Source organism: Manis pentadactyla, chromosome 7 (assembly GCF_030020395.1).
Source record: "Manis pentadactyla isolate mManPen7 chromosome 7, mManPen7.hap1, whole genome shotgun sequence".
In the NCBI taxonomy this organism is placed as follows: Eukaryota; Metazoa; Chordata; class Mammalia; order Pholidota; family Manidae; genus Manis; species Manis pentadactyla.
The window spans coordinates 126353494-126495310 of record NC_080025.1 but is presented as its reverse complement, the minus strand read 5'-3'; the positions used below and the strand labels follow the sequence as shown (position 1 = coordinate 126495310).

The window sequence follows — 141817 nt, the reverse complement described above, 5'->3', positions numbered from 1 at the left end:
TGGTGGGGTCCTTGGGGCATGTGGAAACGCAGTATGTGGGAGTTATGGAGAGACTTTTCCCAGACATTGGTCTAGGACACCCTCACTCTCAGCATCACCACGAGGACAGAGGGGGCCCAGCTAAGGCAGCTGCTTGCGTGTTGCTCTCAGGAGAGGCCCAGCTGGGTAGTTGGGATGGCTCCTTTTCCCACTGACCTGTCCATCCCTCTTAACACTGTGCCATTCATGATCTGTCCACAGGTTAGCACTGGTGTCTCCCCTCGACCTCCTCCCCCCATGGGTATTCTGTGACTCCCATCCCCGCAAGCCCACCTGGCATGGGATTTTGGGGGAGGATAGAACCTATTTGCCTCAGGCTCCGTTTGCGTTTTCATTTGCCCTGGGCCAGTTGTCCTGTAGGCTGCAGGCCTGGCACTAACTCTCCTGGCTGCAGGCTGTGTGCATGCCAGGAAGGAGCATCAGAACCTGGGGCTGGGGTGGAGTGGGGATGCTGGCAAGCCAAGAACATCCTACCCTGTCCCCTGCCAGTCCCTTCCCTCTCCTGTAAGCACTTCTGCTTGGCTGGCAGTTCCCCTAGACACCAAGATACCCAGCCACTCCTGAGGAGTGTCTCCTCTTGCCTCTCCAGAGCTGTGGTGTGGTCCGGGTGAGGGATGTATATAATGCCTAGAAAAAGCTAAGTGGCCCAGACTCCAGCATTTCTTTTCTGGCCTCTAAGTGAGCCACAGAGGCCTTTTTCCTGTACAGAAGAAGGGCTGCCAAGGGGCGGGAGCAGTTAAGATTCTTTATTTCTTTGGTGGTCTTTGATATGGGGGAGACAGTATCCCTTTGGTGTATTTTTCACTGGAGTCTCCCAGGAAAACTCCCTAGGGAAATTCCTAGGCGTTTCTCTAGGCCTTGAGGCAGGTTAAAAACCCCACCCCTCCCACCCACCCTGTAGCTTTTCCTTCCAACACTGGGGTGCCTGCTGCTTTGCTTAGTCCAGTAGGGAGTGTTCTGAAATGTGGAACATTTGCTTTGGGGTATGTCTGTCAAGGATCCTGTGATTTTAGGCAGATTGAGTCCATGGACTGTGGCCCTACACCTTGCCATACCCATGCAGACCTGCACTTACCTTCTGGAATTTGCTGTGATCGTGGCCCACCCTAGTGCTGGCAGCTGCCAAGCTTTGGCTGGGGCCCCAGTGTCCTCATCCTAACCACAAGGCCTGTTCCTCCTCTTTCCCATCCCAGGCCATTTCTGTTGGTTTCTCCAGTCCAACTGGGCAAACATTTCCAAGTGCTTGTGCTGTCAGAACATGTCCCAGGCTCAGCCCCCTGGGGTCTCTCCATGCTCTTATGAACCCTGTGTGACTCAGCAGCCCCAGCACTGGGTGGTGCAGCTCTCCTGTGAGTGTGCTGTCCATGCCATGTTGTACTACTAAGTTGTTCTTAGGTTCATTGCATGCTTACTTACTGTCTGCCCCCGATCAAGATTGAGAAGTTTTTGAGGGCAGGCACTGTATCTGCTGTGTGTGGCCAGCTTCTATGTCCCTTGATGAACTCTGAGCCCTAAAGGCAATGGACATTTGGGGCCAACAGTGTTGGTGGCACCCCAAGTTTAGAGACCTCCTGCTGCCTCTGGCTGTAGTAGCTCTCTGGGCAAGACTTGGCAAGATGCAGTGGGAGGCATGAGAGTGCTTCAGCCCTGATCAGGCAGCAGGATTCAGGGCTCCAGTCTCTATCCCTTTCCCTACCTCAGTGCTGCCTCCCCTGCCATGGCAGGCCCTGCCCCCCCGCACCCACCTAACAGTAATACTCACTTTTCTCTCTTCACAGCGACTTCCTGATTCTCCCAGGATTCATAGACTTCATAGCTGATGAGGTGGTGAGTACCTTTTCTGCTGACCTGGGGGAGTGGGGCTGTGTATGTGGTGGAAGAGGCTGGTTTATTGCTCAAGGGCAGAGTGTGGGAGAGACTTTTCCTGGGAATGTGGCCTTTCTTGCTGCCAGAGAAGTTGGCACATGGAATGGGTTATGCTTAGTGGGGCAGAGACAGCTGTGGGGATTCTGGGGCTTCCTGAGTGGTGGGTCAGGCACAGTCTCTGACAGAGCCTAGGTGAGGCTCAAAAAGGCCCTGGGAGGAGATGGGTGTGGGTGTGGCTGACTTATTACCATAGATCAGTAAGATTGTATTTTGTCTGAAATGCTGAGCAAGGGCATGATAGAAGCCAGTAAAATTATGGAGACTTTAAAGGAGGTGAACAGACTTGTTTAAGGATCCACAATGTATAAGAACTGGCAACAGAATTTGAAGGAGTTAGATTTTATACAAATAGTTTCTTTTCTGTTGCTGTTACCACTGATACTTATTCAGATCTGATTCTCATGAAAGATCAAAGGGGCTAGGTGTGCCTGGATCACTTACATGTTGGCAAAGCTCACGTCCACCCTGGGTAGCCAGTGCTGACTCAGATTTTTAGGAGCAAATCTGTCAGCAACCAGGAAGCTTTCTTGGCCCAGCTGTTGAGTTTAACAAAGTTAACCAAGCACCCTAGCTTTGTGCTGGACCCTGGGCAGGGTTCCAGGAAGAGAGGGATGGGAAAGACCACTCCTGGCCATCAAAGATCTCCCTGTCCTGTGACCTCTGTCAGGAAGGCTGTGGCTCTTCTCCTGTAGTATGATGTGAGAGGAGAAGGGGGAGTTCAGGGGCCTGTGATTCTCCAACAGTCATACACCAAAGTCTGTGTCTGAGTGTTTTGGGGGTTAGGATTCATGCTGTTGGCCTGAATCTCAGAGGTGTCTGTGATCTGGCCCTCCCTACCATTCCCCACCACTTGCAATCCTGACCTCTCCCTTGAACTCAAACCCTTACTACCTGTTTGTTTGGATGTCTAATAGACCCATTCCTATAACTTCTCCCTCCCAGTTACCAGCATCTCCTGCCTGGATCTGTCTCTAGCCTCCTTGGTGGTCTCCCTGCCTCAAGCCTTGTTACCTATTATTCATTCTCCACATCAGAGCCTGACCTCTTCAAAACACAAATCAGATCATGTCTGTCCTCTGCCTAAGACCCTCCAGTAGCTTCTCAGCTCATAATCGAATCTAAGCTCTTCTCCAGGGTCTTCAAGGCCACACATCCTACCGCACCCCTCACCTCTTTCTCCTTGCCCCCTGTGTCTCTCCCTTTCCTGTACTCCACTAGCCTTTCACTTTATTAAATACATCTCAGGAAGGCTTGGAATCAGGGTAGGTTTCACAGATAGTTCCCTCTGCCTGGAATGACAGTCCCTTATACTTTGACTTGATTGGCTCCCACTTGTCACCTCCCAGGAAGGCTTTTTCTGATTTCTACGTCCTTATTCGAATGGGCACTTGGCCTTATTTTTCTTTGGAGCCTTTATCCTGACTGAAATTATCCTATGCTTGTGTTTGTCATCTTTCTTTCCAAGTAGAATGTCACCTCCTGGATAGATAGGAGGGATCTCATCTGCTCTGTCACTGCCCTATCTCCAGGCCTGTCCTGGTGCTGGGTACATGGAGGAGCTCAGTAAATGTTTGTTGAGTGAATGATAAAACTCTTCACATAGACTGTGCCTCCATCCTCAGGACCTGACTTCAGCCCTGACTCGGAAGATCACACTGAAGACACCACTGATCTCCTCCCCCATGGACACTGTGACAGAGGCTGACATGGCCATTGCCATGGCTGTGAGTTGGGCACCTGGGTGGGGACCCAGGGCTGAGGGAACTGCATGGGGTAGGCTGGGTATCCGGAGGAAGTGGAATCAGAGGTGAGGTTTGCAGAGTGAGAAGACTTGGGCCCCTGGCTCTGACCACGCTTACCTTCCACCCCAGCTCATGGGCGGTATTGGTTTCATTCACCACAACTGCACCCCAGAATTCCAGGCCAACGAAGTGCGGAAGGTCAAGGCAAGTACCAGGTCCATCCCCAGAAAGAAGATAACACCTGGCAGCCCCCACCTCACGGTCCTTCTCCCTCCCTTGCCAACCCTTCAGGCTGACTGTTGTGGGGTCCTGTCTGCCCTTCTCCACAATGGGGGCCCAGTGCCCAGCCTTCATTTTCTCTCTGGTCCCCCACCCTGTTGAGAGCCCTGGCTCTTCTGTGGAATGGCCAGGCTGTACACCACCTCCAGCTTTTTTCCAGTCTTTTCCTTTCCCGGTCTCTGCCCACAGAAATTTGAACAGGGATTCATCACAGACCCTGTGGTGCTGAGCCCCTCACACACTGTAGGTGATGTGCTGGAGGCCAAGATTCGGCATGGCTTCTCTGGCATCCCCATCACTGAGACGGGCACCATGGGCAGCAAGCTGGTGGGCATCGTCACCTCCCGAGACATCGACTTCCTTGCTGAGAAGGACCACACCACCCTCCTCAGTGAGGTATGTGCAGGGCAGGGAAAGTGTGGCTGGGGCCGAGAGAGGACCCCACACCCTGGGGCCTCAGGCTGGTGCCTGTGACCAGGGACCAGAGGGAGGTCTGGCTCCCTTCTCTCTCACCTGCCAACCTGCAGGCAAATGTTCCTGGCCCCACAGGTGATGACACCACGGAATGAGCTGGTGGTGGCTCCAGCAGGTGTGACATTGAAAGAGGCAAATGAGATCCTGCAGCGCAGCAAGAAAGGTACCAGGGAGTCGGCAGAAACTCAGACCCTCCCAGCCTGGCTTCCCATACCCCAAGACCCCCTGTTACTTCCCAGCCTTACAGGTTGTCCCAGCAACCAGATTGGGCTTGGGGGAGATTTGAATAACAACCCCAGGCTGCAGAGTGATTCCTACAATCCTTTTCCTGGCTTAGGAAAACCCGTCCCATACTCAGCATCTTCACAGTACGTTTCCAAAAAAAACTAGTCCTCTGAAATGCTCATCACAAAAAAGGGCTGTGGGTCTTAAAAGTCTGAAAAATGCTTTCTATATCTTACCATCTTGCAATAAAAAATTATACTTTTAGTTTATTAAAGGCTCTGAGAAGTCATACAATTAAATTTATTTGACATTGGGGCTGTTGACATAATATTCACTAAGTTCCTATAAGAGATACTGAGAAATGCTTCCCTGGCCCATACTGGATGGTTCTCTGGGGGTGATATCGGGCAGGGCACATATTCCTCTCTGCAGGGAAGCTTCACATTTGTGCCCTAGCTAGGAGTTTTCGGCCACTGTAGCCTGTGGCCCAGCAGTGAAAGGCTGTGCTTGGGGGCTGCCCGCTGCAGCTTGGTCAGGCCACAGGGCTGGAAGAGCTCCAGGAACCTGCTTGGCTGTGAGGTTTCTTAGCTTCTCGTTCCTTAGGAAGAGGCCCAGGTCCCTAGTTGCACTTCCTGGGTGGGTGCTGTCGCCTAGTGGCTGACTTGGGTAGTTCAGCGGAGTCTCTGTCCTAGACCATTTTCACCCTCACTGTTGCCCTCCAACCCCACCCTATTCCCCAGAGATCAGCTCCTTCCTCTCACTCACCTCTGCATTCCTCGGTCAGGGAAGCTGCCCATTGTCAATGATTGTGATGAGTTAGTGGCCATCATTGCCCGCACCGACCTGAAGAAGAACCGGGACTACCCTTTGGCCTCCAAGGATTCCCACAAACAGCTGCTGTGTGGCGCAGCCGTGGGCACCCGCGAGGATGACAAATACCGCCTTGACCTGCTCACCCAGGCGGGCGCCGATGTCATAGTGCTGGTACAGGCACCGCCCGGGAGTGGGGGTGGGTCAGTAAAGGTCTGTGGAGACCCAGGTTTGCCTCTAAGCCTCAGAATTAGGAGGGTCACTGGTACTCTGACAGCTCAGAACAAATTGCGGGCCCCTCTGGGGGCTCTCCGCACTCACAAGTTGACCCTAAATAGTTACAGCTCCCATTTGTTGAGAACCTCCCACTTGCCAGGCCCAGCATTAAGACCTTTATGTTAATGAACTCATCCAATCCCCGCAACAGCCCCCTGACTTACCGTTACTGTGCCCTCTTGTTGGAGGAAGAAACTGAGGCTGAAGAGGTTAAGTAATTTAATTTGGTTAGTGAGTTGGTAAGAACAGGTACTGCCCCAGGAAACATTTCCTTGCTGTGAGGACCAGTCCATGCAGTGGGTCTGACAGTGTTTTGCTTTGAGACTGTACATCAGTGTTGCTTAACCCATGACAGGCCTCTTTGAGAATCGGCTGAGAGCTGGCAACTGTCTTCCTAGAAAAAAGAAAGGCATTCTCATTACATTTTTCATACAATTTTAGGAGTTTGTCCATTCAAGATCCCCCTCCCCTAGTGAGGATCCTTAGCCAGCAAAGCCTAAAATAAACTTCCCTGTCCCCCTTCTCACAGGACTCATCACAAGGGAACTCTGTGTATCAGATTGCCATGGTACACTATGTCAAGCAGAAGTACCCCCACCTCCAGGTGATTGGGGGCAATGGTGAGTGCACGGTCCCCTCTCACCCCATGGCCCTTGCCCCTTCTCTGGGTAACTTTTCTGTCCTTTGGCATCCCCAGGTGATGGTGCCACTCCTGCATGGGGGGCAGGGGACTGAATAAATGGGCTTTGGTCACTCTGGGTGGGGGGCTGGAATGGGGTCGCAGGGATCCCCAGGACAGGGCGGGGCCATCCCACCCTCACACTGTCTTCCCCACCCCTCACAGTGGTGACGGCAGCCCAGGCCAAGAACCTGATTGATGCTGGCGTGGATGGGCTGCGTGTGGGCATGGGCTGTGGCTCCATCTGTATCACCCAAGAAGGTAGGAATCAATAGGAGAATGAGTTACTGGCAGTTAGCAGAGCCCTAGCCCTCCACAGGCCCCAGGGCCTCACACTCAGTCAGCAGATGCATGTTGAGGGCTTGCTCGGCCAGGCCCCTTCCTAGGATGGCGGGTTCAGGTGTGACCCGGGCTCAGACTCTGCCTGCCTGGTCCACTGCCGCGGGGATGCAGGTGTAAGAAATGAGCTGACTGTCGGTGTGTGCCAGCCTGTTCTCTGATTCTGATCAGAGAGACTCTATCCGAGGCCCCAGGCCGGTGTGAGTACTCTTCTGAAGTGCCTGTTGGAAGCCAGCTCACGGTTTGGATTAGCTTTGTGACAAGGCAGATACTTAGGTCAAGGGGACAGCATGTCCCTGAATGTATAAGGATATGCACCCTTACTGCCATGTGATGGTGGTCAGGGAGAGGGGTTCCACTCAGTCACAAAGCCCTTTTCTTGGGTGGGTTCCTGAACACGAGGTGAGGGATAGTGACATCCTGCTGTGTGTCCCTGCGTGGTTGAGGGGAGCTCCCTGGAAACTAGTGTCTGTCTTGTGGGTCCTGGCTTGGCCTGAGGGGATGTATCTGGCCTTGCTAGTGAGGGACATTTACCTGAACATTGAGCGACCCGTTTGGTCTTCTCTGCTCAGAACATCTACCCCTTTTGGTCTTCAGAGTCTCTGCTTTTGCGTTTCTGCCCCTCACCTTAACTGACCACTGTGGTGGAACACAGGCCTTTGCTCAGTCACCTAATATATTGATTGAGCCCTTACTGTGTGTGAGGCACTGTGCTACACCTTGGGATGCAACAGGGACGAAACATACCAAAGGTACCTCTGGAGAAGGTCTCTTCCCTACTTTATCCAGCCTTGCTTGCATCTCTGGATAAGTGCTGGTTTCTGAGAATTCCCACTTAAAACCTAACACTTAAGCACCTTGGACAATTAAACTTAAAGAAATGCAAACCAGTATCCCAAAGGAGCATCTTATCCTAGTCACAGGCTTTGCAAATAAAAGCCTCGAAGGGGAACTTATGTACAGAGAGGTGAGGCTGGGGACCACCAGGCCTGTGTGCACCTGTCTGGGGGTTCTTAGACTCTGAAGCCGCTACTGCTGCCCCCATCAGGATCTCCCTTGGTGCTATTATGGGTGGGGTGGTCCAGATCCCTGGTGTGACATTCACCCTAGTGTTACTTGCTGCCACCTGCCTAGTGCCTCAGGAGTGGCACGCAGCCCTGTCCCTTTTCCAGAGTGGAGGGAGGGCACAAGGAAAAAGGGGCCTGTACCTGGCCCCTGTGATGCTGTTGACACTTCTGTCCTGTGTGCCCTCCTGCAGTGATGGCCTGTGGTCGGCCCCAGGGCACTGCCGTGTACAAGGTGGCCGAGTACGCCCGGCGCTTTGGGGTGCCGGTCATAGCGGATGGCGGCATCCAGACTGTGGGGCATGTGGTCAAAGCCCTGGCCCTTGGAGCCTCTACAGGTGAGGGGGCTGCCGGGGATTGGGCAGGCCAGTCGGGTGCTGGGAGCCAGTCAGGGGCTGGAGCTGTTGAGCTAGAGGCACTGACCCCCTTGACCACCACAGTGATGATGGGCTCCCTGCTTGCTGCCACCACGGAGGCCCCCGGCGAGTACTTCTTCTCAGACGGAGTGAGGCTCAAGAAGTACCGGGGCATGGGCTCGTTGGATGCCATGGAGAAGAGCAGCAGCAGCCAGAAACGATACTTCAGGTGCCCTGACCTGAACCTCGGCCCCAGGCAGATGAGCCCTCAGCCCTTCAGTCTCCATGCATGCCTTTGATTCCCAACGTGGCCTCCACCTGATAGTTCTGGAAACCGAGGCACAGGGCACATGTAGTATAGTTGAGTCAGTACCTGGGCCACCCAACTCAGAATCCATACTTTTCTCGCACGGCTGCCATGGGTCCTGGGTGGTATCCCCTCTTCTGGTGCACTTGAGAGGCGGGGTTGTTTGCGGGCTTCTCGGCTCAGCCTCCTTGCCCTCCGTGCAGTGAGGGGGATAAGGTGAAGATTGCGCAGGGCGTCTCGGGCTCCATCCAGGACAAAGGCTCCATCCAGAAGTTCGTGCCCTACCTCATAGCAGGTATCCAGCACGGCTGCCAGGATATCGGTGCCCGTAGCCTGTCGGTCCTGCGGTGAGTGCCCTGACAAGGGTGCAGCAGGTGGGGCACCAGGGAGGCTTCTGGCTCCTCCCTACTTCCCTTCTCTCACTCATTTCTCTGCTCTTGGTGCCCCTGACCTGCTCCACTTACCTGCCTGCAGGTCCATGATGTACTCAGGAGAGCTCAAGTTTGAGAAGCGGACCATGTCGGCTCAGATCGAGGGCGGTGTCCACGGCCTGCACTCGTAAGTGTGGTGGCCTCCTTGCCCCAGCTGGCTGGCACTGGGTCAGGCAGGTGGGGCTGTGGTTCAGAGGTGGAGCTGAGATTTCAGGGACCCCATGGACTGTCTGCACCAGGAATGGATGCTGCTGCCAGATGACCTTGTCACCCTCTCCTACAGGGCTCAGGCCACCCTTGAACCCTGTCCTTTAGCCGCCATGCAGGCAGCCCCTCCCCTCCCCTCGGGCATCCCCCCGAGCAGGGCACGGGAGAGGGCACTAGCCCCTCCTGGGCTCCTAGGCCCTGCTTGCCCAGAAGCTTGGTGGCTGGTGGCAGGGGCTGGTGTGCTGGGCTCTTGCTGGTGGCAGCACCAGGCAGGCAGGTGGAGTCTGGGGCATGAGCCCTCTGGTAAGGAGAAGGACAGAGAGACAGATTCCAAGGCTGGCGCTGGGGCAACCGTGGGTGGGGGCAGTGCTAGTTGGCAGCGGTAGTTGCAGGCATGTGGCCCCGCCCTGGTCGAGAGGGCCTGTCTCCCCAGGTACAGGCGGGTGTCTAACCTGTGTCTCTTTCTGCCCCATCCTCCCGTAGCTATACCTTTCTGCCGTGTAAGTAACCGCGCTGCCCGGGCCAAGCGTAGAGTAGAGCAGGGGCCGTCTGGGTGGGAGCTGGGGTGGGGGGCCCTGGTTGGGGGTGGTGCTGGGTGTAATCATGGGACATGGACCCTAGGGCTAGCTCTGTGGTGGGAGCAGCCAGCAGTGGCTCTTCCTCCAGTGGAGACATTCCCTCTGGGGTGCAGAGATGTTCCTGACCACAGGCCTGAGGCTACCTATGTTGGATTGGACCCGGTGACCAGAAGGGGCCTCCTGGGTCACTGTGTGTGCACGGGTCGGGTGGAGACATGGGCTGCAGAGGCTCATCTCTGTGGGGATGGGTTGTACTTTCCTGAGCTGTGTCTCCCCACCGGGCACTGAGGACAGGCCACTCAGCTGTGGCTGAGGCCAGAGTAGCGTGGCTGTCCCTTGGCCTGCCGAGGTTCTTCAGAGGCCTTGGCCTGGGGAGGACGGAGGCTCAGGGCCTGCTCTTTCTCTCCATGTGCCCCCCATGGCTGAGAAGCAGGGACTTCTGCAGCTCACCACTTCTCCTGCATTGGGGGGCACCCCTGTGGCCCAGGGCCTGTGCAGGGGAATCTGGGAAGGGAGCAGAGCCTACACACCCACTCTTGGTTCCCTTCTTGCCTTGTGCCCACAGTTACGAGAAGCGGCTGTACTGAGGATGGTGGTGGAGGCCGAGGAGGTGGAGCGGGTGCACCTCAAGGTTCCCCTTTGGGCACAGCCTCCCTCCGTAACTGAGCAGTCCACAGATTTGCACTACGGATTCCCCGGCAACTTTCCAGGGAGAGAGGAGGGGAGGCCCCAAGGACTGCACCCCTCCCTGGGCATCTCCTGCAGAGTCAGGACCACTCCCGGGGCTGGCCTGCCTTGGGAGCCCTGCCCCTGTTCCCCCTTCTTCAGTCCCCTTGAGCCCAGCCAGCCTAGGCTCTCAGGCCTTGCGCCTGCCTCAGGTCTTTCTCGCTGCAGCCTGCTCCAGCCCGGCTCCCCCAACCCTGGGGCAGGTGGCGTCCTCTGCTTCTCCTGTAGGGCACCTCCCTCCCTCCCCCTTACCCCAGAAATGGTGCTCTCCTGGCCCTGCCTCTGGCCGCTTCCCAGGCTGCTGCCCCCTTAAGCCACGTGGCACCTCTGGGTTCCAGACCTAGGCCAGAGGGAGGTCTCTGCCCCCTTCCCCTGGCCCTAGGCTCCCGGGCTCTGCTCCTCAGGCCACTCCCCTGTCCTTGTCCCTGGGGAGGAGGCTGCCCATCATTCCTGACTCACCACCACCCTAGGTGTGCCATCCCCACCCTCTCCTCTCTGCTGCAGTCAAAGGCTTTAACTTTGCACACTTTGGGGTCACAGTTGCATCATTGTATATTAAATAATCTGAATAAATCAAGAGGTCTCAACTCCTCTGCCATCCTGTCTGTGTCCATGAGGCAGCTGGCCCCTGTCCTGGTGGTGAGCTGGAGCCCAGAGCCCCATTAGAGCTGGGCTTGTGGTGGGGGATGCCAGGCCTGGCCTCCCCAGGAAGGTGATGAGGATGTTGCAGTACTTGAGAGGGTGCTGGTGCAGTGGGCCATGTGGCGGCAGCTCTCCTAGGCCTGCGCCCACACCAGCATGCCCACCTGCTGCCTACTGGCTAGGAGCTCGTGCAGGCAAGCAGTATGGTGAGGGGGTCATCGTGACTGAAGAAGACTAGCATCAGGGTCCTCACTGGTGGCTGCCTGAAAGTGCTACCATTGGCTCAAAATGCCCGGGCACAGATGGAAGCAGAGCATGCATGGCAGCGGTCCTGACTACCAGGCCTAGGACCTGTGGACTCATCAGCCGAAACGCGCCAGTGGGTACCAGGCAGAGGGGCTAGCTAGCTAGTTCATGCGCAGCTCAGGACCTGTCTCCAGCTTCCAACCCCTCCTGGTGGGGACAGTGCTTACTCATGAGCTGCTGACTGTCCCTAGAGATGGGGGTTCTGGGACACTCACACTGCCCCTCTGCCTCGTTATACTTGGTCAGGGGGTGCTGAGCTGCCCACTGAGGTACAGACACCACTTGGGGGGTGGAAGCAAGGACGATGGCCAGGGAGTGCTACGGTGGCAGCAATGAGCAAAGGGTGCAGAAGGCCCAAGTTCATGGCTAGTGAAGGGCTGGAAACGTTCACATGACTGCCAGGGAGGGGCTGCCTTGGCCCCCTCTTGGCATGCCATGTCAGTACCTGTCCTTTCCCAGGCCCTTCCTGAAAGAGCCACTTGCTCTGGGGTCAGCCTTTCACTGTGGCTTTTTCTAGTTTTGTGCCATCTTCAGGGACAAGAAGGAAAGCACTGGATGGCAGGACTGTCGGGTAGGTTCAGAGCTGTTACAACAGCTGCTCTAGAAGTTGTTGCAAAGTGACTGGGTCATTGAGAATCCCTGGAGGCCTGTGTCCTGGGGACTGTGGCCTCAGTGAACACCTCAGAGTTGGGTGGGAGAAGGATGCTGGATACCAGGTGAAAGAGGAGAGGGGATGGACCAAAGCGAGGCCGTGTTCCATGGCTTGTCTTGCCCTTTGGTTTTCAGAAACCATACAGGAGGCAGCTTGACCAGTAACTGAGATGGAAAGATCTATGGGTATTGAGAGTAGTGCCAAGTCACCCTGCATCAGGGTGTGTGGTTCAAAGGGGGAATTTTCTTTTTCGAACTAGACCTCATTGATCAGAGCTGACCAATAGACTGGGTTGCCTTGTAACACTGACCTTCCCATCATCTGAGGTATGTCAGCATCAGTTTGGCCCTTCTAAAGGAAGTTTGAGCACAGTCGTCCTCAAATTTTGGTGTATATCAGAATGACCTGGAGAGCAAAACACAAGCCCAGGCCCACTGCTGTAGGAGAGGGTTCTGGGCCTCTGAACTCTGCCCCAGGGATTCTACCTACCTAATTTGAGAATCAGTTTTGGAGGAAATCCATGCATCTAATTACATGATTTCTGAGACCCTTTCCAAAGCACGTGCCCTAAGAAAAGAGTTTGAGAGGATACAGCACCTGTCTCCTGGCCTGACTGGGGGGATTATGTGAGAGACCATATGGAAGGTTATGGGTGCTCAGTAAATCAATCTTAGCCTGTCCCATTTCCCCTTTTCTGCCCCAGAAGAATAAAGGCTGAAGATACCACATGCCAGACTGGACCCAGACAACATGCTCACTCTGGGTTGGAAATCTGGCCATAGTGGGGGAGGTCCGGGCCAGACAAAGGACAGATGCTCTGGGTAGGAAGGCCACATCAGGTGGACATTCAGAGACAATGCAGAGCCACATCTGGGACAGATGCAGATCACAGACCCCATGGTCGGGAAGAACGTGTCCACCTGGAGTCCTGCCTGTGTTGCCCAGGCACCCCCTCACCATCCCTGGCACACAACGCCATGCAGTCCAGGCTGCCGAAGATGTGGCCCTGAACGTGCCAGGCCACACTGCTATGGCACCTAAGGTTCTGGCTTGTGAGCAGCAGCAACTGCGCAAAGGTGGAGTCACCCAGGGAGAGGACGTGCACCAGCAGCGGTGGCAAGCCCCACATGGCCACAGCAATGCCAGCACCTGGGCAGCCTGCCCCAAGCCTTCCATGTGAGCATGGGAAGTCGCTCGGCGAGCCCTCTGTGGCCAGCTTGTCAAAGCCACAGGGCAGGTACTGCTGCAAGTACTTGGTCTGGGCAGCCAGCCTCGTCACCAGCAGTGGGCAGGGGCCCAGCGGACCCCAGGAGGCACAGCTTGGAGTACAGGTGGATGGAGCCAGAGAGTCCGGTCACTGTCACATAGACAGGTAGCAGCAGGGCTGTGGCCAGAGTGCCCCGGAGGACAGATGGAGAAGAGTGGGTGGCCCTGACTTTGGCCCTGAGTTTCCCCCCACACGCATCCACAGGCCAGGAACAGGGGCTCTCAGATGGTGTAACTGGGTAGCTCAGGAGGGGCCAGACTAGAGCTCTGAGGGCTCTGAGCTTCTGTGGTTCTAATGCCAATCAGGAAGTAGGCAGCCAGCCGAGAGTGGAGGAGTCAGCACCCCAGCTGTGTGCCACTAAGCGGCCCTCAATTCCTCCCTCCACCCACTCTGCTTATATCCGGGAGTAGGGGCTGGAGAGGAAGGGGGCAGCCATGTGGAAGAGGCAGGTCCTCCCTCCTCCCATATGCTGAGCTTTTTGTCCCTTCAGGAGCCTTCCTGCCTTATAAGGTCCAGACCCCAACCCCAGCCTCTCTGACCCCCAACACTGACTTTATACACAGCCCCACCCCCCTTATTAAAGGGGCTCGGGCCAGTTCTATCCACCTCACCCCATCCCACTCCCAGCAGCCCTGCTGCCTCCATCTGAGAGTTTGGAGGCAGAGCAACTGTTCAGAGGGTACTCCAGGGTCAAAACATGTAGCCCCCTGCAACCTCTCCCAGGCCTCAGTCCCACCACCCTGCTCTGTGGCCACACCTATGGTTGTCAGGACAGGGCCCTGCACCTGCAGGGCGCAGGAATCCCCTCCACTAGCCACTCCTTTACTTTCCTTCCAGCTCAGCTCAGGAGGGAAGATGGGCAGGAGCAGGGACCTAGGAGACCTTGGTGCCCAGCCTCCTGCTCCACCCACTTTAAGCCCATTGGTGACAACGCCTCTGGACTGAGAGCCAAGGTATATGGCTCCCAAGTCAGCTTTGTGCCCCCAGCCCAGCTAGAGTTGGGGAAGGAGACGTGCGGGTAGCAGGGTGCAGTATTAGCCTGGAACAGGTAGAGACCAGCCTGTCCCTCTCAGTGTGCCTCAGTGTCTCTATTTGTGATCCTAACCAGAGAAAGAGGAATACCCCCCACCCCCCACCCCCTCTACCCCAGGCATCCTAACAGCTTCCTTTCTTTTGACCCAGGACATCAGCTTCTCCACTTCACCTTCAGGACTGGCTGAGCTCAGGGTGGCCAAACGCAGGCAGGGGCCGCCTCAGGCGGCAGTCGGACCCAGGAGACCTGTGTCCCTGAGTAGAGCGGCCTTCGGCTCCCCCCGCTGCACCCCTGCGGTGGTGACAAAGGGTTCATCTGACAAGCTGTCAAGGTGGGTGGGCGGGTTCTCCCAGCGAACACATAGGGAAGTCGGGACTAGGCAGAGCGGCTGAGAAGGGGAGCCAGGAGAGGACGCTGCTAAGGACCTCGCTGTGACGCCCGCGTCACTTTCCCGCCCTCAGCTTTACCTTCTTCCTCCCCACCGCTCCCTCCCTGTGGAAAGTGGGCTAGTGGGGGACAAAATGTGTTTGCACTTGGGACTCTGAGCTTCAGGAAATCAGTGAAAGGGAGGGACTCTCTTCCTTGCGACCCCATGCTACCAGCAATCCTTCCCCTCTGTCCTCGGTCCTTCTATGTGGGGGAGGACAGTGCACCCCTCCTCAGGGTCCACGGTGCTTCCAACTCCTTCCCATGCCTCTGGTCTCCTGGAAAACCTTGTGTTTCCTAGTGACAAAAAGGAGGAAGGATCTTTCATGGTGGAGATGCTGGGGGGAGGAGAGGGGAGCGCCAGGGAATGCGGGGCTCCCTCGTCTGGGCGCTTTAGCTGCAGTGTGGCACTGAGTCCAGCAGACGGCGCCAGGACTCATCAACCTGGGGGACTCCAGGGAACTCTGAGTGGGGCAGTTTCCTAGGCAACAGACAGCCTTTCTGAAAGCCCGGCCCTTGGCAACCATTTCCAGGTTGCCCATGTCCACAGTAAAATTTAGCTTCTGGAGGACAGGAGGGTAATAGGGGTAAGGAGAGAGGCTGGCTGGGGGTGGAAAGAGTCTAAAAGACCTGCTTCAGGCTGCCGTTTATTAGTAAGCCCCAGTCATGGTAGATGCATCTTAACCCACCCTATGCGGTCGTAGGGCATATCCCTTTATTATGAATGGGGAAAATGAGGCTCAGAGAGACAGAGTGACCTTCTGAGTCACCAGCGAGGAAGCCGGGCTTGCCTGGATGTCCTCCTGTTCATTCCACTGGGTGGGTGTAAAGTGTCTGAGCCCCTAAGGGGATCTGGTTTGAGGAGGCCGGGGGCAAGCCTGTCGGGAGACCAGGAGCAGCAGTGTGGATGATGAGAGCCGAAGACGAACCCACCACTTGCAGCCCAGCATTCCTTGCCCTACCTGGGTGTGATACCCCTCTCTTCGGGGCTCCCCTGACCTTACGGTGGGGCTTCCCTGTTAGAGGACCGCAGAACTGGAGGGGAGAGGATTTAGGAATTCTGCAGGTTGTGTGAACCAAGGACGGGTGAGCCCTCCAAGAAGGACACAGAGCTGGAGCCCAGGACTGTTCTGGAAGAAGAAGCAGGAAAGGATTCCATTTCAGCCATTGTGTCGAGGAGAAACAGGCTGCAACTGGGTCAAGGGACGGAGATTTGGAAGATTCAAATTCAGTTCAAAGACCTAATCTACTCCCTCCTTCCCTCGTGATCTCCTCTCCCTGCTGCCTCCACCAGGGTACGAATAGGATCTCATGCTGAATATAACCAACATCCAGCTTCTGACTCCCTCTGTTCGTCTGGGTTCTCTAGAGAAACAGAGCCAAAGCCAACAGATATTTATGGTTACTGAGAACCAGGAGAGCAGGTCAATTTCAGCCTAAGCCCAAAAGCAGGAGAAGACAGGCAGAGAGGGCAAATTCTCTCCTACTCAGCATTTTTGTTCTATTCAGGCATTCAGTAGATTGTATGAGGCCCACTCACATTGGGGAGTGTAATCTGCTTTACTCAATCTACCAATTCAAATGTTAGTTTCAACCAGAACACCCTCACAGACATGTCCACAGTAATGTTTGATCAAACATCTGGGTACCCCATGGCCCGGTCCAGTTGACACATAAAATTAACCATCCCACACCCCTGGTCCTCAGACCTGGTCTACCTCCTCTCAAAAAAGAGCAATCCCATTCTTCTAGTTGTTTAGATTTAAAAAAAAAAACTAAAACACCTTGGAGCCACCCTTGACTACTCCTTCTCCCACACTCCATGTTTTAATCCATCAGCAAGTTCTGCTGCTTTCATAATACATGCTCAGTCTGACCACTTCCTCCAGTCTCTTCCATGGCCGCAGGACTAGGCCACCACTATCTCTTGTCTCTGGAGTTCCTGTTTTCCCAGCACCCATTGTTGTCTCCTTCCAGGATCTTCTCAACACAGCAGCCAGGGAGGTTCTTTCGAAATGTAAGCCAGAGCATCATTCCTCTGCTCAAAACCCTCCAGTAGCTTCCCCGGGAACAAGGCAAAATCCATAGTCTTTACTGTGGTCTACAAGGTTCTTCATGATCTGGCCCCACTATGTCAGATCTTATTTTCTATACCTTTACCCTCACCTGTTCTATTCTGGCCACACTGGCCTCCTTGCTGTTCTCAAATGCTCCCTCCAGGTCAGTTTTCTCCACTTCGCCCAGATATCATGTGGCTCGTGCCTGCACTTTTCTAAGGCCTCTGCTCTAGCAGCTTCTTGTTAAACAGACCTTCCCTGACCTGATACAAAACAGCAAACCACTCCCTGCCCATCCCTTTTCCTGCTTTGTTGTTACCATAACACAGCACAAACATACTCTCTGTTTATATGTATATAGTCTGTTTTCCCTCACATGTCTTCATCATGGAAAACAGTGTCACTCATAAATACTTGTTGAATGAATGAAAATATGTAAAACACATATTGCTGAGGATGCAAAGATAGGCAGGACACATGTTCCCTGGTGGAACTTGGCACCCGGTGGGGAATATGTACTCTATGTTAAAGCTGTAGGCAGTAGAGTGTATACATAACCATAACACACAGACCAGCTGCACCTGGAAGGTTTACTCTATGCTGGGCACTGTATTTTCATGCATGATGTTTAATATAGCTCTGTGAAGTGGAAACTGCCATCCTCATTTCCAGAAGAGAGGCAATGCGATTTGCCTAAGGCTGCCCAGCTACTCATCCACTGAGCTGAGATTGTGACCCTATTGCTCTCTAGTCCCAAAGTCCCTACTCTTTCCACTCTCCCAGGGGAGCCCAGGAGAACCCAGGGGTGGAGAGGGAAAAAGAAGAGAGGAAGGGAGTGCTTCATACCTAGCAGGAGAGCGATGGAGCAGGACAGCTGGCAGGGGGCCCTGGGTGACAGGGCACCTCGCCAGCCCCTACCAGCCTCCTCCCTCCACTGTGTGGCCCCTGCAGCCCCAGGGCTGACTGGGCTCTGCTCTGGTACCAGCCCTCTTTGCCACACCCCCACACTTGCCCGGGGCCTGGCTACACAGGGATCCCTTTCTGGCCCAGTGAGGCATATAACCCCAAGCTGACAGGCATCCGGATGCCAGGGCAGCTGTGGCTGGCCAAGGGTGAGGTCATGGGCTGAGCACTCAGTGCTCTGGCCCTACTCCCTCTCGTCGCAGGCTCACTCCTTGCCTGTGCAGCTACACAAACCCCCGCTCCAACCTCCCTCCCGCACCGCAGCGTCGCCCCAGCAGGCCCTGGCCACCTGTGGCCTAGTGTATTAGTTCACTGCTGCTGGGTAACAAATTACCACAAATGGAGCTGCTTAAAACAACACAGGTTTGTATTCTTACTTTTCTGGAGGTCAGGAGCCTAAACTAGATCCTCCAGGCTGTGCTCCATCTAAAGGCTCTAGAGGAGAATCCTTTATCTTGCCTTTTCCGTCCCATAGGCTGCCTGAATTCTTTGGCTTGTGGCCCTTCCTTCTACCTTCCAAGCCAGCAGTGCAGCACCTTCCATCTCCCCGTCTTTCTGACCTCTGCTTCCCTTTTTGGGTCTGCTCTGCCTCTAACCCTCCTGCCCTGCTCTTATAAGGGCTCTGTGATTGCATCAGGGCCCGCACGATATTCCGCAATAATTCCCACCTCAAAACCTTAACATAGTCACATCTACAATGTCCCTTTTGCCCTGTAAGGTCATACTCGCAGGTTCTAGAGATTAGGACATGGACATTTTTGGAGAGCCATTACCCAGCTTCCCTCACCGAACTAGGATGCTCATCTCCTCCACAGCTAGAGGGGGTATTCACATTTATCATGAGCCTCATTCCACTCCATGCTAAACACCACCGGCGTTTTCTCACACCATCCCTATGAGGCAGGCATGGATGCCCACCATATACATGAAGAGCCTGGCCTACTCCAGAGCAGTGGGCTTGCCACGATCCCAAGGCTGCCATTTAAGAGTGGAAACGAGCCCCTCCCTCCTGGGGATGCCCACAAGACCCATCTTTGCTTTGGCTTCCGGTCCCTTGGGTTTGCCTCTTGGTCTGGCCTGCAAGCTGCCCAAGGCTAGGGTTGTGTCTTAGCCTGGGGCCTGGCATGGGGTATGGAGGAGCGGGTATTGGGCAATGTCAAGATAGAAGGAGAGATAGGATTTGTGAGCTGAGGCTCATGGATGGGCTCAGAAGGCCTATGACTTCGTGTGTGGGCACCGTGTGTCTGTTACTCTGGGCAGAGGGAGCAGAACCTCCCCCAGATTCTCAGAAGGGGCTCAACTCAGCCTTTAAGGATCAAGAAACCTTGCTCTAGGGTCTGTCCCGCCCCCTTCCCCGAACCAGCCTGTCACCAAGGTTCACTCTGTGCCAGGAGCCAAGCCCCCGGGGAGGCTGTGGGGATGCTGGGCCCAAGGCTGCTCCGTGAGCACACTGAACAGTGTGGGTCTAGCGGTTTCAGCTCCGGGCCCTTCTCCCCTGCATTCCTCCAGTGATTCAATCGGTATGTTTGAGCTTCACAATATGCCATCCTCTGTTCTTCCTCCCATGTCACCTGACCCCCTGACACTGGCTGTGAGGGTGTGGGCGGGGGCTGCCTGCCCACTTTCCTGCCCTGGGAAGAGTCTGGTCCCTCAGGGAATATCGCAGCCATGCCCAGGGGGCCAAGACGAGGGGCTCTCCTCCCCTCAGCCTGTCGGAGCGCCTTTGGGTTCCCTCAGCACCACCCGCGCCCTGCCTGCCTGACTCTCCCAGGGGTCCCCGCCCTCCAAGCTCTTCCTGTCCTGGCCCTCACAGACATGACTTCACCTTCCTCCTTCCTATCAGCAGTGGCGCAGCGCTGAGAGAAGGGGCAGAACATTCTTCACAGCTCTGCCCAGAACAAGACTGGGACACAGGTCTCCTGGTTCCCAAGTAAGGCTGGTTCAGACGCATTGTTGGGATTTCAGAATTGGGGATATCATTCAACGAATGGCTTACTTCACCTTGTAAAACATGAGGTGTGTTTTAAGAATCTGCTCCAATAGCAGGAGGCAGTGGTATTTCCAGTTTACCCCTTTCACCCATGCCCTTCCTCCTGGGAAGGATACCCTTTTCCGGCCTCTCCTAAAGGCCCCCTGATCAGGGGCTGCACCATGGCGGGAGTAGAGCAGAGTGCAGAAACCTGTGGAATACGAGCTGCTTGTGCGCACAGCCTGTGCTCTCAGTACCCCACGTCCCACTCTGTGTCCAGGGGAGAGGGCAGGGAGGGATGGGGGAGAGAGGAAGTCCTTGAGAGCATCCAGAAGGGCCCCTCTCCTCTTTCCCCGTGGCCCCAGCCAGGGAGGGTGTCCCTCCTTCAGTCCCGGCCCAGCCCAGGCTTTCAGTTAGGTGTCCTCAGTGGCAACTGTCATTTACATATCAAAGGCGTCAGGGCTGAGGAAACAGGGAGGAGGCGGGGATAAGGACCGGAGAACGCCGTGAGGTTCCTCCCAGACCTTGGCTCAGGCGAGGGAAGCCTGCAGAGGTGAGCTGCGGGAGCTGGGCCTGTGTGAAGGCTGCTGGCTGTCCTCTGGTGGTACAGGGAGCCACACCCTGGCCAGGCCTCACATGGGTGCTCTGCTGTCCTCCCTTAGCCCCGCAGGCCCTCAGCTGCTCCTTTCTGTCTTCCAAGTACCCAAGGGATGGGGACATTACCAGGGAGGCGGAGGGTCACAGGCAGAAGTGGCTCAAGGCAGGGGGTCTCCACTCCCCTGCTGCGGGAAACAGCTGAGTTCTCTGTGCACTTGTGGGAAGCCTTCAGGCTGCCAAAAGCCAAAGCCCAGCTGAGATTTGCTCTAAACACCCCCTGGTGTGGGAGGAGGGGCTTGGAGCAGAGTCCCCAGCGCCCCTTAATCCTGTGCCTGGGTGGTCCATGGGTCTGTGACAGTGTGGGAGGGGCAGAGCAGGGGACCTCTGCTCTAAGCAGGGTATGTTTTTTTTCACGGGGACATGAGAACCAGGACGCTTTTCCCTGGGGCCTACTTTGCCCTATAAAGCTTAAACAGATCATCCTCGCAGATGGCATCACAGCTCTTACCAGCTACAACCTCTTTCCCTCTACCTTCTGGCTGGGGCACATCTCGTAGCTTGGCTCCTGATACAAAGCTTCCTCTCCTAGTCACTTTCATCTTACTTGTCCCCACCCGCCTCCTACCCCTATCTCCCACCAGTTTCTTCTGTTCACTGCCCCCAAATTTCTCCACTTCCTCCTTCCCCCCATCAGTTTTGTTTGTTGCTCCTGGAAGTATAACACCTTAGTAATGTAGTAGCAAACACTTTCATAGTATTTCTATGTGCCATTTCTATGTGTTCAAAGCACTTTGTATATATTAACTCACTTAGTGGTCACAGTAACTCTATGCAGGAAGGGCTATTGTTATTCCTGTTCCACAAACGGGGAAGCTGATACACTGGAAAACAATAAGGTTGAGTTAAATCTAAGGACTGCAGAAACAAAGTGATAGAGACCCACAAATAGACATTTGGGAACAGCTGTCCATGTCAAAAGATTAAAACACTCTTCTTCTTTATTTTAATTACAAAGTAATGTGTGGACAGACCTCCTGACCTTTGCCCTATCCACCCTAATCCCCAAAAGCTAAGATACAAAGATGGGTTTCTGTATAGCAAAGGACGCCATCAGTAGAACAAAAAGGCATCCTACAATATGGGAGAATATATTAATAAATGATATATCTAATAAGGGGTTGACATCCAAAATACATAAGGAGCTCATGTGCCTCAACAACCAAAAAGTAAATAATCTGATTAAAAAATGGGCAGAGGATCTGAACAGACACTTCTCCAAAGAAGAAATTGAGATGGCCAACAGGCACATGAAAAGATGCTCCACATCGCTAATCATCAGAGAAATGCAAATAAAAACCACAATAAGATACCACCTCACACCAGTTAGGCTGGCCAACATCCAAAAGACAAAAAACAACAAATGCTGGTGAGAATGTGGGGAAAGGGGAACCCTCCTACACTGCTAGTGGGAATGTAAATTAGTTCAACCATTGTCGAAAGCAGTATGGAGGTTCCTCAAAAAACTAAAAATAGAAATACCATTTGACCCAGAAATTCCACTTCTAGGAATTTACCCTGAGAATGCAAGATCCCAGATTCAAAAAGACAGATGCACCCCTATGTTTGTTGCAGCACTATTTACAATAGCGAAGACATGGAAGCAACCTAAGTGTCCATCAGTAGATGAATGGGTAAAGAAGATGTAGTACATATGCACAATGGAATATTATTCAGCCATAAGAAGAAAACAAATCCTGCTATTTGCAACAACACAGATGGAGTTAGAGGGTATTATGCTCAGAGAAATAAGCCAGGCGGAGAAAGACAAGTGCCAAATGATTTCACTCATTTGTGGAGTATAACGATGAAGCAAAACTGAAGGAAACAAAACAGCAGCAGACTCCAAGGGACTAGTGGTTACCAAAGGGAAGGGGTTGGGGAGGAAAGGTGGGGAGGGAGGGAGAAGGGGATTAAGGGGCTAATATTATGATTAACACACATAATATAGGGGGGGTCAGAGGGAAGGCAGTATAGCACAGAGAAGACAAGTAGTGACTCCATAGCATCTTACTATGCTGATGGACCGTGACTGTAATGGGGTATGTGGTGGGAACTTGATAAAGGGGGGAATCTAGTAACCACAATGTAGCTCATGTGATTGTATATTAATGACACCATAATAATAATAATAATAAAAAGATACAAAGAGGAAACGCAGGACTCACTGGAGGGACCCTCTGCCAGCCTGCCCCAACTCCCCATCCCTAGCAGAAGGAGGGGAGAGGGATGGGGACCAGAGCAGGCAGAGCTCCTTGGCCCCCATCTCTAGTCCTCAAGGCTCCTTCCCTCACCACTCTGCCTCTCCTTCACCCCCATTTTTCTTCCCTGTTGGAGAGAACAGCCCATCACCTGTGGGCACTGGCCTTCTGGGTGCTGGGAAGGTGTTCTCACCTCTTGGGAGGGGAAAGCCCACAGAGCTTTTGTTTAGTGATTTCATCATGTAAGTGTATCCCTAAGCAATGCTGAGAAGCAAGAATCACCCAAACTGTGAAAGGCAGGGACAATCTTGTACTAGAAGAAGACTTCTGCAAGGAGAGAAGCCCATCAGTCTTGGTGTGGCTTTGACTTCTATGAGAATTTACAAGAACCTTTCCTGGGAATGCCAGGGAACAAAGTGATGAGGGAGTCCTAGGAAGCAGCTCACCGCCGTGAGGACCTTGGGCCTTAGGCATCTGGATGGGATATGGTCAGAGGCAGTGGGCTGTTTTCTGCTTTCTGCTTTTGAGCTCAGTCCTATCTCCTCTGAGGAGCAGGTCAAAGTGTTCACTTCCTGAGCAGGCAGGGGCATGGAGGGGAGAACAGTAGCCTCATTGCACTTGGTCAAGACAAGGCAGGTATAAATAAGAATTGGGGCAGACTCACCCAGGTAATTCCGACCTGAGGTTCCAAAGATGATATACTGGCATCAAGGATCTTGGTGAGGACAGCTGTCAAGGGTTGCCTGAGTTAGTCAGTCACCTGGCTTCTGTTTCCTTGGCTTTCTTTTTGGTTTTGGTAGAGCACCTTTCTCTCCTAGTTATTCCAGAAACATTTTGAAATCTTGTATGTCTTAAAATGTATATGTTCTTTTTACTTGATTGATAGCTTGAATGGGTATAAATACTAGGTTGAAAGTAAATTTTCTTCAACGTTTTGCATGCATTGCTTTTAACTTCTAGTGCTGCTGTTGAGAAATCCAAAGTCTTTCTGATATCTAATCCTTTATACATTATTTTTTTCTTCTTTCTATAAGTTTCTAGACTCTTTTTTTTAATTTGCCTTGATGTGGGTTTCTTTTCTTTTTATTTATTTTATTAAGGTATCATTGATATAGGTTTCTTTTCTTTTTTAAAGCATTTTTTATTGAAATATAGTTGATAAACAATATTATATTAATTTCATTGTGTGAGTTTATTTCATCCACATTTCTGGGTCTTAGTGGACCAACCCTTATGATCTGGCAACTCATGTCCTGATGTGGAAAATTTCCTTAAGTTAGTTTATTGATGATTTCCTCCCTTCCCTTTTCCTCTGTTTTCTCATTTGTTTGTTTGGATTTGTTTTTGGTTTTTCTCTTTGGAACTAATATTATTCTGATGTTGAACTCTTGGAATTGTCCTCTGATGTTCTTATCTTTTCTCTCCCGTATATTTGCTTTACTTACTAGGGTGATGTAGTCAACTTCATTGTCCTCTCTTTCTATTGAGATTTTTGTTTCTGCTGCCATGATTTTATTTTTTCAAGACATAGTGGTTGCTGTTACTTTCGTCTACGTGTTCCTTTGTATAGTAGTATCTTGTTCTTGTTTTGTGGATGCAGTGTCATCTCTTACTTTTCTAAAGATACTACCATTGCTCTTTTCATCACTTTCTTCTCTGCATAACCTGTTTCCTCTACATTACTTTTTCTGATTGTTTGTTCAGTCTCTCTCTTTTCTGCATTAGGACGTTTCCTGGATGTCTGATAATCCTTGGCTGTGATTAAGGCTGTGGGAGGTGGGAGGGAGGTGGGAACTTTGAACTCACAAGTTGGGTTTGCCATTGTAGGGGAATCTAGCTGGGTTGTTTTGTGGGAACCCCCATGTCAGTATCTTTAAGTCTTTCCTCTCGGGCTGGTGAAGTATCACAGAGTAGAGTCTTCCAGTTTCCTGCTTAGAGGACAAAGGTCCTGCTCCCAGAACTTTGGGAGCCCAATAGTGGGAGAAGGCTCAGGGTCCCTGCACGCAGCATTCCATACAACATGGTCACTTAATTCCCTTGTTTTCAGAATTTTCAGTATGGTATCTCTGTTCACAGCTGTGCTCAAAGCTGTGCTCAAAGCTTCTGCAATCCAGATATCCTCATCTTACCTTCCTCAGAGGAAAATCTCCTAGACTTTGGCTGCAATGGGGGAGGGCTTTTGTCCAGTGGCTTGAAGTTAGGGAAGAGATTTAAGGATGTAACTGCTTTTCATCCTCTTTTTTATTTTAACAACCTCTTCCACAGTTCCAGGGGTACCTTGGATTGCCAATTGCAATGCCTCCTGAGAACTTTGCAGTGTAAATCAAACTGGCTCTCAATTTTCCTCACTGCCAGTTGAGATGCCTTTTTCCACAGGGCTGTTAAGTCAGTAACAGCATGGCTGCCTGCCACCCTGCTTCAAAAATTCTGTAGCTGTTGTCTCTTTTCCCATTCTCTCCATCCTTCTAGGTTTATCTCTTGATTTAAAATTATCTTTATTGAAGTCTTAGTGGGGTTTTGGGAAGGAGTAAAATTAGATGTATTCATCCAATCACATCTTAACCCAGAACTCTTACGTCCCTTTTCAATATATTTTATAAAACACAATTCCTGGGAATAACCCTAGTTGGCCATGGAGGATTACTATTTTAATGTACTGGGGTATGTTTATTTCTGTCTTTCCATTTAGAAGTCTTTAAGTGAACATGATTAGCAGGAAATGAGCCTTTCTATGAGGAGGATTCAAGGAAAATGTCTCTAGCAGGATAACTTTTAACAAATACATGAGAAAAAGCCAGAGGGTAGATCCTAGTATTCAGCCTCCAGGCAGACCCTAAACGACTGGGGTTGGGGGGGAGTTCCATGCTAGAGGAGAGACCCTATAGTGATCCCAGAGGGTGCATCCAGGGAATGCCCTTTGCATTGTTTTGTTTGGGGACCCAGAATAAATCTCTGACTTCATCATTGACATTCCCTGGAGTGGGGCTCAGTTGGTGGCCTGATGTTCGTTCTATGAATCTGGAGAATTCTGTGATAAGAAAATAAATACCGGATGTCTTTCTGAAATGTAACCCATTGCCCATATGGGTCCCAGAATTATTCATTCATTTGTTATTATTCACTCATCTAACATTCACTGACCACCTGCCATGGCAAAGTGCTAGGGTAGCTCTCTTTAGTTGCCCTAGGCAACTCTTTAAGCACCCACCCCAACCTTACAGCACAGCATGGGAGGCGCAGATGGAAAGGTGGTCAGGTTCACATCCAAGGCCATAACATTAATTTTTACTAATTTTTGTAATTTTTATTTCAACATGGCTTGTGATAAGGAATAAATGAGGAGACTCCTGCGGTGCTTGGCATTCAGTCAGATGTCTGGACTTTGAGGGAAAGCTTTATGTGGTGCAGGGAGCATCTTCTATTTTATGTTCTCCTGATACTTTTAAATGCAATCTTTTTGGAGGAACATTTGAAGGGATATAGAAACTCAAGATAACATAAATGAGTCAGTCCTACTTAAATCAGTCACTGCAACAGCATAAGTGCATGAAGTAGCCACCGGGACCACCCTGCCCTTTAGTCATCTTCAACGCCAGGTGTCAGGCTTGGCCTGGACTCTCTCACTTCACTGGTCCCCTCTTGCCCCTTACTGGAAGCAAATTGTAATCCACCTCTCACAAGCTTAGCTCACCATTCTTCCTGGCAGACATTTCTGAAACTCTTAGCATTTTTGAGAAATCCGTTTGAGGAAAAAGAAATGTTACACGAAGATTGACATTTGGCAGGTCACCTGTGAAGTGCAGGCATTCCCATGTGGCAGTACTACTGTTGAAAGCCACCAGGTGGTGGAGAGGGCATCGCAGAGACTGGATTCACAAGAGCTGTGTAATTTGGTGAAAATCTGGCACTTTTCTGAGCCTTAGTTTACCTATCTGTGAAATGGGGACACTCACAGGGTTGTGGTGAGGCGGAAAGAAGAGGTGTAAAGTGCCTGTTACACTTTCATGAATGTGGTGGTTCTTCTTGCCCGGGGTGCCGCCCTGGGACACGCTGCCGTGTGTATGCATGTATGTGTGCGTGTGTGCATTCGCGTGAGCGCGCGGGGATCTGGCCCGCGGGTGGTTCCCGGGGAAGGCGCGCGTGTGGCTGCGCGCGGTGGGCCGCCCTGGGAATGTGTGGCTGCCGGCGCCAGGCTGAGAGCTGGGAGCCCCCGCCCGCCGCGGCTGGTCGGCAGCGCGGGGTGCACGGGCGCGCGTGGGGGAGGCAGGCACAGAGGCGGCGGCGGGCGCTGCGGCCCGGGCGGGGGGCGGCGGCCGGTGCAGAAGGAGGGGGCGAGGGCGGGGCGGGAGCGAGGGCGGGCGGAGCGCGGCAGCCGTGGAGCCCCGGCGCGGGCGGCTCTGCTGGGGAGCGAGGCTCGCAGCCAGGAGGAGGCGCCGCTGGGAGGAAGCGTGTGCCCCGAGCCGGGCCGGGCCGCCCGCCTGGGGACAGCGCTGCGGGCCGTTGTCGGGCCGGGCCAGACCCCGGGCAGCGTGTGGGCGAAGCCGCGGTCGCTGGGACCAGCCGAGGGGGCGTCGGCGCGACCGAGAGAACCGGAGAGACTCCGCGGAGCGTCGCGGGGCTGGCAGCCTGGGCCGCCGCGCCCGCCCCTTCCCGGGGGTCTTGGCAGAGGAGACCCGCCTGCGGGAGGGAGCGAGAGGAGCAGGTCGGCGGGTCTGGGCAGGGGGAGAGAGAGCGTGTGTGTTTGCGTGTGTGTCTGCCAGGGGTGGGTGGGTGTGTAAGGATGTGTGGCGGGGTGACGGTGTGCAATGTGTGCGTACGGAGTGTATGAAGGTGTGTGTAGGGGTGTGTGCGACTGTATACACTGTATGTCTGCGAGGGGTGTGTGTGTGTGTGTGAGAGAGAGAGAGAGAGAGAGAGAGAGAGACAGAGGAGGCTGGGCGCTCACAGAGCTTGGGTCTGAACCCATGTAGGAAGGAGAGGGCACCGCAGAACCAAGTGTGTGTGCGCGCGCAGGGGTGTGTGAAGGGTGAGTGTGTCACGGGTGCTAGATGTGTCTTGTGTGATGTAAGGGGGCTGGGTACACGTGTGTCCCTGGCTCACCCTCCCGTGCCCCCACCAGATGTGTGTGCACAGAGGGGGAAGTTCTGGAGAGGAGTCTACTGCCGCAGCCCCTGGCCCAGCTTGTCTGGCCATCTTCCCTGGGAAGCCAGAGATGGCCAAGCTGCCCCGCCCCCAAATACATCTAGGGTTAAGGGGAAGGGAGCAGGCCAGGCTCCAGGACCCAGGGAGAAGGCTGAAAGGCCAGTCCGGGGCCCCTGCTTTCTCCAGCCAGAGTCAGGCTGCCTTCTCCATCTCGGCCACATCACTCAGCCCTGTGCTCTGCGCCTCCCAGGGCCCTGCGCTCCCAGGGTCTGAGTAGTGAGAGGGCCAACATCTTAGGACTGAGAGTGGGAACAGGTTGAGACTCATCCATGAGGATTCGCTTGTTCATGGTTGTATTACTAGAAGGGTGCTTGGCACATAGTAGGCTTCCATACATATCTGAGGGTGGAAGGGAGGTTAGAAAGAAGAGAGGAACAGAAGGGGTCTGAGTCTGGGAGTCTAAGCCCACTCCCTCTGCTAGTAGTCAAGAATGAGGGCAGCTGGCCACAGTCAGACCCCAGTCCCCCAATTGAGCAGGGAGGGAGGCAGGGGTTTAGAGAGAGGGAGCCTTAGCTGGAAGAGAAGGAAACTGCAGGGGAGAGATTTGTCCTGGGGCCTGAATGGAGGAAGGAGCTGGCAGCTCTCCTTGGGCAGAACCCTTTGCATCCTGCCCCACCACCTGTTTCTTTGGGATTAGAAGCCTCTCTCTGGAGCATCTGATGCCAGACAGCCAGGGCTCACAGGGCCTCTCCTCTCTCCAGGACCTTCGTGCTCAAAAGGTGCTGAAGAACTGAGCCCCCTGCCCACTGAGGCCATCTGAGCCCAGGTGGGGCCATGGCAGGGCATGGCTGTCTGGGGCTGGGGCTGTTCTGTGGGGTCCTGCTTGCTGTTCCTGTGGGCCCCCAGCCTGCCTCCTCCATCCCACGTGTCTCTCTCACTACTTTGACACCACCACCTCAGAGTGAGGCCTCTATGCTGTCTCTCAACCTGGGACTTAACTTCAAATTCCACCTTCGGGGACCTGCTGCTGCCTGGGGGAGCCCTGTCACAGAGACCCAGCCACTGTCTCCTGGGCCCAGCCAGGAGCCGGAGGAAGAGGTGGCTGGTGGGCTGAGGAGTGACCCTCTTTGGGAACTGCTGATGGGCTCCCTCGGGAACTACCCCCCAGAGTGGGGCTCTGCTGAGGGCAGCTCTACTCCTTGGACCTCCTCCCTGCCTCTAGAGTCCACATCCCCCCTCTCTGGGCCCACTGATGGGCCCACTGCTCCCTATCAGCCCAGGATGGGCACTGTGACCTGGGACACTGCTCTGACGACTACAGCACCTCCATCTAGTGCTCCCAGGCCCCACCAGAGCGAGCTGGAGCTGAGATTTGACGTGGCGCTGAGAGCAGGCGTGGCCCCCACACTGGGGCACCGAACACTGCCCCTGCTGCCCAGCCTAAGGGCCAGCCTGGCAGAGATTGCTGGGCGCCTGGGCCCCTTTGGTGAGTGCCTGCCCATCCTGATGAGAGCCCCTGCTGGGCAGCCTGGCAGGTAAGAGGAAGTTTAAACCCAGGCTCCTTTTGCAGGGTTCTTTGGCACCACTCTGTCCCCAGTCCGGAACTTCTCAGGCCTCAGTCCCCCAAGCCCAACTACATCCCCAAGCTCGGACTCTGGAGTTATGGATTCTCTAGGTGAGTTCATTGCAACACATATTTATGAAATACCTTTACATGCCAGGTGCTGTGCTAGGGGCCAAACCAGCACCTCCCTTTCTTCCTGACTCGAAGGGAGGCCTGCATTGCTTCTCCCAGGCCTTGGGACACGGGCCAGTGCTCCCATGGGGAAATGCCCTCTTTGCCATTCTGAGTCTAGTTTGGTCCTTGTAGCTTAATGGCAAGCTCTGGGGAAGGATAGGCTTTTCTCCAAAGCCCCAGAGGCCAAGGCCAGCTGGCAGCATGGCACTCCAACTCCATGTGCTCCCTTTGTAGGGTTATTTGGCACCACCCTCTCCCCACCTCCAAACCCCTTGGAGAAAAAGCTCCCAAGCCCACACCTGTTGGATCCAGCTGCTTCCCCAAGCTCTGTCTCAGTTGTAACAGCATTAATAGGTAAGTGTCCAGTCATTTGAACTTGACATTTATTTAGCTCTTACTATATGCTAGCCACTCACTGGTGTTCTGGGACCATTTTACTTCATTGTCATTATAATCATAATTGCCATTCTCTTCATCATCACCATGGAGGTACATGTTCATGGTATGAGAACAAGTGTTTCTGGGGACAGTCCCACAAAGTTGAGTAATGTTCCTCTGGGAGTTTTGCACTCACAGTGGAGTAGGTTGTAGACAACAGTATCAGGGGCAGACAGACTCAGGAACTCCTTCATGATTTCCATAGCCTCACCTCAGCTCCGCTCTCTGCTCTAGTCTGCCTGGTCTGTCTCCCCACCTGTCACCTCAACCCTGGGGCTCTCCCCTTTACCACCTGATCTGACATGACATGCTGTCAGATATGGGCAGAGCAGGGCCCCTCATTGAGATGTTGAAGAGGACACCTTGAACAGACAGATGCCATCCTTGTTCAAGAGAGCCTTTCAGAACATGCACATAGACAGCGGTGCCTGGCTGGTGGTGCAGAGGAAAGACCAAGGGCTCTGGAATCATGGAACTTGACTTTGAATCCCATTTCACTTACTAACTGGCTGGGTGCTCTTGGGCAGGTTTCTTAATCTCTCTGTGCCTAAATTTTCTCGTATACCTAGAGTTTAATAGTAACACCTATTTTGTTTTGAAGCTTCCAGATAATGTAAGCTCCCAGCTTGAGGCTGGACACAAAGGAGAAGCTCACTAAAAAGTAGCTGTTAGCTTTGCTTCTCCTCTCCCTACATCCCAAATACACTTCCAGACCCTACCTCTCAGACACTACAACCCTCACACCAAGATGTGATGGACAACACATAACCCACAGGGCAGAGGGCACACTGCTCAGGGATACGTTCTGGTAGGTAAGGCCAAGGGGGCCATGGAGAGGGACCTCCAGGCCCAGCTTTGCTCTGCAAAGGGTTTACTGTGGCTATGAATCCTCTTAGCCACCCCACACTAGGAACCAGCTCAGCAGTGGAAGCCACTGCTCTCCCAGCTTCTTCCAGCTCCAGATTTAACACAGGATCTGACTCTCCTCACTGCATTCTTGGGCATGTGGGTGAGAAGGCTGCTGCCCCCTCCTGGTCCAGCCCCGTGTATAGCAGTGGCAGGATCTGCTGTGGTGTAGGGGCCGGGCTCTGTGGCCTCAGGGGAAGGATGCTGGTTGGCAGTCTGTCAACCTTGGTGACAGCGCTGGCCAGGCAGGTTTAATGAGTCTGGACAGTATCAGAGGCAGCCCTACTCACCACCCCTCCCTGCTCCCCCTCCTCCTGATGGCTACAGGAACCCAGCCTCTTCCTGGCTATTCCTTCTGGATAAACCCAGGATGGCTACACACCTCTTGGAGAGAGGGCCAAGGGGCCTTGCTTGAGCCAGCAGCATGTGTAGAGAGTGATGTCAAGCAGTTAGGGGACAAAGGGAGCCTCTCTGTGTCTTCCCTACTTTCTTTCTAACCTTGGTGCAGTTGGCCTTGACCCTAGGGCTTCTATTCCCTTTTCTTAGGTCCCCTTCACCTCTGGACAGAGCTTTTTTTCAGCCAGTACATGCTGGAAGAAGTTGTGTGGGTCATTAACACATTGAAAGACTTTCACACCCACTGTCCTCAGCCCCTGGGCACTCCCCTCTACCCTGGTGGCATCTGATTGGATGGCACCTGTGCCATTTCCAGAGGTTAAATATTTCGATCATCACCCTTACAATGAGTATCAATCCTTTGTGATTCTGGACATGGGGGTGGGAAGACGGAGAGGGCCAGGCCACTGAACAGACTGCAGCTTCTGGCATCCAGAGTAGAAAGTGCCCAGCCCTTTGATCTGGGCAGCTGGTGGATAATCAGGCCTGACTTTTCCATAAATCAAGCCAGCCCCTCTCCCCTACTCCTCCCCACCCAGTTCTGACCTCACTGATTACACTGATATCCTGTCTTATCCCTCAGCCCTAAGGTCAAGAGGGGTCACAAGGCCAAAGTGGGACCACCTCGTAAGGGAGGCCTGCTCAGGAGAGGGACTCCAGGAAGTCACTATCTTCTAGGCCCTTCTGGGTGCAACTGAGAGCTCCTTCTGGGGAAGCCTCGAAAGGGGAGACAGGAAATGATGTCATGTGAACCCTTCAAAGGCAGAAGCTGGGTCTTTGCCTGTCCCCAACCACACATGGCCCAGCACTGGGCACACTGGGCACGCCCTGTCCCCTGCAACCATGCTCCTAGTTCAGAACTTCCTCCTCTGACACCTGAACTGTGCCTGTACTTGCCTATTTTCTGGTTTTTATTCCTCTTCTGGCTTCTTAGGAATGTTGAAATTTGCTCTTCTTTGCGGTAGTGTTTTGGGACGGAGGTGAGAGACGGGGTTTCCTGAGGCCCTAGGTGAGAAGTAGAGCGGGATAGAGGGTGAGGTGGTACAGACCTCAGAGAGCTGCACTTGGCTGTAAAGGAGCAAGGAGGAGGGCCTAAGGCGCCACAGGCCGTGGGGCTTCTAGGCAGAGTCTCTCTGCCTCTCCGCAGAGCCCACCCAAGCCAAGGAAGGGTCAAGCAAGCTCATCCACTTGGAGGAAGTGGGCTGGGAAAGGGCATCTGAGAGGACCAACAAATGGGTGGGGGGGTGGATAATATTTAACATATCGAAATGCTAATGTCAGACTGATGTCCACCCCTGATCATACGAATGGTTCCTCATTTAGCTCATGGCTGTGTCCATTAAGGGTTCCGGGATGGTCAGTCCATCCAAACGGTGTTCTTTAAACAGGGTTCACAAAGTGAGACAATGTGTTTATGTTTATTTATCTGACTAATTGTTGCCTTTCTAAGCAAGTTTAGGATGTGCTAAGAGAGGACAGCCTTTTGTTAGTTAAATCAAGAACTAGCTTGAGGTCAGAAATAGTCACTCACACAAACACAAACGAATGATCGATGGGTGATAAACATTAGCGGATAATGATGATGCCAACAACAATCATATGTTGAATGCTTGTTCTACACAGGCATTCTAAAGAGCTCTGGACACATTGTTCTTCATTGTTATGAGTATCCTCATAACAACCCTATATAGTAGGTACTCTTCTCCATTTCAGACTTGAGGAATGTCATGGAATCGGGGCCAGGGCACATGCTGCCCTTTACAGTAGGCAGTGATCTGTGTACATTTAAATTTTGGGCTGCTCCCTCTTTGCCCTCCCCAGTTGTCTGATTCTGTCTTCCCCTACTTTCTCTCCAGAGCTGCTTTCTGCCCCTACACTCTTTTTCCTTGTTATCAGGACTGCTCTGTTTTGCATGTTCTTGGCATGAACTGGTACTTGCCTGATGTTGGGGTGCTCATGGGGTCTTGCTATGTTATCCAGGTGAGGCATGGCTAGGACAGGATGGGGCAGTTGGGAGTCTGGTTGTCAGGAGACCCTCCCCTCCTCATTCTATTCCTGCCTCCTTTGCACCTCCCATCCCCATCCTTCACCAACATCTTTCTTCCTCGCCTCCAGCTGCAGTTCTGCTGAGCCTGCTCGGTGGGGTAGGGAGAGGTTCAGCCTGAAGCATCTACTCTTGTTGCCCAGTCATGGGGAGAATCCTTGGTCTAAGTCTTCCTAACTCCTCTCTTGCTCCAGGAGGGTAGAATTAGGAATTGAACTCCTCACCCTCTCTTACTTGGCTTTCCTTTCCCCAGGGAATGTGGAAAGGATGTCAGAGCACAGGATGGGGCTGGGGGCCTGAGTTAGCAAACCCCAGAGCACCTGAGGAGCTCACTCACTAAGACGGTGTTTTATCTCACTATGATCTCCCCAGTTGTTCCTTTCTGGGAGTTCAAGGGTAGCCTCAAGACCCAGGGGAGTCCATCTCAACGTCACCTTCTATAAAATGGGGTGAGAACCAAAGGAGCGCCTATATTAGTGCCTTTGACCAATGGCTTTGTGGTTGAGTCAGGAATGGGGAGCACAGCCATGGGTAGGCTGCAGGTTGGGGGTGTAGTGGGCAAGAGGCCAGTGAATAGGAAAGGTTGTGTTCTCCTCAGAGTGCTGGGGAAAGAGTATCTTACTTCCCTGCTGCTGCTGCTGCTGCTGCTGTGTGTGTGTGTGTGTGTATGTGTGTGTGTGTGTAGGGGCTTTTCCTGAAGAGACAGGGAGTTGGGGGAAGCAGTTGAAAAAGGGCAAGGGAAGCTTCTCCCAGCACCAAAGTGGAAGTTGGGGATCAGGAGTACAGAATGAGAGATAAGCAAACTAGTATTATGAAGAGGCTCTAGAATTGTGGAAAGGAGCTCTGATTCCAGATCTGGTGCTCAGATCTGGATTCTAGCGGAAGCTCTGCCAATTTGTGACCTTGGACAAGTCACTTTAGCTCTCTGCAAAGCCTCAGTATCTTCTTCTGGCAAATAAGAGGATCCATTTATTCTACTAGTATCTGCCGTGTGCCAACTCTCTACCAGGCACCATTTTAGGCTTGGGGATTCAGATGGGAGCAAAGCAAACAGATACCCTTGTTTTTATGAGGCTTCCTCTCTGGTGGGAGGATTGAACTAGAGGGGACTTGTACAGTTCCTTCCAGTTGTAAAATTCTGTGATGTCATAAGAAAAACCCTTTTCAGTGGAATCACACAGTTATGAAGGGAAATGAACAAAGCAGGGAGCTGGGGGTGGGATGGGATGGGTGATGGGATGAAAGCAAAACTACTGTGTAAGGAGTTTAATGGGGGAGGGGAAAGTGAGGGACTGAGGGGTTGGGTGAGCCCATATTTAAGACAGGTGTTTCCTGGACGCTAAGGACACTGGCATACAGGCTACCGGCTGTGGTGGGTGGGGGTGAGTAGAGAGGTTGCACAATTGCCTCTAACAAATGTTCTTTGCCCACAGACCACCCCAGCATTCCCACCTCTGTTTCAGATGACCCCTCTCCTGCCAGTATTGGGAACCCTTCGGTGCAACCAGAGTGTGGGCCAGGGTCCTGCAGCATCGGAGAGTTGCCTGAACGTGAGGGGCAGCCTCCTGTGGCCCCACTGCCCCTCTTCTTCCTGACCCTAGAGGCCGACTGGGCAGAGGCCAGGGCTCGCTGGGGGCTGGCCTGGGAGGCCCATGTGTACGGGGTAGGCACGCTCTTCGGTCTGGTGGCCCTGCTGGCGCTGTTGGCTCTGGCCCTCTTGCCCTGGCGCTGCCCACCCGGTGCCTCCTGCCTGGCGCTGCTGGACCTGCTCCTGTTCTCTGCAGGGACCACGCGGGCCTTCCCTCTCTTCTACGACGCCTATGGGCACCGCGACCGGCTGCCCGTGCTAGCCTGGCTGCTGCTTCAGGACCTTCCGCTGCCCTGCCTGGCCGCTGGCCTGGGACTGGCCTGCCTGCTGCTGGCCCGGCCGCGCCCGCAGCGGTGTCCCGCCGGGCTGGCCGCGCTGCTGCTCCTGGGGCTGGGGCTGGCTGCCGCCGCCGCCCTCGGGAGCGCGGCCCACCGCCCGCTGCGGCCCCTGAGGCTCGCTTCCCGCGGGCTGCACGCCTTCCTCGCCGCCCTCCTGTCCGGTCTCCTGCTGGCGCTCTCCTGCTGGGGGGGTCAGCGGCGGCGGGCTGGAGTGCCCCTGGGAGGGTCCGGCTTCAAGGGCGCCACTCCTCTCCCCCAGGCGCGCAGCCCCTTTGCCCCGAGGGAGTCTTGGCGGCGCGCGGCGCGCACTGCACCCGTGGCGGGCACCTTTGGGCTGCTGAGCGGAGCCCTGCAGGGCTATGAGGTGCTACACGCCCTGGGCTATGGCGGCCAGCCCGGCCTAGAAGGGCCCTGGCCCTGGTGGGCCTTCCAGCTAGGCCTGCGCCTGGGAGAGGTGGGCGTCGCGCTCCCCTTGGCACTGCTGGGCCTTTACCCGGCGCTCTGCAGCCCCCGTGTCCCGCCGCGCTGCTGGGCCAAGCTCTTCCGCTTGTCCCCGGGCCACGCGGCTCCACTGCTGCCCGGCGGCTGGGCCCCCGGGCCCTCGGACAAGGAGCCCCTGGGTGGTGCCATCGCGCGTGGCGATGCGGAGTTACTGCAGCTGTGTGCCCTGGCAGGGCCAGGCCCCGATCTCCTACTCCAGGGAGGCGGCTGCCGGGGCTTCGAAGGCGCGGCGGCCAACACGGCCCCTTCCCCGGCCTCCTCCCCCTGCAGCGATTATACCGTGGACTTCCGCCCGCCCTCCCCAATCAACCTAAGGCGCAGCATAGAGGAAGCCCTCTGCAGCGAGGCCCTGCTCGCGCCCGGCCTCTTCCAGGGCCCCGCGTTCGGGGAAGCCCTGCCTGGGCTCAGCCTCTACGGCACATCCCCTCTGAGGGCGGAGACGGGGTCCCGGCCCAATGGGAGGTCTGAGGAGGCCCCTGGCTTCCCCGCACCCCCAGAACTCCCCCCTCCCGGGGTCTGGCCCGCGGGCAGCAGCGCCTCGTCCAGCTCGCTCTGTGGACTCTCCCGGGACAGCTCGTCCATGCTGCTGTGCTCCAGCCCGGAGAGGCCCCCACGTTGTCCTCTGGTCTGCGTCCTTAGTCCCCCCGGGCCCTCAGGAAGCAGCCCGAGCCTCCCGGCCTCAAGCTCCTACCAGGCCCTGTCCCCACCCTCCCGCGACTCCCCAGAGCCTGCCCCTGAGCTGCAGGCCGAAGAGGCCTCGCTACAGGAGCAATTCCTGGACGCCTGCCGACAGATCGACGAGCTGAGCGTGGGCAGCGACACCATAGACCTGTGACTGAGGCAGCACCCTCGCTGCCCTGCCCATATGCCCCCTTCTGGCGCCTGATCTGCCTGAGACCTACACACTGTAACCCTTCCCCAATCCTGCCTGGCTCAGATACCTCTCCCTGCTTCCTTCCCCATCCAGGGGTCCCTGGGTGGGTGGGTCAGTAGCCAGGCTCTGTTGATTGGGGATTAGTGCCATCTTCTTTGGAGCCCTGGGCACTGATGCCCTCAGCTGCAGTTCTAGGCTGACAAGGGTCCCACTTTCCTTGGCATTCACCAGCAATAAAGCTCCAAGGTGCTCCACTCCTGACCGCCACTCCCCACTCTGGTGCTGAGTAAGAGGGACTGTCCTCAGAAGACCTTGGGATCAGCCTCAGTCCCCATACCTCTGCCATGCCCAGGAATCCCATCCCTGCGTGAGTGAGACTCCCTGTTCTCCGCATAATCCTTCTCCATAGAGAGGTCCATGGCCCGTCTAGGAGACCCTCTAGCAGTTAGGTGGGAAGTGAACACTTTGAGATTTAATTTATCAATAAAATATTTTCAGAGGAGAAGGGTCTGCCTTCTTGGAAAAGCTCAGGAGGCAATGGAGCAGTGGTTCTGTCAGAAATGGTGGAGAAGCAGCCTGTGGGTGGCGTGGGTCCATCCCAAATGCCAGTGACCTTCACTCCTGACTGTAAGAAGTCTTGTCCTGTGCTTGGGATGAGTGAGGGTCCTCAGAGCGACCCCTTGAACACCCTTCTGACTCTCTGGGAGGTGGCTTTTTGGAGATGGACCCAGACCCTGAAAGATGAGGCAGACACTCTACAGTCATTGGTGGAAATGTCTGCATTCCTAGAAGTCTGACTTCAGGTTCTGGGGGACAGATGGCTAGGGCCTGGTTAGTGCTAAAGTCTTTCATGGAACACATGTCAAGGGCTTAATCACCTTGAGCAGGATCCCTAGCAATCTCCCTGCCACATTCCCAGAGGAATTCACAGAGGCCTTTCTGATGCACAGAGGAAACTGCCACCTACCAACAGGGTCTCTTCAAGGTTGAATTCACCACCCCCTTTCCCTTGGGGAACACTCATCTCCCAGAGGTGCAGATCCTTCCTGAAGAAAGCCTGTCCTCCCCAACCCCAGCCCCATCACCTACTGAAGCAGAACTCACAGTGCACATCCATGAATACACCCAGCCAGCAGGCACTCTGTAATCCCTGCCTTGTCCAGAGCATTTGGCTCTGAGTTCTGTAGTGTGCATTTGTCATTTGGCTAAAACGTGCTAAGTTCAGAGTGGTGCTAAAACTGGTCATAGATGAAGTTTGAAAATGAGAATCTGGCAGTGTTTTGGCAGATGTGCTGCACATCCCAGGGAGACTGACGGGGGCATGCATACTAGGCTTGAAGAGGAAAAACAGTAATAGAAGTAGTTCTCCTTCCAACTCTGCCTATCAGTTCTTCGGATGTGAGAAGGGAGGTGAGGAAGCCGACTGGGAAGCAAGCGGGGAGGCAGCGAGAGGGTGGGGTCCTCACCAGACCATGTCCAACACACTAGTGAAGAATTAAAGCACTGCTCTCCCTGCACACTACAATCTGTCCTGGATGAGAGGACTGTCCAGGGCCTGAGACCTTAGAAAGAGGAGGGGGGTCAGTGACATTTGGAGGAGAGTGAGGGTCCTAGTAGCAAAGAGAAGCGGAGGAGGTTGGGTCAGGCACAGCTGAGAGATGGGACTGGAGTGGTTCTGACTGTCTCCTCCATCACCTGGCTCAGCCTGGCTCACAGATTCTTACTGCATCGTCACCCTGGGCTGAGGCCCAGAGAACTGCCAGTCTCCTAATTACAGGCATTTCTCACTGGTGTCCTAGTGCCTGTAGCGGGCCCAGCATTGGAGCTGCTCTGTGTCATGGAGGGAGTGGTTGCCTCTCAGAGAAATCACTCCCTGTCCTCCCTATTCCCTTCCATATGCCTCTGCTCACTCTCAACTCCTCTCTGCCATCTCTTCCTCACCCTAATCCTTGCCAGCTGCGCTCAGTCAGTCATTCACTCTCCCCACCAAGGGGTTCATGTTCACATCTCCTGACAAAGCAGTCCAGGCCCCACATAGCCCCAGTCAGTCTCTGTGTGTGTCTCTCCCTCTCCCTCCCTCCTACCCTCCCTTCAGCTCTCTCTCTCTCTCTCTCTCTCTCACACACACACACACACACATGCACACACACACACAAACACTTTGTCTGGAAGCTTTGAATGGGGTGGGTGAGATGGGGAGCGTGGCAGGGGAATACAGCTTGGTGTTGACCAGCTCCAACACTTTGATTTTCCTTCGCAAGAATTACCTCAGCCTTTAGACTTCATAAGGAGGCCAGGACTTTGGTGAGATAAACTTTCCCTTTTGTCTCATGCCTCAGCCCTTACCCAGAGCAGGTCTCCCAGAGAAGCCCAGGTAGATCCTAATACACCTTTCAGTTCCAATTCTTCCTACTGTATGGAACTGAGGGACAAACTCACCATCATTCATTCAGTCTCCTTAATGAATGAATTTTACTGAATGCTTACAATGCACTAAGTGCTAGAGGTGGGTGAATGAGGTGGACACCAGCCTTGAACTTACGAAGTTCAAGGTCTTCTGGGGAAAGAAGACATTAAAGAGCTAATCATATAAATAATTACAGTAAGTGCAAATAGCTAATTACAGCTGTGAAAAGTGCTAAGAACAAGAAGTATGTGCTATTACAAGAAGGTCTGACTTGCAGGGTGGAGTGGAGCCAGAGGAATGAGGCTTGGGAGAGGCTGGCTGAGCACAGCCTGGATCACTCTTACTTCCTTTCTGGGCTCCTGCACAGTGATGGATGAGGGAGAGACCAGCAGTTTATTTCCCCTGGAAGCCACGTTGCTGGTGTGGTGCAGGGTATGATTCCTGCTATTTAATAAAGAACCCTGCATGTGTTCTGGGTAGATGGATGAGCAAATAATCCTGATGGAAGAACCACGTGGCCTCCCTAATGTGAATGGATAGGAGGGGGTAGGTTTGAGGCCAGGGCTGGGAGACGGAGTTGGGGAGCCAAGTCTGAAACTTGGGAAGTGTAGAAAGAGCCCGCTGCATTGTTACCCTCCTCTAGGGGCACAGAACTCCACACTGTGGATGGTTGCTGCCCCCTGATGGGCACTAGAACACAGTTTCGTTTTGTCCTTTGAAGAAGATTTGGGTCCAAAGTACTTAAAACTTATTGTAGGGGGTGTCCCAAAGGATGGTGGAACAGCCTTCTTAGGCTTCTTTGTCCTGTGCACACTGCAGCCAGGAATGGCAGGACCGCCCCACAGCTAGGGCTCTGTATCTTGCAGTTCAGTCTTTAGTGATGGAATTTCAATTTCGAAGGCTGTGAGAGGGCAGGAGAGGAAGAGGAAAAAGAGGGAGGAATGTGGAATTCCAAGCCAACTTTATTAGAATGACCCATCCCATTTCCTTTTCGCTTTGTCTCTCTTTATCCTGGATAGGATTAACCCCATAGCCTTAAAAATATGTTTTGTATTTCAGCACTTCCTTTCCTGAGTTATGTGTTTAAAAATAACTGTGACATATTCTTTTAAGCATATATTTCTTGGAGCCAGGGCTTCATAAATTTGATTAAGTGTTTTCTCCTGCACCCGCATTACAATCTACTAGTCATCCATCCAAAATGTATAGAAAATGGGGTTTGAGGAGAAAGGGAAACTTACTTTTCACTGTACCTTTTGTCCTTTTTGAATTTTCTACCTGCCATGGCAGGTTATACCATTTAAAAGTAATTATTAAAAAATGTGTTAGGAAACCTTCATAAGATTGTATATCAATGATACCTTAATAAAAAAATTAATTTAAAAATGTGTTAGGCACTTTTTTCAGATGGATATTCTGCAGGGTGCTTCAGTCTTTCACAAAGGTCAGTTCCTGAGCCCACTGGGGTGGCAAATACTCTCTGTGTCTCAGGATCCAGGAGCACCCAGATCTCCTCCTGGCCAGTGAGATCAGCTTTGGGTCTGTCTGATAAGTTGACCTTAGGGAAGACCTTTTCCTGTCTCTGGGAGGATCTGGGTACTAAGTCTGTGTGTATAAGCTTGATGTTACATTTGCTTTGGGTGTGTCTTTACGTGATATTTCATGTGCGTGCTGTGATACATTTGTAAGTTTTTTATCAGTTTCTGTCTACCCCCTCTAGACTATATTCTCCAGGAATCCTGGTGCCCTGTCTTTATTTAGCTCACCAATTTTATCCCTAGTGTCTGGCACCTAGTAGGAATGGATAAATATTTATTGAAAGAATAATTGTGTGTGATCTGTCCCTGTGCGTTCTTTAGCAGCTATATTGCGAATAGGCACAGTTAAGAGTTATCTGCTTTAGTGGGACACATGTCTCATAATCTCTGAGAATATAAGAATTGTTCGAATGATGTGTGTGATGTGCTTGTGTTTCTGCGCCTTGTGGCTGCATTTTTGTCCGCCTATTCTGGGAGTCTGTGCTGGCACTAAAGAAAATGCTTATTAAACATACATTATATGTCAGATCCCGAGTTAGGCCCCGAGCAAAAAAGACTTCTCCTGCCTGCCCTGGTAAATTTGGGAGCGATCTCCCGGAGGTGAGATTATAAGAAAGGGTAACCGGCGATACCTGATTCCCCTACAGTGTGGCCAGAGCCGGGCTTTTGAACTACGAGGTGGAACTCCGCACAAGAAGCTCCGCCCTTGGGCGGTACCATTTTTTTTCATTCCGGAATGTCTTTTCTTCTTAGCAGCACATTGTACTTCGGACCCTTTTGAGTGGCGAGCACTTCCGGAATCTCCCGGGAACTTTGCGTGGTGCGATTTCTAAACCAGCTCTGTGGCTCGCGTGCGGCCACCGGGGTTGCTTGCAACTTCACGCATTTCGGTTTCCCGGCCTCATGGCCGGACTGACCCTGTTTGTGGGCCGCCTCCCGCCCTCGGCCCGCAGTGAGCGGCTGGAGGAGCTGTTCAGTCAGGTGGGGCCGGTGAAGCAGTGCTTCGTGGTGACTGAGAAAGGTAGGGTGCGGTGCGGAGGAGGATTGGGCTGGGGCTCTTGGGAGGGGGTTGGGGGTGAGGACGCCCTCTTAAAATTGAGCGATCTATATAATTCTTTACCCGCCCCTAAGAGAAGGGACTGGGAGTTGAATTTCTTTTCCACACTGACTCTGCTCTAGGTGAGTCCATAGAGGTCCATTTCTTTTTTGGTTGATATGTCTCTTAAGAAACTTTTTTTTTTTTTTAAAATAATTATTTTTTATTGAAGGGTAGTTGACGCACAGTATTACATTACATTAGTTTCAAGTGTACAACACAGTGGTAGAACATTTATATACATAATTCTAGGTTCCAGCTATCACCCTACCAAGCTGTTACAATATATTGACTATATTCCTTATGCTATACATTACATCCCGGTTACTTATTTATTTTACCATTGGAAGTCTGTCCTTTTTTTTTTTTTTTTGTGAGGGCATCTCTCATATTTATTGATCAAATGGTTGTTCACGACAATAAAATTCTGTATAGGGGAGTCAATGCTCAATGCACAATCATTAATCCACCCCAAGCCTAATTTTCGTCAGTCTCCAATCTTCTGAGGCATAACAAACAAGTTCTTACATGGAGAACAAATTCTTACGTAATGAATAAGTTACATAGTGAACCGTACAAGGGCAGTCATCACAGAAACTTTCGGTTTTGCTCATGCATTATGAACTATAAACAGTCAGTTCAAATATGAATACTCATTTGGTTTTTATACTTGATTTATATGTGGATACCACATTTCTCTCTTTATTATTATCATTTTTAATAAAATGCTGAAGTGGTAGGTAGATACAAGATAAAGGTAGAAAACATAGTTTAGTGTTGTAAGAGAGCAAATGTAGATGATCAGGTGTGTGCCTGTAGACTATGTGTTAATCCAAGCTAGACCAGGGCAATAAAACATCCACGTATGCAGAAGATTTCTCTCAGAACGGGGGGGTGAGGTTCTAAGCCTCACCTCTGTTGATCCCCAATTTCTCACCTGATGGCCCCCCTGCGACTGTGCCTGTCTTAGGTTGTTCCTCCCTTGAGGAATCTTACCCGTCTCTGGCTAACCAGTCATCTTCCGGGGCCATACAGGGAAATGTGAAGTTGGTAAGTGAGAGGGAGGCCTTATTGTTTGAAAAGGTTAGCTTTTTAATTCTTTGCATATTTATGCCCTGTGGCTTCTATGCCCAGCATTTGTCTTGAGGTATCTTTACCACTTGGAAGAATTATGATACTCGGTAAATTTGATATGAGGCACGAATTCTATTTAAGGGTTGTAATTAGGAAGGAAGAAGAAAAGCTATAGAAGTAGCAGGCGGAAGAAAACATGGGAAGATTGATTATTTCTTTGACATATCTTCTTGTAGAGTAACTTCAGCATGTATAGGTTTTAAGCTACTACTTAAATTGCGCACACACATTAACATAATAGGAGTATAGTTACATAACCAAAGCATATCTGTAATTACCAGCCATCTGCAGTGAAACCAAGAAAACCAGTTAGGCACCTTAGGCATTTGTGAAAACTTATCTATGATATGGTGGATATTGTCCAACTGAACTTGAACAGTCTGAGAGAAATCAGACAAATTAAAACAACCCATTCCTGGGGACTGTTCACATGCCATATGTTCTTTTAACAATAAATACTTTGTAGTTGTAAGACTTTGGAGCGCTACAATTTGCACTTCTCCAAATTCTTGGTTGAGTTCCAACAGTATAGATCCAGTCCAATTTTGTTGTTTTACTGTATGCACAGGCCAGCTTAGATATCTCCTTCCTCATTCCCATGGCAGGTCCAGGAACTGGTGGGATGAGTGCATCTACAGCTGTAGCAGTGCGTGGATCTTTGTTGGGGTTTTTTAATGATCATCTTCTGGCATGAGTCTTCCAGAGGGTGCAGATGTTGGAAGTTCTTTTTCATATCGTATCTTAGTTCATTTTCGGGGTAGCCCAATTAGGCTTTGATCCTCTGTATAAACACAAACAGACCCTTTGCCTACACTTTTATATGCCCTTTATACCCTTGTGTAGAACTCGTTGGAGGTTACCACACAGGAACTGCCCTTTTTTTTTTTTGCTTTGTTTTTGGTATCACTAATCTACACTTACGTGATGAATATTATGTTTACTAGGCTCTCCCCTATACCAGGTCTCCCCTATAAACCCCTTTACAGTCACTGTCCATCAGCATAGCAAAATGTTGTAGAATCACTACTTGTCTTCTCTGTGTTGTATAGCCCTCCCTTTTCTCCTACCCCCCCATGCATGTTAATCTTAATGCCCCCCTACTTCTCCCCCCCTTATCCCTCCCTACCCACCCATCCTCCCCAGTCCCTTTCCCTTTGGTACCTGTTAGTCCATTCTTGAGTTCTGTGATTCTGCTGCTGTTTTGTTCCTTCAGTTTTTCCTTTGTTCTTATATTCCACAGATAAGTGAAATCATTTGGTATTTCTCTTTCTCCGCTTGGCTTGTTTCACTGAGCATAATACCCTCCAGCTCCATCCATGTTGCTGCAAATGATTGGATTTGCCCTTTTCTTATGGCTGAGTAGTATTCCATTGTGTATATGTACCACATCTTCTTTATCCATTCATCTATTGATGGACATTTAGGTTGCTTCCAATTCTTGGCTATTGTAAATAGTGCTGCAATAAACATAGGGGTGCATCTGTCTTTCTCAAACTTGATTGCTGCATTCTTAGGGTAAATTCCTAGGAGTGGAATTCCTGGGTCAAATGGTAAGTCTGTTTTGAGCATTTTGATGTACCTCCATACTGCTTTCCACAATGGTTGAACTAACTTACATTCCCACCAGCAGTGTAGGAGGGTTCCCCTTTCTCCACAGCCTCGCCAACATTTGTTGTTGTTTGTCTTTTGGATGGCAGCCATCCTTACTGGTGTGAGGTGATACCTCATTGTAGTTTTAATTTGCATTTCTCTGATAATTAGCGATGTGGAGCATCTTTTCATGTGTCTGTTGGCCATCTGTATTTCTTTTTTGGAGAACTGTCTGTTCAGTTCCTCTGCCCATTTTTTAATTGGGTTATTTGTTTTTTGTTTGTTGAGGCGTGTGAGCTCTTTATATATTCTGGACGTCAAGCCTTTATCGGATGTGTCATTTTCAAATATATTCTCCCATACTGTAGGGATCCTTCTTGTTCTATTGATGGTGTCTTTTGCTGTACAGAAGCTTTTCAGCTTAATATAGTCCCACTTACTCATTTTTGCTGTTGTTTTCCTTGCCCGGGGAGATATGTTCAAGAAGAGGTCACTCATGTTTATGTCTAAGAGGTTTGTGCCTATGTTTTCTTCCAAGAGTTTAATGGTTTCATGGCTTACATTCAGGTCTTTGATCCATTTTGAGTTTACTTTTGTATATGGCGTTAGACAATGGTCCAGTTTCATTCCATAGAGGTCCATTTCTGAGGGTCCAAGGGTTACCTTAACGTTATATAGCGCTTTCCGTTTGTTATGCGCCCTCCCGTATAAGATCTTATTTGGTAACAATGAAAATAGCAAACTTTTAATGAAACATCAGTAAAACTTACTGAGAGTCAACTGATTGCCAGGTAGAGTGCGGAGTTGCACACGTATTATCTCATTTAGTTTTCTCAGCAATGCTGTTGGGTGGAGAATCTTAACCCCATTTTATAGACAGGGAATCGGGGGCTTAGGGAAATTGTAACTTTAGCTAAAGTTGGTACAGCCAGTAAGTAGTGGACCCAGAATTTGATCACCAGACCCGGAGCTCTTAACCAATATGTTATTCACTCAGTTACTTATTCAGTAAATATTTGTTGAATGCCTGCTATGTGCCAGGCATTGTTGTAGGTCCTGGGGATACATCAGTGCACAAAACCAAACCAAAAACCTTGCTCTTTTGTCTTCAAGATGGCAAAGGTGGCCAGTAAACAAATAATCAAAATATATAGTATAGTGGTGGTGAAATGCTAAGGAGAAAAATAAATCAGGGAAGAAAGATAGGGAGCCGGGTGAGGGAGGGTATAGAGGGGTGAAGAGCGGCAGTTACAGGATAGCTGGGGAAGGAAGGCCTGACTGAGGTGAGAGAGTGAACATGGGTCTCTCAGGGGGAGGAGCAGACTAGGCAGCGGAAAAAGCAAGTTCAAGGATGCTGATGAGGCCTGTGCTTGGCATATTGGGGGAGTAGCAAAGAGAGTAGGGTGACTGGAGTGAAGTGAGTTCAGGGAAGAGAATTCAGAGATGAGCTCTAGGGTACCTAATCATATAGGACCTTATAGGCCATTGCAAGGACTTTGGCTTTTACCCTGAGATAGGAAACTACTAGTTTTGAGCAGGGAGCAGTAAGTATGATCAGGCTTACATTCTGTAAGATTCTGTCAGTCTGCCATGTTGAGAATAGGACAGAAGCAGGGAGACCAGTTAGTAGGCTGGTCTAAGTGTTGGACCAGGATGGTAGCAGTGGAATTGATAAAATGTGACTGGAATATGGATATTTTTGAAGGCAGAGTTGAGAGGATTTGTTGATGGATCATATGTGAGGTATGAGAAAAAGAGGGGTCAGGAGTCAAGTTTGACTCCAGGGGTTTTTGGCTTGAGCCACTGGGGATAGTCACTGACTTGTGGATCTGCTATGTGATTCACATTCTCTTTTGTGCCCATCACATCACTATGAGAGAGGGTCAGTGTGTATTAAAATAAGGAAGTACTGTAAGGGTTTCAATTGTAGAAACAGTCCTTTCTCTTACCTAGTTTTCAAGGGACACTTGAGAGAGACACCTGATGTTACCCAGAACATACATTTAATGTCCTTCTAAGTCATTAGGCTGTCTCTGTAGGTGGCTGCCTGTGCCTTTCAGCAGAACAACTGGTGCAAGCTGTCATTGGTCGACTCCTCTTTCCCCCCATGGTATCTGAGTATGTGAATAGGCAGCCTAGCAGTGTGCTAATAATCACTCCATTCTTAGCTTCTATTTTGTAAGTCACAGAGGTGAGAGTTAGGATTGTTGACATGTCTCTGATTGCTACATAAGCCATGGAACCTGCCTGGTTCTTTGTCATTTTAAGTATAGCTGTGGGTGAATGAGAGAATGAGAGTGTTATGTAGTGGTGCATATCATAGTCCATCAGTAGGTCTTGAGTGGGTTGTGACTAGGTTTTTTTTTAATGAAATAGAATAGAAATAGAAAATGGTAAAGAATAAAACATTTGTAAAACTTTTTTTCTGTTTTTTAATAAAGAATATATATGTGTACTGGGTTCCACTATAAGTTATATCCATTACTGTGGGTTGTTAAAACAATTTGAGAAACATGAAATGCTATACAGTTGTGTTCCAGTGAACAAGCCATTGAGTGGGAATTCTCCTTTGGGTCCTCAGAATACAGTCTGTGTGTAACTTTACCTCGTACCTTGTGTATGTGGTCTAAATCTTTTTAAAAAGCTCTTATTCCCTTAAAAAAAATCCAACAATTACTCCCCTGTTCTGTCTGTATAACCAAAATGTATTGGGAAGAGTGTTGCACTTAGTGGGATGAGAGGGAGAGGGTACAGGATGAGGTCTTACTCAGTTCTGTTGACTTGGGCATGCCACTTAACTTGTTTAAAATGGGGATAATTGCATAGGGTTGTGAAGATTCAAGGAACTGTGTGAGTACTTTGTGCAAATGATGTGTGGTATTTATTGAGCATACATGCTTTTATCTCAACACTGAACTCCTTCACATTTCACCGGCGTTGGTTTTGGTTGTACTGATCAGGAAGGGCCTCGATTTTTCCTGTACTAATTTGTTGAAAGGTGAATAGGCAGGCTTTTGTGAGGCATTCAAAGAAACCGATCTCCAGATCAGAGTATGCTTTCCTGGTGCCTGGTGTCAACTTTACGCAGTTTATGTGGATTGGTGTCCTGTTTGAGGGCTTGAACCCTGACGCAGGTTCAAGTGTAGTTGAAAAAGAATCAGAGTGCATGAGCTGTGTTTCTTCTTTGGATAGTAAACAGGCTACTTGGTCTTTTTCCTTTTTTCTTTTTGATGCAGTAAATTACTTAAACTTTTACTACACAAAAATGTTAAATTTTAAAAAGCATACCAAAAGGGGCAAAGATGTTGCAGTTTTTATTTGTAACCATTTGTCTGCTTGGTACTAATATTTTCTATGGTCATTACATTGGTGGAGCCCCATGGAAAAAGCATGGGGCTGGTAATGAGGAATTGATTCAGCTTCTAACACCCTGGGCATTAACCAGTTCATCACTTTCCTCCATCTCAAATTATTAATTTGGAAAGAAGATGATAATATTCGCTTTACTTACCTTAGGTGTTCTGAAGATAAAGTAAGATAAGAGATTTACAGCTGCTTGGGAAAGGTTTGATTTGATATTGATCACTCAGGCTTGGTAATAATGATAATAGTATCTGGAGGCTCCCAAAGCAGTGTTTAGTGTTTGTGGCTCTTTTGTCAGGGTGTCAGGCACTCGTTGCTGAGCTGCTATGAGGAGGATCCGCATTACTATAATTTTTGAAGCTACCAAACTTATCTTTCCTACCTTCTGTTTGATTTTGAGTTCTTTGGGGGTGTAAAAGATATCATGGATCCTCCATATACCCGAGATTATCAGGAAAGAAAGAAAAAGAGGAGCTAACAGTAAAGGCAGAAATTAGAAGAGGAAGCCTAACAATTTCTGATCAAAGTGGGGAAGGGGACACTGATGCCAACCTTGTTTCTGTCCTTCCTGAGAATTTTGGATTTAGGACGATAACTGTTAACAGGATTTCTTGGCAACATATCTGCTAGTTTTGGGCTCTGAGGATTTACTGGTTTAGGGCTCCTGGCTTACTGTTCTCTCCCCCTGCCCTCTACTGTTTAGGGAGTAAGGCCTGTCGAGGCTTTGGCTATGTCACGTTCTCTATGCTGGAAGATGCCCAGAGGGCCCTCAAGGAGATTACCGCCTTTGAAGGCTGCAAGATTAACGTGACTGTTGCCAAGAAAAAACTGAGGAACAAGTCCAAGGAAAAGGGGGGAAATGGTGAGTTTCTAGTAACTGAAGAGAGTTTCCCCTCCAGGGTAAGGAGAATGAGTAGTGGCGGGGTAGCGTCGAACTTTAAAGCTTCCTGAATTTCTTTTGGATTTCTAAAATTATCTGATATATCTTGATACTCATTTTAGTCTTTTGTTTATTTCTAAGTCTGGAAAATTTGGTGCTGGTGTTGGCATACCTCACCCTGTGGTAAATGCCGTCAATTGTAGTAGTTTCTTTCCTGTAATATTCTGGGCGTAGAGGTAGGGTTTTGGAGCACAGACTTATTCTATTGCCTCTTAATTTTTAGAAAATTCAGAACCCCCAAAGAAGGAGCTGAAGCCTAAAAAAGGCAAAGTGGCAGATAAGAAAGCCCGGTTAATTATACGGAACCTGAGCTTTAAGGTAAGTGACAGAGAAAACTAACACTGCTAGTTGGTGCTCTTTCGTGGAACTCCTCACTAGAATGTTGTTATTGGATGTAATTCCTGCTGGGAATGAACCTTAGCCTTGTTGAGTTTGGAAAATGGGCCCATATTAACAAGAACATAGTAAAGAAAGTAAGTGTGAAGATGCCTTCCTTTTGGGGAAACTACTACAGGGAAAGGGAGTGGTGGAACAGCTCTCTGATATCTGTCCTTTTTGTTTCTTAGATACAAAACAAGATGTCTTCTATTCAGAAATGTTTGGTGTCCTAGTCTCAAAAGATTAAGAAGGAGTAAAAATGTTGAAGCTCTTTCTAATGAATTAATTCAATATTTGATGTTTCATGTTTATTTATTATGATAATACCTCTTTTTCTTTCTTTACTCTTGGCTTCAGTGTTCAGAAGATGATTTGAAGACAACATTTGCTCAATATGGAGCTGTCCTGGAAGTAAACATACCTCGGAAGCCAGGTACTAGCAAACCTTCATTTGGTGTGAATAAGATTAAGATTATTTACCATAATTATCTTTTCCATATCACTCTTGAACTAAGCACCATTTGAAATGTAAATACAAGGTTAATGTCATACTCTTTGTGAGCCTCAGATGATATGTTATATATAAAGTATCAGGCACTGTGCTTGACAGGTAAGAAAAATAATAGTGCTTATTCCCTTGATGGTATTTTTAGATCAGAACTAGTTTTAGAAGGCAAGTTACAGTTTGAGGAAATGCACTGCTCTCTCCAAGCCTGAGTCAGAGTATACTCAGCAGGAGGACACAAGCTATTACTATGGGCACGGTACTGGCTGGCTGGTAGGACTTGGACTATCTTGTCAGCCCAGGTTGCTGTAATGAGTGTCTGTTGGCTTCCCTTCTGCTGCCTCTAACTTCTTTGTGCATTTGCACACAGATGGAAAGATGCGTGGTTTTGCTTTTGTTCAGTTCAAAAACCTCCTAGAAGCAGGAAAAGCTCTCAAAAACACGAACATGAAAGAGATAAAAGGTAAGTTTTCTATACCCATATCCCTGACCCAGTTACTTCTGCTGTTTGGGCAAATTAGCACAGTAACCTACTTTCTACATTTTCAAAGGGTGTTTGCATTGTTGAAGGTCTTACTGCTAACACAGAAACTGCTTGGTGACATATTCCTAGTATTTGATCTTAGGGTTAAACGTGCAAGATCCTATGCCATTATCCTCTTTATTTGATGATAAGTGTCCTTTTAAATCCCTAATGAGAAAATGTCCTTGAAGCAGTCACTGGTGGTTGCAGGTTGCCATTGGGGTGTGCAGTTTGCAGCTTCTTCTCTATTGGTTATGATCACTGGCACCCATGGGCTGTTAAACCGACTGAAGCTACTCTGGGTATTGATATACCAGGCATTAAAGAAGTGATGGGCTTAGAGACTGCCTGACTTCTCAGTGCAAGTTATTACAGTAAACTGTTGGTCTAACTGGAAACACCATTCTAATTCTTTTTTTTTTTAAACCTATCTTATCCCAGATGTGGTGGCTGCATAGAAAGGCAAAATTTCTGTTCATTGATAAAAGCGTTAAAGGCTAAAAAGAGTAGGCAGCTACTAGGAACCTTATTTTAGGACCAACTTTCTCTGAATCGACACTTTGTCTCTTGGTTGGTTTACTGCCTTTGATGAAAAGGAAGTCATTTACAGGAGATGATGAGAAGAGGAAGGCCTTTCTGATGCTCCTTTTCTGTCTGATAGGGCGGACAGTGGCTGTGGATTGGGCCGTGGCAAAGGATAAATATAAAAATACACAGTCTGCCTCTGTGCCAGGTAAGCTGTGGTGGTGTTGGGTAGGAGGGGTTGTATGTTCTGCGGTACGTACAGGAACAGCTCCACCTATGGCAAAAGTGTAAGGGAACCTGCTTGTCAGTGAGACTTGTCAGGCTGGAGATACCTTAAGCATTAGATTAACCAAAAGAGTGAGACTGGGGAGTAAGGGAGACTGAATTCCTGCTGGCTCAGAAGTGAGCCCAGAGCTATTCATCAATTCATATCCTACCTTCTGGTGATCTGGCCCCAAAACATTGGATCCTTTTGAGTCTAAGCCCACTCCGGGTGTGGATGTGAGTGGGGAGGGGGCCTGAGTTCATTGTTCTCTACTTGCTGTCCTTTCCTAGCTTTTCATAATAGGGAATGATGGGATAGTAAGAATAGGGAAACTTACAACTTGAGTTTTATTTAGAAAATAAAACTGGCTTATTAGCCATTAGGAGTTGAGACAACAGAACTCACTGGGATTGAAGTTCACGGCTGAGCCCTAGAGCGAGACTGGCTGGCTGGCTGTGGTACGTGATGGCAGGTTGTTCGCAGGGCTCAGTTGCCACTCCTCTCGTTCTGAGTGAGATCAGCCTTCTGATGAGCAGGATGCCTCTAAGGGAGGCTTGGTGGCGAGGGGTTTTGTTGCTGTTGGTTTTGTTTCCCCCCCCTCATACTTTCTCTTACTCTGTGAACTAAGAAAAATATGTGAGAAAAATACAGTAAGAAAAAATATATCAGATACTTATTTGTATATCTCATATATTTTTCTAGTCCAAAGAAACTAGGAACTTCGAGTATTAGTTACTCTTGTTAACATAACCTTGCTTTGAATACTAAATGAATTCCTAACTTTCTTTACATCCCTTATAGGTGAGGAGAAGAAGCCTAAAGCCAAATATCAGTTAAGTAAAGAGAGTGGCAGGGAAGAAGAGGTTAAGGAGGAGGAGGAGGAGGATGTAGGAGCAGAGGAGAAAGGTGATGAAGAGGAGGAGGAGGAGAATAAAGAGCCAGAGGTGACCAAGCCTGTGTGCCTTCAGAAGAGGTGAGCCGCTCAGCTTATTCTGAGACAACAGGGCAAGATTCACCATTGTCTCTAAGAGGCAAAAGTATGTCTTTCCCTGCCCCCATCATTGTGGGACTGACTCGTGTAGTGAAGTCGGATGGGCCCCTCTGTCAGCCCAGATCTTCAGTCCGAACTCTGCCATTGCAGAGCAGCCGAGAGGGCAGCAACAGCAGAAAGCAGTGAAGAGGACACTTCTGACGGGGACAGTGACCTGGAGGAGAGAGAGAGCACTGACAGTGGAGAGGAACTGGCTCGGCATGACACCAACGCTGCAGGACAGGAGATTGAAGGTTTGCCTGGGATCATTGCAGACACCCTTACATTTAAAATAAGTTACTGAGAAATGTGCATATTTCAGCTCAGGCCTCTTTTTAATAGGATCCTAAGGTCTTCTGTCAAATGTATGTTTAAATGCTGAAAATGAACACTATATTCCTTGTCAAGATTTTTGTTTTTGTTGTGTTTTTTAATGCGTTTGGAATGATATTTGAAAGACAAGATTCTTTCTTAGGGAATTTAAAACCTATCTTCTGTCTTGATTATCCACGTTGAATGAATAAATGTATAAATAGTGTATGAATAAATGTATTGCACCCTATACAAGGTGGATTTTAACTCTTTTGGGTTGAGATGGGGATAAAGGACCTCTTGAGACATTCGTAGAACTGTAACCAAACCCTATTGCTACCTTGTTTATTGAGGGCGGCAGGTCATCACAAAATGAGGAATGGCCAATAACTGTTCTTTAGTTTGGATGGAGGTTTTTATTCACTTATTAGGTCACTCCTTCCTGTTTCCTTTGCTATAAGTGTGGCATGTTAGTTTGACCATAAAAAACCCTAAGGAATAAGCTTTTTCCATGAGGAGAGAATGGTGCACACCTTAGAATCAAAGAAACTTTTAGGCTCAAGGGACTATAATATGTATTCTACAACCAGATTCAGCTCTCTTATTATTATTTCATTTGAGAAAATTATCGAACTAATACATGATAATGAGAGGAATAAAAAATGCAGTGCAGAGTAAAAGCTTTTCACCAGTCCCCCAAAGAGTCTCCCAAAGTAACCATTGTTGTTTCTTTTGTTACCAACCAGAAATTTTCTATGAATGCATAAGCATGTATCTCTATTCTTAAAAACAGGGAGTCTGCCTTATACCCAGATCCTTAGCCTTAGGGCCCTTCTCCAGAGACAACCAATGTTATATGTTTCTTGTGTATCTGAAGATATTTAATACTTTTATAAGCAAAAACATGCGTATAAATATACACCCCCCCAATATATATGTTTGAATATGTGAATGTGGTTTTTTTTTCTCCTCAAATGTTCTACATGCTTTATATTTCCAAAATGTTTACACTGACACACAATATATGGGAATGTCTTTTTTTCCCCACACCCTTACCACATTGGATTTCATATATATATATATATATATATATTTTTTGCCAGTCTGTTGGAATGAAAAATAGTACCTTCTTGTGTTATGTTTTTCCTTACTTATGAGTAAGTTTGAGCATCTTTTTATGTATTTAATTGTATGTCCTTTGTTCATCTTTAATTGGACTTTTTTCTTACTGGTTTATGCAAGAATTTATGTATTTAAGATGTTAGCCCTTTGTCATATGGCTTGCAATAGGCTTTTTCACTTTGTAATTTTTCTTTTTACTTCAGATGTACAAGTCTCAAAGAAAAAGAAGAGGAAATTACCCTCTGATGTGAATGAAGGGAAAACTGTTTTTATCAGGTACATCTTTTTATCTCGAGAACTGCTGCTTGTGTTGCCTTCATAAGTTCTTCATTTCACTTCACTTCACTTCTTTACTCTCCTAGGCCAGAAAGTTAGAAGCCTCTAAGACTGTTAGCACATCTGGACCTAGGAACATAGCAAACAATGAGAAATGTAGAAAAATAAAATGATACACAGAAGATAAATAGCAGGGCTCTTCTTATATTGTCCTCATCTAGATTTTATTCTTTGTAATTGGGGTGGCATCACTTGGAAGGAATTAGTTCTTCAGCTGTGGGAAACCTCTTGCTTTTAACCTTTGTTTAGGGGCTTTGCCAGGAAGGGGTAATGTCCCTTGTCCCAAATGATTTCTTTCTTCATGCCTAACTTATCTTCTAAAGTAGTGGCCAGAAAAAAGTAAGGCATCCCATCTGTTTCCAGGAAAACAGAGGGAGGGAGTCAGGTGGAGATAGGTCTTATTTCATGTAGCCATTTTGTGTTTTAGTCCTACCAACTGCAGTAGATGAACATTTTACAAATATCAGTGTATCTTTAGTACACCTTAAGCATACCTTCTCATCTTAAGTACCAATGGCTAGGGCCGTTCAGGTCTTATTTTAATGCTGTGTGTTTTATCCCCTTGTATAATCTTTTAAGATTATTTTTATTATATAAGTAATTTATGTTTATTGTAGGAAATTTAGGAAATAAATGAGCAAAATGACACAAATTTAACCTTAATCACTACTCAGAGAATACCCACACACACTCCCACATCCTATATTTTACAAAGATGAGTTTAGCCTTTATGTGCAGTGTTGTAGCCCATTTTCTTCCTTAATAGCATGCCTCGCCATAATTTTTTTAATGTGGTGTTTGGAATTGCTATATAAAAATTTTGTATTCATAGAAGATTCTGTCTAATAGGAAGGAAAAAACATCACACTTAGAAATCTGTGATTTCAATACTAAGGATACACATATCCTTATGTATATGTATATACATATACATAAGGATGTATAAGTACACTCCTTATACATCTTTTAATAAACTTAGGAAAGTAAGGGGATGAAAGAGAACTATGTACATGATGAGGCAAATTGGAAGAAATATGAAGCTAGGTTATGTCTTATTGCAGGAAATTGTTTTTATCTCGATTACTCTGTAAGACAGAATTATTTATGGGGTTGTTAATTGAGTATAAGAGAGGTAAACTTGTAGATATTTATTTTGGATTTTTTTTTAAACCCTGGAAGAATGTGCATAGCAGGGAAAATTAGGATTTTTTACACTGTGTTGAAATCTAGAATAACAAAATCTCCTTCTAATATTTTTATTCCCATCGAGAGACAGAAGTACTTTCCTTCTTTTATACTTAGCTAGTAAACTTTACCATGCTTGCTTTTGCATAATGTAAAATTGTAACTGAAACCTGGGTTTTATTGAAGTGCAGAGGAGAAAATAGGTAATAACACACACTTGTCTTTTAATAGCCTGTTGTGGGTCTTCTGGTTGTAGTAAGAGAGACCAGTTTTGGCCAGTTGAAGTGAACAGGCAGGTTTGTTGGATGAACATTGGGGTGGCTCACAGAATCAGCTGTCATAGAGCAAACCTGAAGAAGGGGATGAAAACCTGGGCAGTCTGGGACCCCAGCTCTGCAGGAGGCTGTGGGTCTTTTCTCTGAGGCAAAATCACTTTTTCCCCTCCTTCTTAAGGTATAACATATATTCTGGAAAGTGCATAAATCTAAGTGTACAGCTCAGTGAAGTTTTTCATGTATATATGAAAGGATGTATAAGAACACTCCTTATACATCTTACATATATATCCATGTAACACCACCCAGACCAAGATATAGAATATCTTCAACTTTCAGCTCCCCAGAAATTGCCCTTGGGGAGGGCATTACCGTTTTTATTATATAAGTAATTTATGTTTAAATTAACAGAAGAGAATCTACACCTACAACATCTTGTCTTTGTGTATGTCTGTTCAGGTTTTAAATGGGAGAGAGAATCTGATTGACATAGGAAAGTCAGTCAGTTATGGCCAATGGGCAGAGTGATACATCAGAGGCTTGCCCACTGGGGGTCTTCCCTGTGTATTACTGCTATTCCTGAACAAGGAGGAATGGTCATGAGCAAGGGAACCACTCCAGGAGTGCCTTAGTCACCTCATACCAGAACACAGGATCTCACTTTTGTAGTTGACCTTTCTTGTGACCTGATTGTCTTTTATAGAAACCTGTCTTTTGACTCGGAGGAAGAAGAACTTGGGGAGCTCCTCCAGCAGTTTGGAGACCTTAAATATGTCCGCATTGTCTTGCATCCAGACACAGAACATTCTAAAGGTATTTGCTTGTCAGCTGTCAGGCGCAGAGAGGGTTGAGACCACTGCCATGGGCGCTGACTAGGTTACATGAGAACATGACATGTGCTGTTCTGAGGGATCACAGCCCTTGCAGCCCAGGTTTCTGTGGTCCACAGAAGCACCAAGGACATTCTGAGGTTGTTTTTCATGATGTCAAACTCAGCATCTTTAATGGTGCTGCCAGCCGTAATTTTGTCTAAGCCTTTTAAACCCTTGCTTATTTACATTAGGTTAATGAATTCCATTTGTTGTTCTCTTTTGAATTTCAGATGTGATAGCATCTCATGGGTATTAATCATGCCACATTGCTTGAAATTACTGGGATATTTTTCAGTTGCTTTTGTTAGGGATGGAAGTGCTCAGGGAAACTGATGGAGTGGCAGCCGTCAGAAGGAAAACTGCATGGAGCAGGGGTGCTGCCTTAGGTAGTTCCTTTCCTAAAGTCATTACTTTTGAGCCTCAGGAGCTCCACTCCCTATGTTAGCATACTGTTGTTAGGTAAGCATCGTTTCAATCCATTCTACTCTTCGTTTCATCAACTGCAGGTGTTCTTCTAAAGCAGTGAGTTCTTAGTCATTCTGATTCTTGATTCCTTTAACATCTAGCAAAAGCTCTCTCTCCAGAAAAATGCTGCTTCTGAGGGTTTGTGGGCTCTCTGGAGCTGCCCATGGATTAAGAACCTCCATCCTACACCTTACTTTCGAAATGCATGAGACCTGAGCATTTTTGGTTTTTACTCAGCTAAAAAAGATGTAAATAAGGTAATATGATGGAAAGGAAACTGAACTGCTTCCTGGAGATTAGTGATCTAATCCTTGCTAAGCCATAGACCAGCTGGGTGGTTTTGGTAAATCATTTAATTATGGTGGGCTTCAGTTTCTTATCTGTAAAATGAGAGGGTTCAACTAGAGTAATCACTTAAGGTGCCTTCAGCTCTGATATATTTCATATACTTGGATCATCTCCATTTCCAGTATGCTTTTCTAAAAATGAGCAGCTAGAATTGCATAAATGTTCCCAGTACTGTGGTATAGCACTCTACTCTGATGCTATCTGTTGTCCCTTTTTGGATGAGGTGTAGTATATGGGGTTGGTATTTTCAGAACGTTGTCAATAATCGGCTTGGTCAGTCTCTTTCTTTGTTCTATTAAAATCTTAGCTGAGAGTTGATGATTTTAATAAGCATAGTTTTCATTGTTTTTTTAATGCATTGTCTTTCTGTGCTCACATTAAATTTTTATGACACTTTCTCTGCCTACTCACACAGCCTTGGCCACCTCCTACAGTTTTATCCCCGTCAGCATGCCATTTCACTGCATGGAAGAGCTAAATATTATTATTTGCAGATTTTAGGGAAGTGTTAAGACTGAACCCAATACTGACCCTGGAAATTCCAGTGATAAAATTCTCACCTATTCAGAAATAAGTACCCTTTTTCTTCATATTGGACAAATAGGCCAATCTGCCTATTGGACACATTTTTTCTCATATTTCCTTCTTTCTTACTTGTTTCTTCCTACTGATATCTATTAATGCCAGACACTGTGGTAGGTTCTAGCAATATAGAAACAGCCAAGAAACATGGCCCCTACTGCCAAGGCATTCATTTTGTTTGGGAAAATGCCACCTGACCATTGCTGTCACAGACATGTGGGTGGGGGACCAGCGGGGTGGTGCACTTGACTCTGCCCGGCATAGGCAGGGAAGACCTCACTAGATGGGGCCCCATGGGTTGGCCTGCCACATGTGTCTTCTTGTGTGCTGCCATTCATTCTTACAGGGGACAAAAGATCAATTAGTGCCCCAGTAACTCTATGAAATAACATTGTTTTCATTTATGAGAGAACTTCTTAAGGTTCAAAAAGTACAACAAAATATTATGAAACTTGCATTTCTATTTTGGAGTCTACTATAAGGTGACCTTTTTTCTTTGCTAATAGAAGCTGCTTTTTATCAATAGCAGAACTTAGGATGGCTTGATTGGCCCTGCACCTAATCAGTGAAAGGTGTACCTGTGGAAATTCTGGAGTCTGAGTTGTGAATTAGGTTCATGGCTTTCTGGTTCACTGCTATATTCAGGTGGTAGAGGCCAGGGACTTTTATTCCAAGAGGCAGCTCTGCTCTTGTCTCCCAAGTGACTGTGATGACAGTGAGATCTATAATTAATTTCAGGGTTAAGTGGTTCCCACCTCATTTTTTAGTCCTCTGATAGTCAAGCAGTAAGTGATCCTGAATGAAGTGGTAGGCTGGAATTTCTCTGCCATTTCTTGTAGATATTTCTTTTTTTTTTTTTTTTTTTAGATAATTATTTTTTATTGAAGGGTAGTTGACACACAGTATTACATTACATTAGTTTCAGGTGTACAACACAGTGATTCAACATTTATATACATGATAATTCTAGGTACCAGCTATCACCATACCAAGTTGTTACAATATTTTGACTATATTCCTTATGCTATACATTACATCCCGGTTACTTATTTATTTTACAATTGGAAGTGTGTACTTTTTTTTGGTTGTTGTTGTTAGGGCATCTCTCATATTTATTGATCAAATGGTTGTTAACAACAATAAAATTCTGTATAGGGGAGTCAATGCTCAATGCACAATCATTAATCCACCCCAAGCCTAATTTTCGTCAGTCTCCAATCTTCTGAAGCATAACAAACAAGTTCTTACATGGAGAACAAATTCTTACATAGTGAATAAGTTACATGGTGAACAGTACAAGGGCAGTCATCACAGAAACTTTTGGTTTTGCTCATGCATTATGAACTATAAACAGTCAGTTCAAATATGAATACTCATTTGATTTTTATACTTGATTTATATGTGGATACCACATTTCTCTCTTTATTATTTTTAATAAAATGCTGAAGTGGTAGGTAGATACAACATAAAGGTAGAAAACATAGTTTAGTGTTGTAAGAGAGCAAATGTAGATGATCAGGTGTGTGCCTGTAGACTATGTGTTAATCCAAGCTAGACAAGGGCAATAAAACATCCACATATGCAGAAGATTTCTCTCAGAACAGGGAGGGTGAGGTTCTAAGCCTCACCTCTGTTGATCCCCAATTTCTCACCTGATGACCCCCCTGCGACTGTGCCTGTCTTAGGTTGTTCCTCCCTTGAGGAATCTTACCCGTCTCTGGCTAACCAGTCATCTTCCGGGGCCATACAGGGAAATGTTAAGTTGGTAAGTGAGAGAGAAGCCTTATTGTTTGAAATGGTTAGCTTTTTATTTCTTTGCATATTTATGCCCTGTGGCTTCTATGCCCAGCATTTGTCTTGAGGTATCTTTACCACTTGGAGGAGTTATGATACTCGGTAAATTTGATATGAGGCACGAATTCTATTTAAGAATTCGTTGTAATTAGGAAGGAAAAAGAAAAGCTATAGAAGTAGCAGGCGGGAGAAAACATGGGAAGATTGATTATTTCTTTGACATATCTTCTTGTAGAGTAACTTCAGCATGTATAGATTTTAAGCTACTACTTAAATTGCGCACACACATTAACATAATAGGAGTATAGTTACATAACCAAAGCATATCTGTAATTACCAGCCATCTCCAGTGAAACCAAGAAAACCAGTTAGGCACCCCAGGCATTTGTGAAAACTTATCAATGATATGATGGTTATTATCTAACTGAATTTGAATAGTTTGAGAAAAATCAGACAAATTAAAACAACCCATTCCTGCTTGTAGATATTTCTTAGGAGAAAAATGGGGAAATTATAATTCTAAGAAGCCTTGGAAAAGATGAAGGAAGTAATAATAAAATCTCATTGCAGACAGGTGAGCTATCTTACCCATCTTTGAATCTTCAGTGCCGGTCTCATACGCCTGACAAAAGGATGCTACTACTCCTTGCCCTTTGTGTCTGGCTGCCACCATTGGTAATGTCTGGGGCTTCTAGCTGGGCATGGGAGGTTGGGATCTCACTTGATTTTGTCTCTCTGTGCAGGTTGTGCATTTGCTCAGTTCATGACTCAAGAAGCAGCTCAGAAATGCCTTGAAGCTGCTTCTCCAGAGACTGAGGTAAGGAAGACATTTCCTTTACCCTGTAACTAAGGTGATAGTTGCTCCCAGGGGCAACATCTGATGTTTACACAGGACTTTATTACTATTATTGTTCATGTAATAATAAAGCTAACAGTTACTGAGCACTGAGTGTGTTTTAGGCACTGAGCTTTACATGTATTACCTTATTTAATCCTTACACCAACTCTATGGGGCCATATCAGGTAAATGCAATTATTACCCCTATTTAATAGGTGAAGAAACAAGTATAATTATCTAATTTTTACTGATCACTGTCTGTATGTCAGCTTCTATGCTAGGCTGATGACATGAAAGACTGGGCTAAGAAGGGATTAAGGCCATCTCTGAAGTGCAGTAAGTGAGAGAGGAAGTGTGTGGGTGATGGAGAATTTCTCTGTGTATTCTATAACCAAGTATAAATTGTTTTCTTGAGGGAAGTTATCTTATATTGCCATTTTCTCTTAAATTCTCTTAAGTAGAGTTAACACTACCATTTAATTAGCTCTCTTTAGAATAATAAAAATTGCCTGTTTACAGATCATTTTCCTCATTTGGGCCTACTTTGGGACTAATCAACTCCCATAAAATAAATTATTTATTGCTGGCAGCTCTAAGCACACAGCTGGCCTTCTGCACATATACTAAAAACTGTTAGGCTAGTGATATACTTGCAGCCAGCTGGGCTAAAACATTTTTGGGGGTTGGGTTCCATAGCATTACTGGGCTTTTCTGTTTTCCCTTGCCCTGGTGTTCTTACTTTCTACTCACTGTGTATTTTGAGAGAGGGTTGCAATCTGTTACAGGGTAGTGGGCTTAAACTGGATGGCCGGCAGCTTAAGGTTGACTTGGCAGTGACACGTGATGAGGCTGCAAAGCTCCGGACAAAGAAGGTGAAGAAGCCAACTGGAACCCGGAACCTCTATCTGGCCCGAGAAGGCTGTGAGTAGTGGAAAGGAGACATGAGGCAGGCTGCTGAGCAACTGGCCCTGTGCCTTGACAGTGACCCAGCAATAGTATGTTTGGGTGCATGTTTAAAATTAAAAACCCAAATGTCCTCTTTAACAGTATTATATTATTATTTTCCCTTGAGCAGATGTGGCTTACTGTTAGGAATCTGTCACCCAATTCATGGATTAGCCAGTCCTATTCTTTGTTCTGCCTGCTTGCCTTTAGACCTTTTCATCAGAGGATTAGCAGGGCAAAGAGGGAGGAAAAACTCAAATTATCCTTGCTTCTTGTCATCATTTCTGATAGGTTTTCTAAAGGAGTTGAAAATTATGGCTAAAATTAGTCTTTTGGATTATTCATGGGTTTAAAATGTGCACTCAGTATTTTTCCCTTAATGGTAGAAAGGTAACCAGACATTAGCTTTAATTAGTTTTAAAAAGGAATTCCTTCCTTTAGGTCCTACAGTATTGTCGTCCCACCTCTGTATGACTACAGAGCCAGGGCTTGTAATGTAAGGTCATCAGCCTCTGACACTAGGCCTCTATGGCAGTGCAGCTGCTTTCTAGGGAGGCTGCTTGGACTGCTCAGTACTGGCCCCCAAGTACATGAGGAGCAGTGAAATTCCAAGAGCAGGTAACAGGTGGTGCATTTTTGCATTCAAATGACTAAAAAATACTTATTTTCAGAACTTCTCTAGGCCTTTTCATTTGTCTTTGGGCATAGACACGAAGATTTTGAGGGGAAGGAGGGAGAAGAGGAACAAAATCACAAAATGTTCAGAATTTGGTCCTTGAGAGTAGTTCAGAGCTGAGAACTTAGCCCTGTAGCCTATTTCTGGACCTACCCAAATACCCAAATGTCCTGGCCAGTACAGTCCTCTGGGCCCTGTACAAAGAGATTGCATCATTCAAATCGCATTCCTTATTGCTGAGAGAAAATTCCCTTGCTGATGTCTTGGCCCTTTGCCCTCTTTTTGCAGTGATTCGGGCTGGGACGAAGGCTGCAGAGGGTGTGAGCCCTGCTGATATGACCAAAAGAGAACGGGTGAGTAGATTAAGTGCCTTCAAGTTCTGCATGACTTATTATAGATGAATAAATAATGATTATTGAATGCTAGAGGTGCTCATCAAAGTCAGGTATCAGTCACAGAGCCTAATCTACACTCTTGTTAGAGAAAAAAGAAGCACACGAGTGTCACAGCAAATTGCCCAACCTTGTACATAATATTCTATCAGTGTTACCTACCGTTATAAGAACCAGGTCTTATTCTCTATTTTCCTAATGCTCAGCAGTACATGTTTGCTGAATAGTACACTTCTAGGTCATGGAGTAGACACTTAACAGGCTAGGGCTTTGTGTAATTGGTGTCAGTATAAATGCTGAATAGCATAAGAAAGGAAGATCAGCTGAAGTTAGCAGAGAAGGAGATAGATGTGGGTCTTGGAAGGAAGAGTTAAGATGTTCATTTTTGGTGGCGAAGGCTTTATCTCCAGATGATAAAATCACTTTAGGAAAACTCCATATTATGGGAGTTACCACTCATATTGGGTTCCTTTGCTGCTCAGTAATGTTAATTTCCAGTAACTATTACTTTTGCCCACATGGCTTACTTTCAAAAAGTTAAGCCAGCCTAGAGTAAAGATGTATAACCATTAACAGAATTAGCTATGGAATCTGAAAGTGCCGAAGATGATAGACAGATGAGAATATAATGACAAGAGGCAGTGTGTCTTTTCTGTGAACAGTTTCTAGACTAATGTTCTTAGCTTTTTGTGGTAGTGAGCATCTGGAAATCTTGGTATGGGAGGACATTGTATGCCCTTTTCTGATCACAGTATAATAATCACACATTTAATTTTTCCTTAGAACAAATTTTCTAGCAAAAAGCTCAGTAGGATTATCTGCATATAATTCACAGTAGACACAACTTTTCCTCAGAAAAAAATAGACTGTTGAACTTAGGCATGATAGCCTCCTCAACTATCTCTTTAGTATTCATTTCCAGAGTGTGTGTTTTGTTATTTGTTAGTGCCTTTACCAAACAAGGGGCAGCAGAAATGAGACTTGATAAAAGAAAAAATTTAATTTGAAACTTTTTTCAACTAACAATTAAAAAAAACAAATCAGAAGAATGTCATCCTTTTACTTTAGAGACAGGTTGCCCTGGAACCCATGTTTTGTGCAGCACAGTTGAGGCCAATGCCCTGGAAGCAGAAGTCATTTCTGTGGTCATGGACATTCCTTTGCCTCAAGGTGGCAGTGTTGAGACGAAACATTCTATCAAGTGTTCTTTGAATAATTACATTTTCTCATTTTCTTTTGGAAAAACGAGGTAATTAGTTGAGTTGGTGGGTAGATAAGAAGTGGGCATAGAAGTTAACTACAGTATTTTGTTGTTGTTGTTGTTCTGGGCCAGGTTTTGAGCTCAGAATTTTATGAATATTACCTCATTTCAGCCTCTCAGTGAATTTGGCCATTTAGTGCCCAGAGATTGGTATGATATTTTGATACAGAGTTCTACTTTGTAGGTGAAAAATTGAGACTTGAAAAATTTCATATAACTACTCCAGTTACAGATGGATTTTTAATTCAGTCTGACTCCAGAGCCCTTAATCTCATTGCCTACCTACCATCTTGCCTCCTTGATCCCTTCTTTCCTTGCGCTGAGCACTGTAAGGCTGCAGGGGGTGATTTCTCTCCTTCTTCCTACACCTGTGGTTATTGGATGGCAGTCATGGTTCTTTCCTTTTGGAGAATTATGAGCGTGCATTTTTAAAGGGTGGGTGATATTGTTAACAATTCGTTGTCCTTTCAGTTTGAGCTACTGAAGCATCAGAAACTCAAGGACCAGAATATCTTTGTCTCCCGGACCAGGCTCTGCCTGCACAATCTCCCAAAGGCCGTGGATGACCAACAGCTCAGAAAGCTGCTGCTGGATGCCACTAAAGGGGAGAAGGGCGTGCGCATCAGGGAGGTGAGAGTTGGTCTTGCCTCTTCAGAATGTCGGTACCCATCCTGCGCCAGATCCAGCATTTGTTTCAGGCCATGGTGCTAGTAGATGGACGGATTTTTCTTTTGGTCACATTGTCTGCAGACAAGGCTGAGTTGGCAGTTTTCATGTGGGTCTTTTTTTTTCTTCTAAGAACTGCCCTTCACATCTGACCAAATGTCAGCAGAATGTGAGAAAGTCTCTGCCCTCATGAATTAACTGAGCAAGTACTTACTGAATGCCTGCTGTGTGTGTAGCATTATACCAGGTGCCGTAATTTTAGTTTTCTTGTAGAGAAAATAATCTGTCTGCTTTGCTGTATGAAAGAGCTATTTTACTACCATTTAGGCTCCTACCCTAGAGTAAGAGTCCTCAGTGCCCCATGGTGAGCACAGGGAACCACAGGGGTCTCCAACAGCTGTATTAGACAAACACTGGCTTCACACCAAGACTTAGTCAGACACTGGGTGAGTACAGAAACCTGTACTCCTCTACCCCTACAGCACCCTTTGTCAAGAGTACTAATACTCTGTTCTGTAATTGTCTGCCAGTCTTCCCAACCAGGCTGAGCTCTTTCAGAGCAGGTGTTATCTCATTGTTCCTGATCCTTGTGTAGTACCTGGCACATAGTGATCTCTCAGTCAGTTTTTATTGACTAAGTAACAGCCAATACTATAAATCTGTCTTGCTCCAACTCACCACCATAAACTGGTTTCCTAACCCCAGAAAGCCTCTTCAACATGTATGGTATTGGAGATTACATGAGAGAATGGGAACATGTCAGCACATATCTAACACCACGCTAAGTAAAACTGTTCCAAGTGTTGCTGACATAGGGGTCAGTTGTGTAATTTCTCATATCAACATTCACAGTATTTAGTAAATGTCTGCACACTTAGAACTTCCTTATTTAGTGAGATTTATGCATGTTTTATGTTTTACAATATTTGCATTATATGGAATTTTCTCTTTAATTCTTTCATATGTGTGAGTATAGTTTCTCAGCAAGACAGTAAGCTTGAGGACAGGAACTTCATTGGATGCTTTTCTTGATTTCGCTACAGCCCATGGCACAGTTTTAGACACAGAGCAGATACTGGATTTATACCAAGTGCAGCCTCCAAGTGTCCCCAACGCCTAGACTTCTCCATTACCTGAGAAGTGCAGCTTCCAGGAGTAAGAGCAAGTGATCAGCATTCCCAAAATATCCTACCATACCTTGGTGCTCCAGGACGCCTGTTATATCCAACTGAAGGATGTAGGGAATAGGCGTGCCAGAGAAGATCTGAGCTCTGAGAAAGACAGTTGCAGTGTCTTTCTTTATTTCTAGCACTTCCTCCTCAGGGACTGCTTACACAGCGACAGTGCCATCTACCCCTCACCTTCCATGCGTTTGTTGACAGTTAGCTGTTAGGATTTTTCCCTAGGAAGTTGGTTTTATTTACATGCTTATTTATAAGTCTGTGTTGATCTATAAACTTGTAGAAAGCTAGAAAATACTGTTTACTTTGTTCTGTGCTCTCAGGTGTATTCTAATAAGACAGACATTCATAAGTGTTACTCCAGTATAACTCCTGGGAGAGTGATATAGGTGAAAATTCTCTTCCAGTAACTTGATTCTTATTGAACCTGTTAAGCCTCTTCATCCTGTAACTAGTAATTCTCTTTCTCATTCTACTCATAGTGTAGAGTGATGCGAGACCTTAAAGGAGTTCATGGGAAAGTTAAGGGCCAGTCCCTGGGCTATGCCTTTGCTGAGTTCCAGGAGCACGAGCATGCCCTGACAGCCCTACGCCACATCAACAACAGTCCAGAAATCTTTGGGCCCCAGAAGGTGAGCCTAACCCTGTGGAGATATCTGTTCCTCTGAGGGTCATTTGCCGAAATCCATTCCTTGCCTTCATGTCCAGTGTCCTTTGACATTTGTGTGGTGGAAAGTGTAGCAAGTCAGTGGAAGGAATGAGCAGTGATTCAGGTGATAAGGTGATTAGAAGGAACTCTGATCTTGCAGAACTAGCCCCTTACCTTTAAGTAGAGTAAGTGAGCAGCAACCTTTGGCTTGTGAAATAGGGCAGTAGTGGGGGACAGCTCAGCTCATTGCACTCAGAGATTAAGAAACCTAATGAATGGCATTCTTTCTCCTCCTGACACAGAGACCAATAGTGGAGTTCTCATTGGAAGATCGAAGGAAACTTAAAATAAAGGAACTGAGGATCCAGCGCAGCCTGGTACAGAGCTGAAATGTTTTTTCTGTTTTTGTTTTCTTTTTAATTGTGGTAAAATGCACATAACATAAAATTTAGTATCTTTAAGTGTACATTCAGTTAGAACAGCTTTTTACAGGCCATATTTAATCTCCTCTTTTGTTCAGTTTGTGGTTCTGCTCTCTTGAAGTAGGTCTCTACCACGTTAGGTTCTTTGTTACCCTTTACCCTTAGTTCCCTAGATCTCTCCAGGCCATCTTCTCCCTGCTGGCTGTCCTGTGATAACTCCACAGAAAGGAAAGGAAGGAGAGACAAGAATTGGGCTGATGTTACTCCCAGTCAGCAGGGTTGATGATGGTACATGTCAAAATTAATGGCTGGGGTTAAAGTTTTACATTGCCTGTAGATTTCAACTCTGTCTTCCACAATGCCTTTTTCTTAGATGGCTCCAGCAGGGTGATGCCTGATCACTTTAGTACTGTTTTTAAGTAGTATGGTACTGAGGAAAGGACAGGGACATTGGGAACAGGAATACTCATGTTCAGACTCAGGCTCTGCCTCTTTCTGAGTTCCTTGGTAAATTACTACTGCTCTCAGCTTCAGTTTAATGTGTAAAATGGGATTAACAGCACCTGTGTCACATGATTGGTGAGGATTAAATGAGGTAAATGCTGTTGGTCTTGTATCCTGCATGGTCAGCACACAGATAGGACTCATCCTGGACAGCGTCCTGTCCCAGGACTGGAGGTCCAGATTATTCTTGTTCCTGTAACTCTTATAGCTCTCATTGTATCATACGTTAACTTGCATCCTAAATAAATACCGAACATTTGTGGTCTTTGTGTTGAGCATGATCAACAGTTTCAGGGGTTTGTACAGTGGCCCTGTGGTAGGTAATCTGAGACCCTGTTATGGTTCAACATGGCTTTGTTATCCTAGATACGAAATTATTTACTTCCTTAAGCCATTGCTTTGGAGGTGATACTGAAGCTAAGTGCTTAAAAAAAATTCAAATGGCTTTATTTGTTGCCTTTACTGTCTGTGCTGTTCTTTCTGTGTAAAAGTGTCCCCGTTCCCCTGACTCAGATTACTTCTATGCAGGATCCCATATTCAGAGCAGATGTACTTCCTCAAGTAGCATTTTCTCACCTCTTTCAAGAGACAAGACCTCATTACTTACACATTCATGAACTCCTTAAATTCTTCTTTAGTTTTTTATTTTGCTGTATTTGTGTAAGCATCTCTTAATCTCCACTAGGCTGTGAGTCCTGAAAAGTACACACTTTCTCCTTGCCATCCATACCTTTACCATGTAGGAACAGAGATTGGCAGATAATAGGGAGATAACAGGTCTTTGTTGTGTTGATGCACCTACTAGATTTTTAAGGTGAAGAGGACAAAATAGCACTTACTATTACCATATTAATTTCATGTGAGTCTTCTTTTTCTTCCTCCACTTTAGTGCAACATAAATCTGTAACATACTTTATCCCTCCCTTCTCATAACATCTCTTCTCTGTTTTCACTGGACTTATTATTTTATTAATGCTCTTCCTCACTTTATTTAGATTTGAGTTTCTGACCTGAGTCATCTTCTCTGAAGAAATGCATTTAGCATTTCTTGCAGAGCAGTTCACTAGTGACAAATTTGTTTAATTTTTGTTTGAGGAAGTCTTTATTTCTCCCTCACCTTTGAAGGATAATTGCACTGGGTTGGTGATTTTTTTCTCCAAAAACTTTAAGTATTTCACTCTATTCTTGCTTATGTGGTTTCTGAAGAGAAATCCAGTGTCATCTTATATTTGTTCCTCTCTAGGTAAGGTAATTTTTTTCCTCCTCTGGCTTCTTTCAAGATTTTCTCTTTATCTTTGATTTTCTGCAGTTTGATATGATATGCCTGCCAGTGGATTTTTTTGGTATTTAGCTGAGCTTCCTGGATTTGTGGCTTAGTGTTTGTCATTAAGTTTGGAAAATTCTCAGCCTATATTACTTCAGATATTTTTCCTTTCACTGTCTTCTTCTTCTTCTGGTATTCCCATCACACATTTGTGACGATACCTTTAGTAACTGCCCCATGCTGCTGGCCTTTTATCCCCCTGCTGGCTCTTGAGTCTTGGGCATGCATGTACTTTTCCCCATCTCTGCATGTGGAAAGGGAAATGGTTATTTTGTGTCCCCGACCCAGTAACCATTGCTATGTGAACTACTTGTGTTTACTTTCCTATAATCTCCAAGTATTTGGGAGAAGAATTCTCCTTGTTTCACCAAGCTCCCATAAAGCTCTTTTCTTCCACTGAGTGTTTCCAATGAGGAAACATCATCCAGAAACCAGATGGCAGTCTTCTTGTTTTATGCAGCAAAAAGTGAAATCCAAGCCCTCAGCCAGTGAGCCCCAGCAGAAACAGCCAGAGCTTGGAAAAGACCATCAACGGAAAACATCTCAAAACCACACAAAAGCACAAAGCAAAGCCTCCCTGGAGCAGAAGGGGAAGGCGGGCTGTATCTCATGGACGGGGTTCCAGACCAAAGCTGAAGTAGAGCAGGTGGAGCTGCCTGATGGAAAGAAGAGAAGGAAGGTCTTGGTGCTCCCCTCACACCGAGGCCCAAAAATTAGGTGAGATGTAGGATGGTGGCATAAAGCAGTAGGTAGCTTCTAAGGAGGGTAGTGTTTGCTTAGCCCTCTTCCTCTTTGTGGCTTCTTTTGAATGAAAGGGATGCTTAGAGCTGTGCGAGTCCCCGTGAAGGGTTAATGCCCAAGTATCTCTCCACCAGCAGCGGTGTCACTCTTGGGCCCAATGGAAGCGGGAACAGGACTGGTAGAGACCCACCTACTTGAGGTTTCCTTGTATTTTCTGTTTGGGGCAACAGATTAGTGTTATTATCAGAAATCAATCTTTACAAAATATTTGTTAAATAAATGAAAGTATTTGAGATTTTAAGTTAAAACAAAGACAAGTATACAGATGTCGAACCTTAGGATATTCTGTTGCAGTATCCCTTTTAAAATGACTTGTCATAGGCTTAGAAAGAGCCAGTGTAAGAAGAGGGATTTTACCTTCCAAGCTGAGAGAGCCTCAGGGGTGCCAGTTAGAGGAAGAGCTCAGGACGACTCTTCCTGGACTGTTATTTCAGGTTGCGGGACAAAGGCAAAGTGAAGTCTCTCCCTCCCAAAAAGCCAAAGGCCCAGCTAAACCAGTGGAAGCAAGAGGAGGAAAAACCACCTTCCAAGCAGGTGAGTTCTATAGGGCACGAGGCTTTGTTTGGTATAGCACAACCCTCCTGGGGCTGGCAGCCACTTTTGTAGATGAGTTGAGCAAAAACAAGGGGCTTCTGGATTGCAGCTGCACACAGGGCTCAGCTTTTCTGAGGGTGTTGTGGTGCGTGCGTCTCAAAGTGGAGACAATAAAGTGAACGTATATGTTAGTGATTCTGCTTCAACAGTTATCTTCTTTTACCTATTCATCGTACATGCTTCTCCCACCCCCAGAGTGTATTAAAGTGAACTCAACTCTACATGTAAATATGCCCCACATGAGAATGAGGTGTATTGCTCAGAAAAATATCTGAGAAATTATCTCCAACTGGCCAGGTCTTAAAAACACGCACACATTATGCCACCATCACATGTAATGAAATTAATAAGTTCTTAATGTTATCTAACACATAATAGATATTAAAATGTCCCCAGTTACCTCAAAAATGCTTTTCTTCATAATTGGTTTTTGGTTACCATGAAGTACCATTTGTAAAGCAGAGGCAGGACAAATGTTTGTTTTCCTCTTTATCAGTCCAGGATAGTGAGTTGATGCCCTACCAACCTCCTGTGGTGACCAGTAAGATTTTTTTAGTATTATGAATTCCTGAGTTTTCATATACTCCATGGGTTTCAGTCAAATGCAGTTATTATTATTGTCCCTTTGTGGGCCAGCATAAGCCCCTTCAGGCTGGCTGCTGAGTCCTTCTGACATGACCCCGTCTTTAGTAGTATCCTTGCCTTCTAGTACAACCAGGTGTCCTGGCTCATCTTACACGTTTCTTCCCTGGTCCTGGCATTAGCCATTTTTCCAAGGAGCCCTAGTTCCTTTTAGTAGAAAATGGTGATCCTTTGTTCTTGAACATTCGAGGTCAAGCTTTCTTTTTCCCTTCCCTAGTCCCTTTTTTTTAAGGGTAAAAGGAACATTAGCTTCCTATCCTCAAGAAATCTGTGTCTCTGGGAGGTCTGACCCATACCATATGCCATCTTATAGGCTCTATCTCTGAAATCCCATAAGCAGTATTCTTGGTGAGGGAAAGGGAAGTCAAGAAAGTCCAGACTTTGAGCTGACTTATCCATCAGGAGATTCACGCAGGCATTCAGGAGCTGGAGTGGGAGAGGCCCCTGAAACACCTGATCCGTGTACTAGTAGGACCTTCTCTTAGGCCTTCCTGGTCTGGTTTCTTACCAAAAGATGATTCTTTGGGGGTTTTCCTCTGTAAGGGTCACTTCCTGGAGGTCTGCTTTTTGTGGTGGACAAGATCTTTGTATCTACTTATTTTCTCTTTTGGATGGCCTAAGGATAAGGTGATAATAATGCTTGAAATTGATTGTCTTGTGTTTCCTTACCTTTCATTTGTAGGTATCTAGGAAAAAAGCTAAAGGAAATAAAACAGAAATCCGCTTCAACCAACTGGTCGAACAATATAAGCAGAAATTATTGGGGCCTTCTAAAGGAGCACCTCTTGTCAAGAGGAGCAAATGGTTTGACAGTTGATGGTGGCAGCAGATTGGATAAGAAGCTGGATTGTGTGCTTCTTGGTAAAGTTCCCAGGCTCCCCACCCCCACCAATGTCATTTACTGAGGGAAAGAAAAACCCACTTTGTTAGGAGGCCCCCTGTGCACATAGAAACTTCAGACACTCCCCAGTGCATGGTTAGTTGACCACAAAGAGAACTCTCAGAAAAACATCGTGATGCTTCCTGCACATTATCTAGATTATTAAGTGAAGTTGTGTTTATAATTATTACCTAGTTAAGTTCTTCTCAAATGGAAACAGTCATCAAATGCATTCTTGAGGGCTGAATTTTTAAGGTATATATTTTGTTAAGTGTCTTCTCTAAAAGATACTGTGGCTTTTGAATAACTGTCTCTCATTTCTAACATATGTAAATCCTTTATTATTTATGAACATTTTGACATTCCTAACTCCAATTCAGTTATATACATAATTAGGCCTACATACTACATAAATTGATTAAATAAGAGCAGAGAAAAATCATTTCCATTCTCATCTCTGAGGGCGAAAGAAACTTGGAAGGTAACTGAGGGCATGGGGCCTGGCAGAGAGCAACACCTGATAATTGTTTGCCAAATGAGTAGGTTGTTGTTGGCAGTTTTGCAGAGGTCCTCAGACAACAGCGTCTGATGATGACCTGCATTGTCTCTCATCCAGTGCCCCGTCCTGAGGCCTTAGAGAGATGGAGGTGGTGGAGACAGCAGTGAGCAGGAGGCCTGAGCCTGACCTGCCTTTGCCTACTGCGTGGCCTCCAACCACACAGACTCTGGGCATTAGCTTCCTCGTCTATAGAATTAGTTTTTTGTGTTTTTTTTTGTAGATAATTATTTTTTATTGAAGGGTAGTTGGCACACAGTATTACATTAGTTTCAGGTGTACAACACAGTGATTCAACATTTATATACATGATAATTCTAGGTACCAGCTATCACCATACCAAGTTGTTTCAATACAATATTTTGACTATATTCCTTATGCTATACATTACATCCCGGTTACTTATTTATTTTACAATTGGAAGTGTGTACTTTTTTTTTTTTTTTTTTTGTGAGGGCATCTCTCATATTCATTGATCAAATGGTTGTTAACTACAATAAAATTCTGTATAGGGGAGTCAGTGCTCAATGCACAATCATTAATCCACTCCAAGCCTTAGAATTAGGAGTTTTAATGAAAGGTTTTCTCTGATCCTTCCTGGCTCTAAATTCTTATTCTAATTCATTCTTCTCCATATTTATATTCTTTCTATTTTTTAAACTCAGAGAGGGTAGAGATGGCTTTCATTACTCTTTAAAAATTTTAGTCGTTACAAAGCTGGGAGGGAAGGTGAATAAATATTAGAGAGTCAAGGTCCAGAAAGATAATGATAGCCTGAAGAAATGGGCTGAATCTGATGAGAGTCTTTGGGAACAAACATGAATTCCCTCACCTGGGTGCAAAAACCCTACTGCACAAGTTCTGGTGAGCTGATTGAATTCACATTATGAAGCAACTGTATGGCCATCACAAATGGTAGGGACTGTTAGTCTGTGTCATTAGAAATGGGAGGGAGCTGCTCGTACTGAGCTGGCCAGGCCACACCTGTAAGACGAGTGTTAATGGCCAAGTGGGTGAAGGAAATCAAAGTGGAAACAAGATGGAAAAAAAATTGGTCATGTGTTGATTGTTGTTGAGGCTGGTCATGGGTAAATGGAGATTTGTTACACAATTTTCTCTGCTTTTTTGAACATCTGAAATTTTCCATAATAAGTTAAAGTCAGATGAGTAACTGAAGGAAGCTGGTACTGAGAAGAGTGTTCTTGGGGTGTGATAGCTGTTGGTAGAGCCCGGAATAATATACAGAGGCAGACCAGTAAAAGTCATGAGGAATCAAAGATTTTGGCTCAGTATATGTACGAACTTTAGTGCAGCTGTCAGAGGGGCATGAGTCCCATGTCTGGGCAGTCCAAGTATAGATGTAGTAAGTCTATAATATTGTCTGGGGGATTGGGTTAGAGGAGATGGTAAGGATTGGTCATTAATGTTTGGCCCCAAGATGACCCAAAGACACGCCTCATGTCTCATCCTGGTCCTGAGGCTGCTTTCTAAAGAGAAAACCTGATCATTATTCTCTGGGTGGTATCCTTCCTACAGTTGGTCCTCATTAAATCAGTATCACAGTCAAGATGACTTAGCTCCTGCTTAAAACCCTCCAGTGGTTTCTCTTCTCACTGTGGTTGAAATTTCAAGTCCTCATAATGTTCAGTGCCCTGGGTTCTCTGGCTCCTGTCACCCTCTTACCTGTCCGTGTCCACTCTCTCCCTTTCTTTCATTTTTGGCCACACAGGCCTTCCTTCCCTTAGTTTGTTTATGTGGATAAAATGAAAGTTGCTGTGGCCAGGATTCTCACCTGGCCCTGGTTGACTAGCTCACTGCACACCTGTGGGCAGTAAATGGCTGTTGACTATATAAAGAGCTCCTCCCGGTGCTCTGGGCCCGACACGGTGGTAGGGCTTTAAGGCTGCAGGAGAGCAGAGCAGAGGCTGGAGTGGTGGTAGCGCCAAGGACAGAGGCCCGGAGGCTGGCTCTGTGGGACAACTGTGCAGAGAGGCCCAGAGGATGGCTGTGGGGGACGACTGTGTGGAACGGCTGTGGGGACAGAGGGACCCAGAGGCAGAGACTGGCTTGCTGCATGCAGACTCGCTCTGAGTGAATGGGATTTTAGTGACTGACCTGCCACCAGGAAATAAAGTTGGGTATAACCCTTTCACCCTGAGAATGTTTTGCTGTCAGTTTCTTTGGTCACACTGAAGCCATAGCGAACTTCCCCCGGGGCTGAAACCCATTGGCAAGGCAGTTTGGCTCTTCACCACTTCAGAGCCTTTGTGTTTGTTCCCTTCTCCGGGGGAGCTTTTCCCTCATATCCTTTGTTTATCACTCAGACCCCTGGCTAAAGTAGGGCTTGATTCTTCCCCTCCCCTCTATCCTGAATTCTGCTACACTCTTTATTTTCTTCCTAGCACTCGTCTTTATCTGAAATTGTGTGTTTCTGCTCAGAATGTTGCTTTGTGAGAGGATGTGACCTCTCATTGTTTGGACCTGTAGACAGCACCTAGAATTGAGCCTGGCACTCAGTAGGTATCAAGCAAATGCTTTTGAATGCAAAAAATAATGGGGCAAAGGAAGAAACAGCATTCAGTAGGCTAAAGAAAGAGTTGGAAATAGTTTCACACTACATCCATCCGAGGAAGGTCTGTACACTGTAGAGGGAGTAGGTATTTTATTAAGGGTAAACACACAACAGCAGCAGCCTGCGTGTCAGCTGCTCTGTTGCCCCTTGGTCAGCTCTGCTCACTAGGCACTTTTTTCCATAATACACAAATATCTATAAATTAACATTCAAAAATACACCTTAACATTTAGGGTAGGTAACAATTGGTGTTCATTCAGATAGCTTTGCCAGATTCTTTTAGATCCAAAATTTCTTCTGACAGCTTTAGCAACCCAGTATGTTTAAAACATTGAACTCCCTGTAAAGTTATTGATTATGAGGGCAATCATCCAGTCTCTCAACTAGATTCCTTATGTGGTGTCTTCCTTTGGGACCCTAACTTAGGTTATCTTGGCAGCTCCTTGTACCCTTGCCCTGGGGATATTCATGCAACAAGAGCTATGCTCAGTTCTTCACTTCAGAGCCAGATATTTCATGACATGGAGTTTTCTGAATTAAACATGATGGTGGGGAAGTACACACTGGTGAAAAAACATTTTGTTAACATCCAAGACTGAACGCCATCAGTAAAAACTGTCAAGTGGTCTGTAGCATTTTCCTGCTTCCTTACCCAGTAGCCTGGCTCAGAGATATTTCCTTTAAATAAAAAGTCTTAAGATTGTGTGCTGGCTGTTCCTTTGCTTTCTGGGGAGGGGAGGGGGCTGTTAGGGGGTATTGGAGAATCTGCTTGGCTCCAGGATGCACAGGCCCTTTCTCCAGAGTCAGCCCGCAGCAAGGATGATGCTTCACTGTCTGAAGTGAGATCTGCCGCTTCCTATGTTACACAGTTAGGGGGCATTTGTTCTTCAGAATACTTCCAAACATTCTTTGGTAGGTTTTTGCCTTGAAAAGGGTTTTCCAACTAAAAGTTCAGAGCCCAGAACCTCTGGGCCCCAGAGGTCCCCTTCTCACCATGTATTTGGCCTTCAGTCATCTGAGGAAGTGGGAGGTGAAATAGGCCACAATGAGTGCTGACCACCCGGAATCTTCAGTCTCACGCCCTCCGGCTGGCCAAAGCAACTACCTCTCTGCTTTATCTCTGCAACTAGCTTCTTGAGAAGTGACTGACAGGCATCTACCAATTCTGTCATACAAATAGCAGGTCTGCCCACGCAACTTGGAAAGGTCCTGAAACTTCTCCATAGGTTTCTTTGTTTCTCTCAGGCCAAGTAAAGATTTCCAGATCTCTTTTTGCTCAAGGCTGACCAATTTAGAAGTTTCCCGTGTGTGGTCTTTTTTTTTGGTTCCTTTGTTCTTGTCCTGATGCTCCTTTCTAGGATTAATTGCAGTCTGAGACTGCACATTGATTGGTGTGTTAGTGGCCCAGGCATGGATGAGTTATAGTACATCTGCAATTACCTTGGCTTCTGATTCTGAACTGGTGTTAGGCTGTGGATGAGTTGTGCTTGTAAAGGAAAACCCAGGGAAGAACGTGGAGGACAAGACAGCCTGGGACCAGTTCTGAGAAGAAAACTGCCATCGTCGGAGTCCCTTTGGACTACGCCCAAAAGGAGCATCTTGATAGACCGCAAGTCTAGTTTTCCTTTGACTGGTCCGCAATGCCCACAGCCCCACTACCTTTTATCAGGCATAGACACTCACTGCTGCAGAGTCATTCCAGAATCTCCTTCACTGGCCATTTTGACAGAAGGAAAATCTGCCCTTTAGGACAGGGGCCATATTTTACACTTTTCTACATACCATGCAATACTTAACAATGATTTACATGTAGTAGGAGCTCACTGAATTCCCTTGGGTTTGCTGAAGGCCATCTGTTCCAGGGCTTCTCTGGGTTTGTGAAGGACAACAGAGTTATTTCCTGAGGTGATGTATATGAAAGGGCCTCAAAATACAAAACTACAGAAAAAGAATAATAACTGCTGGTTCTGGTTCCTTGAATACACCACCTGTGTTCTTTGCTGTGCCTTGCCTGTTCCAATGTGTCCCTCCTCTCCTCTCCCACCCAGCATTCATGTTGGGGCTTAAGGCTGGGTTTCTCTGTTGGGGCCTCACCCAGCCCAGGATATTGCGATCCCTCCCTCCCGTCCCTCAGTGGATGGTTGGCATCCACTCACTTGACAGAGCATATGCTGTTATGGTTTGTCATTTTGATGCCAGGGTTCTTGTTCACGAAGCCGAAGAATGAGCTTCACAAACACTCAAGATAGGAGAGCAAGGTACAGGCTTTATTTAGAGATAAAGTGAAAGGACAGAGCTCCCGGCTCATGCCAGGAGGGGACGAGAGAGTCCGGGGTGGTGTGTTGTCTAGGGATTTTATAGGCAGTTGAGGATTTTTGAGAAAATGAAAAAAGCTTAGGGGTGTGGACTTATTAAGTAGTCCCTGCATACTTAGAATTAACTTAACACAAGCAACTTCCTCCTCTGATCATTTCTCCCTGAGATACCAGCATGTTGGTCTGGGGGCATATGAAACAAGGCCACCTGCTCAGCCCCCAAGGTGGGCTGAGGTATTGTTTTCTAAAGAGTAAGTTAAGAATTTCTAATGTCTTAACTTTTTGGGTATTAAAATGCAATCTTATCTTTAAGGGGGAGTCCTTCTTGCCTTTTACAGTGTTGTTTATGGATGGGCCTGCATGCTAAATTAGTTTGCCTAGTTTGCAAAATCACTTCATCAGATCTGAAGGAGGAAAGACAGCACATAGGCCTGGGCCTTTTAGCATGCTAAGGTGAATCTTACACATGATTATAAATGATTAGCATAATAAAAACATGTGCTACTCTTCTTTGCCTGGGGAATATTAACTGATCTCACTGAAGAATGACTCTAGAGCTTAATGTTTAACACAGAGTTTTGGTAGGGGGTTTCCTTGCATGTAGTTATACTGCTCTGACTGCATATATTCTGCCTTTTTTTTCCAGAGGCCCTCACCCTACTCTAACTACACCCACGGTCCCTGTCTTAATTTCTTCAGGCCTTGCCTCCGCAGGTAGACTGAGCTCCCAGTGGTAAGAACTAGCTCCTATAATCGCAGCCCCAGGACCTGATGATGACTGTCCACAGTGAATGGTTACTGAGGCTGGTGATGATGAACGATGTCTCCCCAGCCTAACATTTTGTGTATTTCCTCTCTCTGCTCAGCCTCCTTCCTCATAGTAGGTGCTTAATAAATAGTCCCATTTGCTCTCTGTTGACCTCTTGCTCTTCTTCCTTGCACTGTCCCGGCCCCAGCCCTTTAGGAACTCCCCTTGGAAGTTGCTTAATTTGCCTGTGGCCAGAACCCACCCACTCTTGTCTGCTCAGCATGTGGGACTCCCCATCCTCACGTACAGGGTTGTATGCACAGAAACCCAGCTATAAGAAACCGATCCTCAAGGGTCCCCTTCTCACTTGCAACTTCTCTCCTTTTCCCCCTCCGTTATCTGCATGCACTCTTCAACCCAAAGATACTCAAATGCTGTGCTTTTGATGAAGTTTTCCACTTTGGATGCTATGGCAGAAAAGCAGCTGTTTTTGTATTCTAGTCCTGGTTGGGGAAGACCCTATCATGGCACTTCGCCTCCGATGGAGAGAGAGGTCCAGAACATTGTTCCTATACTATTTGCAGCGAAAAGACAGGATTCAAGCGCATTCTTCCAACAAGATACTGAGATTTTGTGATTTATAACTAGAAATGTGAATTTGGTCTTTGTTCCTGTTCTTGACACAGAGCTCCTAAAACCTTTGGGATTTCCTGTGGTGAGAGCAATAAAGATGGCTTTTGTTGTGGTAATGAGGTGACTTTAAGAAAGCCCCTGAGGATGGGGGCTGCTTAATGCTTGATAGTGGAGCCAACCTCTGTGATTAGAGGGTTGGAACTTTTAGCCCTGCTGCTCTGACCTCTGGGAAATTGAGTCCACTCACCAATAGCCAATGATTTAATTAATGATGCCTGTGTAATCAAACCTCCATAAAAATCCAAAAGGCCAAAGTTTCAAGGAGCTTCTGGGCTTGTGACCATGTGAAGACTTGGGGAGAGTGGTGCTCAGAGAGAGCTTGGAAGCTCTGCACACTTTCCCCAAACCTTGCGCATCTCTTCCATCTGGCTGGTCCTGAGTTCTATATACCCTTTTGTTAAAAAACGGTAACCTAGTAAGTAAAAGTGAGCTTGTAACTCGGTGGGGGATGGGGGGGCGGAATATATGTTTCCAGCCGGGAGCAAGGGAACCTGTTTACTGCTTACAAGCAGTTGTCTGCTTCTGCTATCCCATGTCTCTCTCGACCCAGCTGCAAAAAAGGGATACCACCAAACCTCTCCAGTCCAGATACGCCCCTAACTCCCCCCACCCTTGTAATCACCTACTGATATGGAGATGGACTACTTTCTCCACCCCTTGGAAACACCTATTGATATAGAGATGCACTCAGGCCAGGCGAGAGATTCTGCAAATACTGCAGTTTTACCCACAGAGCTGCTCTAGGAAATTAATAAAACCTAAGGAAGGAGTTGTGGGTGCCTCTGATCTATAGCCCCTCAGTCAGAAGGCAGGTAACAACCTGGACTTGTGGCTGGGGTTTGAAGGGAGGGGCAGTCTTGTGGGACTGAGCCCTTAACCTGTGGGTCTGGTGCTCTCTCAAGGTGAATAGTGTCAGAACTGAGTTAAGTTATAGGACACCCTGCTAGTGTGGGAGAATTGCTTAGTATGGGGAAAACCCCACACAATGGAATTGGGTGCAGAATTATGGAGCACCCAATGTACACTGCTCCTCTGGGAGCACAGGGGCTGTCATGGCTGAAGTGCATGGAGCTGTCAGGCCCTCAGGCCACCCCCAGCTCTGCAGTGGGCTTCTGGGGTGCATAACCGGCCCGGGTGACTTCAGAGGGTGGTAAAATGAAGTACACAACTGTTGGGGAGGAAGAATTTTCCTCTACCCTTTGAGATTCTTCTAGCTGGTCTAAGAATCAAATTGACATGAAACAGATTAACAGGAGAAAAAAACGAAAGTTTAATTACATACGTACAGAGGTCCAATAATGAAACAGACCTAGAGAAATGACCAAAGTATGCAGCTTTTATACATTTTAGACAAAGAAATAGATCTGTGAGGAATTGTCAGAACAAAGAAAATGGGAGCTTCATCTAGTAAGGAATTCGAATTGGCATTTGGGCTGGGGATGTGGATTAGTAAAAAGTCACAAGGTTTCACCCAGGCTTCTTCGGCCTTGAATCCCCCATCTCTGACGATAAGGATGTCTCTACATCCTCATCTGAGGTGCAGGGTGCATACCTTTCCCATGGAAGATTTATTTCCTGGTTTCAAGGTGAGGGGGACAGCAGGGGTCAGAGAATGCCTCATGCCTCTGCTGTTTCTCCAGTCATTTTAATTCAAAGTAGTCAATATGCCAAAGTGGCACCTTTGGGGGCAGCCTGCCCGTGGTCCCCACACAGGTAAAATGAAGAACAAGAGGCAGATTGCTTTGGTTCCCTCCGAGCCAGGGCTGTCCCTGGAGCCTGACAGCACCCTCCCTTGTTGAATCGGACCCCAGGCCCAGCTCACGTGTTACGCAGCTCAGAGGCTTTGATCCCTACTTCAGAGATGGCAAATCGAGGCCCAGGCAGGGAAGGCAGTGCAGGATGGGGCTGGATGAAAGCCCAGGGCTGCTGACTCCCAGGCCTATGCTCTGTTCGCATCTGATCTCTGCTGCCACATGGCTGGCCCCCTTGGGCCTCAATTTCCCCCTTTGCACAAAAGAAAGTTTCCTGAAGGAGTGTGGACTTCTCTTGCCCTGCCTGTCCCCAGCTGCTTGATGATGTGGCCCAGAAGAACCATTGGCTGTTGAGAGGGGCAGGGACACAGCCATGGGCTCTGGGTCAATGGAGGAGCATGGGCAAAGGCAGGGCTGGGGAATGCCCAGCAAACCTTAGCCTGGGGCCCCATACCTTCCTGGGACCCCCCACCCTGTGGAAGAGGACAGCCATGACCCAGGGGGTGAGTGGGGGCAGGGATGGTGGGTTCCTCCATCCCCTTGTGGCTTTAAGCATTTTTCTCCAGATGGGAGAGAAAGCACATACACAAAAATTGTCTCCTTGCTTCCCATTTCCTGTCCTGACCCTTCCCAAGCAGGGTTGGGGCAGCCTGGTTGTCTGAGATATGGGTATAGATTGCCTGAATGTAGAGAAAATGAAAGTTCCTGTGGCCAGGATTCTCACGTGACCCTGGTCAGCTTGCCCGCTGCACACGTGTGGGCAATATGTTTTATTGACTCTGTATAAAGAGCTCTGCCCAGTGCTCTGGGCTGTATGGCTGCAGGAGAGCAGAGGCTGGAGTGCTGGCAGCATCTAGACAGAGACTGAGATAGCTGCAGGGGCAGAGAGATGCTCAGGCAGAGACAGAGGTGGATTATGGACCTGTAGACTGCTGGGTGCAGTCATGATTCTAGTGCTTGACCTACCACCAGGAGAATAAAGCCAGGTATAAACGCTTTTTACCCCAAGAATGTTCCGTTCTCATTTCTTGGTCTCACTGAATCCATAGTGAACTTGCCCAGGGCTGAAACCCTCAGGGAAGACACTGAGGAAGGGTGGTCTGTCTGGCTGTGACAGGGCTCAACTCAGTGTTGTAGGGTTGTGACCAGCACTGCCCTTTCCCAGCAGGGCTGCCTGCTTTATCAGAGCTCTTTCTTATCTGTTATCTCAGCTGATCTTCACAGCAGTCCTGGCTTAGGTCTTCAAGGGACCTAAGAGCAGCTGATGGGAATAGGCTGACACTCTCCTAAAATCCCCTGGTCTCCTGAGTTAGGAGTTGAGCACGGTTCCAACCTGGCTCTGAGCTCTATCTCTGGGGCTTATTTAAAACTGTCTTGGTTTGAAAATACTTTTTGCCAGGTACACTAAACGTTTTTAGGGTAAAAAATGGTTTCCCTTTTTCAAATTACATGTTAAGAAAAGGAAGGACATAATAATTCTCACATGTTCTTCGGATGACAGTGGAACCTGTTACAAACTTCCTTCATGTAATCAATAATGCCAAGTTTTTAGGATAAATTATTAACTTAAAAATTAAGTCCTTTGCTTGACCAGCTCCCTTTGCCCTCTACCCCAAGGCAAAAAAACCATAGTCATCATATACTTTTATATCTGTCTCTCTCTTGTGCTACCAGAAGCCAAAGATATTCATATACATCAAAACAGATGAAGAGTTTGAGTGGTGAGTACATTTACTTTGTGGTTTCCTTGGCCGTAGCCAGGGCTCCGTACCTTAGCTTGGTCTTGAGGCTGCCAATACTGGGAGGGTGGATTGCTCTACATGGTTTTAACACTGCCTTTCTCAGAATACTGCAGACATCGTCATTCCCCTGGAGGTCAGACAATGGCTATTTATTTTCCATAGTCATGAAAACCTCTGGGGAGAACTATGACAATCTGACAAGGACTATTAAAGAGACATTAAGATTAAGATTGAAGTGGCTGCTCAGGAAATCTGGTGCTCTTGCTCCTGTCTACAGGGATAGCTGCCACCCAGGCTCTCCTGCCCCAAGGACAGCTGCGTGTGGGTGTGAAATGGAAAAGCCCTTTGCCTCCTGCTCTTATTCTCCACAAATATAATTGTTCGCAATAGCAGCTAAGGAGTGTCAAGCACTTATTGTGTGGGGCATGTGCTAAAGATTACCCCATTAAGTAAAATGCTTATCTCATTCCCATCCCCACACCCGGAGGCCCGGATAAAGATGACAGAGGGGAAATCTGGGTAGGAAGGCAAGAAGTCCCTTTCCCTCTGCATGCAGACCCGGGGCAGGAAACTCGCTGCCTGCCCCAAGCAGCCAAGCATATCCACACAGCTGAGAACACTGCCCCCACCACTCCCCACCCCACTGTGAGTTTGTGTCCAAATTTCCCTTAACCTGTAAGGGCTCCAGTCATACTGGCCAAGGCCCACCCCAATGACCTCATTAGAGCTTGATTTCATCTGCCAGACCCTGTTTCCAAAGAAAGGCACAGTCACAGGTACCCGGGCTTAGGACTTCAGTATATTTTGGGGGAGACACAATTCAACTTATAACAGGCATGACAGGGCCTTGACCTCTTTTTTCTTTTTCTTTAAAAAATTATGAACAGGCAACGCATTCACCTAGCACAATTTAAAAGATCCGATATTTCCATCCCTCCTAACCTTGGTCCTCAGCCACTGATTTTCTTCCCTGGAGGCACCACTGTGAGGGTTTCTTGTGAGTCCTTCCAGAGATGCTCTCGGCACATGCAAACACATAGGTACATATTGTGGAGAATATTTCACTTGATGTTTTGCACCAGGGTTTTTCCTTTTCATAACAGCTCTGGGAGACCATCCCATTCTTTTTCAGGGCTGCATTGCATTTGATCACATTACTGTACCATCACTTATTAAAGCAGCTCCTTGACTTCCAATCTTTGCTGTTACAAACTGCTCTAAAGGGAAACCTTGCACCTATATCAATGCATTAATCATGTTTTTTATTTTCTATGTTTTTTGATGCTTTGACATCTTGGGGCTTTGATGATCCTAGAGAAACTGCCCCTCCCAGGGATGGCTAGTTCTTAGAGACCGCAAACACCTTGCTTTCATATGCAGACCAACCAATCTGAGCCCATATTCAAAGCACCTCCTTAAACTCTCACACACCATGTCAATATTTTCCCCACCCTAAATCACCCCAGGGCCAGGTACCCAACAACTAGGGAGCACCCCATTAGCCCAGAGCCTGCTGAAATTATTCATACTAACCGATCCTGAGTCTGTCTGCCCTGTCTTGCCTTGCCTTTCCCGCGGAACGTCATGTCCACATTTCTCCCTTGCTCTTTCTGCCTCCTGACTGACCCTGATGCTTCCCCCTGTGGTGTGGCATGGCTCCTCCTCCTGGGAATCATAAGTGACAAACTCTTCTTTTAAATGCAGTTGTCATGGTAACTATGTGAGGTGATGGATGTGTTAATTAACAGTATAGCGGTAATCATTTCATAATGCATATGTATCAAATCATTAAGTTGTATACCTTAAACTTACACAATGTTATATGTCAATTATATTAAAAAAAAACCGGAAACAAAAATAAAGGCAGTTGTCCCCATGTCTATCATCTTACCACGTCCCGATTAAAACATCCCAAGTACATCTTAAAACAGTCATGTTGTGCAGCCCCTGCTTTCAGTTAAGGGGGAAATTTGAGCAATCCTATGCTTGGCTCCAAGAAAGCAATGCTATAAATGTGTTTGTTTTTTTTCTATGAAAACAATACATGCTCAGTGGAGAAAACCTGAAAAATGCAGAAAATTAAAAAAAAAAACCATTCTTCACAAAGTTAAATGTAAATTATCATATGATCCAGTAATTCCACTCCTCAGTATATACCCAAAGATTTGAAAATTGGATTCAAGCATATACTTGTACACTAATTTTCACAGCATTGTTATTCATAATAGCCAAAGGGAGAAAATGACCCAAATGTTCATTAATGAATAAATAGATAAACAAAAAGAGGGATGTAAGTTACATGTAATGGAATATTATTCATCCATAAAAAGGAACGGATGAATCTTGAAAACATTATGCCAAGTGTCTTAGTTTTCAGGCTGCTGTATACCATCAAATGGGAGGCTTATAAACCACAGAAATTAATTTCTCACAGCTCTGGATGCTAGGAAGTCCAAGATCATGATGAGGGCAGATTCTGTGCCTGGTGAGAGGCAGTTTCCTCATTGGTGGCTGCCTTCTCACTGTGACTTGATATGGTAGAAGGGGTGAGGGAGCTCTTTGGGGTCTCTTATTATAAGGACACTTATCCCATTTATAAGGGCTTCACCCTCATGACCTAATCACCTCCCAAAGGCCCCGCCTCCTAAGGCCATCACATTGGGGGTTAGGATTTCAACATAGGAATTTGGGGGTGAGGGGCACAAATATTCAGACTATTGCACTAAGTGAAATAAGCCATGAAAGGAAAACAAATTTTATGATCCTACTTATATAAGGTACTGAGAACAAGTAATCTCAGAGACAGAAAGTAGGATAGAGGTTACCAGGGGTTGGAGGGAGGGGGAATAGGGAGTTATTGTTTAATGGGTACAGAGTTTCAGTATGGAATGATGAAAAAGTTCTGGAACTAGAAGACAGTGGTGATTACATAGCACTGTGAATGTACTTAATGCCACTGAATTATACACTTAAAATGGTTAAAATGGTGAATTTTATGGTGTATATAATGCACCACAATAAAAAAATTAAAACCATCCATAAGTCATGCTTTCCAGAAGAAAGGATAAATACTCTGGTTTATTTTAACCCTTTTTTTAAAAGGTGTGTGTTTTATAAAATTTGGTTTATAACATACATATTAGTGAGCTTTTTAGCTTGATATTTTTATTGTGAATATTTTATTGTGAATATTGATATTTTTATTGTGAATTTTTATTGTGAATATTTAATTAAATAAATTAAAATCACCACCTTTAATGGCTGCATAATTTAACATTACATGGTTGTGTAATGATTCTCCTATTTTTGGACATGGAGTTTGTTTCTAATTTGTCATTATAAATTATGCAGTGATGAACATCTTAGATAAACATTTGCCTAAATTTTGATTGTTTCCTTAAGATGTATTTTAAGAAGGAAAATTACTTGGTCAAAGGGCATGGGGTTTTAAAAATCTCTCTATACCTAGCACCAGACTGCATTCTCAAAATTATACACATTTATATCTTGAACGTGTAATGGAGGGGTCGTAACTTTTACTGTACCCTTATCAATGTTAAGTATTGTAAATTTGTTAACATTGCTAATTTGAAAGACAAAAAGAATTTTTTTTCATTTACATGGATTTGAGGTTAAACATTCTTTATGTTTACACCCCTCTGCCTTCTGTGAATTGTCTGTGTATATTCCTCACCCAGTTTTCTACTGGGGATTTAGAGTTATATATTGCGGATACGGGCCATTTGTCATTCTGTAACAATTTTATCGCCCAGTTGGCTCTTTAACTTTTAGTTTTCGTAAAGCTATTTTTTATGTAAGTTTAAGTTTTTTTAATATATGAAATGTATGGATTTTCCCTTTGGATTTTTTCCATCGTTTTTATGCTTATAAAGTCCTAACTATTTTTGAAAGCATCTACATTTTTCACCTGTATTTTTGAATTTTTAAAACATCCTAATTTATAGACTTGTGTTAATTTCCTTGGGCTGCTGTAGCAAAGTACCACAAACTGGGTGGTTTAGATCAACAAAATTTATTGTCTCGTTGTTCTGGAGGCAGGAAGTCTGGTGTCAGCAGGGCTATGCTCCCTCTGAAATCTCTAGAGGACCCTTCTTTGCCTCCTCCAGCTTCTAGTAGCCCCAGATGTTCCTTGACTTGTGGCGGTGAATAACTCCTCTGTCTCCATCTGGTGTGACGTGAGAGAAGGCAATGATTTTTTTCCCAAATAGTTAACCAATTGTCTCTATACCATTTATCAAATAATGCTGCTGCTTCTGATGGGATTGTGATGCTATCTTCAGGGGACACTGAATTCTTGTACACTGCCTTCTGCTTGTGAGTGTGACCCACCGATGTGTCTGTCAAATCTTGCATCAGGGTTACACTATTTACATTATTTTACCTTTGTTGTATATTTACTATCTGGTAGGGCAAAATTCCTCTTCATTCATCTTCAAATCTTTTTCTTACCTACTCTTGCCGAAATATTTCTTTTGAGTAAACTTTAGAGTGACTGACTATGGAGTGCCTAATGACAGAATAACACATCTCCTCGGACTTTCAATTAGACTGTGTTAAATCTGCAAGCTAATGGCAGCACATTCCCTTTTCCCATTTAGGAACATGGCACGTCTTTCCAGCTCACTAATCATTTCATGTGTTTTAGGAAAGTTTGCAAATTTTTAAGAGACAGTTTTCCCACTTCCTACATTCTGTTGGTAAAGTCAATCCTGGGCATTTTTGTCATTGTTATTGTGATTATGCTCTCTGCTCCCTCATCCACCCACCCTCATTATATTTTCTAATTGGTTATTGCTAGTTGATGAGCAAGCTATTGAATTTTGCATGCAGCCACTTTATTAAATTCGCCTGTTAGTTCTAATAGCTTTTCAATTTATTCTTGTAGGCTCTCTAGAGCCTTTTGCACAAACCAATTCAAATGAAGAATTAACTCTCCAGCTGAATCAATGACCTTCCCTAAATCAGGTCTCTTATAAATTTAGGAGTTTGGCTGAAGGAAAATGCTGCTTAAATGCAGTATGAATAAGGGCCTTGGAAAGTTCTGGTAGCCTCAAGAATGCTTATATTCTTTAATTCATAATTTCATTGCTCAAAATCTGTCCTAAAAAAAGTGATCAAACTGTGGACAAAAGAACGTAGATATCAAGACATGTATTGCAATTTTTTGAAATTTATAACAAAAAAAGTTGGAAACAACCTAAATTTTTAACATCAGTGTATTGTTGAGGTCAATGCTTATTTAGTTTTCGCCTCAGCCTCCTGATCCTCTCATCCTACCTGCTTCATTACAGGCCTGACTTCTCCCTAGGCTCACAAATCCTGCTGCCTGCAGAAAGCTCTGGTTGTATTGCAGAGGCTAAAATCTACACCTTTGCATGCCCCAGTTGGAGTCCAGCCTCCTCCCCGTCTGATGAGGTCAGGTGGTGGGATATACTCCGAGACAGAGGTTTATGTCTGCTCGTGGGGAGGATTTTGAGAGAAACATCATAAGGGAGTGAGGAAAGAGGCCTGGGCAGCAGAAGTTGGACTGTAGTATAGTTACAACCATGTCATCAGCTGATCCCCTAGGGTGCCCCAAATAGAGGGGAGGGGCCTGGGCTCTGGGATCCCCACATCCACCAGTCACTGGGTGAGGGCTGTGTTTTGTGAAGGGTGTAACTTTGGGGAAGGATAATTCCTGGAGAGAGACCCAGCTGTGAGTAGCCCACACTCCCAGCAGGGAAACAAAGGCCTCCATCTAGAAGGGGAGTTGGATGGCTGTGAGGCTTCATTTTATACGTCATCTTGACTCTGCCATGCGGTGCCCAGAGAGCTGGTTAAGGATTATTCTGCTTGTGTCTGTGAGGGTGTTTCTGGATGAGATCAACCTTTGAATTCATCGACAGATTGCTCTCCTCAGTGTTGTGGGCCTCATCCAATCTGCTGAAGGCCTGAATAGAATAAAAGGCTGAGTAATAAGGAATTCTCTCTGTCTCTGCCTGACTATCTTTGAGCTGGGGCCTCAGTCTCCTTCTGCCTTTGGACTCACATTCAGACTGGGACTTCCACTACCGGCTCGCCTGGTCTCAGCCTGGAACTACACCATTGGCTCTCCTGGTCTGCAGCTTGCTGACTGCAGTTCTTAGACTTCTTAGTCTCCATAATTGTGTGAACCAGTTCCTTAGAGTAAATATAAAAGTGAGAGATATCTCTATCAAATATCTCAATCTTCATCTCTCTCTATTTCCTATTGGTTCTGTTTCCCTGGAGAAGAGCCTACTACCCCGGCACACCACAGCATTCACCATACCTGCCGTGGGGGATTAGAGACGGCTGCGAATTCTTTGCTCCTCCTTCCATTGAGACGCGGAATGCATTTCTCCTTTCTTAAATATGAGATGGCCCAGTGACTTCTTTTAGCTGGTAGAAATGTGGCAGAAGTGACATTGTGTAATTTCTGAGGCTGAGACTTGGAAGATATACAGCATCTGCCTTTGACTGTTAGAGTACACACTCCTGGTAACTGGTTACCATAAAGAAGTCCGACTGTCCCAAGCCCCCCAGGCTGCTTTCTCCCTCCTCCTCCAGCTGATTCTCAGTTTAGGGATCACCTCTTTCTGGAAGCCTTTCTTCCCTCCATCCACCGCATGCTGGACTGGGCGCCCTTCTTGCAGATTCATTGCTGTCATTATACTCACTGTGCGTTATTATGTTCTCTGTTGTCTTCTTCCTCAGCCAGACTGTGACCTCCTGGAGGGCAAGCATTCTCTAAATCCTCTTTGTGTCTCTAGCACAGTACCAATTTAAAAATAATGATGATAATACAATTAATAATAATAATAATAATAATAGCAACTAACACTTTCTGAGTGCTTCTTCTGAGCCAAGCATTAGCTCATTGTATTTTCACCCCGAGAGAGATTATTTCTATCATTATCTCCTGTGTTTGCTATACAGATGGGGAAGTTGAAGCACAGAGAAATTATATCACCTACCCAAGTCCTCTAGACTAAGTGGCAGAGCCAAGATTTGGGCCCAGAATCTGCTGTAGAGTCTGGGTACTGATCACTATGCTATAGGCACTCAATTTGAATAAAAACATGGGTAGATATATGATATAGGTTTTGTATTAGGGTTCTCCAGAAGAGGAATCTATATCTGTCTATTATCTATCTCTATCTACCTATTTCTATCTATGTATCATCTATCTATCTAGATTTATTGTAAGGAATTGGCACATGTGATCACCTAGGCTGAGAAGTCTCACAGTCTGCGGTCTGCAAGCTGAGACCCAGGAAGGTTGGTGGTGTGATTCAATCCAAGTCCAAAGGCCTGGGAACCAGGGGTGCCGACGGCATAAATCCCAGTCAAGGGCAGGTGAAGATGGGGTGAGATGTCCAGCTCCTGCAGTGAGGCAGAAAAAAGGGATGAAAACCTCCTTTCTCCACCTATTGTTCTATTCAGGCCCTCAGTGGGTTGGATGAGGCCCACCCACACTGGGGGAAGACAATCTACTTTACTAAGTCTACAGACTCAAATGTTAATTTCCTCTGGAAACACCCTCACAGATATAGACCCAGAAATAATGTTGAATCTGGGCACCCAATAGCCAGTCAAACTGACATACGAAATTAAATTAACCATCATAGAAAACCTTTAAAACAACATTAGGAAGTGTTAAATATCATAGGGAATGGCTTATCATCTACTGTTAAGGGAAAAATTAAGAATATGGTGTGATCTCAGCTGTATAAGGGACAGAAATAGCAGAGACGATTGGAAGCTAGCAAGCCAAAGTTTTACTAGGAGTTGCTGTTGGGTGATAGATGAACCACCAGTAATTGATTTCAACTTCTTTATATTTTTTTGCACTCTTCGTATTTCCTACGATGAATCTGCATCATTGCAATAAGGAAAAGACTTAAGAAAACAAACCCTGAGGCCTCAGACAGCCCTGGACTCTCTTTTTGCCCAGAAGAGTCAGTTCAGGGGATGCTTTGGAGTGTCTGGCCACAAGCATGTGGGTGACCTCTTCCCACAGCCCCTCAGCTGGGCCGGTGGCCGCAACCCCTTCCTCAGTGTGCAGCAGCCCCATAAACAGGGAGAATCAAGCTGCTGCAGGGCCGGAATTCTGTCTGGAGCTCTGGGGTTCTGTCCAGGACTAGGGTCCTCCTCACATCTGTCACCCACGCCAGGAGCACTGGGAGGGCCAGAGGGCGGGGTGTGAGGAAAGGGCAGGCGCAGGAGAGAGGGTCGTGGGTCCCTCTGCATCCGTCTCTTCCGTGTGCCAGGAGCTGCTGGGTCCCCTCTGTGAAAGCACCTGGGGACACACAGGAGGGCACAGCTCCTTCCTGTCCTCCTGTGGCAGGCTGGGGAGAGCAGAGAGAGAACGGAGCCTGTGGGGGAGAGGGAGAATGGGGGAGCCGCAGGCAGCAGGGGGGCCCTGCCAACGCCCCTTCTGCTTGCTGCCGGTTCCTGAGGGGCCCCTGCCCTTGGGGAGTTCCTGCCACCACCTCAGGGCCCTGGCTTCCTCCCCCTCCTGGAGTCTCTGGATGACTAAGATGAGCTGCCAGGGAAAACCACAGGAAAAGGACTCCCTGGCTGCCCAGGAGGAAGGCCACAGAAAAAATTGAAATAAAATAGAACTCCTCATTACCTCCTTTCCAAATCCCCAAACACAGTTAAGAACCAAACACCTCTTAGCCACAAACATCCACCTTGATCAAAAAAAAAGAAACATGTGTGGGCAGTTTTAGAGCTACCTGGTCCCCAGTCTCATATCAATGAGTAAGTAGAGGGTCGGTTTGTGTGCGGAAGGGGCAGCCAAACTGGAAGGAAGTTTCACTGCCCCCCAAGCTAGGTTGGGGTGGGGGCTGTAGCAAGGTCCTTTCTTGGCTCAATTCCAGCCCTGGGGCTGGGGAAAGTGAGCTGGCTTCTGGCCTGGAAGGGGCTTCACACTCAGAGAAGGCATTGCTGGGGCTGCCCCAGGTTGGGGAAGGAGAGGGAGGCTTCTGGCCTTATGTGGAAGTGAATTTACTTTTCCCTCTTTCCCCTCCCTCCAGTCCCAGCCGGCCACCAGTCAGTGGTCATCTACAGAGGCTACTCAGGCAGTGGGGCCAACAGGTGAATTCAGGGGCCCCAAGATTGTTATTCCTTTAATAAACACTACTGGTCTTCTTTAGGCCTAGTCTATTAGAGTAGAAATACGAGAAGTTTCTGAGGTGTAGGTTCAGTCACTACAGTGTTAGTGGCTAGTATTAGTGCCCGGAGCAGTTAGTATCTGGACCATTTAGCACCTGTACTATTTCATGGCCACAGTACTTAGCGGCTCGTATTTGTTATCTATCATATTTGGTGGCCATATTATTGAGGAGCTGTAGGATTTGGTGACCTCCTGGAATTCAGCGATTAAGAATGTGCTCTGAGTTTCGTTGCTGACTCTGAACAAACTGCCCTCCCAGCAGTTCTTCTGTCTGCCCTGTCAGTTCAGCTGTTCCCTGGGTCCATGTCCTCTGCTTATAAGCAATTTTTCAGTCCCTTGGCACAGCTTCATTTAAAAATGCACTTCTCTGCAGCACCCGAGAGATTTTTTTTCTGCTGTTTTTCAAGGTTCAGCTGTTTCTGAATCATTTCCTATACTTCTCTCCTCCTTCCAACCCTCCCCAGCCCCCAAACTGAAGTTCTTCTCAAAGTAGAATCTGGATTTTTCCATCCTGCCTCTACCTACGTAACAAGAATGTGATTTGGCACAAGCTTTGGGACCAGAGGGAGCAGGTGTTTTTCCAGAGGGATCCCTGACAGTGAGCACCAGGCTCTGAGAAGGGGGCTGCTTGCTGTAAGCCCTGTCCCAGGAACTGTTGGGGTAGGTGTGGGGTGATGGGCCCAGGCCCAGCCCCTGGCTGGTGGTGTCAGCCATGGGTCACTGAACCTGGAAGTCCTGAGTGTCACCCTGGATATAATACAGTCCCTCCCTCTACGGCTTTGGTGAGGTATTTGGAAAGAGCTCACCTCAGTGCCCATCCAGTACCAGCTTTGGAGTTACCTGAGAGCAGGGGGGACAAGTGCCTGTGCTGATTGATTACCTTGGGGTAATGTGAAAAGCAAAGGGAAGGCTCTTCCCACCTTTTGCCCACCACCAAGAAAGCTTTCTCCCGAGAGCTGCACTCCAAGGTTGGAGAGGTAATTGCTACTATCTCCTTCCCTCGCCTATCTTAAATTTAAAATCTCTCTGGAAGGGTGCATATCAGGTCCTCAAGCCAACAGCTGAAACTCTCTTTGTTTAAATAAGTTCCATGTAATTCTATAAACACTTACTGAATGCTTACTAATCTACTAGATGCACAACATGAGGCTGGGTACCACAAATCCATACTGGAGTAAGACAGATATGGTTTCTGCAACATGAGAGAACTTCCCACCATCCTTTAACTCCCAGGGCTTGAGCAGGGGTTTTCCTGGGTCCCTGTTAGGATCCTTGGAGGACTCAGACTCATCTAGTTGAGACCTGGACGAGCATCCTGGCTTCTGGTGGAAGCCCCCTTTGCCTTGAGCCCCCTCCCTCAGACTAGCCCAGTAAGCAGCCACTCTTGCCGGGACTGCACTCAGCCGCCAGCAGGGCTGGTCCTGTTGAGCTAAGGGGATGGGCCCAGCCACACTGCATTTTCTTGGTTACCCTTTCTTTGTCTTGTGATTTGGGATGCACTCTGATGCGTCTGATAATTTCAGACTCTTATGACAATTTAAGAGTTGCAAAGGCAGGAATTTAGCTTGGTCCCTGGGGTAATTTAGATTCTCAATCAAGTCCTTTAGTCTTTTTGATTAAAGTAGAGACACTATCATTAAATGGTGCCCCAAACACCCTCCAGCTTTACACATTCGTCTCCCTTTCTTGCCTCCACTAAGAATACTGTTCTTTTTTATTTTTCCCCCTTGGGTCCTTTTCTCCCTGCCTCTCTCTTTCCCTGTCTCCTCCATTTCCCCCTCCTCCTCTCCCAGTACTTCCTCTACTCCAAGTCCTGCCACAATCCCAGGAGATACCATCCTCTGTGGAAATGACCTGTCCGACTCCTGGTCTCTCACAGCCTCGGCTCCCCATCCTCAGGGTCCCCTCCTCTGTTCCAGCCCATACCCATAGGCTGATGGACTTTGACGTCCCCAGGGCCATTTCCCCGTGAGGTGACAACGCAATCATTGTGCTCCCTGGCTGCAGCCCCCACCCTTGCAGCTCACCAGCTCAGTCACCCCAAACAGCCCGCCTCTCAGCCCACAGATTCCGCATGTCTCTATCCTGCAGTCCCCCCTGCCTTCATGTGCCTCCCTTCCAAGCTCAAGATTCTGCTCTCCAGCTTCAAACACTAACTGTTTATGTCCTAAACTCTCACTCCCCTTTGTCCTTCCCTTGCAGGCACCTGGCAAAACCCTGCCCTCTACAAACACAGCCAACGGCTTGGCTTCTCGTGATGCCAGGCAGGCTGGGTCACCATGAGGTCCTGGTCTCTACCCCCAGCTGGGCCTGCAACAACGCCCAGCAATCCTACCACCTCTGTGTCTCTAATCAGCTCTTGCTTTTATCCCCCTCAAGGATGAATCCACCCTCTCAGACTCTGATGAGCAGGCCAGCCCAGCGGTGTGCTGGCAGAGGTTCAACCATAGGCTCTGGTTGAGGGACCGGAAAACCTGGATATGTACTGTTCGCTGATTCTCATGGTATAAATATTCCCATCATGGCCTGTTTCAAGCTACCAACATAACAACAGTTAGTGACCATACAGATACAGCAGATGTAATACCCAAAGACCATAGATAATAGTGAAATGTATGAAATAATTAGAAAGTGGTGAGTTTTTAGTGCTTATCTTTTTTTTTGTTGTTATCATTAATCTACAATTACATGAAGAACATTATGTTTACTAGGCTCCCCCCTTTACCAAGTCCCCCCCCACTTAGTGCTTATCTTTTAAAATATAATTTATTGACTTATCATTTATATAATTTAATTTTAAAAATAGTTTATCTTGCAATAATTATACAGTCATCTGCAGTTGTAGAAAATAATATTTATACCCTTTACCCAATGATGACATCTTACAGTACCATATCACAATGGCCTTGCTCATGATTCACCCATTTTACATGTACTCATTTGTGTATGTCTTTCTGTGTGTGTATTTAATTCCATACAGTCTTATTACATGTGTATATTCGTTGACCACAACAGTCAAGATACAGAATTGTTCCATTACAAGGATCTTTTCTGCCAAACTTTGGAAGCTACAGCCCTCCCTCCACCCACACTCCAGTCCCTGGTAACCTGCAATCTTTATAACTTATGTTATATAAATGGATTCATACAGAACGTAACCTTTTAAAATGTATTTTTTAATTTACACTTTTTGCTTTGAGATAATTATAGAGTCACATGAAGTTGTAAGAAATGACACAGAGAGAGACCTGTACCTCTACCTAGTTTTCCCCAGTGGAAACATCTTGCACAACTACAGTCAATATCATGATCAGGACATTGATGTTGGTGCAGTCGAGACACAGAACGTTTCCATTACCACAGCGTGGCAGGGATCATCCCCAAGGATTATCACTCCTGTTGTTCTTTCAAAGCCACACTCACCTTCTTCCCTCCTTCCACCTCTGACACCAGGCCACCAGTAATCTGTTCTCCCTTTTTATAATTTTGTCTTTTTGACAATGTCGTATAAACGGAATCATAAAGTACATGCTCTTTAGGGATTGGATTTTTTTCACTCAAGGCAGTACGTCCCATGTGACTTGAGCTTCATTCATGACTCAGTGGGTCTCAGGGCCCCTCCTCTCTCATTTTAAAAAATTGAGAAGTAATTCACATACCATACAATTCTCTGTTTTAAAGTGTAAAATTCAGCAGTTTTTAGTATATGTGTAAGGTTGTGCAACTGTCATCACTATCTAATTATACATTTTTATCACCCCCAAAAGAAATCCAAAGCCATTAGCAGTCCCTCCTCATTCACCCCCTCCCACCCCTTGCAACCACTGCTGTACTTTCTTTCTATATGAATTGACCAATTCTGCACATATCATGTAAATGGAAATCACACAATATGTGTCTGGCTTTTTATGTGTTTATCTGGCTTTTTTCACTTAACACAATGTTTCTAAGATTCCAGAGCCTCTCTCTTGCCCTGGGAGCTTGAGAAACACTGCTAAACTGTATCCCCCAGCTACCCTCCCATGACCCACCACCCAGAGAACTGCTCAGCCCTCGGGTCTCAGATAACCTCTTCTTTAGGGGGCCCTTTTCTGACCCAGGTCCCTGCTCCCTAGGCATGGCTGGGATGGCTGCTTTATGCCACAGCAGCTCCATTTCTCCCAGCTTAATCATACATTATTACTTACCTAATTGTTGTTACTTATATTGCTATTATTATCCTATTTGTTATTGAGCTGCTATTACTTATCTAATTTGTTTTCCTGCTGGACTGCAGACTTCATCAGGACCTGTTGTACTGTTCACTCCTGCGTCCCTGGGGCCTGGCCCTTAAGCCCTCAGTAAACACATGTTACATGAAAAAAGTCAACCCACACCTATTGGGCCTTTGGTAGAGGCCACTGATGACTCTGAATACACACCTCACAGCCTCGCTAAGCATCCTCCTATTCTTTCCCTGTCTTTCTCTTCTTTGACATGGGGGTGGAATTAAGGGTATAGAGGAAAGGGCTTTGGACAAGATCCTGATCTCTTTGCAGCATCTTAGATTGCCAGCTGTGGGGCAACTCTGGGCAATCATTTGGGCAGGGCTAGAGTGGGGAGTTGGGAACTTGGGAACAGGCTGCCGCACTGGGGAGAAAGGAAGAAGAGAGCTCTGTGGGCACAATCAGTACAAGGGAGCAGAAACAGGGGCGGCCTGGGACTGTCCCACAGCTGGGGGTTCTGCACTTGTGGGGGTGGAGGGCATTTCTAGTGGGTGAGGCCTTTCTGCCTCCTCCATGTAGGGTCCGCAGGGCTAGAATTGCTTACTCTGCAAATAAAAACACAGGATGCCCAAGTAAATTTGAATTTCAGATAAACAATGGATCTTTTTTTTTTAAAGTATAAATATGTCCCAGGTAAAGAACAGATACATTTTTAGGATAAGTATGTTCTAATTATTGCATAGGACATGCTTATACTAAACATATACGGGTCAACTTTTAGTCCTGAGGGTAGGGTAATATTTTTGTGGGCAGGGACTTTCCAAATATCCCTTCAAATCTTAATGCTCAGATGAAAAATGACTGGTTTGCTATACTCTGATTATTCTATTATTATTATTGCTTGGTTTGACGGCTGACAGTAACACTGTGGGATAATAACGGGACCTACACCCAGAGCTGTAGTGAAAATGAAATGAGTTAAATGTAAAAGCACTTAGTAAAGGACTTGAAGACATTGAGGTTCACTGAGCTGGGGAGAAAGGCGGGGTCTTTGCAGGGAAGGGGGCGCCGGACGGCAGGCGGGGCGCCCTTGGGACCACAGGGGACAGGCACCTGCCCTCCCTGTCCAGGGCCCTTCCACCGGCCGTTGAGGGGCGGGCATCCAGCTGCCTGGGCGGAAAACAGGGCCAGAAGCCCGGGTCCGCAGCGAGGCTGGCTGGGGACGAAGCACAGGGATCTGGTGGAACCCTGGTGCGTCTCTGCCCGCCTCGCCGCGTCTGCTTCCCTAGGCTCGCATTGCTGCCTCAAGAGAAGAAAGGAAAAACAGAAAAGGGGTGAAAGCCAACTGACATAAGCAACAATAAGGGCAGTTTGCTGAGCGGGTGGTATTCTCTTCCCAGACCCAGCAAGGCAGCGGGCGGCAGGGAGCAGCAGGGTCCCCGGGGCGCGCGGTGAACGGCGCCTCCCGAGGACTCGTTGCCCCTGGCGCGAATCGGGGAAAGACAGGTATTGGGGAGAGGCCTGAGCACCTCTGTGACCGGTCAAAGGAAGGGCGACGGCGACCCGCGAAGGGGCACAGGGTGGGCTCCGTGAAGAGCAGGGGCTGGGGTGAGATTCCTAATCCCCTTTTCTGGGACAAGCAGGGCAGCATCCAGAAAGATCCCTGGGATCAGAGGAACAAGGTAATGTGAGAGGCAGGTGTCTGTGCTGGTACGCCTCCCTCTCCAGCCCTCCCATGCCCACCCCATGCAGCATAGGGCATCCCTGCAGAGCGCTGATTATGTTCCAGACCCCAGTTTTTGCATGCATTATCTCATTCATCATCATAACCAACCCCAGGCACTGTTACCATCCCCTGAGCTTGGAGAGATTGAGTAACTTGCCCAAATCACACAGCTGGCATCTGCCTCTGAGCCCAGCTTTTAACCCTAAACCATCCTGTCTCTTGCTGGGCCCAGAAAAGTCTTCAGATTCCTTCTCAACACAGCATTCTGGAAAGCCATACCCCATAGCTCTGAGTTGGCACTATGACTGTAGAGGAGTCTGGCACCCGCAGCAGGGAGGGGGTGCCACACGGCAGGGTCTCCACCTGTGTGGGTTTCCCCCACCTCTGGAAGCCTTGTCTTCCCTCTTTGTGGCTGTCTGCCCACTGGGCTATTTGTTTCTAATTGCGTCTGTTTCTTCAGAGCCTGGCACAGTGCCTGGCACATAGTAGGTACTCAGGAAATGTTGGCCAAACAACTATCTTTACCCCAGCTGCACATGCCAGATTTTCATTGTCCTAACCCAGAACCTGCCAGGTTTGGTCGAAGGGCTGCCTTTTGCCCTCCTCCTGCATCTCTCTCTCCCCCTGGGCAGCCCCAGGATGAGCATAGTGGCAAGGGAGGCCACAGGATTCCTCTATAAATGTTTTTCATAATTTAGACTCCTGCAAGAGATTTGGGAATTCCTTAAACAGCCGATGTGCATTTGGGCATAAACACTTGGCCTGCCAGCTCCCCAGTCTGTGTATTAAAGGCATCCATCAGCCAGACCTCCTGGCCAGGCAGGGCTGGGCAGAGCGCCTCCAGACCTCCAGGATGCAGCTCGGAACCCATGGGCTGCCGGTTCTGGGCCAGTGCCTCCTTCTTCTCCCTGGGCGCCCCCAGGCTACAGCTGGCCCCTGAGACTGCAGCTGCTATTCCTCCCTCCCAGGCTGGGGACACATCTGCATCTGACAGTGCCCAGATAAATCCCTGCAACCTTCGCAGGAGCTAAGCAGTTTTTCCAGCCCCACCCCCGGTCCCCTGGGCAAACGAAGCCGAATGTTCCCACAGCCAATGTCCTCACCAACCAAGGAGATTATGGCTGCGTCAGGTTCTGGGAAGAGAAGGCCAGAGTGTGTGCTTAGGAGGGCAATGAGGCACTGAGGGATCTTACAGCTCCCCAAACAGGGCAAGTGGAGCGAGGATGTGAGACCAAGTGATGCAATGTGAACAAGTGGACACTGGGGAGGAAATGAGAGAGAAAGGCAGGAGGTAGGGGGAAGAAAGGCTCTTTTGCAGGAGATTTTATTTATTTTTATTATCTTTGAAGTTAGACTTCAAGTGGAATCAGGAGAGGAAAAGCAATAAAAAATCAGGGAAGGAAAACGGAGATGTCAGGCAGCTGGTGTGCTTGGGGAACATGTGGGGGACTTGCTCCATGTCCAAGCCCATGCCAAAGCCAGAAAGCCAGGAGTCACGCCACCCTTAGGGACACAGACAGGTGACTTCCTGGTAAACATTTTGCTAGGAGACAATAATACACTGGAGAGCAGGAGCCAGGGAACTCTGGCTCATTTCTGTACCTATTAGGCCTAGTATAGAATCTGACATATAGTAATTGCTCAATAAATGATAGCTACGTGCTAGGAACTATCAAAGTCCTTTGCACATGTTAACTTATCCTATCTTCTCACAATATTATGAGATATATACTCTTATTTTCATTTTACAGAAGCAAAAATAGAAACAGACAGGGTAAGTGACTCACTCAAGGTCACACAGTTAGGAAGCAGCAGAGCTTGGGCTCAAACCCATGCAGACTCATTTGAAAGACCGTGCTCTTACTCATCATGCTCTACAAACTCTTGAAAAAGAGAGCAAAATGAAAGAAAAACACAAGAGTCCTCTGTTATCAGCGGTTTCCCTTTCTGTGGTTTCAGTTGCTAGTGGTCAGATGATCCTCCTTTGGCTGCATCACCACAATGCCTCTGTTGTTCACCTCACTTCATCTCATCACACAGGCATTTTGTCCTCTCACGTCAGCACAAGAAGAAGGGTGAGCTCTGTACAATATGATATTTTGAGAGAGAAAGAGACCACATTCACATGACTTTTATTATTTACCTTGTTATATTCTATTGTATTATTATTTGTTGTTGTTAATCTCTTACTGTGCCTAATTTATAAATTAAACTTTATCATAGGTACATGTGGGTAGGAAAGACATAGTACATGCAGGGTTTGGTAATACCCGAGGTTTAAGGCATCCACTGTGGGTCGTCTTAGAGTGTGTCCCCCAAGAGTAAGGGAAAACTGCTGTATCTCACTCATGAATTGAAACAGCTGATGTCTTTTAAATCCAACTCTGTTTCATCAGGTAAGAATTAGGGAGGGAAAGAGACTCAGGACCTTTGGCACTAATCAGCTACTGCCAGAGCTAGGACTAGAACCTGGATCTCCTGACTTCCAGTCCCTGGAGCTTTTTACCCTGCCAGTTTGTCTTGGAAGAGAACTGCTTGTGGCCTTCAGGGTTTGTAAGATGGCTTTTTAATAGCATCAGTGTCTACCAGGGGGAGACACTGGGAAACCTGTGAAAACTGGAGCTCTCTTCTCTCTCCCCAGACACCACCCTCGACCCCTTTCTCTGGCCAGGCTGGTTCCACAGAGCAGATCTGAGTTCTCCAGGCCTTGGCAACCCAGTCCAGGAGGATGACATTGAAGCTGCAGGTCCCCAGAAGGTGGGCAGGAGGTGTTACTGAGGGAAACAGCCCAGGAGGTCTTGAGGAACCAGGGGCTCTGTCTGAGGCACTTGGTCCCCCGGGGCCCAGACCAGGGCAACTGGATGTCCAGTGTGGACTTTCTGTGCTTGGATTACAGCATAAATTTCCATTCCCAGTTCTTTGGCAACCTGAATAGTTAAAATTTTCAGAGCAATTTTTTTCCCAAGACGTTTGTTCTGGATCACTAATGTCTGGTACATAAGGTATCATTTTTGATTCAACATATTTAAAACTCATTTTTCCCCTAGACAAGACAAATTGAATTTATATCTTCCCATATGGGGCTTTTCAAAAAGATTGTTGCTGGGATGCATTAGGTTCCCCAGAACGATGTCATTCGATTAGTCCTGGCATTCTTTTTCCATGTTTGGGGGGTGAGTAATTGTAGACATTCCAACTGGGAGAAGGTGTGATTGGGTTTTTCTCCTGTGGGGAAAAACAAATCCTTTCAGATAGATGAATTTCTGACATCTGCTCTTTTACTCTGTTGCCTGGTGGAACCTTCTTGAACAGAAGTCTCCCAGCAGCGCACAGCTGATCACCCAGGGAAGCCTTCACCAGGTTGGAGGTGGGGGTGGGGGGCCAGGGTGAGCTGACTGGGCTCTTCTCCTCCGGGTGCTTTGCAGGTTTTGATAAACCCTGTCTAATTTACCTCAGGCAAGGTAGGGAGGCTGTCCAATCTACTAACCCCGAGTGTGCGGTCTGGAGCCAACACCGTAGGTTTTCCAGAATGCTCTGGAGCTGGGTTGCTTCCTCTCTGGTCAGTCCATCCTGCTCAGCTTTCAGGATTTCTACAGTGAGCGTGAGGGATGAGGCTGGAAGGGGTCAGGGCCTACTTTTGTAGGGGATGCCATTCCCCTTGTTATGCTGTGGCTTGCTCAGGACACAGGCAGAGTGTCCAGAGGATGAGAGAGGATTGCCTGGAAGTTTCTGGGAGCAGGACAAGGAATGGGGGTGCTCCCTAGTTACCCAGAGGCTTTTCCTCCCATGACAGGGTCACTGTCTTCTCAAGCCACCCTGACTCCCTTTTTTTCTTTGGTAAGGAGCTAAATTCGTGAATTGTGTGGAAGCCAAGGAGGACCTCCAGCTGTCTCTCTGACTGAGCTTTTCATCATGGAGGAAGGGCACAGAGGGAAAAGGCAAGGGGTGTCCTGGAAGGGAAAGCCCTAGCATATCAGCATGGGGTTTCCACTCAGGTGTGGGATTTCCCCAGCACTCCAGGCCCTACCAGAATTGTCCCCTCCCTCTCTGTGACCCACCCATGGCCCAGCTACCAGCCTTTTTGAGGAGAGGAACTGGGTAGGAGTGGAGGAGCACCTTAGAGGGCCAAACCCCGGCTGTGGGCTTCCTGGGTGCTTGTCCTGAGCCAAGAACTGCTTTCCAGTGGGCTGGGCTGGGCTGCATCTCTTGGACCCACTTGTGGGTGAGACCAAGTACTGAAGTGCTGGGCTGGGCTCTGGTCGTGGCTATCAGTGATACTGTGGCCCTGTATTTGTGTTTTGGTCCTTCTGAGTTACTGTAGTTTGCATACCGCAAACTAACTCCACTGGGAAGGTTGCCCTAATTAGCTTTGCAGCAATAAAGTCTAATCTTGGTAAGTAAATGAAGCCTCAAATAAATCCCTGCTTATTGCTTGCCAATATTTTCCTGTTCTCCAAGGCAACACAGCTCTGTGACCTTCAGCCAGTCACTTAACCTCTCTGAGTCTATATCCATATCTAAAGAAAATGAGTTATAAAGCTATATACTCTACCACCCATGTTATTGTGGGGACCAAATATAATAATGTGTGTGGAGGTCCTTTCTAGGTGGCAAGGTGCTATTCTACTAGAAGGGTTATGGTCATGCTTATTGTAAAGCATCCAGAACAGCCATGCTTTACAACTTAGAGTGTCAGTAGTGTGAGTTCTATTATAAGGGAGGAGCAAAGGAACCATTTTCTCAATAGAAAAGAGTGACCCCAGACAAAGCAGTGTGATCAATAAAATAACCCTAACAGGAGCAATGACAATTTGGATGATTTCATATCAAGACCCAATCCAATATCACCAATAACAAAAATGCTCCCCATTCTTATCAGGAGAATGTCTCAGGGCCAAGGACAGTCATGCCACCCTCTTCTAAACCTGAGGTCAAAGGTCTTTTTTAATTTGTTGCTGTGTGGTTGAAGTTAAGAGCCACTCAGAGCTAGGTTTTGTTCTTTGCACAAAAAAATAATGGGCCTGGGAGAATATATTTGTAAACAACTCATCTGATAAGGGGTTAACATCCAAAATATATAAAGAACTCATAAGCCTCAACACCCAAAAACTAAATAACCTGATCAAAAAATGGACAGAGGACCTGAACAGACACTTCTCCAAGAAGAAATACAAATGGCCAACAGGCACATGAAAAGATGTTTCAGATCGATAATCATCAGGGAAAAGCAAATTAAAATAATGAGTTATCAGCTCACACCAGTTAGAATGGCCACTACACAAAAGACAAGAAATAACAAATGCTGGTGAGGGTGTGGAGAAATAGGAACCCTCCTACACTGTTGGTGGGAATGTCATTTGGTGCAGCTACTGTGGAAAGCAGTATGGAGGTTCCTCAAAAAACTAAAAATAGAGACACCATTTGACCCAGTAATTCCACTCCATGGAATTTACCTGAAGAAAACAAAATCTCTGATTTGAAAAGCTATATGCACCCCTATGTTTATCGCAGCACTTTTTACAATAGCCAAGATATGGAAGCAACCTAAGTATCCATCAAAAGGTGAATGATAAAGATGTGGTACATATACACAAGAGAATATTCAGCCATAAAAAGAAAAGAAATCCTGTCATTTGCAACGATATGGATGGGTCTAGAGGGTATTATGCTCAGTGAAATAAGCCAGGAGGAGAAAGACAAATACCATATGATTTCACTTATTTGTGGAATACAAAAACAAAGTAAAACAGAAGGAACAAAGCAGCACTGGGCTCGTAGACACTGAGAAGTGACTAGTGATTACCAAGGGGCAGGGGAGTGGGTGGAAGTGGGAGGTGGGAGGGAGAGGGGGACAGTTGAACCACTGTGATGTACATTTGATTAAAAAAAAAAAGTAATGGGTCAAAGTGAGACTCCTCTCTTCCTCTCCTAGAAGGAAATCCAGACTGGAACAAGGCTCTAGATGGTTACAGAGAAGCTCAGAGCATTCCTGGAGGGATCATCTGCTGTTTCTGCCTTCCCAGAATCCATTCCCCCCTCTTTTTGGTAAAAGAACTCCCTTTTCCTATGGGAAACTACCCCTTACCTATTCTTATTCCAGGTGGGATTGACCCCTTCCCCAGTTTTTATGATGACTCAAATCTGACCAATCAGAGTACTGCATCCTCCAGACCACTGTTATTGGTTCAGCAAGAGGCATGTGATCCAAGCCAGACCAATGAGAGTCATCCCTGAGACTTTTGCTGGAACAATTGGGATGGAGAAGTTCTCTTTCCTGGGGAGTTGCCAAGCTGGAAGGTAGAAGCCTGGAGGTTTTGGTGGTCACCTTTGCCACCACCTAAGATGATGCTAACATGGAAGGAAGCAAAACTAAGAGAGAAAATGATCCTGTTGACATAGTTTGGGCACTGGTTCAACCACATGGAAGGGAAACATTAATTAACAAATGTATTTGTAAAATATATGGAAGTAAGGAGAGGGTAAATGGGTGAGGATAGGTGTTTCCTCAAGAATTATTGCTAAAAAAGAGTGGGACAGTCAAAGCATCTTCAGGGTTGCTTTTTCTGATGTGTGGTTTAGAGCTCTTCACCCAAGAAAAGTAGCAGGACAGGTAACTAATGGAGGGTGCTTCAGGCAGTGCTGATGGGGATAGTAAGCAGACATGTGGGTGCTCTCCCTCTAATGGGGAGGAGTAGGGAAATGGGATGGCGAACAGAAGGTAGCTGGGAACCTGCAAGTGTGTGTTTGGGGCACAGATAGGGTGGATAAAGGCAGACATGTATATCCAGCCTAGGTTTTGCAAGTCTGAAGGCTCAGATTTGAATCCACAGATGTGAGCCTCTGGGCAAGTCCTATGAGACCTCTAAGCCTTGGTTCCATAACCCAGTATGTACGATAAATAATAAAATGCCATGCCTGGCTCTTCCAAGGACAGGAAGGTCAAATCCCTCCATCCTGAAGTATGGAGGGAGAGGTCCTGGACTGTTGCTGTGATCCCCAAGTAATTACCAAGCTGTGAAGACCAACTCCAGATTTTGAGTCAGATGCACGGTCCAAGCCCAGGTGAGGAAAGGAGCTTCCCCTTCGGTCACTGTCTCAGGGGCAGGCAGGGAATAAGGAGGGCTTCACTTTCTATGACCCATATTGCATTTGCTAGTTTTCCCTTAGATAAATATGTGTATTTTACAAACAGAGAAGTGAAGCTGTGGGGTCAGCATTTCCTTGGGAATTAGTGCCAAAAAAAGGGTGGGATGGTTGAGGGAACTTCAGGGTTGGGTTTCTGATGGGTGCTATTTCTTGGGGACATCTGCCTGAGATGAAACACTGGCCTTCAACAGGAAGGCTCTGAGGGTCAGCAGCATTCAGCGCCAAGGGGCCTGGCTTAGGTCCAGAGGGGGAGTGGGGCCCTGGACATGCCCAGGCGGTGTCTCCTATGGAGAAGGTGTGCCGGTGGGGGGTGGGGGGCTAGCGGTCCGCTCCAGCACTGGGAGGGTCTGAAGTGAGCCAGTGGGGGAAATGGGCGGAGCCTGCTCCAGGCTGCAGCTAGACGGGAGCCCCAGGCACTGGTAGGGATAAAATGGTAGGGATAAAATGCCTTGTGATTACAGTAACAGAAGAGAGAGTCAGGAATCCCATTTTCCTTCACAAATGATCTAAGGGGTCCTCTCTCTAGGCAGTATATTAATACAGAGAGAGAACCGCAAAGTGGGGACACCATGAATCCTCTCTGTGGAGAGAATGAAGGGTGTTCCACGGCCTCATGGGGCGCCCCAAGGCCCGTCAGGAGTGGGGCAGAGCTTGAGGCCCTGATTCCCACTCCTTTGGCTTTTTCTTATTAGCAACAGTATCTTGCAGCTGTCCCTGCTACTCTCTCCTTGTTTGATTTGCTACATCTCTGTTTTAGTTCACTGTTTCACACCCACATTTACAGCCTGCTGTCCCCCCAAGGCCCTGGGACATCTGTCAGGCAGTGAAATCAAATGTGAAGTTAAATACAACTCGGCTCCACATCGTGTTCTCATCTTCCCGCCTCCCTTTAGCCCCTCCTCCTTCCTTACCCAGAACTCAAAATACCCAGGCAGTGTATTTACGAGGCTTCCCCCACCAAAGCGTTTATTCTGGAAATTTTACCCAAAAGTAGAGGGCCTGGTACAATGAACTCTTATGTACCTATCACTCACCTTTAACAGTTATCATTTTGCTGATCTTATTTATCTAACTTTATTTATTTTTTCTGAAGTATTTTAAAGGCATATCCCATACACCATTGCATTTCACCCTAAACTGATGTCATGTGAATCTCTAGTGAATAAGGAAGCATTTAAAAATAATTAGCCACCAGCTCATCATCACAACTAATAATACTAATAATAATTCCGTATGATCATCTAAAACAATCCATATTCAAATTCCTGCCATTGTCTCAAAGTTGTTGTTCATAGTTCGTTTGGACCTAGGTCTTTGAACTATGAAAGGTGTGCTGAGCAGATTACAAGTGAGCAGAATTCTGTTTTCAGGTGGCTTTTTGCTGAACTGGCTTACATGCCTACAATGGCCTTATTATACAAGAACTTCAATTCTTCTGGTCACCAAATAATAATGGAGGGCCTGGCACTGTGCCAGACACTCCAGCCAGGCACTGGGTGAGGTGACCCTGCCTGCAGAGGCTCACAGCCCAGGGAGGGAGGGGCGTGGGGGCAAAATCCCAGCAGAAATGATTCTCTATGACCTAGTGCTCACAGAGGGGGCTGTGGAGCTCAGTGGAGGAAAAATGCCACGACTATGTTCCTTTACCATAGAGGGACATTTACTGTACAAGGATGGATGATGAAAATGTTCAACAGTTGAGACCTTTGATTAGGCCTGATCTTCCCTCTAATGGGTTATCATAAGGCGATGCTATAGATTGAATATTTGTGTTCCCTGAAATCCATTGTCAGCTCCTAATAGCCAGTGTGAGGGTATCTGGAGCTGGGGGCTTTGGGAGGTGAGGAGGTCCTGAGGGGAGCCCTCACAGGTGGGATTAGTGTCCTTACAGAAGAGAGCTCCACTGTCCCTTCTGCCCTGCAAGGATGGGAGAAAGGTGTTGTCTATGAACCAGAAAGTGGGCTCTCAAAAGGCACAGTCTGCCGGCACCTTGATCTCAGACTCCCAGCCTCCAGAACTGTGAGAAATGAATTTCTGTTTATAAACCACCTACTCTATGGGAGTCAGCACTACGACAGGTGATGTTTAACTTCATACGTATTTCTCCTCTTTTCAGTCTCCTCTTCCTCCGGTCCTCCCTCTCTCTCCCTTCCTTTCCTACTGATCTTGCAGTTCTTCCATCTTAGTAGATTCCTCCTCCTGTCCTGGCTCTCTTTCCCGAGCCAGGCTTTCCTGTGGTGGACTCCTTTCGTCCTGAGGATGCCTCTCTCCTTCCCTCTCTTACGCGTTGTCATTCCTCTGGGCCGCCAGAGGCTCCATGAGTTTTGGGGTGTGGTTCTCGCACCCCTTGTGGACCTGGCTTCGCAGCTCTCCAGCACCCAAATCCACCTCCATCTGCTTTGGGTTCCTCCAAGAGCAGCACCTGACACAAGGGTCCTGTGCAGGAGGTGTTTTGGGAAGGAGACCCGAGGAAGCGGGAGTGAAGGATGGGGAGAAAGGGGGAAGGAAGGAAAGCCAGCTGAGCGTGCCCCCCTGATGTGGTGACCCATGTGGGCACCCGGGCGCCGTGGTGTAGAATCCACCTGCAGCATTGCGCCTGTGGTGGGTGGGAGGCTGGGCGTTTCTCTGCACACACCCCCTGGCTGTGACTTGCTTCTCTGGGGCCTTCACTGTCACCTCCCCTTCAGGCAGCCCCGTGTGGGCGAGCAGGCTCCCTAAGGCATCCTAGTGGAGAGGTGTGGGAGCGCTGGGCAAGGGTGCCCCCATCACCACAGAGTGTCTCAGAGGTAGGGCCCCTGGTATAGTAGTTCTCATCCCTGTTGCTTCTCTGCCTTGTATATACCAATAACAACATAATGTATTGACTGCTTTTTGCTTATCAGCCATTGGTCTAATAGCTTCCCAAACATTTTTTCATCTCATCTTCTAAAGCCTTTTGATGAAGGTGCTATCAAATCCCCATTGTACAGATGAGAACAGGTCAAGAGAGGTAAAGTAACTTACCTAAGGGGTAAGCAGCCTCTGGGCTGGGAACTGGGGTTGAGGTGAGGCACACGGGGCTCCATGACCTTCTTTATATCCTGAATTTCACCATCTTTGGGGCTGCCACGGTGAGTTCCCAGAGAAAGGATCCTGTGGGGCTGTGGATGACAATGTACCAGTGAACTTAACCCAGTTAAGTGGACTTGAGTGGTCACACATCCCCAGGCTCAGATCCTAACAGTAAAAGCCTGGAATAAATTGCTCTAAATTGGGGTGTACTTTTGGAAAATGGGGTATAATTTTTTTAGACTAATGGGGTGTGATTTTTTTGTATGCTGTTGCACAGAAAGCTTCTGGGGTGGGGGTCTTCTGAAAAGTCCTGCTGGGTTGATCTGACTTTTTTCTCACTAGTCTCTGAAAGTCTTGCCTTCAAGGTTGAGTACAGTCCGATGCTGCCCCCAGACTCTGCTAGCTGCTTGGCAGATGGGAGCTGCTGCCTCAGGGGAGAGCAAGAGAATGCTGAGGATGGCAAAGTGTCCAGAAGGACAACTTGAAGAACACGTCCTTCCACTCTAGCCCCGGAGTAACCTCACAGAGGAGGGAATGGCTCTGAGGCCCCTGTTGCTGTGGGCTGGCTGCCTGAGCCACTGGGATTAGGGTGCTTCTCAGGCTCATTACTGCTCAGAAACAAGATGCCTCAGACGTCCCAGACCCCGAAGGGCAAACACATCGTCCCCAGACCCCTGTCACTCACCTCCGGCAGGCGGGTACTGGGATGGATCACAGCCTCCGAGGTCCCTGGGGACGAGTGCAGAGTGAAAGGTTGTAAGAGGTGGACCACAGCCTGAACTTCTTACCAGTGTGGGCCAAAATATTCATTTAAAGTCAGTTTGCATTAAGTTAGCTTGCAAGTCGCTTGCTGCTAAAGGACTCTGGCTGGTACAGAGGCCAGCCACTTCCCTGAGCTGCCAAGTGACCCACTTAGGCTGCATCAGTCACACACGGCTGCCCCCCTCTGGAGACTCCCCTCACTGGAGTTTTCCCCCTTCCTCCCCGACCTAAATGAGGACTCAGGAAAGGACGGGCAACTATCATTTATACTTGAGGTTTTGCCCTTCTGTTTTCCCTGGGCCTGGATCACTGACATTTAAAGCCTGTTGCTAATTGTAATGTGAAGGGAAGAAGGTTCACTTAAATCTGCCGCAAACCAGGCATTGTGCTGGGCTGTCATCCCATTTCATCCTCAGAGTGACCACCCGCTTTTTTTGGGAAGGTCCCTGAAATCACCCGTGGAAGTGAATGGCGTTGATGGGCCAGCCTCCCGAATTCTCCCTGGACTTGGGTTGGAACCATCAGGTCCTCGCTGTCTGCAGAAATGACTGGCTGTGGCTCTGTGCCCGCTACACGAAAAGTCCTGTCTTTGTGAGTCTGTGCGCCTGGGTGGGTCTGTTAGTGGGCTGCATGTTTGTGTTTGTTTGCTCAGGGTTTTGTTGTGGTGGTGGTTCTTTTGTTGGTTTTTTAAATAATGTGCTGCTTCTCACAGCTGATCTGCAGACCCACACTGGCTCTGGTGCAGAATGCGCTCCTTTGCCAGCTCTGTGCTCTGGGGGAATCCTTTGGCCTGAATAACTGGTGGCTGGCTGTGGCCAAACCCAGGCAGAGCTGACCCCAGGGATGGAGCGAGGCCAGCCAGGCCTTGCCCTGTAGCCCACAAACAGCCCTTCCGAAGCCCCTCCACAAAAGGTGACAGACAGCGAAGACCAGGGGGTAAAGGTAATTTATTTGGACATTTTTTGACAGCAATTTTTTTTTTGAGTTATAAAAAAAGACAATCATTTACATTTGGAAGTTTCACACTGAGAATGAGCCACGGTGCCAGGTTTTGGTGAGTGAAAGGCTTAAAACATCCCAGCCTGACTTGGTGGCCATGATTGTCTAGGTCCTACTATCCAGAGCGGGTCTTATTCAGTCCCTCTCCTGAGTCTCTGCTCTAGAACATTTGACTTGTACCTTCCAACGTCGAACTTCTTTGCCCCTGAAGGCATCTTCAACATGTCCCCTTTCCCCCGTCTTTCCTTTCTCCGCCTTTCTTCACAGCTGGCTGCTCACACTTGGCATCTCCACACACCAAAGCTTCAAACGAAGCAGCCTCTTCCCTCCAGGCAATTCATATCCCTCACCCGCAAAATGGGCCTCAAAATTCCTCCTTTCCAGCTAGCACTCCTGGATTCCCCTGCTCAACCCTATTTGCACCTCCAGAGAACATCATCTGGCTCAAGGGACACTCTGGGGGCCGGAGGATGTGAGTTCTAGTCCCGGCCCTGCAGCCTGTCTGCTGTCACAGTCTTGGGTATTTTCTTATTTTTAAGTTCTCAGCTATCCTGCTTCAAAGAGATGTGGCTACACAATAACAGATGCTGATGTGCCCTGAAAAGGTAAAAATGCTACCAAGAGCAAGGAGGGTGAGCCTGTGGGCCCCTGGGCACTGCCATGGGCAGCCCAGCACTCCCCACCGGCTGGGTCAGCACTGTGCTTCAGCTGCTTGGTTGCCCTGGTGAAAAGCCAGCCTCGGCATGAGGGTGTGCGGGGTTTTTGCCATCTGGAATGCAAGGTCCCTGAGGGCAGGCCTGGATTTTAATGTTACTTGGTGAGCTCTAGCCCACAGCACCAATCAGGGCTGAGCACAAAGTAGGTGCTCAGTCCTAAGGCTGATTGTTTTGATTCAAATTTCCTTGATCAGATCCACCTCCTGGGGTAGGAGGCCTGCATCACAGGGGCGGAATGGAAAACCTGAGCCTTCTTGTTCATGCTATTGAACATGACCTCTAATGAGAAAGGCACTCCTGGTGGCCTGGCCTGGGGTCCTGGGACTCACTCAGCAGTGCTGGCCCAGGTCTTGGGACCATCTGCTAAAGCCCACAACCCTCCCATGGATTTCACCTTCCACTGGAATAAAAATCCTCCCTGAATGGGTGGGAAACATGGCCTTGCTTCTGGTGAGCCAGTCAGATGAGAACCACCATTCGGCATGCAAATTCCAAGGAGGGACAGTGCTGTGTTATAAACCCAGGGTGGGATCGACTCTCAGACCATTCTGGGGCCACAGCTGAGGACCTCTGCTCAGAGGGTCATTGCCCCTGTGTGGGCCCCTTGCTCCCCGATAGGAACGACCTCTCTCTCTGGCAGTCAGAGAAGGCCAGAGCTCACCGTTTCTCCAACACACAGTCTTATGCCCACTCCCTCCATGGGCAGCTGGCCAAACCTGCAGCCCCTCTGAAAGAGTCATCTCCTTTGTTGTTTTTGCGAAAACCACACTAAGTGGTTGTAGAAGATGAGAAAATGACTCCACCCCATCCAAAGAGCCCATCACAGGAATGTTATTCAGAAACTGCATCTGGATCCTTCCCCCTCCCACTCCCAGATGCACACAGCTATATATTCCACTTGACAAAATTCATCTTAAAAAAAAAAATGCCTGGCCCTCGGTGATCTGCTCAGGACAATGACATTGCAGACACTGTAATTTAAAACCAGTCACAGTAGAAACAAAGCCAGTTACTAGAAAATGAACTTGAGAGGCCTCAAGTCACTCAAAACAGGTTTGCCTCTGCCAGGCCCATCAATGGGATTGGAAATTGCACCCCAGAATGCCTAACCCTGACCTCAACTGCCATCTGGAATGCAAGGACCTCGAAGAGCCTGGAAAAGCTGATGTTTTGCTTCAAATCCATCTAGGATAAAATGCATAATAAATAAATAAGTGCTTCCAACTTGTATTGCTTGGGAGTTTCCAGCTGTGTGTGAGTTTAGCCTTCATGGTATTCCCCAGAATTCCCAGGTGGAGCTTTGCTTGGTCATCCAAAGGCCTGTGACCTGCCCCCTGAAGTCACTCCAGGGGCACTCGGAAGCACACAGTAAGGGGAGCTGGATGAGAGGAGACTTGTGAGAGCTCCGCATCCAGTCCACTGCTGCTGGAGGGGTCCCCTTTCCCCCTTTCTGGTGAGTGAGGAATCATGGCCTTCTATCCTCAGCTTTGTGCCTTGGAGTCTTCTGCCTCCGGAAGAGTGGCTTAGAGGAGTGAGAGAGGTGGGCGGGAGCCCAATAAACGGTATTCACACAGGCTCTCTTCTCATGGAGACACTTTGGGAAGAGAGGCCCCAAGGCTTCAGCACCCAGGGCTGAGGTCCAGCTGCCGCAGCATGTCCTGCAGTGACGCCTGCAGCCTGCTCAGGGCCACCACCTCTGTGGAGTAGAGTGAAGCTTCCAGGATGCCACCCAGGTTCTCCAAGGTCCCCAGGCCCCTGGCCCTGGGCAAAGGACAGCTCTTGGAGAAGGCCATCAGGTGGAGAAGGTCCCGGAGGTTCTCCAGGTCATTAGATATTTGGATCACATTTCTGGAAGGCAGACGGGTGAGGATCTGTTGGTAGACTGCCAATGTCTGGTCCATCTTGGACAAACTCAGGACAGGGTGGAGCCCAGGAATGAAGTCCAAACCGGTGACACGCTGTTTGGAGGAAACCAACTGCTGTGCAGGAAGGAGAGGGAGAGAAGTCAGTTCCGCCTTGGCCTCGGGAGTGGAGGTTTGTTCTCTTGGTTGCCTCCTTTTTCCTCTGCAACATCCTGGCCTGGGCCCTTATTTCTTGTGCCCAGGAGGTTGCCCAGCTTCTAAGCTGGTCTCCTATCCTTCCCAGACCTCCCTGCCCTCCACTTCCAGACCAACCTTTGCAGATCATTCCCTCCTCCAAATGGCCTCTGCTATAGAACCAGCCTCAGTGCCCTATTTCTTGCTGAGTGAAGTCCCTTCCCCAGGCAGTGAGGTCCTCCATAAGTACCCCCTCCCCAGCCATCCTCCTTCCCTTCCACCCCCAGTGTGTTTCTCCCTCCCAGTCAGGTTATCCATGAGTCTCACCCACTTCGGGAGTAAGGCCATATCCTCAGGGAGCGCCCGCCCCTCACTCCTCTGCTCCAGTAACTGCTTACCAGGAGGGGTTCTCCCCCTTCCCGAGTGCCTCCTGCACCATGCCAGCTGGGATGCTCTGGATCTATTATGAGCAGCTTTGTCAAATGACTAGTTTGAAAGCAAGGTGACTTAAGGGTTTCTCTCTACAAAATGCTCAGAGTCTAGTTCTGAGCTGTCCCTGCTTCTAACCACCTAAATTGGCCCTGCTGCCCAAGCTGTCAAACATCTGCAGTGCAGAGATGTAGACATCTCCAGATTGCTCCATGTAGGGAGAACAAGTAGGCTTTTAAGGCCAGGGTTTACCAAATACCACAGCTTACAACCTTTAAAGAGGACACACTGCCCAGTTCTGCAGCAGGCAGGGGCACTTGCTTTGTCTAATCTAATCTTGTGACGACCTTGTGAAGACTGTGTGACAGTCCTGTTATCCAGATGGTGAAATCAAGGCTTAAAGACATTGAGGAACTAGCTTAAGATTTTATAGTTAGAGAACAGAAGTGTGAAGATCCACTCTTAGTCTTCCTAATTTCAAACACAGAACTCATCTGGACATGGCTGAAGTTCTAGGCTCGGACCCCAGAGAAAAGACCCAGGGGACATTGGTAGCTGTTTGCAGATACGGAGAGGACTGTACATGGAAGAGGGCAGACTTGCTCTTTTGTGTGGTCTTGACAGGTAGGACTAGCAGTAATGGGAGAACAAACAGTCTTCCCCAACACATCCTAAGGATGTGGCAGAGGCTAGAGGGGAGCTGCTGGAGGTCTGGCTACCTGCCAATGGAACACAAGGACCTTAAGGCTCCCTCTGGTCCTGGGCACTGGGATTCCATTCAAGGAGGAAGGAGAGAAAGGAGGCAGGAGACGGAGGGGAGAGGAGAGAAAAAGCAGCTCTTTGTGCTTCAGAGAGACGTCAGGCCCTCATGACCCCTACGCTTCCCTGCACGGGCCCCAGCTACCTCCGAGGTCCCAGTTTCCCTGTGGGCTGGCCACAGTTCTTTGCTGTCTCCCCAGACCCACTCTACCGTGTGTGAAATGTCACTGATCCTGGTGACAATTGTCTTGATGAGGGTTTTGGTGTCATCCTGGACTTTTTGGATGGGTACAGTTTCAATGTAGGAGAGATAGGGCCAAAGCCACAGGAATTGCCACAGGGGTCCACAATGCATCTTCCTTCCCAGGATGGTCTTCTTGTGCCTGAAAACAGAAGGAACCACATATTGCAAGTTGCCATATCCCAGAAACACCCATGTGTCCTGTTACCAGCCATATTATCTGATGTAGATAAAAATGAGATTTGCTTTCTGCCATGGCTATGATCTCTGCAGAGTCAAAGACAATTTGCTATCTAGAAATACATTAATGAAATGAATTCCTGTGGGGAGAGGCAAGGTCTGATCAATAACACCCTGATGAGGTGTGGGGTGGGCCACAGAGCTGTAAGCCAGGGCATGAGCAAACGGACGTGGTGCTGATGACATGGCTTCACTGTGTGCTTCAAGGAAGAGAATGGCTTTTAAGGTCTGGTTTGAATTCAGCCATTTACTAGCTGCCTGACTTTAGGCATGTCACATAACCGCCAAGAACTCCATCTTCATCCCCTCAATATACGTATCTCCAAGCTTTTATGAGGATCAAATTAGATAATGCATATGAAAGGGCTTTAAAGGTGTTGTGAAATGTACTCTATTACTACCCTATTATTAGAGATTATGTTACTCGTCCTCTCCATTACTCTCTCACAGCGACCTGCTGACACCTCCCTGATGGCATTTATCGCTGGCTTTATTACTTCCTTTCTCTCCCACTGGGAGCCTGAATCCAAAGGACACTTATGGAAGGTCTGATAATATGTCAGATGCAGTGCTAGGCACCAAGGATACAACAGCAAACAATGGATGTTCTCTGCTCTCAAGTTGCTTACAGTTTAATAAAAGAGAGAAACGGGTAAACAGGCCATTCCAATACAGGAATAAAGACCTTTGCATGAATGACAAGTATGAGATATCAAGGGAGTACACAGGGGACTCCATGAAAGAGGTGTCAGCTGAGCTGGGTATTAAAGACCAAGTAGGGGTTAGTAAGAGTAGACAGATGTTGCCATAAATGGTCAAGAAAGCAGCTAGTGCAAAGGCATGGAGACAAGTGAGAATATATAACATGTTCAGCCAGAATGTTTGAAACTTTCAAAGTCATGGAATCATGAATTCTAACACTAATAATATGCAGATCCTTGAGTGAGCTGCAAAGTTTTAATGAGATACATGAGGCAAAAGACAATAAAGTTAAATGTATGCAAGTCTGTGGCCAATGATCCATGCCAAGTATGTGTGGATGAGCCTGAAGTAATAATCAAATGTAAGTAAATATTAGCACGAAGGTTCTGGAGATAGCAAAAAAGTTTTTTTGTGTCTCTCTGATTTTTTTTGTTCTGCGTCATCTGGGTCTCAATAAAAACAGAGTACTCCCTCTCCCTTAACCAGAGGATACAGTCCAAGACCCCCAGTGAATGCCTGAATTACTAACCTTGGTTGGTACTGAATCCTATATATACTGTTTTTTCTTATACACACATACCTATGATAAAGTTTAACTTGTAAATTAGAGACTCACTAAGAGACTCACAACAACAATAATAAAATAAGAGCAATTATAAGATACTATAATAAAAGTTATGTGAGTGTGGTTTCTCTCCCTCTCAAAATATCTCATTGTACCAACTCTTTTTCTTATGATGAGAGAGGATAAAATGCCTATGTGATAAGATGAAGTGAAGTGGGTGATGTAGGCATTGTGACATGGTGTTAGGCTACCACTGACCTTCTGGCTATACATCAGAAGGATCATCTGCTTCTGAACCTCAGCTGACCTCCAGTTACTGAAACCATGGGAAGCAAAACCGTGGATAAAGGCAGGGACTACTGCAATACGTTCTCTGTCCATAGGTGGCAATATGAGTATAATTCATATTCATATTCATATTTAATGTAATAGAAATATACAACCTGTTTATATATTATTTATAATGCTTAATCAAAGGTATGTTTTTTACCTGAATTTTGTAGAGGGGAAAAATGAGGCTCCAAAGACACATCAACTTGTCCAAAGTCAAACAGTTCAGTGGTGGAGCCTGATTCCATGTAATCCAGAAAGGCTGGCATGCTTCCTACTCTCCCACCCCCACAGTTTCCCCAGCCTTTAAGGAAAAGCCCAAATTACAAACCACTCTACTGTCCAACCAAGACACCTCCTGAGACCATGGTACTTGGGAACAATTACCCTGCTCTAGGATGAAGCTATGGGATTGTAACTCCACATCGACTTCAAATATGAAAAATACTAAGCAACTGGGGAGGAAGCATTCAGGTGTTTTTGTGCTTATTTTCTCTCTTAAAAAGTTAAAACTCCCTCAATTAACTACTTATTACCTGAATAAACATTTCCACCAAATGTTTGTGGAATGGAGTTAAATAGTGCTAACTCCCCACTATGATGTCATGAAACCCTGGGTAGTAAAGTGGAAAGAAAGCATAGAACTTAGACTGGAGGCTTCAGCAGTGGGCCCTGCCCTTTGCTGTGTGTCTCTGGGCAAACGTAACTTCCCTAAAGTATCCATTGCCACCTGTAAAATGGAACTAAGGTACTAGAACTAAGATACCACCTGGCTCAAAAGGGTAAACAAGATGGACCAGGAAAGTCCCTGCCTGTTGGGTGTACCAAAGGAGGTGAGGGAGTAAATGCCAGCTTTTTTTGAATTGTTTAATTACTGAGCAGGGTGTGAAATGCTTGAGCAATGCTACCTGTAGGCAGCCCTGAATCTACTATTTGGCCAATTGCCTCTCCTGGACATATCAATAGGGTGCCTGATATTTCTGGATCTTTCCCCCGTGGCACAAGACTGAGTGGTACCCTTTTCCAGCATTTTTGTGTCAATGACACCCTCCTTCCCAAGAGAATTTTTTACCAGATTAATTCTGGTCATAGATGCTCTCACATAATGGCCACCTGTAATACCTGAATGGGAAAACAGTTTTATAAGCCCCCTCCATCACCACTGATAATATGCTTTAGTGGATGCTGAGAATAAATTACAGTTCCTTGAAATATGGAATTGAGAAGATGCTGCTAAGTTTAGGGAAGCTCCATGGGAGGCTGTGGAAAAAACTAACAGGTCCATCTGAGATCAAAGTGATAGGCAGAACCTGGCCCACCAGCACACTAAACACACACACACAGGCTCACACACATCACATGCATCATACGTGTGCACACACACAAACACATCAACACATCTAACCCTTTTAGTAGAGGCTGCTAGTTGTTCCCAATATCTGGTCTTCCCTTCTTCCCAAGTAACAGAACATCCAAGTTTAGGCAGCGATGTGGCCCTCCAAAATAAATACTACGTTTTCCAGCTTCTTCCAACTAGGTATGGCTGTGGGAATAAATTCTGGCCAGTTAAGTAGAAGCACAAGTGCCTTGTGGTAGCTCCTGTATCGCGTGCCTTTGCCTCTTCCTTTTTCATCCCTTCATCCCAATGCCTGAATTGTGTCGCCTTGGATCACAAGGATGAGGCCACACTTTATGAATGGCGGACCAGGGAGGTGGAGGAGGCTGGGTGCCCGAGGACTTCGTGGAGCTGGTTACATACTGGCCTTGGACAGCTTGTCTCTGGACTTATGCTGTGTGTGTGTGTGTGAGAGAGAGAGACATAACCTCTGTCTTGGTTAAGCCACTGTTATTTTGGATCTCTTCTAAATACAGCCAAACTAATGCTAACTAATTTATACACCTGGACATGGGCATCAGGAAAGAGTGGACATTAAGTCCTCCTTGGTACACCTGAGTGTCAGTACCTGGGGGTTAGGGTCAGGGCCAACCATGGTCAGAGAAGGTTGAGGGAATGGCTGATAAGAGTGGGGTTTAGGCCCTAAAGAATCCACTCCAAAACTACTAGATCTAATATCTGAATTTGGCAAAGTTGCAGGATAAAAAAATTAATACACAGAAATCTGTTGCATTCCTATACACTAATGATGAACTAGCAGAAAGAGAAATCAGGAAAAACATTCCATTCACAACTGCATCAAAAAGAATAAAATACCTAGGAATAAACCTAACCAAGGAAGTGAAAGACCTATACCCTGAAAACTACAAGACACTCATGAGAGAAATTAAAAGAAGATACCAATAAATGGGAACACATCCTGTGCTCATGGATAGGAAGAATTAATATTGTCAAAATGGCCATCCTGCCTACAGCAATCTACAGATTCAATCAAAATACCAACAGCATTCTTCAATGAACTAGAGAAAATTGTTCTAAAATTCATATGGAACCACAAAAGACCCCGAATAGCCAAAGGAATCCTGACAAGGAAGAATAAAGCTGGGGGAATCAAGCTCTACTACAAAGCCACAGTAATCAAGACAATTTGGTACTGGAACAAGAAAAGACCCACAGACCAATTGAACAGACTAGAGAGCCCAGATATAAACCCAACCATATATGGTCAATTAATAGATGATAGAGGAGCTATGGACAAACAATGGGGAAACAACAGCCTCTTCAACAACTGGTGTTGGCAAAACTGGACAGCTACAGGCAAGAGAATAAAACTGGATTATTGTTTAACCCCATACACAAAAGTAAACTCAAAATGGATCAAAGACCTGAATGTAAGTCATGAAGCCATAAAACTCTTAGAAGACAACATAGGCAAAAATCTCCTGAATATAAACGTGAGCAACTTCATCCTGAACACATGTTCTTAAGCAAGGGAAACAAAAGCAAAAATGAACACATGGGACTACATCAAACTAAAAAGCTTCTGTACAGCAAAGGACACCATCAACAGAACAAAAAGGCATCCTACAGTATGAGAGAATATATTTGTAAATGACATAGCCGACAAGGGGTTAACATCCAAAATATGTAAAGAACTCGCATGCCTCAACACCCAAAAAGCAAATGACCCAATTAAAAAGTGGGAAGACCAGTTTGAAAAAGACAGATGCACCCCTATGTTTATCGCCTCACTATTTACAATAGCCAAGAAATGGAAGCAACCTAAGTGTCCATCAGTAGATGAATGGATAAAGAAGATGTGGTACATATACACAATGGAATATTATTCAGCCATAAGAAGAAAACAAATCCTACCATTTGCAACAACATGGTTGGAGCTAGAGGGTATTATGCTCAGTGAAATAAGCCAGGCAGAGAAAGACAAGTACCAAATGATTTCACTCATATGTGGAGTATAAGAACAAAGAAAAACTGAAGGAACAAAACAGCAGCAGAGTCACAGAACCCAAGAATGGACTAACAGCTACCAAAGGGAAAGGGACTGGGGAGGATGGGTGGGAAGGGAGGGATAAGGGCAGGGAAAAAGAAAGGGGGCATTACGATTAGCATGTATAATGTGGGGGGGCGTACGGGGCGAGCTCTACAACACAAAGAAGACAAGTAGTGATTTTACAGCATCTTACTATGCTGATGGACAGTGACTGTGAAAGGGTATGTAGGAGGGACTTGGTGAAGGGGGGAGCCTAGTAAACATAATGTTCTTCATGTAATGGTAGATTAATGATACACACACAAAAAAGTTAAGATGAAAAAAAAAAAAGTGGGCAGAGGAAGTGAAGAAACACTTCTCCAAAGAAGAAATTCAGATGGCCAACAGGCACATGAAAAGATACTCCACATCACTAATTATCAGGGAAATGCAAATTAAAGCCACAATGAGATATCACCTCACACCAGTAAGGATGGCCAGCATCGAAAAGACTAAGAACAACAAATTTTGGCAAGGATGCAGAGAAAGGGGAACCCTCCTACACTGCTGGTGGGAATGTAAGCTAGTTCAACCATCGTGGAAAGCAATATGGAGGTTCCTCAAAAAACTAAAAACAGAAATACCATTTGACCCCAGAATCCCACTCCTTGGAATATACCCAAGAATACAACTTCTCAGATTCAAAAAGACAGATGCACCCCTATGTTTATCGCAGCACTATTTACAATAACCAAGATATGGAAGCAACCTAAGTGTCCATCAGTAGATGAATGAATAAAGAAGAGGTGGTACATATACACAATGGAATACTATTCAGCCATAAGAAAGAAACAAATCCTACCATTTGCAACAACATGGATGGAGCTGGAAGATATTATGCTCAGTGAAATAAGCCAGGCGGAGAAAGACAAGTGCCAAATGATTTACCTCATTTGTGGAGTAAAACAACAAAGCAAAACTGAAGTAACAAAACAGCAGCAGACTCACAGGGGAAGGTTATGGGAGGGAGGGAGAAGGGGACTGAGGGGTATTATGTTTAGTACACATGGTATGGGGGGGTCACGGGGAAGACAGTGTAGCACAGAGAAGGCAAATAATGAATCTGTGGCATCTTACTACACTGATGGACAGTGACTACAATGGGGTATGGGGGGGACTTGATAATATGGATGAATGTAGTAATCATAGTGATGTTTCATGTGAAACCTTCATAACAGTGTATATCAATAATACCTTAATAAAAAAAAGTGGGGTTTAGGGACTGGGGAGGGGAGGTATAACTCAAGATAGCAACTACAACTTCACTGAGCTTGGCCTGACACATAATAGTTACTCGGTATGTATCTGATGGTTGACAGCTACTGATCACTCACTGTGGGCAAGGTCCCGAGATGAAAGAGACATGGAAACACAGGCAAGTGGGACTCAGGAGCAGGGAGGTATGGGGTTCAAGATTGGTGGGTCTCCCAGGAAGCCTGGGTGGTATACCATGGTGTCTAATGTTGTCAACTAGTGACATTTATTATTTGTTCAAAATAAAACTAAAGAACAAAACTGTGCTCTTAAATGATTGGTTTAAGAATCTACATAATTCACTACTATGCAAAGAAGAATATTTAAGCAGACAAAATACCTTGGGTAACTCGGGAGGGAGTCATACATTAGGAGCTCTAGAGTTCTGCAGAGCTGTTTGAATTGGTGTGTAGCACCTTGGTCTAACTTCTCTGAGACTCAGTTTTCTTAGCTATAAAATGGGGACGATACAAATCGTAATTCCCACAGTAGCCATTATGTGGATGAAATGAGGTAATACGTGTGAAGTGCTAGCTCTGTGCCCGGCATGTGGCCAGCCCCAATACTCACTAGTATTGTCACCAGGATTTCCAGTTAAGGAATCAAGGAGGCACGCTGGCCCCATCTCTCCTCATCCTTAACTGACTCCCCATCCTGTCCCCACTTTGCAGTTCTATGCAGCCCCCACCCCTCACTTCTGCCTTCTCCACAGACTAGCTGTCCTCCTACTTCCCTAAGAAGCTGGTGGCTGCCAGATGGGAGCTCCCTCACTTCCCTCCTTATCCTAGGGGATGAGGTAGACCCAGTGGGGGCTTCCATGTCAAGGGAGGGGGTGCTCCTTTATATCCAGGCCAGAGGGTTTGCAGGGCAAGGTCAGGTTGGCCACAGCCTTCTGACAAAGACAGTGGGCGGAAGGCACTCGCTGGTGGAGGCTGCTAACCTTGAGCTACTCAAACTCCTCTATCTCCTGGTTGAAAGGACCAGAGGTTAGCAAGGGACCCAGGACACTTTTCTTTCTTCTTTTTTGTCTCCAGCTTTTGGGTTTTCTGCACCCATCTCTGTGGTAATCTTCGGTGTGCTAGTGTGAATTGAATTCAGGTAATGGGCATTTGCTGTTAACCATGAGGAAAAAGCTTTGTACCGTCTAAGCCCTTCCTAGCAGAAGGTCTTCCTGTGGGCTCCCTTCCCTCTCATCCTTCCTTCCTTTCTCTGTAACTCCCATTTGGAAGGGACTTGGGCACAAGGAAGAGAGACAGAGAAGACTGGATCCTGGTCTTTCAAGTTACTCAGAATTCAGAGGAACAGAAAGAAGCTTAAAAAACTCATTTTAACAAAACCTGGTGAAGGTTATTCAGGCAGGAGCACAGGAAAAGGGGGAGACTATGGCACCTTGGCCAAGCAGTCAGTATTTGAACTGAGACCAGAAGGACAGGAGCTCTCCACGGGGATGAGGGCAAGCAGGGTATTCCAAACCAAGGGGACAGTGTGGAGTTGGGGAAGACCTGGTGGGTTTGGAAGAATTCAGTATGGTGGGAGGGTAGAGGTGGGGGGCTGAGAAGAAAAATGTCCCAGGCTAGATTCCAGGTGTAGGGACCTCATGGGGTCTGCCTTACTCAGGGCACACACACACACACACACACAAGCCCCAGAAGCTAAGTTTGCATGACCAGTGGTAGGCAAGAGACCCAGAAAACTTTCCTCATCCCTTTCCTTGTCCCCTTCCTCCTCCAAACCCTGACTGGGCCAATTAGCATCTTTCCCAGGAATTTAAAGTAGGGCTTTGGAGAGCCCAGTTTGTCTCTGTTGAGGGCTTGGGGGCCCTGGGGTAGCCACGGTGAGCCTCAAGAGCATGGAGTAGTGGAGAGAGACCAGGGTCCATCCAGTCACTGAGAGGGGGTTACAGTCACCACCTGTGCTCCTTCCTGACCTTCTTGCTGGTTCCTGAACTTGTTGGTCCCGGGCCCTCCCTGTCCTGAACCTCCACTGTGAGATACTCTTCCACATACACTCACTTGAGTAGGTTTCAACTTTCTGAATATATATTTTCATCTAGAAGACATATGGATACATACATGCAAGAGAAACAAGTGTCAAGAAAAAAAATTCAGCCTTACTGTGGTTGATGCACTCTTGAGAGTCTCTGTTCTGTTTTGTAAATGTTGGTTACAACATGCAGTTTGAAAGACACTGAGCTAGCATGAGTGGTTTTTTCTTACTTGCAGCCAAGAGCCTCTTTTGAGAAATCATGTTAACATACTTAACTGGTAGATGGATTATGGGGGGGTTATAGTCTTTGTGTTCATCAGAAACTATCCTTAGATCTGATCCCATCAGAGAAAACAAATAGGTTTCAATTCCTGGGTCAATTCTGATCAATATTTAGTACCTCCCTAGAGAGCTGTGTGGAGGAGAACCTGAAATTTCAAGACTCAGAGGGAGAGGGTGCTGTGATCAATTAGTAATGTCTGCTGGGTGCAGGAGTGGTAGATAAATCTCTTATTCCAACATCTCCTAGGGGCCTGGCCTAGAGCAGGTGCTCAATGAATATTTGTTGAATGAATTAATTATTTTCCATCCCTCATCTTCCTTGTCCAGCCAGGTTAACCCACCTCTACAATGGTTCACCTGCCCCCATATTAAAGTCACATCCTAGAATTCATATTTGTACAGAAGGAATTCCTCAGAAGCTTTCTAAATGAAGACAGGAAATGCTTCAGTGTCCAGGTCTCCCTTGTCTGGGGCCCTTGCTTGGCTCCCTTTACCTCATATGTGGCTTCCTCTTGACACCCTGAGGCACCCCAAGTACAAATGCAATGAGCACAGAAGTGGGGATAAGATCATCTTTGGAATCTGTGAGATGTCAACATTGACACCAATCATGGACTCAGTTCCAGAGAGTCAACAAAGTGAGCAGGAAAGACTGTAAAATGCAGTTTGCTGAGACGCAAAGCATATCTGTTGTCATACATGGAATAAGTGCAAAGGGTTCTGAGGGCCCAGGCATCAGGTTTAAGCAGAAACAGTCTCTCTCTCTGTCTCTCTGAGACAACCGTGTGCACAAAGAAGAATTTCAAGCTCTGGGCTGTCAGGCAAGAACAGAGCTGCTGCTGGAATCCTACCTGGTGGGGACCCACTGATCAACTGCAGGAGAATTTGGCGCTACTTGCCTTCAAGTAACATGTATGTTGTTTGAGGATGCACACGTCACAAGGGCCCAACTTTCCTGGAGCCCTTTCTCTTTCCCTGACCCCCATGTTCCCTGGGGGCATCTGGGCTGGAGCAGGGACAATGGTCCAGATTCTGTGAGGACAGCTCTCCAAGTAGCCACCTCCGCACCCTGCATGGGCCACTCAAGACATTAGAGGCATCCGCCTGGGGCTGACGGGCAGGAATTCATTGCAATCTCCCTGGCTCTGTCCTTGGCGCTTGGAGCCATTTCCTGGAACAGGGGGGAGGAAAATATTTCCCCCAAATACCAAGAAGAGTTATTTTGGGCATAAGATGTACAAAATATGAGAAGGATGCTCCTTTGGCCAACATGGAAATGTTCCCCTCAGTCTAATGTCCTCAACTGCTTGCAGAGGAAAGAGCCTAAAAACACCCAGTTTCTCTTTCCTTCCCCCAAACTAAATGAGAGAAATGGTCAGTACGGCCATCCCTCTCCTGAGGGCATTAGAATGGGGGTGACTGTGGTTCTGCAGACCACCTGCGGGGACAGAGATTTGGAATGTCCCTCCCACCAGTCCCAGCCTCAGAACTCTACTCAACTAACCTGAGAGATGACTGAGGTCAATTCCTACAAAGGGGAGTCACTGAGCTTGTGTTCCTGGGTGTTGCCCTCAAGTACTTACCGTCTGCCCCACTTCCCCTGAGGACCACCCACCCTTTTAGTAGAAATAATCATCTCATCGTCTCCAAAGCTGCTATTCTCAAATGACAACCAGGCCACGTGTCTCACTCAGATCCAACTGTACTTAAAGAGTCCCTGTTCCAAAGTGCCATTTTTAAGCTATAGAAAATGGTGTGTAAAGGCTACCACAGTGAAATCAAACCAAGCTAGGAGAGAAAGCAGGCTATAGGGGGGCCTGGTAGGTGTCACGTGGGGCTCACCAGCCAACAGTGTCTACTTGGCAGTCTTGGCTAGAGAGGTAGTAACAGTGAGAAACATGTGAGTGACAGGCCTTTCCCCTGACTCGCTGTTCTGTCGCCCCAGAGAAGCCTTAGGTTATCCACTGTCAATGGCAATTTGCATGGCTTTGAGGCCAGATGTGGTGAGACCCTGCACAATTTGGGAGATTTGGGTTGTTCCTGGCAGTTTTTCTCCACATTTCTAGGCCATCATCATGCTGGTGCTAGGCCTCTGCCTTACACAGCCTTTTGCATTAAGGGATGGGGAGCCGCGCTGGAAAATGACGCCTAAATCCTTATCCACAGAGCAAGTCTGGTCCTCAGAAGTGGAACTCTCCTACCCCTTGCACCCCCAACTTTATCCCCTCCAGATGGGGCGGGGTGCCCTGATCTTTGGGGATGTGCTCAAGGCAATTTCCGAACCATCTCTGTGGCTGGGCTGGCGGCACTGACAGTCTCCTGGTTCCAGGTGTACAGATCCCTGCCCCGTGGGCACCGGCACAACCCCAGCCCCGAATCCAATGCTCCCGGACTCCCAGCTGCCTTCCCACCGCTTCGAACTCTGGTGCAAGGCTACTACTGTCCAGAACCAAGCCATCGCCCTGACCCACGCCCGCCTCAGTTTCCCCAGGGCCCAGGCTAGGGTGCGGTGCTGTGGCCTGCCGAGAAAGAAGGACGGAGAAGGAGAACGGAGCGCCCCCGGGCCTTACCTCGCAGCTGCTCGCGCCGCGATTCCTCCGATTCCTCAGGGGCTCCATGCCTGCCCGCTGCTCTTATAGCCGCCCGAGCACAACTTGCGCAACTGCCCGGTGCAGCCCCAGCGCCAGCTCCCGCCCCGCCCTGCCGGGCAGCGTCGGGCCGCGCGGCCGCGCTCCGGGGCCTCGAGGAAGGACCCGCTTCCCCGAAGCCACGCGCCCCCCCGTCGGGTCCCGCCCGCAAGGTCGGGAGCGGCCGGCGGGGCAGGAGATTCTCGAGGTCCCGCCCGGGGCGCGGCGCGGCTGTGGCGCCAGGATCGGCCTATAGGGGACGGGGTGGCTGTGAGGGGCTCCTCTGGGCCGCGAGGGGCTCGGCGGCGCCCTCGCAGGCCCGTGGCGCGTCGGCGGCGAGACCTCCGCAGCCCGCTCCGCTGGGTGGCGGGACCCGACGGCCCCGGGCGCCTGGGAAGCCCTGGGTTAGCGGGAAAGGCCTGCCGTGCGCCCGGCGTCCCACTCGGAGCGGGGCTGTGCTGTCACCCCACCTCTGCCCTGGCACGCGGGGAACCCGGGTTCCAGGGCCCAGGGAGGCGGTCTCGGGGTGGTACCCCCGGAAGGCACGCGCCCCCTGGTTAAGAGGAGCTGTCCCTAAGGCCGCTCGCTGGAGTCCATCCTCAAGTCGTTATTTCCTGTACAAAGGGGAGTGTCCCGGGCAAAGCGGTATTTTCCTCAGGATGGTATTATATCCTTGGGCTTCAGGAAAAAGGAAACTGAGGTCCAGGGAGCTTAGTGACTTTCCTCAGAACCCCAGCTGGTAAGGACAGCGGCCAGGAAGCCAGGGGCCAGCAACTAGGCCCATTCCTGTCCGCATAGCAAAGAGCAGCTCTGAAAACAAAGCTTTCAGTTAAGAACCAGCCCACGCACCAGGTAGGGATCACCAACTATGTGGGTGGGTCTGCTACCACCTGTTTTGGTATGGCCAGTGAGGAAGGAATGGTTTGTACATTTTTAAATAATTGGGAAAAAAGCAGAAGAATAGGACCCATGAAAAGTATATGAAATTTATGCTTTATTGTCCATAAAGTTTTGGGTTTCTATCAAAAAATGTATTTGGAAAATTTTCTCTGAAAAACAAAAAAGCCCACATAAATGATATCATACTGTTCATACTACTATTCCTTCCCCTTACCTTTACATTATTTTTTTTGGAAAATTTCAAATCTCCATAATACATTTACAGGAAAACATGGTGTGTAACAAATCTCCATGTACTCATCATCCAGCTTCAACTATTATTAATTTTACTCTGCCACTTAGTAGACCTAGAATATCATTTCTTACCAGTATACATAGAGCTGCACCAGTCTTTTTAAAGTCAGCATACATTTCATTTTATGGATGCACCATAATCAATCTAACCACATTGTCATATACATAATACTGTAATTAATGTATTTAAATAGACTTATGTGAGCACTTTGTGAGTGTATCTGTGGGAGAAATTCTAATAAGTAGAATCATTGAGTCGAAGTGTACGCACATTTAAAATAGAAATATACTGCCAAGTTACATTCCTTAGAGATTGCACCAATTTACATATGCAATTGTCTGCAGGCAACAGTGACTTAAGCATTAACAGCATTTAGTTATCTCTTAGAACCAGAAGCCTGGAGGAGGGTAGGTGCAGTAGCTCAATGGAATCATCAGGAATCTGCTCCTTCTAAACATGCCTGGATCAAAGGCACAGAGATAGATGTATGAACAAACTTTGTTGGTTCAGAAATGATTTTTCTGGCTAGGACATTCACACACAAATTCTTCTTTTTCTCATCTGACTGCGCTTTGTCTGCTCTAATAAAATTCAGAGGTGAAACTTAAAAAAAAAAGAATCCCGTTCCTCTCGATTTTCTCCTCCATTGTGTCTTTGTGCTTACTGCTTCATGGTTGCAAGATAGATGCCACTCCTTCAGGCATCTTGTCCTCACATGAGTACCCGTAGGAAGGGCAGGGCAGAAGCAAAAGGTTTTCTTTTCTTGAAATTCTGTTTGGGGAAGGAAGTCATGTTTTCCTTTATTTCTCATTGACGAGAACTGGGGCATATGTTCACCTCTAGATCAATCACTGCCAAATGGAATGTGATGGCCATGATCATGACTGATTTAGACCAGTCAAAGTCTCCCCCTGGGGCTGGAGGAGGTCAAGATAGATGAAGGGAAATTTACCTGAAAGAATTAGGATTCTGTGAGCTTGGAAGAAAGGGAGGAGAAATGGCTTTTGGGTGTACAACAAAGTGCTTGCTATGTTGAATTATGGTGTATTATCAGACTTCTGATAGACTTGACTATTACTAAATAGTAAAACATAAAAATACTTTTTGTTTGAACCTTGACAACCTTCACAATTAAAAAAAAATAAGGTAATTCTAGTGCCTTAGATTTGAATATTGCTTTTCCCTTTGGAATCACTTTCATGGTCTCATCATTTTAACTGTAACCCACAGAAAGAGACAAAGCAGCTCTTATTTCCTTCCATGGTACAGATGGGAGCCTGAGATTCAGAATGGTCAGGGGGCTTGCCCAGCCAGTGGCATCCTTGGATGCCACAGTTCTCAGCTGAGGTGACCCCTGCAGCTCTGCACTGTGTCATCCACGAGCTGCAGGCTCACGTGGGCTCCCTGGGGTCTGAAGGTGGTCTCACAGAGCCCCGTGCTTTGTGGAGTTACTGGTTGTGCCCTGTTGAGGGAGAAGAAAGGCAGACAAAGGTTAAAGCTCTGGCCTAACTTTAGGTAATCCCAAGCAGCTTCTTTGGTGTGAAATACACCTTTCAACCAACATTGAAAAGGAGTCTACACAGGCCTATTAGATTGGGCAAAAAGAGCAACTGGGTAATTCAGTCAAATAATGGGTCTATTTTATTCCCCCAAATGGATTGGTACTTTTCGTATGTAAGTACCTCTTAGGGGTGAGCTCCCAAGGGCAAAGACCCTATCTTACTCACCTCACCATTCCCAGCCCTGGCACAGTACCTAATTCATAGTAGGTGCTTCATAAGGACTGTCAGATGCATGAATGGTCTGAGTTAATTCTGTTGATGACTGATGTATTATTATCTGCCAGAGCATCATTTCTTTCCACATAGCACCAATCAAAAACTATAATTAATCCATCAGTTAATTACTAATCTGTCTATATTTTTGTCTCCATCATAAGAAAGTAAGTTCCGTGAGGGCCAACACTGGGTCTACCCGGTCCCAGCCCAGGGCCTGATACATAGTAAGGGCTCTCTAAATTGTTAAATGAAGTTTTGAACAAATGTTTGTACTCTTATTGCTTACAGTACCTGGCACATAGTGGGCCCTCAATTAATACCCATGGAATAAATGTTGACTACATATGAAAGTGACTGTATGGTAACACAACACACCTCTGACAGCTTGGGGTGAAGAGGGCAGCTTGACAAAGTGGAGCAGGGCCAGAGAGCCAGGTCACCCAGCAGTGCCCCAGACGGACAGACAGCCCTCCACGAGGTCCACCGGCTTCCATGGGCTCACACATGAAGGGTCAGGTGACCTGGAAGAAAGCCCCAGGGAGTGAGAGAGCAAATTCTCTGCAAAGAAAGGTAAAGAGGGGCAGGCTTTTAAAAGGCCTTGACAGAGGGTGGGAGACATTAAAGGTGCCAAAGAGGATTCACATGGTCAAGGCACCTTTTGGAAGTTTCAACCAGCAGATAAATATAGGAAGGATTGTAGGGAAAAAAAATAAAATCAAGGAGACAAATTATGAAAGATATTTTTTTAAACATTTATTCACTTATTCACCAACCAGGAAGCATACATTGAGGGCATGATATGTGCTGGGCACTATGCTAGATGCTGGAGAGGCAACAATGAGTAAGACTTAGTCCTGGACCTCGGCAATGGGTCAGGAGCATTAATGTGGGGAGGAGGGGAGTGGGGAGACGGAAAAAGGAAGACCCAAAGGATATTTTGAAAAAGACCACCAGCCCTGTTAACCTTAGGAGGAAAGAGCAGAGTCCATAAACCTACCTAGAGGTCCGTGATGGTGCTGCTGACAGAGACAGACCCCGGGGAGGTGGCTGGGTGTGGAGGGGAGAGAGCAGGGTGGGACTAAGATGCTTGTGAGTGTGGTTTTTCAGAACGTCTTGTTGCAGATGTCTAGCTATTAATTGGACGCTAAGTAAGCAGCCAAGGAATGGAGGCTGTTGTTCCAGGTGTCAGCTTCAGAGATGGGAGAGATGTCATCTCATGAAATCAGGGTCGGAGGGGACCAGTAGGCTCAAGCCTGTGAAATGCTGTGTCATCTGCAAGGTTTTGAGTGGAGTAGTGTGGAGGGTGCGAAAGCAGAGGGTGGAGGTGGGAGTTCGCCGGTGTACAGGTCAGAAGGAGCTCCAAGAAAGGCACATGTAGTAGAGGTCACCTTGGAGTTTACCGATCTACAGAAGGTCGGGGAGAGCCCCATGAAGAACACAGCAAGAAAGCACTTCTGCTCCCTTTAATTAATCTCCCTCAAATCATTATGTTCATTGCAGAAAATTGGAAAATGCAAAGAAGCAAAGCCATGAAATAAGTCATCTGTAATCCCACCACACTGAGACAACCCCTGTTAATGTGCTTGTGCCAATTTGCCCATACATGGCAACAGCCTCTTACATCCTCAGTTGGGATCCAGCCTGGCAACTCAGAAGAAATGACAGCCAAGAGGTGGACCTCAGCAGGCTCACCCTCGGGGCTGCATGCTCTTTCTCTCACCTAATTTCTCCTCCCCGTTGGAGTGGAAGGACCCTGGCCATGATCCAGTGTAGAGCTGGACTCTCTTCAGGTGCCTGGGGGCTGAACATGCATTGGGGAAGATGCTGTGGAGAAGCAGCAAGGAGCCTTCAATCCTACAGAAGGTTGGGATCTAACACATCCTGAGACTTCCAGAGTCTGGAGCCCAATGTTTGTTCCTGAAAGAGGGGCTTTACCAGACGACTTGCCTAACCTCCTTGAGCAGCTAGAGTCTACCTCAATGGGATACACCCTCTGTTTCTGTAGTTAGAGTACTAATTGTGCTGGGTATATAGCACGTCCTAGGTGACCCTCAAGGAATCCAGTCTTCCAGGGAAAATCCAGGAACAACTCAAATCACCATGGAAACCTGACTGTGACATGAATTGTCTGCCAGAGAACTTACATGGCATGCTGTTTCTAAGGGCTGACCCTGGGACCATACTGCCTGGGTTTGAATCCTGGCTCCACCATTTCTTAGTGAGTGATTTTGGGTGAGTTACTTACACTCTCTCTGCCTCCATTTCCTCACTGTAAAGAGTGCATTATAGTACCATCTCATAGGATTATTGTGGGGATAATTCAGGTTAATTCAAGTAAAGCACTCGGTAGCCACTCTACAATGTTACTGAGTTAGAGCAGAGGCATTCAGGGCCCACTGCATGGTGGGGTTGGTCTGGAAAGCTCCCTGAGGAAAGCACCTCGCTTGTATGGGCTGAGCAGTCAGGGAGGGAAGGAGTTCAAATGTGCCTGCTTGGCTAAGCGGAACATAATGACCAGGAGAAATCCATCCATCCTACTTGTATGCTGCTGTTAGGCCTGAACCCTGGTTTGTCCCATCGTGGCTGTAGTGAGGCTTAGAATGAAAAGATCTGTACATCCAGGGCTGAGGCATGGCTGCCAAGCACATATTCCTTGCAGCATGTTGCACAGCAGGCTGGCTGCCTAGTAGCATGCCCCCAGCACTTAAGGGCCTTGAAGGACCCTTCTGGGGCATGCCTGCTCCCAGAAGTGTGGCTCCCCAGCACCCAGCTCCTGTGGACATATTCTTTACCTGGGGAGATGTCACTTTAAAAAGTAGGGCATCTTTTAATCTGATTATACAAGTAATGAATATTTCTTGTAGAAAATATCCAGAGAAAACACTTTACATTTCTTATCATTCCACTGAGATCACTCACATTTTATATTTTTTATGCATAACTTTTCTCTCTTCTTTGTGTCTCTATATATGTGTATATGTATTTTTTCTATCATTAATAGGATCATACAATACATATTCTCTTGCAGTGTGATATTTTCCATTATCTTCAACTTTCTTTTTATGTCATTAAATATTCTTCCATGGTGTAATTTGTAACACCAGCATGGTGCAGCTATGCATGAATTATTTTACCAATCTCTTATGGTTGAAAATTTAAATAGTTTTCAATGATTTTTTTTTTCCTTTTCATAAACAATTCTCTCATGCATAATTTTGCAGATAAATCTTTCAAATGTTCTTGCTTACTTCCTTTGGATCATTTCTAAAGGCTGGGTCAACAGGTAGGCATATTTTGAGGCCTTGGATGCCCTACTGCAAGGTCTCCCGAGATCAGCCCCTCAGTGATGAATTTCCTACCTGAGAAGGTCCAGCTACCACTTGCAGGGAGCTGGGCAGATGCCACTTAGAAAATCCCCCAATGCTGAAGGAAATGGGCTGAGACAAAGAATGTGGCCGAGGGTGGTGTCAGCCCATGTGCAGCCAGGAGATTTAGCTGTCCCTGGAGAGCTAGGAACCTGCGGAGATCACGTAAGTATCTCCACAGAGGTGAGTGCAGTGTCTCAGAGAGGAAGAACCTGGAAAGGACAGGCTCTTTGCAGCTTGAAAATCTAGCTTTCAAGGGAGCCCCAGGTTTGCCCACATTGCTGGACTGTGGTCTGTTTGTCCTACCAGACTGTGCTCCACAAAGGCAGGGGTGCGTCTGTTCATCTCTCCACCCCCACACCCAGCCCAGGGATGGTAAATATTTGTCGACTGGCAGGAGAAACTCCACCCCAACTCATAGCCCCTGCTCTTCCTCATCCTGCATTTTTAGGTCAAGGCTGCTGGCATCTTACTGCCTGCAAAGCGTACACTGGAGCATCCTTTCTGGCGGCCCCTTGAGCGTGGTGTACCAAAGGTCTTAAAATATGCGCACCTTTTGACCAGCAATTTCACCTCTAGGAATACCCTAAAGCAATCTGCGACCCAACTGCCTGCTTGCCTTTCCTATTCCCAGCGAATCTCTTTCTCCCCCTTCAGTCATGCCACTGCTCCGCACACCTCCTGGGCTCCTTGGCATCCTTGCCTTTGGGAGGAAGGCATTTCCTCCCCCATGACCTACACACTCCATTCCTTCTCGAGGCACAGTTAAAATACTCTCTCCTCTAGCAAGCCTGCCCTGACCCCGAAGCACGACATTTTTTCCACTGTGTTAGAGTTGGTTACATGCGTGACTTATTTGAACTCCCAAACCACAATCTATTTGAGGGCAGGCAGGCAGAATCCACATCTTAATCTTCATCCTGTTCTACACCTGGCAGAGCACAGTACCAATAGCAGGTTCAGAGAGCTTAGGGAAAGGAGGTTCTTTTCCCAGCTTGGCTACTCCCTGCAGCCCTGGGAAGCCTAGCCTTCTGCCTGCTGATATTGGCGGCAGGCACAAGCTATGGAATTGCACACACGTCGTGGTGGCAGCAGTATTTTCAACTTCATTTTTCAGAATCTCAATCTAAGGTTTAGTTGTGCAAATGGAGGCTATGAGAGGTGAGAGGCATTGGCCAAAGGCACATGAAAGTTCTAGAGCTGGATTTTAAGTTTGAGGCTCATTTCTTGAGCCAAGTTGCTTCATGTTTATATTGTGATACAAATGTGACTATTTATAACAGAAAAAAATTCATTTCTTTACAGTAAGTTCAAGCATGCAGGACTTTAAATATATGCACTCAACTATTGAGTTTGGGGAAGGGTTCAATTACCTGAAATTTGACTTGAAGTCGCCAGTGCCATGAAACAGGGTGTTATGAGGTAAGGAGCCACTGTCGTTGCACTTTCCAAAGATCGGGAGGACCGGCAGGCCCTGGGCACCCTCTTTTTCTCATCCCCCAAAGCAGCACCTTTTTATTAATGAGAACTGGCTTTTTATTGGTAGCACAGTTAATTACTAATGATTGGTTTGCACAGTTTGCACAAGGAATAGTTGCTGAGATACTTAACCCATGCTGTGCCTGTAGGGTGGGAGCCCCCATGAGTGTCAGCCACAGTCAACTGTGCAAGGTAGGTAACACCCTTCTGATGTTGAGAATGAGATGGCTGAGGATCAGATAGGTTAATTAACCTCTTCAAAGTTACCCAGCAGAGCCTGGATTCTAGTCCCCGTCAGCGTGAGGTCAGGCTCCTTCCCCTGTCTGGGTGGCTCTCATCCAGGCCGTACATCAGAGGCTCCTGGTGCCCAGGTCAACCCAGCTGAATAAAGTCAGAATTGCTAGGCTTGGTGCCAGGCATCAGTATTTTTAAAAAGCTCCCCAGGAGCTCTAATGAGCAGCACAGTTGAGAAGGGCTGACCTGTGCCTCGCTGCCCCTCACCCCTCACCCCAAGGTTTCTTAACTCATGGGAGACACCCGACAGCAGTGACAGAGGCTCCCCTCCCACTCACCTCAGAATCATTTGGGAGCTTTAAAGACAGAAGGTTGCCCTGTGTACCACCACAAATCAAGTAAGGCAGAAACTCTGGGCGGGGAGGCAGGTACACATGTACTAGCACAAATATTTTTATAAATATTAGTGATAAAAGTACAGTCAGTGAGTTGAGAATAAGAGTCCAGAGGCTTGCACCAAAGGGACTCTCCACACCATGCCCTTAGGCAACTGAGGGGCCCAGCCTGACCTGTGACCCGTGAAGGGGGCCTGTCCTTTGGATTCCCAGCCAGCTGTGGGGAGGGAAGATAGAGGAGAACAAGAACCAATGTCCAACAACCCAGTATGCCAAGACATCTAAAAAGACATGAAATGTTAAAAAAAAAAAGAAAAAGTCTTACTTGCAAGTCAATTAAATGCTTCCCTGCAAATTTGTCGACAAATTTGCTTGACATCATCTTTCTTGACGGAGAAAACAAAGTGCACTTTAGTTTTTGCCTAGAAAAGTGATTTAAAGCATTGTCATGGATGGGGTCCTCATGAATGAGTTTCACTGTGGGAACAAAGGGGACTTGGCAGGCAGAGAGGAGCAGAACCTGGGAGTCTCCACTGTACTACTACACGCAGGCTTTGTATGCAAAGCGGAACAGAACTGCTGAATAGGGTTACTATTCTGAAGGTGAAACAAAAGAAGTTTAACAATCAGTGCAGGAAAGAGAGATCGGTGAACGCAGGGCAGAGCGCCCTTTCAGGAGGGCAGTCCCGCTGCTGACGCTGCTGCTGTCCGGGGTGTAGCTGAGCCGGTTTCTTCCAGGAGACACCCGAGCTCCATTTTCCCTGAAAGACCTGACCATGGTCATGGCAGAGGCAGGAAGTGCTTCTCGCCCTCAATTCTCCTTCACCTGCTTACGGTGCCTCCTTGGCCTCCTTCCTCCTGATGGGCCTGGGCAGAGCACTGCCCTGAGCTCTCTTTAGGAGGGCGTGGGAATTGCTGGGGAAACTGAATGAAGGCAAATCTCCTTCCAACCCAGCAGATCTCTCCACAAAGGTAGAAGAGAAAGAAATGCAGTTTTCTTATTGAATACCATTAAGCCAGAATGTGATGTGCATCAACGGCAATCTGCTCTGAGATTGCAAAGACAGAAAGAAACCTCCCTTTACGTGAGCAGGTACAACACATCAGCTAAGAGAACGTGACAGCACCATTTGTCACACACAGTTCATCCTAGAGTCACCTGGTTTTTGGGGTGGCCACCTGTGTTTATTAATTGCCTTTATTCAAAGGAAAACTAAACTAATCTCTCTACCATAAGAGCTAGTTCTCCTGGGGTCCTACCCTCCCAACTAGGAGGTGGGGCCCTGTCTTCCTGGATTGTTTCCAAGGAATGGTTCCGGAGTCCTTGAGAAAGACTTGCCTGGGGTCATAAAGTTGGCACGAAGCTTCTTTAGCTTTTGAAAAGATTTACATACATTTCAAAGAGACAGAGAAAGCACTTCCAATTACAGTACAGTTTTCTAAGTTAATGCTCTAAGGAAAGGTGGGGGTGGGAAGTCTCTTCTATTATTTTCAATAGACTCAAGTCTCTATTTTTCACTTCTATCTGCCCTTCAGAACTCTGCTTTGGACATGTTGGGGAAGGATGTGAATGTGTGACCCCAGGGCAGGCCTGGGCCCCTGGCCTGAGAAACCTGAACGGTAGAGTAGACTGTTTTTCACCTTGGGCCTGGGGAGGGAACAGGGTTGACGGTGCTCCCAAAGGGCCTCCAACGCTTGGGGTGGTTTCAGATTTGCCTAGGGTGTTAGCCATAATGGGGGGTCACTCACCCTACAGATCCCTTGACCCCCTTGCCTCCCTGGACCCCACCTGCTCTCCACGACCCCCTCATCCCACTCTGGTGCCTCTGAGCTCCCTGCACCTTGGGGATCCTGCCTGTTGTGGCTCCTAGGCTGTGGCTCCTGCCCTCCCTCTCCTCCCCAACACAGCTCCTGGCTTCTGTTCCACTCCAATTTGACTCTAACCCACTAGAAGCTGTAGCCAATTCTGTGGAAAGTTCAAATCTTTAGGGACTTCATAAGTTAGGCTTTATTGCTAAGTGTTCTCCAGAAAAAAAAAGTGGGGAGGGGGAGGTTGCAAAGCACAGCACAATGCTGCTTACTCTTTCCAAGCTCCTAATGTTCACATTGCAAACAATCTGCCAGAGGCATTCCAGGACAGGGTAATGTGGCTATTGGGGTCAAGGCAGGGAGGGCTGACTGGCTGAGGGAGTATTGTGGTATTGCGTGCCTCTGGGAAGGTTGGGGGAACAGGTTGGGAGGGAGGGACAGTTCTGAGGTACAGGTGCTATGACTGCACTCGTTTTGTGTTGGCAGATTCTGAGTAGCCCTTGCGCTGCATGATGGTTGTGAATGTGGGGGGTGTGCCCTCTTATATTATGTTAGGAGATCTGGGGCAGGAGCCTAAACTTCTGCACCCATGTGTGTCTCTGAGCATGTCTTGCTGTGTATTTGTGTCTGAGCATCACATGTATGAGCTTGGTCTTGCACAGTACAGGGTGTAGACAGGAGAAGTTTCCATGGGATTGCACCTTGCTGTCTGTGGCTGGGAAAAGCCGGGCACTTTCTTGCTACCAGTTAGTGTCGGCAGAGAGGGAGAGACGCTGACACTGGGATGATGTGTTGACAGGACCTTGTCCTCACAGCACCAGGGAGCAGGCTCCACCTGCCTGCCCATTCCCCTGGGTTGCACCTTTGTCCACTATTCCTTATTCTCCTGGCACAAAACTTGGCTGCCAGGGGTTGTGAGTCATAAAGCCAAATGTGTAAATTCTCTCATGCCTCCATGCTTTGCACCAGCAGGTCCCTCTGCCTGGAATACCCTACCTCTCTTTCTTCATCTGGTTAAATATTCAGAGACCTCCTGCAGGAAGCCTCCCCCATGCTCTGGGATGAGGAGGGAGCCCCTCTCCTGTACTCCTATCTCACCAGAGTCATGTCTCTGTTATAGCACTCTCCACACCCTATCAGAATCTGTCATTTCTTTGTCTCACCCATTAGACTGAGAACTCCTTGAGAACAGATTGCCTCTTTTATCTCTGGCTTCCTGCTCCCTAGCACAGTTCATGGCAGAAAGTGGACTGTAAAACGAATGAATCGAATGAATCGTGGGTAATGCACCTCATATTTGCATAGCATGTCTCCAGCACTTTCACAGACATTGTTCTCTGTTCATACTCCCACAGCCTGTGTGCAGGAGAGGCAGATGTTATTCTCAGTCTATTGTGAAGGATCCTGAGGTTAAGGACTCACCCATGTCTCCTGACCACCTCAGTCCCTGCTCTCCAGCCCAGAGCCACAGAGCGAAAGTGGCTGTGGCCTGGGACAAGCAGGTTTGGGGTAGCTTCATGGAGCCCCTAACACTCCAGTTGCTAGGAGATGCGTGTGTTGTGGGGGAGATAATGTGGAAAATGGATGAAGGGAGCAGCTGAGGGTCTGGGATCCTGGTCGCTTTGAGATGCCTCTGGTTGGCTCCCAGGACCTTGCCACATTCGGGCCCAGGGATCCACCTGGCTTCTCTCAGGTTTCTCCAGAGAAGCTGAACTAAAAGGATAATATAACAAGGAATTGGTTTATGTAGTTGTAGAGGCTGATAAGCCCAAACGTTGCAGGGTGGGCTGGCAGGATGGAGACCCAGAAGGGCAGATGTTTCAGTGTGAGTCTGAATGCTGTCTCTGGAGAAATCTCTCTTACTTGGGGGAGGTTTTGGCTAACCAGGCCTTCAACTGATTAGATGAGGCCCACCCACATTATAGACAGCAGTCTGTTTTACTCAAAGTCCACCGATTTTAATCTCATTCAAAAATACTCTCAGAGAAATACCCAGAATAGGGTGTGACCAACTATCTGGGCACCGTGGCCCAGCTCAGTTGACACACAGAATTAACCATCATAGCAAAGGATATCTGGGATCTTTGGGAGCCTCTTTAGGATGCAAGGAAGGGAAGGCAAACTGCTGAGTCCCAAAGCTTTGGTTTTCAACCATCTCAACTCCATTTATATTGAAATGAAGGATAAATGGGAGGATGGATGGATTAGTAGGTCGACAGATGGGTAGATGGAGAGGCAGATAGGAAGATAAACAGGGATAGACAGACACTAGTACTGCTAACTAGTAACTTTCAAGTTGGTATTAGACTGGCATTTTCAAAAATATACAACTAGAGAATGATAGAGCAGAAAGGCCAACTTATCCAACTTTAAGTTTCCACATGAGGAAAATGATCCCCAGAGAAGAAGGTGACTTCCTTGAGGTCCCACACGAGTTATTGGCAGAGGTTCAACGGCCTCCTAGTCTGATTGCTGGAATCGACATAGGAATGAGGTGTGTATAACGTATACCCCAGAACAGGCGAGGCTGAACTACAGGAGCACACCAACTCTGAGATCTCAGGCTTTACACCTCCAAGGCTAAGTGTGTGCTCATGCCGTGCATGGGTTTGACTGGTTGGCAGAAGAGCTCTACTCCACGTCCTGCCCTGACATCTCAGCATGCAGCTTCTGTGGCCCCAGAGGCAGGAGACAGAGAATGTTATTAGCCTGCCAGCCAGCTCTTCCATGCTTCAGCCCAGAAGCACCACCTGTCACTTCCGCTATCAGCCACACGGTGCCTAACTGCCAAGTGGGCCAGGAATGAGGGTGAGCACATGGATGTTTGTTGAGAAATGAGTGTTTCTGCCATGGGGCACTTTGCCATCCCTTTGTTGGGAGCCCAGTGTTCCCTTTCCCACATCTTTGGGCTGAAGCAGTCGCCCCAGGGTATCTCAGAACCAAGGACCTCCCTTGGGTTCCTGGAACCTCCTGGGGGTCTGACCTGACATTGCACAGAATGCCTCTGCTTTAACCACTGCCGAACATGCCGTGCTTCATGTGTGTGAGGATTCTAGGGAACATTCCTTTCATCCTCTTCTTCTGAGCCAGAGGAGCCAGAGGAGCAAGTATGGCAGAAGTCCTGGGCCTCCCTCTGGCCATCCTGCCTGAACCGGTTACCCCCATTTTTGCCTAAAGCGTGGGAGCATCATCCTAGGGAAATGGTCTGTCTGATCCTCCCTCACTGTTACCCGCTCATAGTTAGGACATTGGCTATCGGTATTCTCAGGCTTTTAAATCTTGTCCCTTCCAAGTTGGGGCTGATGAATAAGTATTGATCAAGCATTATGACAGTTACAAAAACTTTATAAGCTCACATTGCCAATACCCTATAGGTTGTTTATGTTTATGTTTAGAACAAAGTGCTACCAGATATTTAGTTGGGCTTGAATTGCGTAGTTCCCCAAAGACATTAGTAACTTTGGCTTTTCTAGTGGCATTAGTGTTCTTCAAATAAATTAAAATAGAGTGTTGCACTAAAATAACCAAGAATGTAAAAATATTAATTTAAAGTAGGATTTGTAGTTGGAGTTAGATCCAAAGAAAAGCAAGTGCTTAGGCACATACCAGTATCTTTATTGCTTCTGCTTCCTTAGGCCTGGGGAGGATTAATTGACCCTGAATCTTTAAACTTTCTTAGCTGTGTGCCAAATCTGGTCAGATTTGTCAAGAATCGGGGTCTGCAGGTTTTCTCCAGTCTTGATCTCTGATGTCAAATTAAGGACCTGCTCCAGGCCCCTTAGACCTTCTTAGAAGGTGACTTTGGTTTCTTCTGTTTTGTTTTGTTTTGTTTTTCTCTTAGCCCTGTTTCCTTGTAGTCTGCAGAGAGAAAGAGAGTAAATTTTAGCAAGGTGCAATGTTTCTAGAATATAGGAAACTTGTGACTGCCTTTTTCCGAATCAGCAGGAGTATTTTCCTTACCTAAAGGCTTTTCTCAGTCTCAGTTCTTTCCTGGGTTTGTTATTGCTAATCTCCAATGAAAGATCCCTTGGCAACCAGGTCCCTGATAAGGTTAGATTATAAACTGACTCCAAATGTCACTTGACTCTGCAGAGCCTGCTCTGTTGTAGGTACAAAGCAGGCCATCCTAGAATATGGCTTTTAAACAGAAGAAGGCACAGGGACACAAAATGACTTCTACCTGAGCCTTCCTGTGCGCTCAGCGTGATCCCAGGGGAAGTGAAATATACAAGTGCTGAAGGAGCTTTCAGTCATTTTAAGGGGAGTCCCTGGGAGTCAGATGCAAAGCACCATGAGGATGGTCACAGCTCTTGCAGTCTGACTCCGTGAGGCAACCTTCCCTGGGTTCAGACCACAGGCAGGGCTGTCCCTGCAGCAAGTCCCGGCTGCAAGTCTGCCTCTTCTGTCAGGAGTCAGGACAGGCATTATTGGCTTCTGTTCCCTCCCAGGTCACACGTGCTCACAACACATCCTCACTGTAACCCTGGGAGGTGAGCAGGTTGGAGTTGAGTAAAAACCCACAGCACTGAGCTGTCCATCAGCAGATGTGAGGAGGAAGTGGGCGCCGGGAGAGACCACTGCTGGGCTTTGCCATGTCCTGGCAGGAAGGGAGTCATTCTTGGGAGAGTTCAGCCCGTTTGATCCCGGGGGTTTGGGAAGGGCTTGGAGAAGCCTTGGTGTGGACAGCGCTTTTCCCCTTAGAAAAGCTAACCAACTTGGTTAGTAAAGTCACCCGATGCTGTTCTTATAAAAAGGGTCAAATTATGCCTCTGTCCTGCTGCCGCAGCTGCACTGAGAGGGCAACAAGAAAGGCTTGGGAGGTGTGTAGATGGAAATTGTTGATGTTTATTGAGTGCTTGCTGAGAGCCAGGTTCTCCTGAAACCTTTAATTCATGATCTTTTTATTTATTTGTTGTTTCCTAAAGTGGTCAGAGCTCCTGGGCCTCAAATTCTCACATTCAAAACTTTTTAAAAAATGTAAATGGATGGTCATACCAATACCATACTATTGTTTATTTGTTATAATGTTTTTCTAGTGCAGTATATACAATAAAATGCACAAATCTTAGTGTACAACTTGGTGAATTTTGACATGTATAACATTATTTATTAATATGCATGATCTTCTCCAGAGGAATAAAGTCTCATCCTGTTTGGGAACAATCAGGACAGAGAAGAATTCAACTCTTGGCAAGTCCTGGTGCCAAGAGGAGCTGTCCTAATAAGATGACTTATCCCTCCACAATGCAGATCACCGGAGGGGAAAGTCCCTGCCCTCTCAGGCATCCTGCCCCCCAGCCCCTTGGTCTTCTCCACCTCGCAGTGCCAGGGTAAGCAGACGTGTCTCCCTTCAAGGTGCGCCCAGGGACTGCTCGCTGAGCAATGTGCTATGTGCTTATTTTTACATTATCTCATTTTACCCTCACCACAATCCTATGAGGATAATATTTTTGCCCCCATTTTACAGATAAAGACATTGAAGCAAGGAGGGGATGAGGATTTGCCCACAATCCCACAACTAGAGGCCCACAGAGCCAAATTCTCCCCAAGTCAATTTTAGTCTCCTGGCTAGGTAACCTGTGGAGGTTCTGACTCAATCCACATGTTTCTACCCTTTGGCTTCACAGTTGGGTGACTGGGACCATTGAGAATCTCGGGCAGGGTTAGGAGGGTCTGAAGATTTGTGGGAAGGTGTCTTGTCTTGCAAAATTGATCAGTAAACAGACAAAAACAGAAAACAAGTGATCTACATTTATCAATTCTATTAGTCAGCTAGACCTCCCATAGAATACCATAGACTGGGGAGCTTAAATAACAGAAATTGATATTGTCACATTCTGGAGGCCAAAGTCTGAGATCGGGTGCTGGCAGGGTGGATGTCTAGCGAGAATGGCAGGTGGCCGCGTTCTCACTGAGTCCTCATGTGGCCATTCCTGTGTGGACACGTGCCTGGTGTCTCATCCTCTTCTTTTAAGGACACCCATTGTATTGGATTAGGGCCCCGCCCTTATGACCCTTATTTAACTTAAATTACCTCCTTAAAGGTCCTATCTCCACATACAGTCACAGTGCGGGTGGGGGCTTCAACATACGAATTTTAACAGGACACAATTCAGTCTAAACATTGATCATTCAAAGCTTCTCATCTCCTGCAGCAGCCCCTACAGCGTGGGGCACAGTCAGTTGAATCCCAGGGGTCAGCCCCTTCTCTGCAAGACTCGGAGGCCAGAGACTGCTCCCTGGACACCACATCCATGAGGGACCATGGCTCCACTGAGAATTCATAGAAGGCTTTTTACAGAACATTACTACAGATGCCTGCAGCTCTATGAAACCCAACATTTCCATGTAATTTTCACTTCAGCTAAAGCTTTTACATTTACCATCTCAGCACAGGGACTGAAGTCACAGCCCCTTATCTTGTCAATGTTTCTATCAGTATTACTTTTTTTTAGATTCCTCATACTAAGTTTTCAGAGGGCTATGTTCTTTCCATATACATAATTGATTTCTCTGATCCTATCTCCAGAATAGTTCTTTCAATGAAAGGAATGGCTTTCCAAGAAATCATGCATATCTTGATAAACTAGCTCTAAAAGAAAAAGGATAAAAGCTCTATTTGTAGAGTTTGCCAATTTCCATGGTGTAAATATTCCCACCATTATAGATTTCAAGCTACCAATGATTTAAAAACTGGCTCACAGGTTTCCTGAATATTTTGCGCTTGGCTCTCATGAGCTAGTATGAGTCTGCTCCAGCACATCACTGCTTTTCCTGCTAGCGGCCATGAAAGCCATTTCGTAGATTTTAATCTGGAAAAGGGATATGATCTGAGATCTTGACCAAAATGAGTTGACTGGCCCCTTCAGGACCCAGTCCCACAATCTGATTTCCAATCTCACGATGCTGTTAGTCTCCAAGCACAAATCCATGTACACCTAAAACATGCTTCTGCTAAATCTTCCTAACTTAGAAGAATCACCCATTTGCTGGAAATCAGTCACCACACTGGCCATGGGGATTCTGGCGGGGCCTTTGTGTGCATGGGAAAAGTCAAAAGTCAATCAAGAGCAAATCAGGGTAGGATTGATGGCTGCTCCACCTTGTGGTGCTTTGTCTGGAACTGGACAGCTTTCTATTTTTCATTCAACAGGGGCTGCTTGGGCCTCAGCTAGTGCTTCCTGCCTGACCTACTGATGACAGGGTAGTCAAAGTGGTGTTCAAGTTCTCCTTGAGCCCTGAGAGACTGTCTACATTCCATGTCAACATGTCCAAGGAGCTTCTATCCCAGAGGCAGAACTGAGAGCTCCATGGGACAGGACATTAAATATTCATGATTCCAAGTTCATGGCCATGAAGTACCACTTCAGAGGAAAGCAGATATCTGGGAGCAGAACCTGGGGACAACTGGAGGTAAAATACTCCACCAGGTGGAATGTAAGTGGGAATTACAGTAACGTTTAGCCTTGGTATGTGATGGTTTCCAGGCCAGTATGGGAAGGGAAGGGGTGACTCCCCACCTCTTTCC

At 47.4% G+C, this 141817-nt stretch overlaps 4 protein-coding genes across 7 annotated transcripts in view; 3 read left to right on the top strand and 1 right to left on the bottom strand.

Annotated features, from left to right (window-relative positions):
• The window catches only part of IMPDH1 (inosine monophosphate dehydrogenase 1), a 15839-nt gene extending 4791 nt beyond the window's left edge, over positions 1–11048 (top strand). For 2 of the 3 annotated variants that reach the window (XM_036909099.2, XM_036909098.2), the window contains exons 3-15: positions 1818–1866; positions 3588–3689; positions 3837–3911; positions 4176–4382; positions 4536–4623; positions 5470–5669; positions 6301–6391; positions 6616–6711; positions 8048–8191; positions 8294–8438; positions 8720–8863; positions 8991–9074; positions 10298–11048. In XM_036909099.2, coding sequence (XP_036764994.1) covers positions 1818–1866; positions 3588–3689; positions 3837–3911; positions 4176–4382; positions 4536–4623; positions 5470–5669; positions 6301–6391; positions 6616–6711; positions 8048–8191; positions 8294–8438; positions 8720–8863; positions 8991–9074; positions 10298–10319 — 1447 coding nt within the window. In that variant the 3' untranslated portion in view covers positions 10320–11048. The remainder of the gene's footprint in view (positions 1–1817; positions 1867–3587; positions 3690–3836; positions 3912–4175; positions 4383–4535; positions 4624–5469; positions 5670–6300; positions 6392–6615; positions 6712–8047; positions 8192–8293; positions 8439–8719; positions 8864–8990; positions 9075–10297) is intronic. The other variant, XM_036909100.2, reaches the window with a different exon arrangement.
• A 15978-nt stretch (positions 11049–27026) lies between these two features.
• Positions 27027–37805, top strand: PRRT4 (proline rich transmembrane protein 4). Its single transcript, XM_036909102.2, has 5 exons — positions 27027–27330; positions 28532–29256; positions 29341–29445; positions 29743–29862; positions 34726–37805. Exons 2-5 carry the CDS (start codon positions 28605–28607, stop codon positions 36552–36554), a joined length of 2706 nt encoding a protein of 901 aa, XP_036764997.1. The 5' UTR covers positions 27027–27330; positions 28532–28604; the 3' UTR covers positions 36555–37805.
• Positions 37806–41297: 3492 nt separating this feature from the next.
• Positions 41298–74784, top strand: RBM28 (RNA binding motif protein 28). The gene is made up of 19 exons (XM_036909103.2): positions 41298–41559; positions 48425–48583; positions 48885–48979; positions 49397–49472; positions 49915–50007; positions 50729–50800; positions 51659–51830; positions 51999–52141; positions 53525–53597; positions 55821–55930; positions 59922–59995; positions 60802–60937; positions 61926–61990; positions 63762–63920; positions 65620–65769; positions 66089–66163; positions 68497–68753; positions 69272–69371; positions 70756–74784. Exons 1-19 carry the CDS (start codon positions 41442–41444, stop codon positions 70888–70890), a joined length of 2262 nt encoding a protein of 753 aa, XP_036764998.2. The 5' UTR covers positions 41298–41441; the 3' UTR covers positions 70891–74784.
• Positions 74785–108351: 33567 nt separating this feature from the next.
• LEP (leptin) lies at positions 108352–124266 on the bottom strand. Of its 2 annotated transcripts, none has more exons than XM_036909104.2 (3): positions 123978–124266; positions 112573–112744; positions 108352–111116 (listed from the first exon to the last, which is right to left on the bottom strand). In XM_036909104.2, exons 2-3 carry the CDS (start codon positions 112714–112716, stop codon positions 110757–110759), a joined length of 504 nt encoding a protein of 167 aa, XP_036764999.1. In that variant the 5' UTR covers positions 112717–112744; positions 123978–124266; the 3' UTR covers positions 108352–110756. The 2 variants fall into 2 exon arrangements, with proteins under 2 accessions (XP_036764999.1, XP_036765001.1); XM_036909106.2 differs by having other exon boundaries at positions 108352–111113.
• Positions 124267–141817: the final 17551 nt, after the last annotated feature.

Excerpts from the sequence above, each read along its gene's own strand:
- RBM28 (XM_036909103.2), top strand. The coding sequence starts at position 41,442 with ATGGCCGGACTGACCCTGTTTGTGGGCCGCCTCCCGCCCTCGGCCCGC. Across the intron at positions 50,801-51,658 it reads ACAGTCTGCCTCTGTGCCAG|GTGAGGAGAAGAAGCCTAAA; the intron begins GTAAGCTGTGGT and ends CATCCCTTATAG. Across the intron at positions 65,770-66,088 it reads AAATCTTTGGGCCCCAGAAG|AGACCAATAGTGGAGTTCTC; the intron begins GTGAGCCTAACC and ends CTCCTGACACAG.
- PRRT4 (XM_036909102.2), top strand. The coding sequence starts at position 28,605 with ATGGCAGGGCATGGCTGTCTGGGGCTGGGGCTGTTCTGTGGGGTCCTG. Across the intron at positions 29,446-29,742 it reads TGGAGTTATGGATTCTCTAG|GGTTATTTGGCACCACCCTC; the intron begins GTGAGTTCATTG and ends CTCCCTTTGTAG. Across the intron at positions 29,863-34,725 it reads AGTTGTAACAGCATTAATAG|ACCACCCCAGCATTCCCACC; the intron begins GTAAGTGTCCAG and ends CTTTGCCCACAG.
- LEP (XM_036909104.2), bottom strand. The coding sequence starts at position 112,716 with ATGCATTGTGGACCCCTGTGGCAATTCCTGTGGCTTTGGCCCTATCTC. Across the intron at positions 111,117-112,572 it reads TCAGTGACATTTCACACACG|CAGTTGGTTTCCTCCAAACA; the intron begins GTAGAGTGGGTC and ends CTTCCTGCACAG.